Source organism: Spodoptera frugiperda, chromosome 26 (genome assembly GCF_023101765.2).
Source record: "Spodoptera frugiperda isolate SF20-4 chromosome 26, AGI-APGP_CSIRO_Sfru_2.0, whole genome shotgun sequence".
Taxonomy (NCBI): domain Eukaryota; kingdom Metazoa; phylum Arthropoda; class Insecta; order Lepidoptera; family Noctuidae; genus Spodoptera; species Spodoptera frugiperda.
Window position 1 is genome coordinate 7,447,768 of NC_064237.1, and position 144,179 is coordinate 7,591,946.

The 144,179-nt window shown below is 35.2% G+C and overlaps 11 protein-coding genes and 1 long non-coding RNA gene across 12 annotated transcripts; 7 read left to right on the forward strand and 5 right to left on the reverse strand.

Moving 5' to 3' along the window:
• The first annotated feature begins 25,773 nt into the window (after positions 1-25,773).
• On the forward strand, positions 25,774-27,693 carry LOC118264528 (ribosomal L1 domain-containing protein 1-like). The gene is made up of 5 exons (XM_035577058.2): positions 25,774-26,262; positions 26,350-26,488; positions 26,574-27,000; positions 27,082-27,241; positions 27,507-27,693. The coding sequence occupies exons 1-5, from the start codon at positions 25,883-25,885 to the stop codon at positions 27,613-27,615; spliced, it is 1,215 nt and encodes a 404-aa protein (XP_035432951.2). The 5' UTR covers positions 25,774-25,882; the 3' UTR covers positions 27,616-27,693.
• On the reverse strand, positions 27,609-29,752 carry LOC118264526 (nibrin). Its single transcript, XM_035577055.2, has one exon. The coding sequence runs from the start codon at positions 29,642-29,644 to the stop codon at positions 27,713-27,715; it is 1,932 nt and encodes a 643-aa protein (XP_035432948.2). The 5' UTR covers positions 29,645-29,752; the 3' UTR covers positions 27,609-27,712.
• A 102-nt stretch (positions 29,753-29,854) lies between these two features.
• Positions 29,855-36,652, forward strand: LOC118264456 (intraflagellar transport protein 140 homolog). Its single transcript, XM_050704952.1, has 11 exons — positions 29,855-30,211; positions 30,298-31,518; positions 31,604-33,163; positions 33,261-33,435; positions 33,920-34,098; positions 34,596-34,781; positions 35,181-35,423; positions 35,659-35,731; positions 35,809-35,901; positions 36,132-36,248; positions 36,424-36,652. Exons 1-11 carry the CDS (start codon positions 30,065-30,067, stop codon positions 36,516-36,518), a joined length of 4,089 nt encoding a protein of 1,362 aa, XP_050560909.1. The 5' UTR covers positions 29,855-30,064; the 3' UTR covers positions 36,519-36,652.
• A 380-nt stretch (positions 36,653-37,032) lies between these two features.
• Positions 37,033-42,540, forward strand: LOC118264527 (translation factor GUF1 homolog, mitochondrial). The gene is made up of 11 exons (XM_035577057.2): positions 37,033-37,214; positions 37,292-37,478; positions 37,895-38,017; positions 38,242-38,755; positions 39,020-39,230; positions 39,539-39,670; positions 39,975-40,090; positions 40,594-40,826; positions 41,283-41,411; positions 41,646-41,729; positions 42,387-42,540. The coding sequence occupies exons 1-11, from the start codon at positions 37,153-37,155 to the stop codon at positions 42,510-42,512; spliced, it is 1,917 nt and encodes a 638-aa protein (XP_035432950.2). The 5' UTR covers positions 37,033-37,152; the 3' UTR covers positions 42,513-42,540.
• A 96-nt stretch (positions 42,541-42,636) lies between these two features.
• Positions 42,637-47,391, reverse strand: LOC118264523 (WD repeat domain phosphoinositide-interacting protein 3). The gene is made up of 6 exons (XM_035577051.2): positions 47,187-47,391; positions 46,823-47,104; positions 46,373-46,524; positions 45,802-46,005; positions 45,315-45,552; positions 42,637-45,209 (listed from the first exon to the last, which is right to left on the reverse strand). The coding sequence occupies exons 1-6, from the start codon at positions 47,251-47,253 to the stop codon at positions 45,106-45,108; spliced, it is 1,047 nt and encodes a 348-aa protein (XP_035432944.1). The 5' UTR covers positions 47,254-47,391; the 3' UTR covers positions 42,637-45,105.
• A 333-nt stretch (positions 47,392-47,724) lies between these two features.
• LOC118264525 (NADH dehydrogenase [ubiquinone] 1 beta subcomplex subunit 1) lies at positions 47,725-48,101 on the forward strand. The gene has a single exon (XM_035577054.2). It carries the CDS (start codon positions 47,863-47,865, stop codon positions 48,034-48,036), a length of 174 nt encoding a protein of 57 aa, XP_035432947.1. The 5' UTR covers positions 47,725-47,862; the 3' UTR covers positions 48,037-48,101.
• A 295-nt stretch (positions 48,102-48,396) lies between these two features.
• On the reverse strand, positions 48,397-49,151 carry LOC118264524 (ragulator complex protein LAMTOR2 homolog). Its single transcript, XM_035577053.2, has 2 exons — positions 48,968-49,151; positions 48,397-48,882 (listed from the first exon to the last, which is right to left on the reverse strand). The coding sequence occupies exons 1-2, from the start codon at positions 49,033-49,035 to the stop codon at positions 48,573-48,575; spliced, it is 378 nt and encodes a 125-aa protein (XP_035432946.1). The 5' UTR covers positions 49,036-49,151; the 3' UTR covers positions 48,397-48,572.
• Positions 49,152-49,414: 263 nt separating this feature from the next.
• LOC118264522 (protein SDA1 homolog) lies at positions 49,415-51,862 on the reverse strand. Its single transcript, XM_035577050.2, has one exon. It carries the CDS (start codon positions 51,693-51,695, stop codon positions 49,461-49,463), a length of 2,235 nt encoding a protein of 744 aa, XP_035432943.2. The 5' UTR covers positions 51,696-51,862; the 3' UTR covers positions 49,415-49,460.
• A 686-nt stretch (positions 51,863-52,548) lies between these two features.
• Positions 52,549-55,888, forward strand: LOC118264301 (ER lumen protein-retaining receptor). Its single transcript, XM_035576770.2, has 5 exons — positions 52,549-52,717; positions 52,812-53,071; positions 53,271-53,417; positions 53,871-53,976; positions 54,146-55,888. Exons 1-5 carry the CDS (start codon positions 52,627-52,629, stop codon positions 54,178-54,180), a joined length of 639 nt encoding a protein of 212 aa, XP_035432663.1. The 5' UTR covers positions 52,549-52,626; the 3' UTR covers positions 54,181-55,888.
• Positions 55,889-58,097: 2,209 nt separating this feature from the next.
• LOC118264581 (DNA polymerase subunit gamma-2, mitochondrial) lies at positions 58,098-60,123 on the reverse strand. Its single transcript, XM_035577137.2, has 6 exons — positions 59,564-60,123; positions 59,150-59,284; positions 58,785-58,944; positions 58,591-58,706; positions 58,406-58,510; positions 58,098-58,217 (listed from the first exon to the last, which is right to left on the reverse strand). Exons 1-6 carry the CDS (start codon positions 60,005-60,007, stop codon positions 58,158-58,160), a joined length of 1,020 nt encoding a protein of 339 aa, XP_035433030.2. The 5' UTR covers positions 60,008-60,123; the 3' UTR covers positions 58,098-58,157.
• Positions 60,124-60,512: 389 nt separating this feature from the next.
• On the forward strand, positions 60,513-61,600 carry LOC118264582 (uncharacterized). Its single transcript, XR_004782687.2, has 2 exons — positions 60,513-61,008; positions 61,278-61,600. It is a non-coding gene; the product is annotated as an uncharacterized LOC118264582 (long non-coding RNA).
• Positions 61,601-65,586: 3,986 nt separating this feature from the next.
• LOC118264688 (aldo-keto reductase family 1 member B1) lies at positions 65,587-73,183 on the forward strand. Its single transcript, XM_035577280.2, has 7 exons — positions 65,587-65,737; positions 66,279-66,421; positions 66,798-66,939; positions 67,174-67,368; positions 68,943-69,142; positions 71,702-71,857; positions 73,035-73,183. Exons 1-7 carry the CDS (start codon positions 65,663-65,665, stop codon positions 73,084-73,086), a joined length of 963 nt encoding a protein of 320 aa, XP_035433173.1. The 5' UTR covers positions 65,587-65,662; the 3' UTR covers positions 73,087-73,183.
• The last annotated feature ends 70,996 nt before the right edge of the window (positions 73,184-144,179 follow it).

The following is a 144,179-nucleotide window of genomic DNA, read 5'->3' on the forward strand; positions in this document are numbered from 1 at the left end:
CAGTTCCATTTCACCTGATAACTATTATAACGTACAAAAAATAAATGTCAAAAAATGCGGACGATATATCGTATTGTTTCACTAAAATTGTTCATGTCAATAGAATACAAACTGCACAGTTTGACACGGACAACAAAAGTTCAGTTGAATACAATGAAGTATGCACACATTGAACCAATACTAGCCGTTTGTATACAAACAATCTGCACGATCGCTCCACATACCTCTCAATCAATCCACCTGTGTACAGTAATATATCACGTACCTTTGTGCTAAATAACTGCCGCTCGAACATTCCGCTTAGGTGTTCAATAATGTTTGGGATACACGCGGACGGTATGCATCCCACGTTCATAAGTTCGAGTGGGAACTTCCCAACTCGCTGTTTGTGCTGTTTTGGTAAATTACCGACTTAATTAGTACCACGCTATTTATATGTGTGTTTGAACCCTCCGAGTGTCAGGTGCAAAATTACGACGAACATTAAATTACTTCCGCGTTCCCTTAACTTTTTCATAACTTCAAAGGTACCTTGTAACAATTTTAACCGGCTTTAAAATGCTGTTTACGCGAGGCAGCAGCTAATGCCCCTATCTTGGTACGCAAGCTTACTGCGCTGGTTCGTGTGTCCCAGGCTTAATGTTGGAGTGAGTTGCAAACCGGTCCAATTAATATGTCCGACTCTCTGAAGTCACGCTACTGCACTGTATTGTGTGACAACCGCACGTCCTCGTTTGACGTTTAGCTCCATTGCATCGTTGATTTGCGCTGCGGCATTCAAATCCCAGGCTTACAAGGGCAATCTTTTATCTATCCCACTTTGTCTGATACTCCCTCGTAGTGCGATTAAAAAGCCCGGAGTAAAATGGCATCAGCGCAAAGTATTTTCCGTACCTACGAAGACTAAGCGGTTAGTTCCAAGCTTTACATTGATTTTACAAAGAATGTCTAATCTGTTTTGAAGCGAGTGACGAAACTTATTAAACGGGCATTATTCCAAAGATTTAGGAATTTCCTAAAGTTTGTTCAAAGTTAATTTTACATCATCGACTTTGATCTTTAAACAATTAATGTTATGAAAAGGCTGCTAACGATAAAGCTTGGTGTAACGATCTATCATGGACCAATTAAACAAGTAGGTAAAATTATATTTTATTAAATAAAGTTTTATAGATAGTCGGAAGGTTAAGTACCACAAAATGTTTAATACAGAAGTAAGTTGCATACTTACATTGTAATTTGGGGAAACTCACAACAAACATAATTTGCAACGGTAAAGTATGCAGACGACATTGACAAAATCCCTCCTTGTTCTTTGTTTAGAATCTACCGAGCTCTGCAATTTAAAGCCTGAGATAAATCAGAAGATTTTCATTTTAAATGTTGTAAATTTGTATAAGGACGACGCGAACGCCTTCCCTGCTAAGGACGGGGCAGCTCGCGGTCTGGAAAATTCATTATTCAGCAAAATTGCGAGTGTAACTCATCGGGCAGGCGCCTTCGCTACTATTACCTATATTGCCGGCCATCTGGTTCATAGCGGGTTTGAGGGAAACTTCAATATTTATTCACCACCAAAATACCTAAACACGGTACAAATTGCAATAAATCAAATAAAAATCCCTCTAAAAATGTCAGACATGACTTGAAATATCTATACTGTGGTAAAGCGAGTATAAAAACTTCTAAACCGTACAGGTACAAGCAAAAATACGGAAGCAGAGATATTTCAGTCACGTCACGAGCACCGATAAATATAGCTGCGGCGCGAACTAATAATTCAGGAAAGTTGTGCGGCAACTACCGCAATTGGAGAGTTTGTCCTCCAAGACGTCTAATGAAACCTAAGAGTAATCAATTGTGATAAATAGACTGCAGAAATTCTAGCGGCGATGTCGATAAACGACCGACAGTTAATCGAGCCTATTTTGCGTTTGAAATGAGCACGTATAAACTGGAATGTACAACAATCCTACGTCCTAATCAACTCGAATGAAACAGTGCAAAGTAGGTCATAGTGATCAGTTATTATCGTTTGGTGGGCAACATTCTGAATATCTGCGTAACTACTGCGTACGTTGGAAATTACGAGGAGTAACGGAGCGATATGTTTTTCGAAGCACGTAAGACAGCCGGAGTGCCATATGTAAGTGAGTGCTATGAATCACGACACTCATCTCATTACTTTAACCGCAATAATCTTTTGGTATTGTAAAAAGACGAAAGTTAAACGTTTTATGATACCACATTTATTAGAAATTCACTAAACCACATTATTATTAACAAACAACAAGAAAGACAATATTTTTATGAGATTGAAATTACATACTATTTGTTAGGCCTTGCTGTATGCAATTGCATTAATGATTGAATGAGTTTGATACACAAAAATCACAAAGTTCTGTAACTCAAGTTTCATTAACCCATTGTGTGTCGGAACACAGATCCACGCGAGACACAATGTATTTTCTATTTTGTGTTATATACCGGCAGTCAAGTAGTTAACAAGAATTTGGCACCTAGCTTCACTGACAGATAGACTGACAGACGTTTTAAAAGTGCCTATGTTAGAATTAATTGAAATAAATGCTTTAACTTTGTCTTTATTCAGAAGGAAATCTTGTATATCAAATCATAAAAAATCTCAACTGTAAAAATAGAAATCAGAATCAATTTACAACATAACACTTGGCCTTAAACACTTATAACTAAAATGATACTAGCCCAAAAGGGTGTAAAACATACCGCTCCGCGTCGAAAAAAGGTCTAATATTAAGTTTATGTAGTTAAATAAAAATGTGAGCTGAAATACGAACTCCTTTACCCAGCATATGTAACTGTCAAGTCAAAACAAGTCGCTCGCTTCAGATATTTTAGTAAGTAAGACAGTATTCTAGAAGTTTTCTTTTACAAATGGCCAATAACAAATCCTATTGGAAGTGGTTATGTGAGTGCATAGTTTGTTTTTAGATCTCAGTCACTTAAATTAAGATTTAGATGTGTTTTTGAAGTCGATTGCCTTGTTGATCTATGTATTTATTAGTTGTAAGTGCGATTGTCGAGTAAGAAGTCTCGAGTTTAATTCCTTAGTTGAGCAGAGTATTATTATATTTTTTTTTGTTTTCATAGTGATAGCAAGAAGTCTATAATTGTGCTCGATAGATAGCTATAGGGGATAAAGCCTAAGGGTTTTCCTCCTGAGATATGCTATGCTACGTTGCTGAGGATGCGTTTGGTTTCCACCAATCATATTCATTAGTATGTATAGCTTAGCACTGGTGGAAACGGACTGAACTAAGCTAAGTGTTTTTATATGGAAAGATGTGTGCTATGGATGGCTTACCTCTTATTATCTTTCTTTGCGGCAGCGCATCTTCATAGCACATCTCAGTCGTACAGCTACGTAGCTTAGTATCAGTCACACAGTTTCACAGCTTAGCTACAACATCTTCATAGCATAGCTACATAGCACATCTCTGGTAGAAAAGCACCCTAATGGGGCTCATAACACTAACTTTGTAACATTGTATTGAAAATACAATGGAGATTAAAGCGTGATGTTACCACAGACAATATTCTAGAAACTTATAGCTCACAAATAACCAATACTAAATCTAAAAACAGCTAAGTAAGTGGATAGTTTGTTTTCAGCTCTCAATGACGTTCAATAAGGTAAGTTTTTGAAGTCGAGACAGCGCAACGTTCTGAATAGTCTGCTCCATCGACATTTGCAGGTTTCATAATGGAAAAACTTTTGCATAGGTAATTAATTCCCCTTTTAAACGAATTATTATAACGCTAATGGATACTTTAAAGTCGACCCACGTTTATCTACGTTTTCGCTTGAATTGAATATTTTCATTTCTTTGTACTCGAGTACGCGAGACTGAAATACAAAAGCAGATGTAGTTAATGCGATGTTTGCTCTGCATTCCACTCGCAAATTAAACCATTATCCATTTCATATATTGTTTCAACCATGTGTGAATTAAAATTTTCACCGGGACATCCATTTGATTATAGCGACATTTTTTACTGAATTCGTTTATTTTAAATTAATAAATTATTCAATTGTAATATTCATATTTCTCTGGAAGTCTCAGAATGAAAACAACCTTTTCCAATCCCAGAAATGGCTTTGAATACTAGAGAACCACTACAAAGATTTGTCGTCCCTTTCTCTTAGTGATTACTCAACAAAACTTGTGCGAGACTCTTAAATCATTGGGAATATAACTTGACACACAATGGATGTATAGAGGACATGGAAAATTAAATAAATACGACCCTTTATAAATCCAGGATTGATCGCTCGAAACACGAGAAAAACCTCACTGAAATACGGTACCTACAAGAGTATTTTCACACCGCCTCTAGTGACAAATAATGCGCACTACGGCGTAGCTAACTATGCTACGGCGTAGCAACCGGCTACGTTACGTAGCGCTCGCTTTGTGAGTTACATTTTTAAGTTTTTATTTCGAAGATTTTTTGTTGTAGAGCTGCATTTTGTTGAGTATTAATAAAAAGAAATTGTGTTTTGCATTCTTTTAGAGGCATTTTTACTCCTTTTAAGACCTTATTATTGAAAGTCAGGATCGTGTTTTAACAGCCACCACCTAATTAATTCAGTACAGGATTTTGTACGTGTTGTGTAGATAAATAAAGTTCTTTTACTTTGTTCATCGTGTCGTGGCTCATCGCTTCGTACGAGCAGTCACGTACTTATTGAGTAGTTACAATCCCCGTCGCTCTGCTAATAAACACATTGTAGCCACAAACTCGTCTAACGTTGAAGTTTCATAACTTTGCACCTAAAAATAAATGACTGTACTTCTTTCTTTTTAGCTTTGAAGTAATAAGTCTGTGTAAATCCGTGGTGCACTTTATGCTGTTTAAGCTTTTTTATAGTAGTTTACGGACGCTATAGTTTATTGTTTGTGTAAAATCTTTAGTGTGCTACTTGCGAATCGCCGAGTGATGTGTATGTAAAGATGTTTTATTACTTCTATAAAAAATCGAGATAAAACTTCATTTGCTTATAAATATAAAAAGAAATTAATCAATAACCTAAAAAAATTTCAATGTTTTTTTTTATTTTACAGACAAAAATATAAGTTGAAAATCTTAGGTTAGATAGCAGTAAATTTTGTAGTAGTAGGTAAAGTTGTTCAAAAACTAGGAACTAAAATCTCAACGCAGAGCGCTCAACACTCGCATAAAGAAAATTCAGAGAATTTTAGAAAACAAAACTTTACGACTATAGTTTCCGGGGAGCACATATCTCTTGGCTTATCGAAAAGAAAACTGAGACAAAATACTACATTCATATTCAAGAATACTAAAAGAATTTTCTTCATGCAATATTTGTGAATAAGTTCCTTGAAATATTGTTTCGGTTTGGCTAGGAATATGATAGATGACTAACTTTTATTTTAATGTCCGTCTTGTAGATTATTTTAAAGTATTAGACACGTATTTTTATTTAATTTTTTTTTCGAAAAATATTTTTGGAAATATATTGATTTGAAATATCGCGTGACGTCACTTCTAGGTGGGTACGCTTTATAATACAGAATCTAGAAATGACGTATTTACTGGAGAGTGGGACTCTCCGAAATCTTTAATGATCAAATAAAAAAATACGTGTCTAATATTTTTTTTATTATCCAACTAACGGACTAAATGGATTTTTAATTTTCACAACCCATCATCTTCCCTATTTAACTAACGTCAAAACGTTTAATATCTCAACCCAATTATTCATTGATTCACGAACGCATTGACACGAGCTCCACTCAGCCAGTCTGCAGCGATCTTACTTTGAATTAAACGTCTAGCTAGTGAATACAGCCTAAAGCAGAGTTCCTGACAATACGTAAAACGTCACGTGCATACATAATGAACGAAGTGGCTCTATGCACACGCAAGCGGTGCAAATTTCATGAAATTCGCCACGCGCCCATTTTGGTTCCCGCTCTATATAATACCTTTACGAGTGGACGCTTCTGACAAACCAGCTGCATCCAGACGTTATCGCAATTTTAAAACATGGCCAACACACGCCTGTACTCCATACCCCTTTGTGGACACATTGCCTACATTGCATGATAAAAAAACATCACTGCAGATGTAGATACAATCTTTTTCAACTCTTTATTATAAAAAGTTTTTATGCAACTGGGATAGATAAGGCTTACATTACAACTTTATCTTGTTGTTTTTAATGAACACATCATGACTTTGGACTACTTCATAAAAAAAATCTCTAAAGGAACACACAATTATGGATATTTGTTATCACTGCTACTAGAAATGTACGTCCGAGTACACATACTAAGGTGTGAAAATTCTTTCACTGGCTGAGGATACATGCGAATTTAAAATGAGTAAATAAATAAACACAAACACAAGATGACGCTGCGCCACCCATTTTAAATGAATTTTTAAAGTCCTGGAGCTGACTTTATTTTGCTTGTTTTATGCTAGTGTAAAGCTTCCTTTAAGAAAATTAAGATTTTATGGTAAGAAATCTACAGAATAAACTGCAGCAGCAGAACATTCAGAATAAATACATTTACTAAAGTAAGGATGAAGACATGAAGACAGATTCACCTTGTTGTACAAAGTGTAGCAATTTACTAAACAAATCCTTACAGCAGGGTCACGGCGCGCGGTGGTCGGCCGACGCTCCGAGCCTCTATCATTACACCAACTCGCATTATCTCCGCCCGCACGCAATATTGACATTCCCTTTTTTGTGCTCACGCCAAAAGTATAATAGGACATCGCGCTTCTCATTAACTACACTCATTTTTTGCTCATAAACTTTGCGGATTGGAGTTTCCTTATGTTAACCCGGCAAGATAAAATATTAAAGGGTTTCGATTCCTTTGCGCTCGAATTTATTACCTGCGGGAAGAAAAAATCCAGTGGCACTTAAATTTTAAATAGGCAAAAGTAAAATGCGGTAGTAGTAGGTGTGCGTTTGTTTAGTGGAGCGGCAGGTACCCGCAGTTCCGTTCGACGGGCGAGCTATTCGCTCCGGGCCCGATGTGGTGGCTCACGTTTGCATTTTGCATGAGAACCATTGTTTGACCCACTATATTCCCGACACTCCGGGACGTGGTGCGGCGACGTGACGTCCTACAGGCCTCTCAAACAGATTAATTTACTTGCCTACTACATCAAGAAGGTGAGCCTGACTTACAGCATTTCCACCAACCAACATTTATCGAAAGTCCTCTACGTGACCCAATTTACTTAACAAGATATTTTAATTCGTAGGTTTTTCTGTTTATTTACTTCTATACAGTATATGACATCAGTCGAACTGGCTCTAACAATGATTTATTGAAGAATTACGTGAACATTACATAAGTTAAATTCACGAATCGTATTCCATTTTATATTAATATAAAGTGTTTAATTATACTCCACTGTAATATGAATGGTATTTAAACAAAAAATACATATCTCAATTTCTCGGAGTTAAACCAAAAGGGTTCGATGCGGGTGCGGAGAGCCGGTGGCCAAAGCCTCTTTTGTACACATCTATGTACCTAAGTACTGCCGTTAATTACAAAGGAGAGAACTTTATGTTGTCCGTACGTATTTAAAATGTACTCAAACTTCATATTTAATGTACAATTTATTTAGAAAATTGAATTTACAAACACAGATCCAGTCGGAGCGGGATTTAAACAAGTTGATAAATTGAAATGCAGTTGGTAAGCTATTCTAGAGAAAGCCAAGAGATTTGGCTTAAACAACAGAAAAGCTATATAAGCCAAGACGAGGTACGTAGCCGATGAAAAAATATTGGTAATAATATTTTACTACGCGTATTTATTTTCATTTATAGTAATGATTCGCTTTGTTTTTGTTTGACTTCTAAAGGTCTGCCCTCAAGATGTAGAAATAAGAGACGATAGTTGCAAATACATACATATAAAAATGAATTACTGTTCGTTATTATTCGTAAGTATATGTAAAGCAAAGTGATTTGATTGATTGATGTGATTTGCGACTTGAAGATGTTTGTACAATAGCATGCATTGGAAACAAAACACAAAAAATCGTACGAACCAATTTTTAAAGTTTAATCAAAGTACATTACTAAATTACACATTATTATCTCATCCATTACTATCTCTTGACAATAAAATCCTGCAAAACACAAACTAAATAACAATTCATAGTTATTTTACATTCAAGCGACGAAATGAAATAAAAAAAGAAACAAATAAACTTACAAAATTATGAATACAGCAGTGACGCCAACAGGCAGATAATTTGCAATATGAAAGAGAACTTTACGTGAATGCTGTATATCTTCATTTTGAAGCGCACGAGGAGCTAGTTCGTGCAGGGATACCAGCAAATGGGCGACGAGGGGATAACTTAGCTCAGTCGCCTGTCACTCACTCTGTTATAATAAACGCGCGTCACCATCTTGTTCTCATGCCATTAAACGAGGACACAATTTATATAAAGCTTCGTAAAAAATGAACGTTCCCCGCAATGTGAATGGTATAATTTATCTGTATTAAAATCACGGCAGTGGATCGCACGCGGCGCACATCGTCAAACTTCACCCGATTATTGATATTGTATCAATTTCATATTCCAACATTCCCGCTGCATAATGCATTTAAGTGAATCGTGCCCCGCTTGTATATAGCGCTATTGTTCGTTTAGATTCACTTATGGTGTTATTTTACTGTTCATATTTATGTATGCTAATGTTTCAAATTGCTTTTGTTTAACATTATTGATCAGCATTTTGTATAAAAGGTGGAAGTTCACAAAAGGTCAAGGTTCGGACAGAAAATATTAGCCAAAAATCATTATAAAAATGTCTGAACGAAACTTACATTATTTATCCACATCCCCACACCTCACATTGTTGTGTTTTTTACAAATGTAGATAAAATTAAATTATACACTCACATATAAGTCTTAAACTATGCTCGACTCTAACATATCAGGCGGTTTTAAGCACGATAAAAGGAATGTTTGTTTTATTACTTACTTACAACGAAGCGGCTATATGCTTTTCCGTTCATCTTTTTCAAAAGTTTCCACGTGCCCGTAGGATCATTTCGCGCGAGGAGCAGCTAAAATGTTGACTTTTCTATAATTCAATAGACATTGGCTACAATTACAGTGAGTCTGAGCGGCAGCCGGCGGGCGGCGAGCTCACGCCGCGCGCCGGCGAGGCGGCCACCGGCACTACATAATAATATTATTGTGCTGTATTGATTCCACTTAAGCATCTCACTTCAAAACAACCACATTTTATTAACCTATACGAAAACCAAATGAGCCCACACAAAAAGAGCTTCAAATAACCAGATAAACATCCAAAATGGATTTACGCAAAACTTTAGAGTTCCGAGAAGGCCCAAATTACAGACAAAGTCATTTGCGTCTGAAGGGAAAAGGTCGCGGGTATGGGTTCTTTTTAAGTAATAGAAAGGAATTATAAAGTCTGTTTAGAAAAAGGGTGTTAAGATACAGCAGTGAAAATAAACACGGTTTAAAATTGTTTCCGCTCCGTGAGTTGCTATGCGCCGAGAGGGAAGCTGGTAGTCGGTACGGACAAACAGAATAATTAATCTGTCATGAGGTGTCGTGCTCATTGAAGCTGGCGACAAGAACCACGGCCACTAATAAACTCATGCAAATATGAAAACAGGAATAAATTAAAAAGTAACGACCAACTCTCGACACTTTTGTCCTTTTCTCAAGTTATAGTCAGCATAGAGTCATTACAAAGTTCTGCGGAATATTACCTTCTTCAAGGGAAGTTCAGAATGGTCGATCACTGAGCAGTGCGAGAGGGAGCTATGTAGGTTGTATACCTTCTTCAATGATCGACCATTCTGACACAAGAAGACTCAGATCTAACAGCTGGGAAAAACAGTACATCACAGCGTGCTATTAAAGTCAAGGAAGCGCCGCAGGATATTTTAAGAGTCACCTATCTACGCTACAACTTCGGTTAGAATTAATCTTAGTTCAGTTGCTTCACGGAACTTTAACCTAGTCAAACCCAAAAGTAAATTATATTGTGATCCACTAGTTTTTACTATTTTCCTATAGTTAGAATACGTACGTAAACTATCAATGTACTAATAATGGATTCCTGGGATTATTTCCAGATTTTTATAAAAAAAGTCATACTCGTAACAAATTAATAAAACTATTTGTGGTTGCGCTACGCAGTGAGCCGGCGTATTATTTTCGCAATAAAAAAGTAAATTATTACACATATAAATGTCGTAGTTTGTAGATTAATAGTGGCTTTCCGCAAAGTTTCAGGTAAGCCGAAGTTTTTTATATGAGCCTCGATAAAGTCGATCTGTGAGTCTGCGTATGTGTGTTATTAGTTACTAGTTACGCAAATAAACTATTTTTATCTTTAGATATATGTTATTGTCGATATTTAACAACATTTTTGTCTTTTTTATCTTTTACTTAATCGAAATAAATTTACCAGAAGTATCAAAAAAATATTGACCAAATATATTTTTATGTTTATAATTCTAAAGTAATGCTACAAAAAACAACTCAACATCACGCGTTATCTCCCGAAGGGGTAAACAGAGACGTGGTGTACGGGCAGTTTTCGTCAGTTATGTTATTACTCCCGTGGGCTAAACTCCGACCACAAACTTTGAGTTGCTACTGAGAATTTACAAATGAAATGCCAAATTTTATTAACTGCTTGTTCTCTACTAATGCAATGCTGACTTTAGTCGTATATAGTTTGCAAGTACAACTAGAGCATAGGACCTCAGGTTCAATCCCCAGCTCGAGCAAAGTACATATTCATATTAGTATATTTTCAAAACTCATTTGCAGCGTTCGAAATGGTGACCTGTATCAGACGATAAACAAACAGCTTAATTATAATGTTATCGGCTTACTCACGTAACTCTAAATACTATTACAATAGTACTAATAAAAAGGGGAAAAATGAACACATAGGTAGTCAAAGTCAAAGTCAAAATTATTAATTTGAAATAGACCGGGAAGGCACTTTTGAACGTCAAAGCAAATATTACAATATAAATAAAACAAAATGTCTGTCTGTCGGTCAGTCCTATAGTGAAGCTATTTACTCGTTCCAAAGTGTAGATTCCTATGGAGAGGTAGATATAGACTATATAGATAAATGTGAAACATTTTCCTTATATCATATTATCAAAATACGTGTTAACGTAATGGACTCCGGCACTAAGGTTACTAAACACACACATATAAGCGTTCGATCATAAAATATGAAGTTGATTGTAACAGAGTAAGTAATAAAATAAAATTAATCTCGCAGTCAGCGTCTGGTCCATACAAATCGGATCGGAAGCGACTGTCGCCGGCTGTTTGAGCTTATTCAAGTAATCCCGTTGTTATAATACAAATACCAACTCAATTTGCTGCAGCTCTGCTTACATATAAATGCAGTTGTACTTACATTTCCAACGTAGTTTAAGCTAAACTTGTGTTTTTTTTAGTTTGCTTTTTTCTGAAGACAGAAAATGTGGAGGGTTTGAAAAAATGGGATTTATAGCTTTAGTTTTTGTTATTGCTGTGTTCAATTAGTAGGTAATTTGTCGTGTGATGTCGATATATTGGTCTCCGTTCCTCTTCCCGTGGGTGTAATAAAGAAACTGAGAGACTATACATTAGATAGATAACGGGCAACAGTGCTCTCTGATAACGTCCTGCCTGCCAAGCATGGGGATTATAGCACTCATAGTCTAGTCGAACCATGGACTATCACGAACTGCAACATAGTAAAGCCACAATTTTTATGAATAATAAAAAAATAGATTTTACACAGCACTACTAAAATCTTTATATCAACTTCACTAGTTAAGATGACAATACATTGTTTCGATGACTGCTATGCTTGACATAAACACGGTATAAAGAAGAATCAAAAGCGTATAATAATACATTATGCTCGAAAAGCGAAAAAACAATGTTACTATGCAATATGCAAACGAGATTAGAGTAATGCTTAATGACCACTCACACATACACAGTTGTAATCTAACACAGAACCATTTTCTATGTCCAGTGTAAAATGCTCTAGTATTAGATATTTAGGTACTAAGATTTCCCTAACGGTTTCGAAATAGAAAGACAAACATTGATTCCCAGTATTCTCGCTCTGCGCCCGATGTAACTTACAACTAAAATGTTTCAAAGTTTACCTAAAAATATCTGCTGAGAAATATACCTGTGTTCAAACTGTAGATGTGCAGCATAATATTGTATTGTTACTATTTTTATCACTTAGTCTGTGAGTTTGATTCATTGACTGATTGAAACTTCTCTATTGTACAGCATATAAAACACAAAGGACACACATTTAAAATTAATATTAAAATGTGTCTTATCACTAAAAAGCGATCTCTTATAGACCTTTGGATGTATAAGCAATGAAAGATAACATGGAGAAGGGTAGCCCGCGATGTACCTACTGATACCTATTTATACTGACATTGCTAATCTAATCTTTCGTTGTAATAAAACGAAGTTGCAATGTAACTTGCATTCCATATTCAAGCCAAGAATACGAAGTAACAGTTTAGAAAATTAAAACAATAATGTATGTCGAATCCAACTTATTTTCTACGAACATAACGGTCACAAGGCATGTAATTTCCATCCAGTACACGTAGCAAACTGCTCGTAACATAACACAAGTTTAATTCTTAAATAGGTACACACCTAATCCTATGCAGCGTAACGCGTAACGTTGGCTACAAATTCAAATAAAGACACATTAAAATAAATAATGTAGTTGAGGCGAGTTCAAACAACATTAGTCAGCCAGATGGGAGTGCGGTCCGTTCCTCCGCTAGTTTTCGTTTGCGCAATCAGGAAATTAAATAAAGTTCGCGACCTCATATCTGGCCAGACACTTAAAGAATAACTTTATGCAAAAGTCATTTAAAGAATTGAACTTTGAATTTAGTTGGTTGTACTAACTTTGGGCCGAGACTAATTTGTTTTTTATGTAAGTACACTAATAGTGTGTAACAAGATAGTTATTACATTTATTACCAAAGCCATTATTTGTTACCAACCGCGATTGGTGCAAATGTGGTTGGTGAAGCTATTTGATACTTTGACAAGTTGCCAGCTTGCCGACTAAGCACCCTCACAAGACCATACCGAGTTACTATCGACCACAATCACATAAGTAAAGCGATGTACTGGATTTCTGAATTTTCAAGCCCTATTCAACTTGTTTAATGTGGAACGTGATTTATATAGTTAAAAGCAGCGTTCAATGATGATTTATATATCGTTAAACATTCGTACTTTTTTTGCTCCATTTCCAAATTTCAATCGTTGCATTTTTTATTTTACTTTTCAACATGAACGTTTCGATTTGAAGCCTATAAATATTGGATGATCGACGGCCTATCTTCGTTGTAAGTTGCAATCGACTGGGGTTAACGGGTTCTTAATGGCACTCGTGTGCTCGTAGCCAGTGTCACCATTTGCACATGATGCAAATCCTATCGATCAGATGATTTAAATTATCATACATTATATCTTAAAGCAGGGCCATCCATTGTATCTAGCTTATGAATAAAACAGACAAATATTGTTCCTTCAAAAGCATCTTCGTTCTTTCATTGTATCATTACCGTTTAAAATGTATTATCATATTTACTTGTACCAGAATAAAGTTACCTATTACAATTTTCTCAACGTGTTATAACGTAACCCGCGTCAAGGTTTATTTATTCTTACCCACTTCACGTCAATTTTCACGTAATGGGAAAAATGAATGGCAGCTGTCTACTGGTAGACTCTGTTAAAATTTTCATAGAGATTTAAATATACTTTGTATCGTAAATCTAGTGCTGGTACGATTTTTAACATGGCAGTGCCATGCTTCGGCACGAATGGCTTAACTGAAGTGACAAGTCAACCACACAAAATCACAAGAAACCGTCGTGGAACTACATTAGTATATGTTTTTTATTTAATTGGTTGGTGAGGCTACACAAAATATCATCTTCAATCACCAAATCCCAAATCCTCAAAAGTATCGTAACGTAGTTGTATTGCGGGTGTCCATAGGCAGAATCGATTTCTTATCAGGTAATGCGTCTGCTCGTTTGCCGCCCTATTCCATAAAAAGAAACAATAGTATCACCACGTTTATGTGTACTGTGCACCGTTGCGCAGTACTCGTGCCTCTCTTAAGGAGCCATTAAGTGCCAGCGACGCGCTTACCTAGAGCTGTTAGCAGTTGAACTCCAGCTCGACCTTACAAGAACGAGCATAAATATAAATACAAAATATGTCTCAGGCTTTTTTATTTTCAAGCCATATTGCACTTTTTATTTCTTTTGTTATTATATTCTGTTTTATGAAAGGTTTTTTAGTTTTAAGGGTTACTTCTGTATAGAACCCAACTTCACGGCTTTTATTGTAAGGGAGGAAATTTTTTATATTATGAAACAAGTAAGGGGAGGTGAGTAATTATATTTTGCCCTTAAGCCAGGCAAAGAACAAAGAAAGAGTCGAACCTGACATAGTGGGCACGACACCCGAGCTTGCAACCCCTCGATTAACGAGACCTAGCCGACTATCTAAATTGCATTGTGTGAAAATCAATAAGTATTATTTTTCCCTTCTTGAAACATCCCGTAATTATCTTTAAAGGAGTACTAAGTAGGTAAGTAAGTTCGACGTTTACGAACTATCATTCCCAACTCAGTATTCGAGTCCTAAGTAAAAATCGATGAAGACAGATTCGTATCTTCAGTGATGCCGTACCTACCACATGAATTTCCCTATTCACATCTTATCTGTTATTCATTACATTAACGTAGGAATGAGAATGGAACGCAAGCCTGGAGAAAATGCCTTGAAAAAGCTTCATACACGCAGTAGCATTACTTTCAAGCCGCAGAATGTATTCAGAAGCACATTGTTCATATTTTTTTCGAATATTCCTTGTTTACTTAGTGTTTTAAATTTTAAAGCATTCGTTGTGGAATGTGAGTGCGGCACTCAGCGTAGAGAACTGAAGAGACTGGTAGTGGTTGTGCGAGGCAGGTCGGGCGAAGTCGCGGGTGGCCGGGGCGAGCGCGCCGCGTCCCTGCCGCCGCCGCCGCGGGCCCGTTAACGCCCATGTACACTTCCACAGCACTACTAGAACCCAGCCAGAAAGCTCGGAAACTGTGAAACTTGAAACAGTTCCCGTTCTTAAGCGTAACTGAACGCCTTATTTGCAGTAACGACCACACCACGCCACTCTGTATTTATGACGCTCCTCAGTCAGCCTGCTCTATCACATCAAGCATTTGTTTGTACTCTTGAATGTATATAAACAATCCACAATATTCTCCATATCCTCTGAAAGGCATTTTTCACTGTGCACAGTATTTTCTTGGCAAACGGAGTGATTACCTTGTCCTTAATAATTTATTTGAGCTTCTACCAAGTAACACAAAGGCCAGTCTTATCTCTTGAATAAAACATCGTTTCTTTAGAACTGAGAGCAAATCGCAATGGTAGGTTTTCTTTATACTGTTTTCAAGTTAACAAAAAGCTAATTCGAAGCATATGTGAACCTTAACCTTAACATAGGCGCTTACTCATTAAACGATATTCGGAAATCATAGATATATTATACTACGTAGGTATGTCTATATTTCTAAGAATACGATATAAATTTACATATTTTCTATAGCATATTATGTAAATACTGTAGGTATTTAAATACGTTTAACAGACGCAAAGATTAAAACGTCGTTTTGCCTTTTAAATTAATAAATTAATTTAAAAAAATATATATGTGTAAGTATGTCATTACTGCACACATTGCCTTGTCTTCATTATCTCTATTTTTAAATCCACATTTATAAACCGTTCGCGTACCCTTTCGTTCATAATTTAATAATAGTGAGGTCAAAAGCAGCAATAAATTTGCCAAAACCTCAACTATCTGCGTCGAGCAATCTCTTAGCAAATCCTTTATCACAGTGAAACAAACAGACTAGCAGAGTTGATTTCATGTTTCATTTTTCCAATTCCCGAGCGGAGTGTAATATAGACTGAACAGAGCCAACACTTCGTTACAAAATAAAACATCAAAACAGTTTAATTAAAAATGTTTTCGAAGGTAACATGTGCAAAGTATATGTTTAATTACAATAACATAATGAAAGAGTGAGGCAATATTTGACGGTTATTTAATGAAAAAACAAGCGCGATATAAATTTACGTTCAAGCATCGTCCATGTGCGGCGAGTTTGAGTGCAATATTGCCAATATAATTTGTCCCGCGTGTTTCGGCGTGGAACCACTTTCGTATAACAGTATAAGTATTTATTTGCTATTCGTCTTGTATTCCAAAGTAGCATGGTTGCAGTTGCCAACTCGGTTACCGCTTGCATAATTTTGCTTGAGAAATTGTAAAGACGGACGGCAAAATTGAAACGTGGCCTGTATCTTCCTTTGTTATATCGCTGCACAGTACCGTTACACTGTCATATTTCTTAAGTAATATCATGTCTGGTGTACCTTGAAGCGAACATAAATTTTGAATAAACAAGTTGCAGTGCTTTTAGCAGACAAGCATCGAGATAAAATAAGTTGGATACTAATTTTGTTGAATATTGTTGAGAACAATTTATGCAGTCTGCTTCGTATAGTATATTTGCATAGTACAGAATATTCTTTTTAATTAATTTAATTAATGCTACTGTAGGCGTTGGAGTTAACGATAATAGTTCGTAATTATTCACAATCGGACACGGGTTCCGTCCGAACAAGCCTTAAATAGCTTTTATAAAAGATTCAGACCAGAAAGAGCAGCCTACATTTGTACCTAACAATTTAGTGCCGTGTAAACCTTTCTTCAGAGACTTTTGTCTCGAGGACACAAAATCGATGGACAGTAGACCTAAATATCACATGACTCGTGTTTTACGAGTATCGAAGTATCTCCCGTACAAAATAAATACGTCCGTTTGAGTTATAAAAAGACAAAGGTAGGAACGGCGATCACGTATCCAAGCCCGTTTATCCCAAGCCACTAGCACGTATAAATCTCTTTATGCGAAAACAAGTTTTGTGACTTTACAATGTTTTATCCTGACATTAAACTGTAAGTTTTTGGACGTGCATACACGAAACGTATGTGCAAACCCCTCGGGAATGTATCGGAACAATGGTTGCACTTTACAAATACTATACTTTTTGTTAAGACGTGTAAACATTGTATGTTAAAAGATTCAGAGGATGCCTCCAGCGTTATCTGTTTACTACGCTTTGTACTTGTGTATTCTGTATCTTTTGAGCTCAGTGCTATAGTACTGCGCAAAAATAACCGAATCTCAACGACCAACGAAATATATTCAATAGATCGGAACTAGAGCGATAGATAAATGACGTTCCAGCGCCTAAACCCGACAACGGATTTTTGTGAAATTTGAATTTTTGATGAGCACACGGAATGGAATAAACCCTGTTGTGGATTTTAAAATTCTCGTCTTTACATCAAACATAATTTCTCTTATTTTATTTATGTCGTCGCCATTTTTTTGTCAGTAAGTAAACTAATAGTTTTAATTCAAATAGTACTCGAAATATGACCTAATCTACCTGTTCAAGTAATTAATTTTACATGTCTACCGCAATACAGATAAACAATTATGCCTGATTAGGGTACGGAATGTGATTTTAAAACGGGCAGGTTGACGCGTTTCAATGTTCCAAAAAGCCACCGAAAAATGTTTCATAGTAAATGTTTTCTCATTGTTGTATCCACGAAACAGTAAGGGATACGGAACGTAAATAATAAACACGTGTGCAAATGTTGTTTTTATGGAACAATTTTAGGCTAGGAATACACGTATTTTATGCCTCTTATTGTCTGTTACGATTAGTTGAATGTATTTAATCAACGTCGTTGTATTGCTTGGATTTTTCTTATACACATAGTACTTTTAAGGACACAGTAGACGGTACAGGAATGCTTTAGTTCTAAACATTGGATTAAACCAAACATATAAAGCTGGACCAATCTCTATTTAATAGATTTTCAACTTAATTACACAACAATACAGTTGAAAACTGGTCTTTAGGTAGAAATGTACCTACGTGCGTGTATTCGAAGCTTAATGGTGGAACACAGACGACGCGCGGTGTGGTGCGGGTCTCGGCTTAGACGAGTTTGTGCGGGACACTGCGCGTTGCCCGAGGGCAATCACTGCAGTCCGCCGACTACCAGTGAATATTTTACGTCAAACCACCACCCTTATCCAATACAAACCAATGTAATTACCCCGACATAGCCCGATTGTAGCGCAGCTCTAAATTTCCCTACCTTTTATTTTTCATTTTAACTCTTCCACTTGATTGGATTTGAGTAATTAAAACGAATTTCATGCAATTCATACTCGAATTGTAGTTGGAGCTAAAGCAAATACACATACGAGCAAAAATACGTTTTTTTAACAGGTAATATTAGCCATACCACTCCAAATGAATCCGTAACATCAACTTGAATTGAACTATTATAATTATAACAAGCTACCCATAAAACTACTTTAAATAATTTCTCTGCGTGGAAACCTGATTGAATTTCGCGATGAGAGCAGCTGATAGATTTCGCATGGACAGTAGTAATATAGATATAGAGACGTCGCGCCGTAGCGTCGCGGCTTGCGGTCCGAGAGCTCACAAACCGGGCACATACACCCCCGGGGATTCTCAGCTCTGCCCCAACATACTAACAAAGTATCGACTACTTCGCCTTTTATTAAAGCAATTACGTTTATTTTCCGTCCAACGCTGAAACTTATTTCCCTCGATCCTTGTACAAACTACATTACAAACGTCGTATTTATTCAACGCTCGCTATTGTAGCAAAGATTCTTTATTCTCGAAACTCAAAGCAAAGCCGCCACAAGCCGCGTGAAGCGAATGCTAGTTTAAAGATTGGAATGGAGCATTAAGTTGTAAAAGATACCTCCGGCACTCGCCGCCGCCCGCCGCCGGCCGCTGTGGTAGCCCATTTGGCTCAATGCGCTTGTACCACTTGTGTGTCATTATGTGTCAGAGAAAACACTCGTGTTGATTATTTTCTTTCACACTTTTTGATTTTAATAATATTTTACTTCACAAAATCAGGGACAAAATGAATATTTTCTTACCTTGCAATACACCGTTTTATTAATTGAATAGTAATAAAAATAACACCTAATTAATCACAGCCCATTCATTTGCTGACGACAACAGTGGAAAATTGATAATAAAGTAGGCACGGCATCGTAAAATACGGCGTAATTGTCGATATCCACCCCAATGATTTATCAATATCGCACGTACCAGAACAACTACGAAAATCCGATAAGTGTGGATTGGACACGCATTAAACGGAGGTTCCGCAGTTAGGGTTTAAATCTATATTACTGTAAGCACCCATCGCCTATTCAATACCACTGAAACTCATAGTCAAATCGCTTTCAACTTTAATACCCTATTGATGACTCCTTATCGTTGAAAGCAAGTACTTGTAATTTCAAATAATTTAATTAGGCTATTAACAAAAATAACAGGCTCTATTGAATTCAATCAGACTGTTATTGAATGAAAACCAATTATTTTTCTGGACGACTGACCTCACTTAACTCACCAACTTTTTTTTTCTTTACATTGCGTTTAACAATGACTTACAAGTAATTAGCACGGGTTCTCCTCTCTTAAAAGCTACCATTTAGTTCTATAACCTGAATACGTTAACTAGAAACCTCTTTCGTACTAAAAATTGAGTAAAAATATATTTAATTTAATTTTAAACCGTTGCGCAGCGGAATCCAAAAATTCCGAATAATAATAAATCGCTTTTATGATTATTGAATATTCGTTTACTTGTTTTTTAAAATAGCTTTTGATTTTATCCAATTAATGACAGGCTTTTATCGAAATATTGTGAATTTATTAAGATAGGTACCTAGGTAAGTGGATTCAGTTGCCTTATCTCGCTGGAAATGCTACAGTGCTGATCTCAAAGATGTCGTAGAATTTTTCAGCTCGTGTCAAGAAGGCAAGCATCTTTTATACTTTGTAATAAACATCTTGAGAATCAACCAAAGTTTTATGTTGTTGTATTATATTACCTATGTAATCCGACATCAATATCTACATACTTAGCGTATTGCTTTCTTTTTTCTTTAATTATGTTATTAATCCTAAATAATAGAGACTTACCGGAGCTCCGGCTCGAAAAGCAGGAACGGGGTGGTTTTTAGACAGTAAGGGTCTGACACTGTCTCTCGCCTCACCCAAGGTGGGAGAGGTCATTGGATGATTTTCCCCCTTAAAATAATAATAATAGACAGTGAACAATTCTAGACTTGAAAAAAATGCCATTAATAATAAAGAGTGAATAAGACCACCTGAAAAAATGCCTTTGTCTCGTTCGTGTTCAGCTCGCTTACAATCACAATATTTACATTTTATTATCTACTATCTACATTCTAATAAAAGTAAATCTCTTCAATCAATCCCAGTTAAAGATGTGGGCGAGTAGTGAATGAATCTACCTTCTATACTTATATTTAAAAAAAACATTTACTATTATTATTATTGCATACCTACGCATGTTTAACCTAAGTGAATTGTAACTTGATCTTGTTATGTCTATTTATACAATATGACCCCTGCCCTGGTTCGATTCGATCCCAAAGCATTATTGGGTTATATGTGGGTGTATACACTAAGCAGATAAAATGTACCTAATAAAACCACTCCCTTCTCTTCCTGCGGGTCACTTTGACAGAGACCAAACGTCACGCCTTTTATCCCCGAAAATGTAGGCCATGTAATGTACCCATTGTACCACTTTTCACCATTTGTGTTATAAGTCCCATGTAATAAGGGGTGAGCCTATTGCCATATACCGGACACAATTCGAGAGCGATACGATAACGAAAGCGCTAAGCGAAAGATTAATTTGTGAGAACGCTACATTATTTTATCCCTATAATCAAAGACCGAAGGAATCTCATGTAGGTAGCTAAATGCCAAATACGAGCACCTAGCGTGCACGACAACTAACCTGTCATGTATCTACACTCCCACATTGAATGATATAAATACCAACATACGTAATTAAACATACGGCTCAGCCAGGATGCCCGAGGTACCAACATAAAAGGAAGGCAATTTTCCCGTAATACATGTCACACACACTCACTTCGTAGAGTTATTTGTCTGACAGTTAATTGGATACCCAAATACATTTATAATCAGTGCCAAATCGTCGAAAGATCTGTTTACTGTACAGAAATGTAGGCTTATTCGAGTAATTCGTACATAACATTATCGCAATGTCTTTTGTGAAACAAGTGGAAACGTGTGTGTGGTTAAAAGCAAATTAGCCTTCTGATTGTTCCTAATAGTTAAACGCTTAATACTTGCATAATACTTATCTTCAAAAAACAATATCATCAATAAAAAATACGAAAACCAAATTAATTTTAGGTACCTCCTTGTGTTAAATATTACAGGAGAGTGTGAGTAATAACACGATTCATAATATTTTTCGCCATCAATCATACGCAAAACCAATATTTCAAGCAAAAGTAATGTTGATGCAAATATTTTTGTTACACAAAGCTGAAAAGGTATACACAAGAAGGTGTGCCCTAATGTACGAATCTTTTGCTATGTATTCGTACCACAAACGTTCTTAAATAAATAGTACCCTCGAACAAGACTGTAACTACGCAATAGCAAATAGAGCCCCGGGATATGAAGTCGAAGGGGCTGCCCTTTCCCAGCGCCCACTGAACTCCGACTACGCAACATTTCCATAAAAAAAAAAAACCTTTTGTCACCAATGTTTCAGGTAAAAAAATGCTCAGACTGAAATCCTTCTTTTTGTTCTACAATCAATAATTTCACAGTCACAAGAAAGCCTGTAAAACATTAATGACTTTAAAATTAAATTTTTTTTCGACCAACAATAATATAAAATTCATGGCCTACGTTACGTTTATTTCTCGTCGTAAATCCTTTAAAGTTTAATAAATCAAAATGCTAGGTGACGAAAACCGCATTGCATTGGATTCTTACCGAAGGTTCAGGTCCCAGAGGACTAAATAAAACAGATGTTACCTTGCCTATGACTACACGAGTCTGACACTTTTACGAGCGTAACTTTATATAAAATCTGATGTGTATCATTTATGTACGTGACCTATTTATTTAGGTACTAGCATAAGGTATGTAGTTAGTAGATATAGTGTCGCCGATGCGAAGTTAAAGTCAAGGCTGTTTGCACTCAAACGTACTTTAGCCCTTAGATGTTCCCGAACATATATTTCGTTGTAAAAACATTAAAAACTTATTTTCAGTTATATCGTTAGAGGTCCATGAAAAAGCAAAAGTTTGTATGTAACGTAGTGTACAAACTTTATTCGTTTGCAGTTTGTGAGTTTCGCAATGAGAACATTATTATTTCGGTCCCTATTAAACCGACTTTCCTCCTATTAATGAAGCCATTATAAGACTTCCTGCCTTTTCCATCAAGTGGACCGCGCTCTTAGCAGTGCCGCTATATAATATTACAAACAACGATATAGCTATACATTTATCTAGTAATGTATCGTGAAATCCATCCTACATTCAAAACAAAAAGGTATAGGTTAGGTTAGTACTATTGTAGATAGTCTCATATGGGCTTCTTGCCATTTTTCAACACAGAAAGATCTTCAAAACTATTAAAAATTATGTTACGGTATTCCACTCAACAATAACTATTTCGCTTTAAACAGTACCGAACAGATTCTAGAACAAGTACCTAGTAAGTTTACCATGCATTCTAAATTGCTAATAGGTTATCAACTATTCATGTTTCACCAATAGGTACAACATGCAGCACCTACATGCATAATGAACGATCTCGATAGCGGCATCCATTACAGACCTCGGACATAACCTACAGCTTTTATAGTGAACTGGCTTTATCCCGTGATTTTGTCTGCATACCTTACGCCCGAATACTCAAACGCTACTCAATTTTAAGTTGTATTTAAATATCGTGCTATCTCTGTCATTTTATAAAGAATTGATAGTGACAGAACTACTTACATTTGAGAGCGTCTTAAAATTGAGTAGCGTTTGAGTATTCGGGCATTAGTTCCTAAAAGTAGCGTACAATTTGTCAAGTTCTTTTTTATTAGCTGTAAGTAGTTTAATAGCTATGGGTTTTTGTAGTTTCGTTAAGGTGTTTTTGCAACAATCGCATACCATGGTAATTATTCTGATGATGTTGAAGAAATGTTCGGCCCCATTGGGACCCACAATCCAAATCAACCTCGTCAGCAGTAGCTGACCTGAGGATTATGGCTCTCGGGTTCAATTCCCTCGCCAAAAAATAACAATTGTTTGGCCTACCGCTACCGCTGTAGAGGAAAATTTTATTTGTAAACATATGGTATTTCAACAATGTTTATTTTAGTAAGTATTATTGTACAAACCGAATAGTATCGATTGCTAGAGGCTTGAGGTTAGGCAGACAGGATTGGAATATAACTACAAGCTAAGGGATAGCCGATCGCAGTTTAAAATATTCATGTTATAATAAATTGTTTTCTCGCTCATCCTACTCGCAAATACACAACAGTAATTCACACTATTCCCATGTTAGTCCTCATGTACAGTCTGCCAAGTCATGAATGGAAATCACCTAGTTCTATAAAAAATATTCAGGTACTTATTGAGCTGTCTCATATCAGCAAAGAGGTAAACTGTCATCTTCTTTACAGACGACGCGTCTCTTCTTTGTAAATATCTCTTTGAAACTTGCTAATGATGCTAACGTTGGACGGGTAAACCGCAGATAACAGTTAGGTGTTAGACCGTAACTTTTTAGGATAGCTATTGTGCATAATTACTAACAGGCGGCCGCTTACGGTAATGAACCATTTCCTGCAATTAGGTAACTCTAACCACTCGACTAGGATATCTACAGATTGTCACATTTTATGTTTATCTTGTTGAGATTTTATACATTTATTCATTACACCACATAAGTAAAGTACAATCGTGTTTAAAAGCTTACTTTCTTCATTTTGTAACTCCTTTCAGTGCACTAGGCTCTTTATCCCATAAAAAGGTAAAATATTTGCTCATTCCTAGCAAATACAGCGAAAGATTTGACCACAAATGCATTTTCTTGCTCACAGGTGTTATGTTTTGGATGTTTGCCAGAAACTGAAAGCAATATCGCACCTCTTTAATTGTACTGTGAAACGCAATTTTACAAAGCGCCGTCTAAACTGTTTCTTTCGATGTCAGTTGGTAATAAATAGTTTAGAATATCCTGCATTTGTGTGGATACCTGTGGACACCTATGTACTGTGCCTATATGCGACAGGCACCTATATCGTAAAGAATGTTTTAAAATGTTAACGCTTATATTTTTACATGTAGGTACGAATATGTTATGACACGTCGCTCTACGATAAAATAAACACCCAGTTTTTTACTCTTGATATCGCCTACCCTGTTCTATTGAACACCAGTAATTCCCCCTAAATTACGGCTCTCGAAAAAGAAAATGTTGTTTGCAGATGACATGAATACATTCATTCACAGATGGATATTGCCGCTCACCCTTCTCGCAGTACGCAATTACGTCCTTTAGCGCCCTTTGGTGACCTTTCATAACACCACGGTAAGTGATGATGCAGACCTATTCAATCCCGAGATTCACAGTTTGAAGCTTCGAGACAATTTTAAATAAAGCAGGATGATTCTAGATTTCCCTTAGAATTCTAATCGGGGGTTCTGAATGTATTCTATAAATGTCGATGGGTAATTCCTTTCTGACTTTCTTCGGGATTTGTGTGTGTCAGGTACAGATGTTTGCTGGTCTTTGAAACATCTTTTTTTTTCTTAAAATGTTTGTAATATTTTGTGTTAAGATGAATCAAAATTGATATTGATAAACCTGCCTCGCTATGTGTTATCTGGCAATGCACTTGCTAATGAACCTTTAATCACGACGTAGCCTGGCGGTAGGCCAGGAAACATTCACTTACGTAGGTGACTACATTTAGTTAATTGACTTGTCTACAAAGTAATTTATGTCGTAACATAATTTTATTTTTAGAACGCGATTAAATTAATTAGTCCTATTTTGGAATCTTATTTACCTACATATGTACCTACTTACGTAAATTTTTAGTCTTGCAAATCTTTCGTCTAGTGGTCCAGAGGGACCTATGCATATAAGACCGTTATCAGTAGGTAATAATTGTCTCTTTTTATTGCCATTAAAAACGTTGCAGGGTGTCTATAAAAAGGTACGTTTTATAATTTATGTTTTTTGATGATATCAGTATACGATATCATTCTAAGTATATGATATAAGGTTAAATGTACCAAAAGACTACTATTTATTACATTAAAAGAGTAATAATTTAATTATATAGAAAAGTATAAAAAGCTAGCCGTTTTTCTCGCGATTTGTGGTTTTTTTTAAAATATGCAGCTTTTTATTGGAGAAAGACAACATCAAGACAGTAGCAAATAGTCGGTGTAAAACAAAAACATAAATGTTTTCTTGTATTTCCTCTTAAAGATAGTACTTAATTTTTCAACGAAAGCATTCTATAATTTCTATTCAATTTCCGAATGAACAAATTGACGTCAAAAGTCATTGTCATTTTTGTTGACAACTGACAGTTGACAAGTACTTGACGCATGTGTAAAAAGTGAGGTTATATTGTACATGTGAATTTAACCGGAGGTGGCCGTGTTGTTGATATTATCAACATTGGTTTTTATCCATTAAATTTAGTGCCTTCGTTTATTATAAAAAATGGTATCAGTAAAACCTAAAGTGCCGCTAAAGGCAAAGAATAAGAAAGACAATAAGCCTGTTAAAATTGAGAAGCAAAATAAAAAAGCGAAGCCGCAAAAACCAAAACCAAAACTTACTCCACCATCACCGAAAGAAACAAAAATTGTGAAACAAGTTAAGGAGGAAATTAAAAAAGAAGATGCATCGAAGAAGAAGGCTAAATACGTGATGCCTACAGCGACTATCACAGACGATTTAGTTAACTCTTGTTTGACTGCTTTGCTTGATGTTATTGTCCCCAACGATAGACAGAAAAACAAAATCTTCGAAGACGAGAAACCAATATTCGCTGAAATCCACTGTATGAAAATACAGAACACTAAAGGAAATGTAAGATTGTAAGTAAAAGAAATTCTACATTGAATTTGTATTGTCACACTATTTCATAACATTATTGTAATACTATTATTATTTATCATTTCCAGTGTACTACCACATAGCACCGTTGCTTCTACTGGCGAAGTGTGCTTAGTTACCCCAGATATCAAGAAAGGAAGAAAACATGACCATGAACCCACTATTGACCGCTGGGAAGAAATCTTAAGGAAGGAAGGTGTTACTGGGGTAGGTGTTTCAAACACAATATCTAACAGTATGTAAACAACTGTACTAAGTAACTTTTTCTGACACTGTATTACTACTATTTCAGGTCAAAACAGTATTACCAGTGAGACAGCTAAAGGTGGAGTATGACCAATTTGAGCTGAAACGCAGACTGTTAACTCAACATGACTTCATAATGGTAGACACTAGAGTACTCAACCATGTCTCACACATTTTGGGAAAGATGTTCTTCAAAAAACATAATATGTTGGTCCCTGTTAGAATTAATGAAGAGAAAAACTTAAAGAAAAGTATTGACATTGGTCTTAGGACAGCTATTTTACGTCTAAGTGAAGGAGAGACTTCAACAATCACTGTAGGTCACACGGCTATGCCTAAAGAGAAACTAAAAGAAAACATCATTGCTTTAGTCCACCAGCTACAAACTAAATTCCCTGGTGGAGAAGCCAACATTAGGGCCATATCTTTGAAGTTGCCACTATCAGTGTCACTTCCTCTATACCTCACCTTACGTAAGTACCAGGATTTTTAAACAAGTTATTTAACTAATAACCTTAATGCTAGTATTATAAAGTATGTTTTTCATTTTCTAGGGCCATCTAGCACAATCAAACCACCAAGACTAACTCAAAAGAGACCTAAGCACTACACTGTGTTGGAAGATGAACTATCAACAATGCCTGGCAAGGTTGTCAGGGTAGCTCCTGATGGTACTGTCAAGCTGAAGAATCTTAAACAGGCTCCCAAGACCAGGTAATCAATAGTTTTTGTTAATATAAATATCATAGCTTGAATAGAAATTAACTTTTGTTTTTGTGTGTATGTAGAAAAATCCATGCTGTGTACTTTCCATACTTGTTAAATATTTCCTTACAATTTGAAGAAAGACCTTAAGACAATAAAAATATGTAATACCTAATATTTTGCATAACTTGCATTGGTTTAGCTTAAACACTTTAGATAGATACCTAGGGATACTTTTAAATGTTAATATTTATATGTATTATAATTTTTACAGCAAAAACAAGAAAGTAGTGGAAAGAGAGGTTGATGATGAGGAGGAAGAGGAATTAGAGGATGAAGACGACAGTGAGGAATTAGAAGAATCAGAAACAAATGATGAATAGTTAAATATAAATCTTTATTCACATTTTACAGGCTTGTAAAAAATCATGTCTTCATTGAATAAATGAGATTTAAACATATTATATAGAATATTTTTTCTTATGCAGCTGTGTTATCAAAGTTTATGGAAGATGCATTTATAGACCTCCTTATTGGCCATACTTTTTTGAATTTCTTAAAGTTCTTAAGAGAGGTATTGTGGACAGTACTACTAATATCAGTCTCAATTAGTGATTCTCGCTTTACAATCAAATTATTACAAGCAGTTACTATGGTGCAACATAAATCCAGTTTATTCATTTGTTCTTCCAATTCTTCAGACTTTTCTTTCTTCAATGTAGGTAATGCATTGGAATTAAGCTCCATCAACTCTTTTAGTTTAGACCCTCTCATTGCTGATATCTCATCTGTTGTAAGTGGCTGGACCTTAGGAACATTCTGTTTTTCATCAACTGCTTCATCAGAATTATTTTTCTTTTTGTTAAAGTTAAAAATGCTAAAGTTTTGTTTGGATGTATTATTAGTGTCAGTCTTGTCAATAGTAACCTGACTATTTGGAACCACACTTTGAACAAAGTTGAACAGATTTTCATCTTCATTATTGTCATCCATTTTCCTCTTCTGTGGTCTTGCGAGATTGAGTTTCTTAACTTTATTTCCTGCTGTATTGTTAGTGGAGCCAGTTTTCACAAAATTAAATATATCACTACTGTCATTATCGGATGTTTCTGGTGGGTTTTGTAACACTTCACTGTTATTTTCTTTATCCATAGCCACCTTTTTTGTGGGGTTCACTGACTTATCATCATCTGACAGTCTTCTTTTAACGCTTTCAGTTTTTATATTGGCTACCAAGCAAGATGTAGCTAGCTTCTTGTTTGCATTTGCTTGCCCTTCAGTTGTGACCTCATTGAATTTTCTCTTATGAGAATGTCCATTTGCATGGTCTTCAGACATCAAACTCTCATCTATCACAACATTTTCATTTTTCTGTTCAGACGCAGAGTCTTGGGATTCAGGGGCCAACACTTTTGTGTTTTTGGCAGGTGCTGATGTTTGCTTCACTACTTCTGATGTGAAGCTGAAGTTAGGATTACAATATTTGTTCAATGAACAATATAATATAGCTAGACCGATCTCTGCATCAGCCACAACTCTTTTACCTTTATTTTTTAATTGGGCAACAATGTCATTGATTGTTTTCTTCTGTGATTGAGTTTCCTGACTGGCACCAGTGGCAATATACTGAATTACAATCACATCTTCAGCACATAGCATTGAGGTTGTCATTCTGGATTCACTCAATAGCATTGGAGTGGCACCACTTTTAATCAACACAGTTTTATACATCTCATGCTGTCTTTTTGAGAAAAATACAAACTTCTTTCCCTTAAACAAAGCCTTGCGCCGAGAATCTGGCAGGAATGAGACAACCTCTTTGTTGAGTGTAGATTCCACTATGTTTGGTAGGTACTCAGTTGGATCTGGCAAAGCCTTGAAACTTGCTACATTCTCAAGACACTTGTTCCAAAAATCAACAGTGACAATATCAGATCCTTGCACCAATGCTAGCACAACTTTGATAGTCAATGTAATAGCAGGCATAGTTAAGTATTTGCAAGTGTCATCCCAATCTCCCTTCAAAATGCCATCAATTTTAGATATAGTCAGTTTTAAATTCTGAAGATTTTCTCCTTTCAATGTTGAAGTACATGTTACAAGATCTATAACTTTAACTTTCCATACACTGAATAATTTGCCGAACTTTACAACATCATTCTCCTGTAATTTTATTTTTACATTATGTTCGGCTTTGTTGGAATTGACAAAAGTTCCGTATCTAGAACCTAAATCTTGCAAAAACAATTCGTTATCAATTACGGTCAGCATTACATGCCGTCTACTTAATGAAGCATCATCAGGGATAGCAAAGTTACATGCTTGGTTATCAACATTTCTTCCTACGACTGTTTGATTAGATGAAACAATATAAATGACTCGATTATCATGTTCTGCTGTCAAACACCACATATTTATTAATTACTTTTTAAACAAGATCAAAATATGAAATTAAACAAACTGATGTGATTTACGATAACACCAACTTTGTTGTTGACATTTAGGTGACAATGACAGGTACGGCACAGACTAAAATATAAACACAGATTATAACGCTATGAAAAATAACAGCTGACGTCTTTATGGACGTCTTGGCTATTCCAGTGACATTGACATCATTGACAAGTACATCTCCATGGCAACGATTTATGACAGAACAGCAAACAGTATTTTGTTTTCAGTTTTTAAGATTTGAAGAAGAAAGTTCTTGAAAAGTAACAGCATAAAACACCCAATATGTTACCGGGAGAATATACTATTACCTAGTATTCTATTCGTAAAAATATTTTTTCATATTTTTTCTTTAATTAATACATTTGCTGTGCTCCTACAATGACTTTGTATATTGATACAAAACTTAGTTTTAATGATGGTAATGTAGTATCAACAGTGGGAACATGGCACCCTTCCCTGCCTCTATTGGCTATAGGATCATATAATCAAGAGAAAGGAGGTTTTGTTACTATATTTCAAGAAAATGTAAGTTACTTGCAAATCTTACTTAGAAACTTTTAAGTCTTACTGACAAATTTTTATGTGTAATTAAATAAGCGTTTTATTTTAAGGGTTTGCCATTGGAAGGATGTGACTGGCCAATACTATTGTCCAACCAAGTAACGGCTCTTGCCTGGCACCCAATAAGACGTCTCTTAGTTGTTGGTTGGGACGGTGGTGAGCTCTACATCTGGTTAGAGTACTCATGGGCACGCTTGGAGGCTCCCCATAATGCTGCCTTGACATCGGTAGCCTTCAGTTTAGGAGGAGGTAGACTCTTGGCTTCAGATGCCGCAGGCTCTTTATCAGGTTGGCAGTCTGGTACAGGTGCACCACTAACTTCTTTTCACCACCAACTCGGGGATGTTATAACCCATATTACTTTCTGTACACCACGGCCAAGTTCTGAAACATCTATTAGAGGATTGGCCCGTGCTGCAGTGGCTGGAGATGAGAATGCTTTGGATGCACTGGCTGCATGGAGGCCTAGGACAACTGCCCGAATGAGGGAAGGTGCCCAACCAGACAACCATTCATGTTATGCTGCTCAAGATAATGGAGTAATCTTATTCATAGATCATAATGGAGCTTGCTCTGAGGTGCTGAATGCCCCTGGGAACATTATATTTATGGGTATAATCAGCAATATCTACCTTCTGGTAGCTTGGGAATCTGGTGGAGCTCTTAGTTTAACCAGATTTGTTATGTCTGATGATGGTTCCTTGATGACAGATACCCATGTAAGAATGGCAGCAAGAAATGGCCAGTGTATAGTTCTTGCAGGTAACTTTTATGTGGCGGTCATTACTGGAGACAATCTGATCAGGGTTTGGGACAGTGATACTGGGGACAATGATGTCTTGCCAAATGAGAGGGAGGAGATTGTTGCAGGGGATATCTTTACAAGCATCAGTTACAGCAATTTGAGTGATACTCTTTGTTGTGGGACTTCCCAGGGCAACCTGTATCTGTGGAGAAGAGACCATAGGAATAATTGGAAACTTATTAGTAGTACTTCTGTGAAAGGTACTGTAAAGGAAGTTAGCTGGGGTTCAGAAGGTTTAATGAATCCATTGTTGCATGTAAATTGCATCACAAGTGCATTTGTTCTTCGAGAACAACCTGTCTGTTGGGGATATTCTCCTAACATACATATGGTGCAGAAATCTGCTAATGAAGTTGCTCTTACTAGTAAAAGTAATGTGACATCAATGATCAATACCTCAATCACTATAAGAGCATTTGCTTTTAAAGACCAATACATTGCTCTAGGAGATGGTAAAGAAGTCCAGGTATGTGTAGCTGGCTTTCTCCTTTTTAACATTTAAACAGATACTTTTACAATGTGACACTAATCTTCAAACTTAAAATTTTCAGATTTGGATGTGTAGTAAGGACAGTGACATAAAATTCTCACTCATAAGAAGTTTTCTGTGGAAAACTGATGTTTTAATCATTCATAATGATGTCCTAGTTGGAGTTGTTAATCCACACATAGAATGCTACTCTATAGCAGGAACCAGCTTGGGCATACTACCCAGCACTGAAGGCGAAGGTGAACCAATCGGTGTCACAAATACAAACAAGTTTATCGTCATTGCCACTATGGATGGCACCCTCAAACTAGCTGAGATCACGAAAAAAGGTCTAAGAATGCCATACCCTCCAAAAAATTGCTACCAAATGATTGAAGATTTTGGTGAAGTCATGAGAGCGTCAGTTAATTGTACTGGGCGTTATATATCGCTCAGTATCGCTAATGCTGGCTTAGCACCGGATCCCAGACTATATCTGTGGGATGTAGCAAATGACGTCATTACAAATACCCTTATAGCTGAAAACTCCACCCCTCCATTTCAAAGTGTCCCTATAGCAATTTTATGGGACAGTAATGACCCAAGGATTGTTGCCGTGCATATGAGATCAGCTGATCTCGATCGCATACATCTATTCTTGTGTCACGAAGGCAGTCTTTATGAATATAGAAATTGGTGTTCAAGTTCTGAAGATTATTATATGAGTGACTTTATGCTATGCTCTTTATACTCACCGTATGTTGTCATTTTATCACAGCAAAACATTAAAACAATATTGATCAATGAGTTTGCAGATATAGGTGAAAATGACCCTGCAAATATTAGACAAGTACTGGACTTTCTGTACTATATGACTACTGGGTATTTGGAAAAAGCAGTTGTCGTAGGTACTACTCTAACAGGTGGCAAGAATTCTATTATTTGGGATAGCTTGGCGAAGGTTTGCGTCGCACGCAAGCGTCCCGATGTCGGTGCTGTATGCTTAGGCAAGATGGGGAACATCAAAGGCGCTTTGATGATGCGCAAAGTGATGAGCGACGATAACATGGATGACACTTGTAAGGTTGCAGTATTAGCTGTCAATCTGGGTATGATCGAAGAAGCTGAAAACCTGTTTAAAGAAGCACAAAGACCAGATTTGATCACTCGGTTGATATCAGCAAAGGAAGGCGGTCTGAATGAAATAACCAATGGGACTCACGAAGGGGAAAATATACTACTGATAAAGAGTGCGCAACATAAGCTAGCTAAAGTTCTGTGGTCAAATGGGGAAACTGGTGCCGCTTTAAAATTGTTTGAAAGTGCTGGGACACTGGTGCCTCATGTTCCTAGAATGCTTGTAGCACAGGGACAATCTGGCATACTATCACAGTATGTGGCTAATTCGAACGATGCCAGCCTAATAACGTGGTGGGGGCATTATTTAGAAAGCATTGGTGATCTAGATGGTGCGTTGGAATCTTACGCCCGAGCCAATGATTTTGGAGAACAGACCAGACTTTTGTGTCATCAGGACAGAGTAGAGGAAGCTGAAAAACTATGTCAGAAGAACAGATCATCACTCTACCAAATGGCTCGGTATTTAGAAATGCAGTCGGATAAAACTGAAAGTGCAGTAAAGGTAACAACGTGTTTCAAATACCTTCTTCATGTGAAGCAATAAGGTTAATTTAGTGCCAACAATAACGTACCGATTTATCTCCGATTTGTCTTTACAGATGTATATAAAATGCGGGGCAGTTTCGTCAGCCATTCGAGTAGCTGCGGAGGCAAGTGCGTGGCACCTCGTTTGGCGCGCAGGTTCCACATCACCCACACACGCTCTGCACGCAGCTTCCATACTCGAGAACGCTGGACAGACAGAACAGGCCATAGCTCTGTATCAGAAAGCAGGTAAACCAAATACAAGTAGGTACTTGTTACGCTGAGGAGGGTTAATAAACATACCTACCTAGTCTACCAACATAGAAACAAGAAAAAATCGTCGACGTAACCCAAAATTCTTCACTATCAACCGGAATACGTCCTCTGTTGATTAAAGGCTGTTAACAGAAGATCTAGGTACTGATACGCTTAGACTTTGGCGGCTCACTTGAGACAAGCGAATACACTCACACGCTGCTGCATTGTTAGCAACTGCTGGAAAGGTGAACTTTATTTTATTGAACCTTCTTCATGCATCGTTACCTTTCAGCTTTTGAGTTGGTCTCAGTCAATCCCTTAATAGTTATAAACATTACGTAAGAGCTTTCGTTTATCTATCCATATTTAGTAATTTTATACCTCCCTATAGTGCTCTATTCATCAGTTAATACTTTTAATTATCTAATCGTAGAAAAGTGCTCTACATTGAAAATAAAAATAAAAAAAATAGCAGGTAAAGTCCACATGGCATTAAAGTTGGCGGTGAGCAGTGGTGATACGAACGCAATCATCGCAGCAGTAGACGCTCTCGGCGACAAAGTGGATCCGGAGTTAGCTAATACATTGGCCGCTCACTTGAGACAGGCGAATCAGCACTCACACGCTGCTGCATTGTTAGCAACTGCTGGAAAGGTGAACTTTATTTTATTGAACCTTCTTCATGATTATCATCGTTACCTTTCAGCTTTTCCAAGTTGTCTTTATCCTCGATAGATGGCGTTGGGATCGAAATAGATCGCGCTATGGTTTCGTTACATTCATTTGGTTGGGTATCGGCCGAGCGCTTCGGTACTATCGTAGAAAAAGTGTATTATCAGTCGTATGATTATTTGTCTGTAGTGGTCCTGCTGTTTCGTATATTCTAAATTGGTTTCGTTGTATTTGTCAATTAATAAGTTTATTTGTTGGGTTTTCCTGGTTTTTTGGTTAAACTATTTAACGTAGGTTTAGTTTGATATCTAGTTACTGTAGTTAGTTTTTTTCTTCGTATCAATATTTATTATCAACATCATCACACATTCATCAGTAATTTTATTTTTAGCCTCCCTACCCTTCTTCCTCAAGCTTGAAGCTCTATTCATCAGTTACATACTTTTAATCTTCTTCTATAATAAATGATCTGATTCCAGTACGAAGAAGCTTTAGATATAGTGGAGCAGATACCGACACCACTAACTGAAGAACTGAGTGAAAGATTAGCAGCGCCTGCAGGTACCACTGGTAGAGATGCACTTCTTAGGAGACTGGCTGATGTTCTCGGAGCCCGCGGTCTTTACCATCAGGCTGCCAAACGATTGGCACATGCTGGTGATAAGGTAAATATTGGAGCATATTCGAATAATATGTTTTAATCGATTTCGTTAAAAGCCATTTACAACTCAAGTTAGTCATTTCGGGGTGTATAACTATTGTGACCCCCACCTTACTGTATTTTGATCTTCTTTGTCGGACCTATTCAATATAAGAGGCGGCTCTCTTATCCATTATCTACTGAATACTTACTGAGTTTTTTAATCAAATAAAATATCAACTGCTGTCCTGTCCTCAACCCTTTCAGATGTTATAATGGGATTTAAGACTATCGCTTGAATTCTACCACAAAGCATTGTCTTAGAACTTTTATTAGTTAGTTTCCCAGATGGGCTATGGGGCCTCCACAGAGGTCTTACATTGCCATCAGAGGTACTGTTATAACATATAGAACAATATTACAGGCAGGTGCAATGCGATGGCTGATGCGTTCAGGTGATGCGGATCGCATAGCAACCTTTGCGGCGGCTACTCGCGACCGCAACGCTCAGTTGATGGCAGCCGACTACTTGCGTCGCCGCGCGGACTGGCGAACTCGACCGGACCTCATGAGGCACATACTACATTTCTACACCAGAGCTAAGGCGTATGGGAAACTTGCTGCTTTCTACGCTGAGTGCGCTAAAGTCGAAGTTGATGAGTATGAAGTGAGTACCAATTAACTTTGTGAGTAACCAGTAAATAATATTTCACCTTTATTTTTGTCTAGGGTGCAATAATTTTGTTTTTTGTGTTGCATTCACCATCATAATTATTATAGCTTAATACAAAGCCACAATACGTCGTGCTAAACATAGGCCTCTTCAATGATTTCTAGATAGGCCGGTTGAAAGCGACCGCTTTCATTGCATTAGAGTAATAATTTTTCTTTCCGTGTTTCAGAACTTCGATAAAGCTTTAGACGCACTCAAGGAAGCTATCAAATGTTTGGCAAAAACTTCTGATACTGATACAGGTAATAAAACCTCCTACTTTTTCTTCATAATTTACTTGTGATTTATTCAAAGTGATTAACTTGAACGTAATTTCTAGGGGCCCAAACAACAGCGCTTCAAGAGCAAAGTGCAATCGTCAAACGGTTCATGGATGTGAGGAAAATGTTGGAAACGGGAGAAATTAATCCGGGTAAGAACTTGTTTCTTGGTTATTATAAATTTTTTTTAGAGTAATACGTTCTCCAAACTTGTCCATAAGTGATTGTAACGCATCCTAATAATTAAATACATATACATTTTCAGGATTTTGTTACCAATTTTTTCTTAAGTAATTCAAATAAGAAAGCTTCTAACGAACGCTGTTATCATGTAGGTATCTACTATTAATATTAAGACAATACTGATAACAAATGTTCACAGGAGTTGTCGCTGGTCAACAGCTTTTGCGCGCCGTAACCGGTCGTCCGGGATTGATATCGGAAGAAAAAGTTCTGCGATTACTGTTGCAATATGCACCTAACCACGCCGATGCACCTCGTAAGTACTATATCACAAAAAAGTATCGCTAGCCAGTATGAATTGGCACCATTTTCGCCCTTATTCATATTAAATTAATAGTCCCCCTCAACCTACTGCCTGCTCGAGAATATATTTCAATTTTAAACGCCACAATTTTGCAGTATTTAAGTAATTGTTATTTATTTTGTAACAGGATTTGAAAACCAACTAAAAGCTCTACAACAGCAGCCAGAAGAACAAAGTATGAGTCCCGACTCGACAGATCATAGTATTGAAGAAGTTGTATAAGATTATAATCGTCATTATAACGATTACAAGTGATTAAAGAATCCGTCCATTGCAAGCCATTAATCCGTCCATATTTATTAAGTTGTGTTAGAAATAAGTTTAATTTCTAGAAATAAACTATATTAAAGCTTAAATTTGCCTATATTTTTTATCAACCTGCAATATCACTTTAGAGAACTCTGGTGGATTAAAGGGCCACTCTATCTTTCGAGTATACTATATTGGTAATGCTACCAGTACCTATTCTGAAAAGCGCGTGATGATACTATACTGGTAGATTAGGTATACCGTATAAATAAAGTTCTGCTGCTGCTACTACGTACTTAATAACTAATAAAATATGAAGTAAACCGATATAACACTTTGTTTTTGCTTCCTTAATGACCAAATGGCAATCAAGTCTCCGATGCAATGCTGTCGACTATTCTGTCAGTGCCGAGTGGTGACACACATACGGAATTGCAAAACTGTCGTAGTAAGGAATGGAGACAACAGCTGATTGTCAACAATTGACATTCACATTGACAGCTAACCTCAAATGTTTCGCGTTAATTTGTAGTTTCTGTGATTATTGTATTTGTAACGAAATAGGCATTACATTCACTATTTATCAATGAAAATAATATAATTGACAATGGTGAGACTCATTCACAACGTAAGGAGTCTATTTTCTATTAATTCACACAGATTTCCAAGGTTTGTCTCTAATTTTATCCTTTGATCTATTTGATATACTTATCTGCAGAAAATATTGTATGTATTTATAATTTTAGAATTATATCACGACGGCTGAACAGTTCAGATGCGTCAGACAACAATATAGATGTGTCCAAGATCCGTAACTTCAGTATCGTTGCTCATGTTGACCATGGTAAAAGTACTTTAGCAGACAGACTACTCGAAATAACTGGTATTATAAAACCGGGAGCTGAACATGCACAGGTCTTGGATCAATTGCAAGTAAGTACATGTACTTCTTGGATGAGAAATGTAATGAGATCTGAGAGTCAGCTAAGATACCTGCATTGTTTAGTTCAGGAGACAGAGCTTCATGTGGATATCGAAATAAAGAGTTATTAATTACTTAATAATTGTTGATTATTAAAAGTTTTAATTCATACATTACAACTTTTAAAATGCAATGAATCATAAGCATGTCATAAATAAAAGAATTATTAACCCAGAATAACTAGTAAGAGAATGAAAGGTTCAAAGATTTATACTTACACTTCACAATCTTCAAAAATATTAACAGAAATGACAGTAAATATTATCTTTGTGAATAAAAACTAAACTGACGACTTTGAATAAATAAATGAACACTCAAAATCAATATCTACAGTTACCAAAATAAGTACAATTATACTCTGTTACAGGTGGAAAGAGAAAGAGGAATCACAGTGAAAGCTGTCACTGCTTCCCTAAATTACACATACAATAATGAGCAATACTTGCTCAACCTCATAGATACACCGGGGCATGTCGATTTCTCCAATGAGGTAATATAATTTAAAACAATTTCTTCTTAATTCAATTAGTAGTTTCTTTCATTTATTTTGTATTTAGTACCATTGTCTCTGCCTACTCCCATAGGAGAAAGGCATGAGGTTATGTATGTATGTCTATGTACCTATAATTTACTAACCACTAATTTAATGACTTACAACTTAAAATATGACTAAATATTACTCAATATAAAATTGAATATAACTTTATGATTCAGGTGGTTAGAAGTATAACAGCATGTCAAGGAGTAATAATGTTAGTAGATGCAAATGAAGGCGTACAAGCGCAAACAGTGGCTGTGTACTCATTGGCTAAAAGAAACAATCTCTTTATAATCCCGACATTAAACAAAGTGGACTTACCTAGAGCTGATCCTGAGAAGGTCAAATCACAGCTTCATTCTCTATTTAAAATAGAACCAGAAAGTGTATTAAGTATATCAGCCAAAAAAGGTTGGGGAGTTAAAGAGCTGTTGGAAGCTGTTATCACCAGGATTCCTCCACCTACAGTAGACACTAAGGGTCATTTTAGAGCGCACATAATTGATACTTGGCATGATAAGTATAGAGGAGTGCTCTGTTTGGCTTACATACATTCTGGCAAAGTTAAAGTTGGTCAAGCAGTCAAATGGAAGTCTGATTCTAAGCCTCAAATGGTTAAGTTTCTGGCTATGTTGAGACCAAACGAGGAGCCTATTGAAGAAGCTGTGGCTGGCCAAGTTGTCATGGTAGGTGAGTGATTTTCGATTTTATTACCTTTTACATAGATTAGATTTTTACTTTTCCGAGGTAGACTTACTGTTTAAATCCCACTTTTTGCCTCAATTCAATGCCAAACGCCATATCTACATACGTTTTATCACATAAAAGTTTCAAAAACCTCTATGATACTGTCCCAGACCCGGGAATCGAACCTGAGACTCCTTGCTCAGTTCCATTAGTAACCACTTAACCAATAAGGCGACTGCCTCATTTACAGAATTTCTTCTATTTCAGGCTGCGGTCCAAAAGGGGGCGGCAGTGTCGGCGATCAGTTACTAGCCAAAGAATTAGACGACAGTAGCTCTCGGTCAAGTGTCCCACCAGTAAAACACATGGTGTATGCAGGCATCTTCCCAGCTGACCAGTCACAGCACCCGCAACTGAATGATGCCATAAAAAAATTGGCTTTAAATGACTCTGCAGTTGCTGTTACTCCCGATTCTAGGTAAGTATTAGAAATATTTTGCCAATCTCCCCCAGACTCACGTCTTGCTTTTCTTGCTTTCGTATGGATCTCTTCTATTAGATTGGATGGATCCCTTATCTATTAGATTGAAAAAATTAGGGGCTACCGTTTTTTACCAGATGGCCCAAAAAAACAACAGCCCACTCATCCAATACTGTATTTGTAAATTCATATTGCGATATTCTATTAAGACGAATAATATCGTAATCTCTTTGATGAGTAAAATCATTACTGCTTAATTCTTCTGTAAAAAACTCGTCAATTACATCTTTTTTTTTTACTTTCAGCCCAGCTTTGGGTCAAGGTTGGCGGATTGGTTTCTTAGGACTATTGCATCTTGAAGTGTTCACACAACGTCTGCTGCAAGAGTATAAAGCCGAAGCCATATTAACAGCGCCCTCTGTACCTTATAAAGTGAAGTATGTCAATGTTATTAGAACACCTATTGGCTACTAGCTATTTTTTTTTTTTATTTATTTATTTTACTTTTTTTTTAACGTTGAAAAGTCTGCGTTTGGTCACCAACCCGCTACCTTACCAGGATGGCATGACTATAACTAACATAATATTAGCTATAACTTGCCTTACGTAAACTAGTATGTATATATGAAAGAAAGAGAGTAAAGAACCTTAATGCGTAAACAGTAAGAATTACTTTACTTTATGGCTAAAGCTACATGCTATGAATGTTTTTGTAACCTATACCCACTTTAACATTTTCAGAGTAAAAGGAACAAAAGCAATAAAACAATACAAAGGTACAGAAGTTATTGTCACGAATCCTTTGCTGTTGCCAGACGTTAATAACATTGAAGAATACTATGAACCGTTTGTAATAGGTAAGACAGCTGACTAAATTATTAAACAAAATTCAACCTTGTATAAGTAGAAATAACGTATAATATATACCTAACTAACTTTTATTACATTATAAATAATGTATCTTATTACTACAACTGTCATACCTCCGTACTCAGTCATTTAATGGTTACTTAACCCAATCTAATTTGCAAACTTTTTCGGAATAAAATCGTTACTAAGGAATAGTTTAAGTAATCATTAAATGTGTCTGAGTACGACAGTTAGTGTTATCCAAGGCGTAGTAAGCAGCAATAAATAATATAAATAGGTATGAACTATGAAGTTTAGAATGTTCTTTTTTTTTAAACGTTGCCCCACATTAGGATTTTCTCCTGTGTCGTGGGTGCGTTTACAAACATACAAGTTCACAAACACATGACACCCAGACCCGGAACAACTTAGTAAGTAGTAATAAATAATATAAGTAGATTTGAACTATGAAGTTTACAATATTTTCATTTCATCTGAAATATTTTCACAGGAACAATAATAACTCCCGTGGAGTTCCTAGGAGCAGTGACGTCACTATGCATAGACCGTCGCGGCACACCGCTTCCCTCTAACGCAGTGGACGACAAAATGACAATGTTGCAGTACATTCTGCCTCTGTCTGAAGTCGTCATTGATTTCCACGACACATTGAAAAGCATCACTTCAGGTTTCGCCAGTTTTGACTACCAGGATTATGGATTCCATCCCAGTGCACTAGTTAGGGTATGTTGGTTTTAAAATATTTATTTGGACATGACTAGCTCATTATTCCAATGGTCAAAGGAATTATTTCCGAGCAAGAAGTCCTGGGTTCCGATTCCCATGCCGGACAAAGTTACCGGGGCTCCGGCTCGAAAAGCAGGAGTAGGAACAGTGTGTGTTTTAGTCAGTAAGAAACCGCCTTCCGCCTTGAGAGCGGATGATAATCCGCTCTCGCCTTGCCCAAGGCGGAACTTCCACCTTCACAAAAGGCCGGACAAAGATTCAATTTCGGTTTTTGCATCAGGCAATGTATGTTATTTTTTATAGATTAAGTTGGGGAACGAGCAAACTGAGCACCCGATGCCACCCATGGGTAACAAACACCAGAGTTTTAGGGATTTGGAGATTTATTACTCCCTTAAGTTACAAGTTAAAGTAAACCGGAAAGAAATAATTACAATCACTATGCATTTACAGATGGACATTCTAATCAACGGCGTGTTAGTGGATGAGTTATCTACAATAGTTCACACTAGTCGTTTAGAGTATAACGCAAGGAGGCTTACTGAGAAACTCAAGGAAATGATTCCAAGGCAGATGGTACAGGTAAGAAATGAAATAGGTAACTAATTTGTCAATTACTACAACAGTTCGAAGCTTGATAAGTTTCATTCAAGCCTCAACGGGACTAATAATCATGAGCAATGTGCGCGGCGAATATTTTTTAATAGAATATTGACTATATACTGTAAACTGACTATATACTATAGACTGAAAACAGTTTTTGTTATGAAAATCAATTTCCTAAAATATGTCCTTGATTTTTTTATTTTATTTTAGGTCGCCATTCAAGCAGTTGTCGGGGGAAAAGTGTTCGCTAGAGAAACATTAAAAGCATACAGAAAGGATGTTACTGCTAAACTGGTAAGTGTGAATAATTCATATTAATAGTACTTAGTTTTTAATACTATATTTCAAATGGAAGTGCTTCCATTTCCATCAAAATCCTTTGGTGAAAACAGATCTTGACAAAAGTCATGAATGATGACCTTACATATTCGTATTGCACTGTAGCACTACTTAAGTATCATTTTATGCCTAAACGATTCATTAACAATGTTTACATGATGTAAATAGTAATTATCTAATCAAATATTATTTATTTATCTGTTAATAGTCAACATAAAGTATTAATAACATTTATCGAAAACGATGGAGTGTCCTCGACCTCTTTCGAGCTTCCTCGATCACATTACAGTGTGTTCAATCACTTTCGAGCGTCCTCAATGACTTTCGAGCTTTACCTGAAATCAATCGAGCGTCAGCGACCTAAATCGAACGGTATCGATCACTTTCCAGCGTTAATCGAGCGTCCTCGATCAGTTTCGAGCACTAATCTTAATCTAAAGAGAGACGTCAACGTCATACAGGCATCTGTCAGCCGCACCTTGTACAAATAAAAACACTAAGCTGAAAACTGAATATCTTACTTGTTTATATAATTTTAAAGTTTGATTTCGCTTGCCATTTAAGCTTGATGAAATAACTTTCACTATTATTTATCGTTGTGTAACATTTCAGTACGGCGGTGACGTCACTCGCAGGAAAAAACTACTGAAACAGCAAGCAGAAGGGAAGAAAAAAATGCGCAGTGTGGCCAACATAAGAATACCAAGGAATACCTTCATAGATGTATTAAAAAGATAATTAATAAATCTATATTTTTAGATAGTTATACTTGCTTTTAATTATTATAAACTGCGCCAAAAATTTATCATTTTAAACTACTTGTTAATTAGGTTAGGTATTAAGGCATAATAATAGTCATTAAGAAAAATATACTTAATTTATTAAAAAAAATTACTTGATTACAATTACAGGACATTGCATGGTTAACAAACATCACAAAAATAATATGATTCTTAAAAAAATATAATCTACAGAGCTGCTAATCACCGAATGTAAATAAAAACAGCAGAAGTAAAACTAACACTGAACACGAAATATTTCAGAGTCGAGCGCAAAACACTTGAAATCAGATATCACAAAAAATAAACAGTCGAATTGAGAACCTCCTCCATTTTAGAAGTCGGTATAAACAAATCTTAGACAATTTTATCATATTCATACTGATCGCTAATGACAATAATTTAAATCAATATTTTTAAACTTTAAAGCAATATATTGTGAGCCTCGTCACTTATCTACATAAATACATAGCGATATCAAACTAGAGATTTAAAAATAAACATTTTTCAAATAAACGATATAGTACGATACGATTAATATATCCATTTGGAAGTCAACACGAAGAGATATTATTTTATTATATATTCACCGAGATCACAAAGATATGAAAACAAAACATCAACTTTGGCATAATACTTATTATACCGAGTATAAAATTCATGTAAATTATTAAGGAAAGGCACGGTATAAGAAGTAGCATTAAAAGTATATAGAATAAGCAATACAGCAATCACGCTTATCAAATGAAACAAATAAATTCAACCAATAATCTTGTCCCATCAAGTCATTATCTTTCATGTAGGCAATCTCGTACAAAAGTATGTTATACATTCTTTGGTTGGTCTTGTTTGCACCACTTGATCAATAAATCCATATCACATTCGTTTTAATTCTACTTTATTGATTTAAGGTAATGATACAAATAATAACGAAATTTGTTAATAAAAAAAAAAATCACTTTTTGTCACAAGACAGTTGTTTGGCTATGTGATATTAGTTGATTGACCATGTTAATATATCTAGGTGAAAAAAGTTATATAAATAATATTGTTACAATAACAACATCTCAATAAAGTATTTTTCACTTAACTTTTATCTCTACATAATGCGCAATTTTGCAATAATATAGTAACTAACAAATATTGATCAAAGATCCAGTCTTAAGTTTTAATAAATCCAATTACTCAAAGTTTACTACAATATGAATGAATTAGTATGCAGCTGAGAAGCAATATTTTAAACAAAATGTATTTATGAATGAACAAACTCCAGAGGTATCTTTTCTTTCATATACCAAATCTATGTAAGATCATAAGAAAATAAAAACATAATGATGGTACTTGTGACATCAAAGTTCTTTTGGATTTTTTTAGAATAATAATAATTTCATACTTTAAATAAAATTAGTACTAATGATTTATTTGCAGACAATCTGCCCTAACCATAAAAACAAAATATACATAATATTTTTCACATAGATCCTTTAACGGCACGTCACTTAGAGAGAATGAAAGCTGTTTTAATGAATCCTAATAATTTTGTCAATGTGCAGTAAAATTTAAGGTGATCTGAGTGATATTGGTGTTTCAAGTATTCAGTATTTATGGTATGTCTAAAGGAAGTTTCGTACATTGATCATGTGCAGCAGACACGACGCGACCAATGTCTTACCTGAGTCCTTCCCACTCCCACCTCACATAAATGGCATGTAAACGCTAGTCGAACGAATGAATAGAAAAGCCAGTTAGCAACGGCTTGAAACTGACATTAGACTAATTATGTTCAAACTTATAGATTAATTCATATGCATTCCCAAAACATATGAGCACATAGTTGTAAGGGTACTTACATTGACTTTTATATTCACTCATTGCCATTTATCGAGGGCGGGATACCTTCGAGTATAAGTGCCACCCTGTGACAATAACTAAATGGCTACAACCACAATGTTAATGAATAAAATATCTTACACATATTTTGCACCATCACTGCTTTCATATAAAATCACACAATTCTTGGCCTAAACAACTAATCTAACGTTTTGTATTTTAAAAGTCTTCAATCGTAAAATCTAAGATTTTATAACATGTCACAGAGCAACATAACGCTCAAACTACAATTAGATATTTATTATTCATTTTGTTGGTCAGGGAATGAATTGTGTAACATAGCACTCTGTGATAGTTGCCAATACTTGTTTATAAATGAGTCTGCCTCCAACATCTAATAATGAAGTAGGTACGTAATGAAAGTGAGTGGATACATGATATGTGAATTTTTTGCATCTAACTTGCATGGCTAAAGCCAACATGACACTTGAAAATTCAAGTTACATCTCTTCATTACAAATATATCATCATAATTGTATATAATATTTATCTCTACATTGAATATTATTATAATTCTATAAATTTCAGGTAGTATCACTAATTAATCACACGAAAAATTCAACAAATATCGCGAATATGAGTTTACAGGAGACAAGCTCACTTATCGACTCAGTTTTCGGGTGACAGTTTGTTATAACCTCGTCTTCAATAAGATGTAATGTTTATCTGTCTTCCGATGTCTCCAGGAACTGGGCGTAAACATCTCTAGTACACTCGCCCTTTTCGTTAAACTTGTATTTGTAATAAGAACCATCAGCACAGATAACTGAAATATAAAAAAAAGATTAGATATTGTTTATCAATTTTTTTGTAAGATACTAATAATATGAATCATTAAATTTAAAAAAAGAAACAATAATAATATACCCACCGATGATGGAACTTTTGTCAACTCCAAAGGCACAGATGCATGGAGGTCCATTGGGGATGGTGAATTTACAAAAACTCCAATTGCTTGAAAAATATTTTGGTAAAAAGTTTACTGTCGCCAAACTGGACTGCTTGTTGAGCTTTTCATCTTCCAAGCTAAACACATGGACTGTGCCATGGTCTGATGTAACACATAAGTTGGTGCTTGAGTGATTAAAGTTTATGCAATAAATTGTAGCCTGAAAATCAAATTATCATTTATGTAAGTAATCCTTATACATTTGAGAAAAGACCTAAAATAACATCTATAGTTTAATTAACTTTATCTTGCACCATTAACTTTTAATTAATGTGCATTAAACAGACAAGTCAAACAAATTACATGCATCACTTATCATTGTTTGCTATTAAAATCATAACACTCATAACAATAATACTTAACACAAGACAAAATTAAAATGTAAAATGGTTTTATGAGATTGACTTACCTGGTGTGCTCCTCTCCTGAGCTCAGCAAGTTTCTGTCCAGTGCCTGTGTCAAAAACTCTTATGAGTGTGCCTTTAGTAGAAGCAGTGGCCAGCCGGGTGCCACCCACATTGAGAGCCAGGCAACTAAGTGGTGCCTCGTGTGCAGCTATCAAGTGGCCTTCTGGGGCAGCACTGGCACCCGCATGGGTGGTTAATTCCACCAACTGCACAGATAACAATTTTAAACACTGTATTTCCTCATACACTTAAAATAAAATAGAATCATATTTTACAGAAATGAGAGTAAATTATGCATACAAATAGTGCCATGTTATAAATATTTAATAAATTATAGTTGAACATTGAATGAATTGAAGTATAAGGAAAATAAATATTCATTAGGTTCAACCTTATTATCATGTCTAATTTAGGTTAGTCTATTGCCCTCTCAAGGATAAGTAGTTTTATGGCATAAAATTACAATGATTCAAGTTTTTATGAATATAAAAAAGACCATCTTACATTTATTAACATTTTAAATAATAGTAATGAAGATATTAAAAGTTATATTGTAGTATTTTTAATATTTACCTGAACATGTCCTGTTTTGCGACTTGGGTAGGCAAGCAGAGCATTATTACTGTTGGGGCAGACAACACACAGTCCTCTAGTGTTCTGGCAGGTCTCAAACACATGCAGCATCTGTGGCTGAGCCGTGAATGTGTAAACTTTTATCAAGTTTTCTGCAAAAGAGGATTTATTACTGCCATTTAAGTAAACAGAAATTGTGGAGAGTGAACATTTTCTAGCACATACAAATACTTTCTTAAAAATGGTAAAGGTTTCTTAGTTAATGAGATTGAATTTGTAAGATTATATTCAGACTGGTTTTTATCATAAAATAAGGTATGTAATTTACAAATAACATTTTAATTATGAAAAGGACAAACAAATCATTAAATATGACATAATGGTTCAAACTTAAACATCTGATAAATACGTAGATAAAACTAATTAGACAAATAATAAAATTAAAATTACCCAATACAACAACAATGCGGTCTCTTCGCAGCTTCACAGCCTTCACAGGGCTGTTGAAATCGAGTGATATTGCAGAATCTTTCTTCAAATCATCCCATATTATGACTCTGTTCGGAGGATACACGGGGGTTTTACCACCTCCTACCAAAGCCATGTAATTGCATCTAAATAGCATCTCGACGTAAGATAGACCACCTTCAGCGAAATTCTGTCGCTCTTTTTCCTTAAGTGGGTCGCTATTGAACACCCGAAATCCATTCTCCGTTCCGCAAGCAAAACAACCTGAAGATTGCAAAACAAAAATGTAAACCGATTTGTAAATGAAGCGCACGCGAATGAACAACAACTAGATCAACTCCATTACCTTGATCTTGATTAAATCCCACATATAGAAGCCCGTTCCCAAATGTATTATCCTCAGATAAATTCATTTTGCAGCCTTATCACGGAATATTTGGACAAAAATATAGTAGCAAAACAATAAAATTATCTCCCAATATGCAACACACAACTTTGCGGCGATTTGACAACAAATTTTGTAACAGAAGTGCCAACATGAAAATGTGTGAACCGATGACATTCAGCTGCCTTCTGTCAAATGTCACAGTCATAGATTATACATACTATAATTACATACTATAACAGAGGCTCAAAATATAATAATATTCTACGTGGTAGAGACACTGATTATAAATGCCCCGAATAACTCAAAGTAAACTGTTCATTAGTTAACAAATTACTTTTCACTTGGTGTAAGTCCGGTCTCAATGCGACTGATATTTTAACAATCAAACATTTTTTTTCTAACTTTTTCATCGAACCTAAAACCTCTTGTTCGACTGTTGCGTTTATCTAGCATTTCTGTTTGCGACCACTCATCCAACAAGGCATCACTGGGAATTGGTATATGGCACTGGCAAAGTTCCTGCGCCGTAACGCGGTCAGCATAATTTTTCCGGTACTGACTGCTACGTTCATTTACCTTGACTGGAGTCACACTAAGAATTGGAAATTGCAACAAAAGAAACCCGAAAACTAAGATGGCTATCTTCGGCATCACTACGCGCTATGTATGGTTCGCTGTACCCATCGGAGGATACCTCGTCGGCAAGTACTTGGATGACCAAGAAACACTAAGGATGACTAACTTCAGAGATAAATCTATGCTGTATGGTGGCAAGGTCAAGCCCGGAGACCCTCCATCATGGCCTTAAAATATTTAAAGTGTAGTGGTAGTCAACGAAATTATGTAATATCAAAATAAAATTGTAAATTTTTATTGGCATCTTTCTGTTCAGACATTTATCAATTTTATTAGAGGTCTACTTTATATGTGTTCATCAGATTAATTATCTATATTTTTTATAAAAGGAGTTTTCATTTTCCAAATGATACACAATATTGTAATGTGGAATCTAGTTAATACTAGATTGAGCTAGTGCTCATCTAGGTTAATTGTCACAATACAAAAATTAAAACCGCATAACATTAAGCTATTTAAGAACTTACCAAAAGCTTGTCATTATAAAGATATTGCAAGATATACAAATAAAATTATAATAAAATGCAACAAGTACAGTTTATAAGTATAATAATTTTATTATATAAACTTTACATTATAAGCTATAAATTTTCTTAAGTTTAAACCCAATTTATATTATAGGCTTTATTTATACACACAATAAGATGTAAAGCAGTAATTGATATAATACACTTATCTTAGAATAATAAGGTAATGTAATTTAATATATTATGAACTAGCAACTTGTTTTAAAGGCCCTTCGAGATACTGTGCTATAGCATTTATCTTTTCCTTTAGAATACCAAAGCCTACAGATTCTTTGGCATAAAGGCACAGTAACAAATTGGCAACTTGTGTGATGGCTATTTTTCCATTTAAGCAGTCGACCAATATCAGATGTAGTTTGTCCTCTTTGAAAACATTCCTTCCGTGTTTTTCATACGCCGACCAGACATTGCTCGCGATCGCTGCTGTAACTCTTGCGTCTTTGTCATTATAACCAGAGTAAGCCAAAAGTGCGCCTTGATGATTCAAGAGCCTGAAACATAAGAACCCAATGAAAATTATTTCGTTTTAGACAAAAAGGAGCAACTCACAAATACTACGACTTTCGTGACACCTACAATGTGTTTTCCACTCCTCCTGTATTTGCTTGGCTTAGCACTTGCGTCAATGCTTTTGGTTTCAACATTGTTAAAGATAATAATATTTTATACAACACAAAATTCACTTGATATATCACTATGATGATAGTAAATAAAATATTTTTAGGTTTTTGTTGTCTGTCATCTGTCACTTGACACAAACTTTGTTTTGACACTTGTGTAATAAGAGCGAGATTTTTTTTAAATTGGATATCTATCTTTTAAGACTAAATGAGTACCTCGACCTCGTAAAAAATGAATTTAATAGGGAGATCAGACTTGTAATACGGAATTATGGCTCAAAATTATATTGCCCAACACTCGACCACCTGGCTTAGTGTGTATTTGTATTGGTTTAACTTTTAGTAGCAATCCGAATTACTAATAATTTAAAATGTTTCAACAAATAATAAACAAAACATTACATAAGTTATAACATTTTATTTTACAATATACAGTGTATAAAGGTTTATCAACGCATTTTCTTCTGCTTGATCAAATAATTTCTGAAGGCTATTTGTTTATCTTTAAAGGATCTCTTTATTTTACCCTTAGCTTTATGTTTTACCATTTGGTAGTTTTTGGTCTTCCTCTTTTCCCTGTTCGTTTTGGAGCAGTGGATATTCTTCCTTCTATCTTTATACCCATATTTTTCGCGTTCTTCACGACCCTTAAGAACACTATCTAACCTTGCGTCTTTATCATGTTTCCTCTTTTTGTGAATGTTCTCAATAGCAGACAGTTGTACAAGTTCTCCAGATTCATTTTCTTCATCTACTACAGCACTCTTACGTTTAGTGCCTGTTACAGCTTTTTTGAGCTGTGCTGCTTCAATTCGTTTGAAGTCTTCATCAGTAAAAATAGTTTCCATTGCTTTTTCTCTGGCACTTTGTACTTTTTCTTCTTTACTTTTTTTCTCTAGTGATTTACGCTTTGCTTTCAAGATCTTCCTGTCAGTTGTTTTGTTAGAATCGCTTTCAAGATCTTTTACATTGTCTTCTTTATCATTCTCTTTTTTGCCATCTTCATCATTTTCGTCTTCTTCTTCTTCTTCTTGTTCTTCATTCTCCACTTCCTCTTCCTCACCATCTACTTCTTCATCACTACCTTCTTCCTCATTGTCACTTTCATCACTGTCAGATATATTGATTTCAGAATCAGAGGATGCAACATCTACCCACTCTTCACTATCTGAATCATCTTTCTTTTTATTAGACTTCTTATTGTTCTTTTTATCTGAGTCCTTGATTTCTTCTTTCTCCAATAATACCTCTGACCCAGGTATATAATCCTTAATTTCCATTTCACCATACTTCTTGTTCTTCAATTCTATAGAAGCCTCTGATGGCCTTCCTCTATCTCTTTTGTGCAACATATCAGGCATTGACTGTCTGTACAGCTGAATCAATGATCTTGCAGCCATCATCACAGATTTTTCTTTGTAAGATTTGTATTGAACTAAATCTCTGAGTAAATCTTCACCAATAGCCAGTGGACATCTGGCACATATTTCTCTCACAGCGTTTAAACCAACTGCCATGACATCAGTGGAATTCCTTTCAGTGATGAAATTATTTGCTATAGCTTTCATAACAGGTTCTAGTACCTCTGGTGGAATTAGTTCATGAGATGCTTGGGCAGCAAATAATAGTATCCGAGTGACTTCTCGTTGATGAGGTAAAAGTAACCTTGCAATAAATGGATAGTAGTTAAACAAGAACAGGTCATGTAAACCTATCAATCTTGAAATAACATCCAACAACATAAGTTTGACTTCAAATCTATCATTAGAAGATTCCAACTTCTTAAATAACTTCTCGGCAAATCCCTGGGGATTGTTGATTAAATGTAAAGCAGAGAAGTTGAACACAGGAGCTTTCTGTTTTCTCTTCTTTATTTTCTTGGCCATTTTCTTAACTTTCTCCACCATTTTCTCTCTTTTCCTTGTCTTTTTATTGAATTTATTTGAAATCATAGTATCCCTGGGATCTATTTCTTCTTCACTATCAGAGTTCTTTTCCTCTTCTTCTTCATCTCTTCCCAAAAAGAATTTTAGAGATGCAACCATAACTTTTGTAATTTTTGAGAAGCAACCAATGTCAGCTATTATATTCACAGTTTTCTGATCATTCCATATATTTTTGTGATATAATTCAATTAAGATATCGAGCGACAGTTTAGCTGCTTTTGGATTAGAATCTTGCAACATTGAGAACATAAAGTTCTGTAATGTTGAATTAAATTTCATATCTTTGTGTTTCATATTCATGTTTTTGATGTCTGTAATGATATGTGTCTTCAAGAATTCTCTCAAATGTTTGTCTTGGCATTTCAAGAGGAGGAAAAACAATTCCAACAGATCAAAAGCTGTAATGAAATTCTTGTTTCTCAATAGAATGAGACATTTACATAAAGAGAGGCGCATATCATTGTGTAAAACTGTATTGTGTGTCTTCAAGACATCTACTATTTTCTGAGGAAATAACTTCATCTCTTCAAGGTAGCATTGGGCTACTTGAGCTAAGAACATGGCCTGTTCATCTAGCTTTTTATTGTACTGTGTAGGATTCAAATTGAAAATTTCCAAAGTAGTTTCAAAATGAGCAAGTTGCTGATGAAACTCTTCCTTGTATGAATCGGGATCTCTCTTGATCAGATTTTGTAACTGCGTCAGATTATTTGGCAACTGATTATTGTGTCGCACCATTTTGAATATTTATATTAGTACAGATTCACTAATCACAACGTCGCACTTTAGCTAGTGAATGTAGAATTGAATTATCATTTCACAATATTACGTTTTTAACCTCTGTTTACGGGGCCATGCACTTAAGCACTTGACGTTAGAAAATAACCTCAAAAAGAAAACAATAAACAAATCTGCCACATGACTTCATTTTTTTTAAGTAAATACAAGGCTTTTGGTAATTTAAGCGATTGTATAATCGAGTTTTGAAACTATTTTATCCATACGAGAATAATAATTTCAGTCTATCATAATTCTTAAATTGGCATCTAGATCAGCGATTAATCATGAAGTCTGGATGTAGACTTTATTTTACGTACTAACGGTATGTAAAATAAAGTAAAGATTGATCATTGTAATTATTTTATTCGTGTATCTAGCAATGATTTTGGCAGTGGCAATCAAACAATTCAAATGTTACACAAAAATAGTTTTATTCAGTTATTACTATTTTATTGATCATTCGACTAGCGAATTTCGTTCTGTGAATCGATTAAGAATTCATGCTAACATGAATAACATGAGTTATTTTTCTGTTTTTTGTCCATTGCCTTCATTAACGCGCCTGCTTCCAACCTGTTTTCTTTGAAATAGCTGTCTCCGATTAGTTTAAACTTATCTGTGAATAACTATAAAGAATACTATAAATCGCACTTTGATGCACAACATATTTTAATAGAATATTCTAATTGGAAACAAACAGACTCATAGGAATCTGAAATTCCAATCCATTTTCTTCATAACACTTCATGTTTGTGGGCCTTGTCTTGCCACACAAATAATTGTTTTAATTAAAAAGTTGTGTCAATTGTGTCATGTCAATCAGCCACGTCATTTTTGCTTGAATGATAGAGTGTACGCGGCGTAACTGAGATAAGCATTTCTGTAAAAAATGAATATTTTCCGTTTACTTGGTGATTTATCCCATCTTCTAGCTATCATAATATTACTACTTAAAATATGGAAAACCAGATCATGTGCGGGTGAGTTACATAGGCTCTGAAATGATTCGTTCAACCGGCACATTGAGTATGTATTTTCTAATCAAAACTCCTTCAATTTGGTGTTCGTTTTCAGGCATTTCAGGAAAGTCGCAGATACTTTTCTCTGTTGTATACACGGCGCGTTACTTGGATCTGCTTACCAATTACATCTCGGCATATAATACGTTTATGAAGATGGTGTTCATTATGGCCTCATACGCGACTGTTTACCTGATGTATGTCAAGTTCAAAGCGACGTATGATCACAACCACGACACTTTTAGGATCGAGTTCTTACTGATACCTACATTGGTTCTGGCTTTGTTGATAAACCATGAATTCACAGTAATGGAGGTTAGTATGATTTATGTATGCAGTCACACTACATTGTACAATTTATTATGTATTGTAGATTGTCATGTTGTAAATATAGTTGAGTATAGAATGTGATTATGTGATTGTCATCTACCAGATTTATCTATATGGAAATTAAATATTATCAGTATTGATGTTATCAAACTGTTCACTACAAGTTGTTTATCCTTCATTTCAGGTACTATGGACGTTCTCAATTTACTTGGAGTCTGTAGCTATTTTACCACAATTGTTCCTGGTGTCGAAGACTGGAGAGGCTGAAAGTATTACATCCCACTACCTATTTGCTCTTGGATCATACAGAGCTCTCTACCTCTTGAACTGGGTAAGTATAAAATAAAATATAGGTAGTATAAACACCACTTAATATTCAACTGATAAGAACTTGAATCTTTAATTTGTTTCTTTGAAATTTGTGAATGAGTTCTTAAATTTACAAATTAAAACTTCTTCATCACTTTAAGCTAACATTTAATTATTCTATAAAAATATTGAATAAATACATTACTGTTATGTAAACAAAATTTCTTAATTGGCCATTTCTGTTAGTTACATTTTTTGAACCATTCATGTTATGATCTGCTGGTAATGTCTGAATACTAAAATTATTATAAACTAGCTGACCCGGCAAACATGGTACCACGGCAATATTTTTTTCCTATAATTTACCAAACTAGTCCAGTCCAGCCGTATTCGAGTTTTAGTAAGACTAACAAAAATTAATATATTTACGTACAAGGATATAGAAGTGGAAAATATAATTAATTTAATGTTCCAGGTGTACCGTTATGTTGTGGAGGATCACTATGAACTCATCGCAATCATCTCCGGAGTCGTGCAAACTGTGCTGTACTGTGATTTCTTCTATCTTTACATTACAAAAGGTAACTGATGCATTTTACTTTGTACTGCTTCCTTCAAATTCAATCAAAAGCTTAACATTCACACACTATTTCTTTGACTTCATTATGATGCCTTACAAGAAGTCTACCATATTATCCAATTAGTTTCCTAAAAAACATGCATAACAAATATTTTTCCATCTTTTTCTAGTATTGAAAGGAAAGAAACTGCAGTTGCCGGCCTAAGCCTGAAAGCAAGAGGATTGCATTAAATCAATCTGACAGTTACGTCTGTGAATATATCTGTGTGAGCCAATAAATTACCTAAGATCTAGTTGTACAAACATTACCCGTATTGTACTGTTGTGAAAATGTTGATTTACTAATGGCAATTATGTGTGATTGTGTATCTTCATTAACTTGTACAGCCACAAGCAATAATAAATGGTATTTTGCATTAAAACCAGTCTTAATCGTGTCTACTTAGTGCTATCAAAAACACAGTACTTTATTGGCTACTGTACATAATTTCACATTATCTACAACTCTATTCACTACCATGTATTAATTAAAATGAATTCATCACACAAATAGATTGTAGCAATCTTAAAAAAGCAATAATTTTATTTGGCTTCCTATTACTTAATAAAATATGTGAGTGTGGTGATTCAACTACATCTTTAAACTTAGGCTAAAATTTTAATATGCATTCCTGTAACAAAAGTAGTCTATCTGACAACTAATTTAAGAATTTGGAGATAAACTAAATTAAGTAATTACATGACTAGAGGCTTTAATTTTCTCATTTGTATTGTTTCAATCATTGCTTTAATTCAGGTTTCTCATAAATTAAGAAGAAAAATAATAAATACAAGTAAAATGTATGTCTGTGCTGTTAATGTTAGAGTACTACTGGATAGTTTGAGGGATTCAAAGTTTGTATGATAGGTATATTTAAATAGTAGAATACATTTAATATATTGGCATAAACCACTTTTTATTGTTCGTGACTGTACTTAATTTTAACTGCAGTTAACCTATCTAGTTATTGACAATATTTTCAGTGCAATTTAATTTTTAATAGCCACCTATTGTGACGCAAATTGTTAAATACCCTTTAACAATGTATTGTCGAGGATATGATTTTGTATCTTACCCTTAGATTATATGAACTTTGATTATAATATTGTATTTGTCATTTCTTCCCATTAGGTAAGATTTTCGACATTTTGAATACTAGGCAATGCTTAATTGATAAGGTTTTAAACTAACTTCTATAGTTCGTGTTTGCCAATAGTTTTATACATTCTACGGTGTATGTATCTGTCCCGCACTATCGCAAATTATTTTGATGAGTTAACTGAAACCAAAATTAGTATTACATGGACTTGTGTGCAGTTTGTCATGTCAAAGTATTCTACGCATGGCATTTCAATGTATGGGACGTCAATTATACCATGTATTAAACACTCCTTCCATACATTGTCACACAACTTATTAAATAAATATGTATTTAAGTGTACAACATTGTTTATTTTTCTCCATTTGGATATGAGAACAAGAAAGAAGGCATGCATGCCATATGCCGCTTAATATATTTTTCATTGTTACATTATATCTTATTATTTTTTATAAATTGTATTATAATTTTCTTCTATTTTCATTTTGCCTATTAACTGTCAAATTAAAGATCTGCATTTCATATGCGACTTTAATCCAACTCCTATGTAGTTCTATTTATAAATTACTTAATATTGTAGCTCTATTTCCTATTACATATGCGATATTATTCTGCACACTAAATGATTAGTGTTCACATCCAGTCATAATTAAACGTAACGAAATTTAATACAGATTTAGATCAAACATTGCGTTTTTATACAGTTTAGTATTAAGACCCTATTGTAATGTCTTGCTATATAAGAATTATGAATAAATGAAATTTGGAAGTGAAGAGATGTTTTTATAATCTCTTGTTACTGGGAAATATATTTTTTATAAGAAGTGTTTCGCGCCTCTCTTGTGTCACAGTTTGTGTTTATAGACCCAAGTCTATAAACACAAACTCAGCAAGTGAGGATAAGGAGCTTCTACTGTATAGTAAAAATGGATGTATTAATACTGTATTTTAGTTTAGTAGGTAATCCCAACGTTTTTTTTTGGCATCATAGGTATCCAAATTATCTGTAATAATAATATAACTGTTTCAAAGTACCTATAATTTATTTCTTAACTAAACACTTATAAAGTGGCATGTGACTCAATGATAGTGCCTCATTATCGTGTTCAAAGACTTCGAAGTCACACGAACTACCTTCACAGAACACTATAATGTCTACAACTGCAGTAACAAATTGTTTTGTCTCCCAACGATTGTCACGGTCACCTTACGCCCGTGCCTATTATAAAGGCTCGTTTGCTTATATGACATCACACTTTAAATTCGCGAAGAGGTAGATAGGTGCAGATCTATAATTTACCTAATATCAACGTTCGCCAGTTAAGTAGGTACCTACTATTTATATTACGAGTCCCTTGTAATAGAGAGTGAGATCACCACCATACACTGAGCAAAATTCTAGACTCCGTGCTATTTAGGAACAGGTACCTATAGATACATTTTCGGAAACGGGAATACTAAAAATAATTTGTTCGCCACAGGCCGGAGACTTCTTATTCAATAGTGGCATTTCCGAGCATTACATCAATGAGGCAGTCAAACGATGTTTTCGAATTTATATGCATCGTCAGACGGAAGGTCATTGAACTAAAATTAAGATTGATTATACAGGCATACCGTTCTTAATAATATATTCAGTTATCTAGCTTTGTATTTATGCGTGGGTGTAGGTACCTATTTAAAGCAGACTGAGATAAACAACTGTTCTTGCAAATATTTTGTTGCAGAAGTCTATTTAGATTAGATACCTATTTTAAAGCTATTTTAGTTTCTTGAAATAAGTAAGTATATCTTTTAGGAAGTGGGTTTTTCTCCTATAGGTATTATGGGTGCATTTACAAATACAAAACATACTTACAAATTCACATACACATCACACTTAAGTGTACACCCTGAACAAGTTGGTGGAACGCACAAAGTATTTCTCCATGCGGATATCGAACGTGCAACACCTTGCGCAGCAGCCATTCGCCCCACTATTGCGTCAAACGTGAACTTATAAATAGATTTGGTAGTTATTGTACCTATTTGGAAACTATATAAAATAATATTTACTTTGTGTGAATATGTAGGTAAATAGGTAGTTAGGCGATAAATAGTACTCAAAGTAATTCATGAATGTAGTGTAGGTAATCAAAACACATCTATTGTACTTGTATTCAAATTGACTGCCTATTCTGGGATGTCTATGTCGTGTCTGTTAAATGCATTAAATCGCCTGTTAGGAAGAGAGGGTGATAAATTAGTAGGTACTTTACTGTAGGCAAAAAACAAGGTCTATCGAACTAACCATCTGATCATAGATAAGAATATTATGTACTTTAAGTAAATTTGATTAAATTAGTAAGTACTTTGCACAAAACAACACCTATCGACCAAACACATTAAAATTTGATGATAGATAAGAATGTACTAAAATAAATTTGATTAATTTTATGGAGAATTTCTCAGAAAACTATAGTAAGTATGATTGATTATATTTCATGGTATATGTATGTTAGGTAGCTACTATCAATGTACTATTTCTCTTTATCATAATGGAAGAAAAGCATGTTATCATGGCGGTTGTATTTTATGCGATTATTAGGTAAGCCGTAAATAATGCAATCAAAGGTAGACTGCGTAACAGAAAAATACCTACATAAAATTTTATAATAACTATCCTAAGACATAGGTACTAAAGTAACTTAAAGCCACGGTTTACATACGTAAATTATTATGGAGAAAAGCTCAACTAGTTTTGAGACACAGAGGGACTCTTCATCATGGGCAACATGCGCAGACGCGGCGACGTCGCGCAGCCTGCAGTCAATAGGCTGCTCCATTAATTTACGCAGTATACGTGATTTTAGATAATTTACCTACATAAAGTAGATAAACTGCACAGTACCCTAGGCACTAGGCCAATGGTATATAAGTGCTAGTATAATGAGTAAAGAGAATGGGATAAGGCTTCTTTTGTAGTGTTTAGAAAATAAACAACTTATGGGTTTTGAAAAGTTTATTTGTTCAATTCAATCTAAATACTAAGTTAAGTAGATAATCATGTATCACGGAATTTTAACGACGCGTACTTACAGAAATCTTTTAAATGCACTTGTTCCTGAAAAATAAGAGATAATATGTGTTACAGATAATGTCTATTCATTTTAGAAAGCAAATGCATAAGTAAACTTGCAGATTTTATTTGTCTATGTAACTTTTAACCAGTTAGATGGCATAGTATATAGAAGTATTAAGGAAAGATAAAAGATAGAAGTATTAATCTATGGTAAAAAGTATAGGACATACCGTGAGTTTTGTACTATTGCTCATTAATTTAAAAAATCCAAATTTTAATGTTTCTTCTTCCAGAATTGCTGTGTAAGTGACCCCCAATTGACGATTTTCTTTGATCTAGAAATAGTATATTAAATTTCATTGAATTTCTGAATACTGTATTACATTAACCATAGTTTATGTTTAGTATTGCTCACCTGTAAATCTAATGGAAGTGAATAATTAGGTAACCATGTTGAGATTTTGTTTGTTAGCAGTTTATGATGTAGAAGAGTAGCCATCTTATGCAAAGAACCATTATGGTCCAATTCCTCTGAAAACAAAATAAATTGCTTGAATTCATTAACAAGGACAGCAAATTATAAAATTCAAATAAATGTTTAGTTCTTACTTTCTTTATCAAATTTTAAAGCTAGAGAAATTTTGAATGGTGCTATCTTCCTGTGGAGCCTTAAATACTCATCCTTTTGGCTGTTATTCAATCCATCTTGTAAAAGTACTAGTAATGCATTCTCTAGACACATAGAACATGATAACTGGCCATATTTGTGCTGTAAAAGAAGATAATATTTTATGTAAAGTTCTAACAATTAATTTGTATGATCATGCATGAAAGAGAGAGATTATAAAGAGAGAGAGATGTGTGTATCTAAGTAAGTGACATTCTAGTTTCAACCTTACCCAATAGGACACAGGAATGAGTTTAATTGTGTAAATTAATTCATTACTGTTATATTATTTAAATTATTGTCTTACAGTTGGGCGAGTTTCACAAGCCAAGCTTTCCACAGCCTGATGGCCATTAGGAAATCCTGCAACTATTTCAACACGAGCAGTATTGTTTTCATATTTGAAATCGTTTACAGAGAATAAGCTTGGTGTTGTTGTTATCTGAAAAATATGTTTGGATAAAATTAATGTTTCAGTTCAAATTCAAGTAATAGTATCTTAGAGTATTTTTTGGTTTATTATTATCTTTATATCAGTCTCAAGCCATAGACCTCATCTAATGATTTAAGATAGTCTAGAAAAAAAAGTAACTAAGCAGCATCATGACCTTAACTAGGTAGTCTTTCCAGATTGTGGGTGGACATTTAGTGCTCTTAGTATAAATTTTTTAATACTTTTTTTAAAGCTCCTAGCTTAACAAAAATAACAATTTAAACTTACACTGCTCCACCAGTACTTTCTGTATCTCTGCCATTGTATGAGGTATTGCATAGCTTCTTCTTGAGGCATAAACAAATTTAATTTCAACATAGATTTCTTCATTGGTTTCCCAGTAAGCATGTCTATATCTAGTACCATATCTTTAGTGTAATGTTGTATGTCTTGCTTCACTACCCCATACACAGTTGGAACATATGCTATTTTTGGACTCCGGTAATTTATATATAGTGGCATTTGATGTTTATCAGCCTTTAAATGATTGTATTTCAACCAGTTCTTGTGGATATTGTTCATAAGCAATTTGCTAGGTTTATTCAATATAACTTGGACATTTTTATCACTTATTTGTAGGATGTTAAAGAATTGTTTCATTCGTACTAGCTTCTCTATTTCAATTTTCATTTTGTTTCTGTTTTGTTGACTCTGTTTCAACTTCAACTTCATGTAAAGGTATATTGCCTATGGGTGCAACAAAATAGTCATCTTCGGTCACTGCTGCATTTTTAAGAATTTCTTTTTGGCAATTCCCTTGTGTTACTTTATCTTCCCTGAGCATTAAGGTTCTGGAAAATATTGATAGATCATGTTAATCATAGAAAATAAATATTGGATATAGTAATAACATAGATATAGCCAAATACTCACTGGTCCTCAAGAACTGAATATAAGGGTTCGACATTTTCAGTATCAATGTGCAGGATCGTGTCGGCAAAAGCAATGGAGTCTTCTAAAATTGTTAGGCCTTCGTCAGTGTCAAAACTCACTAAGGAAAGCCGCTCTAACAGTGCAATTGTATTCCTCTCTACTTGAACAGTAGAGGTAAATTCATTAGTCAAAGACGGAACAGGTAATGCTGGTATTTTGGAATTTAGGTTTCTACAAGCAATCTGAACGAAATTCAAGGAAGTCCTAGAAGTTCTTTTAAGTATATTTAATATCATACTTGTATGAGGTTTTTCAAGGTTATTAGTGCTTTGAACCTTTTAAGAATGAAAAATTGGTGTCAGAAATTTATAGTTTACCAAGGAATTTTCAATTCAACAATTTCAATGAAATTCAATGTTATGTCAGACATTTTGACATTTAGCCAAAAGTCACTGAAAAGAAAACGAGAAAATGTTTTCAATATCTTATGCCATGGTCAATGGAGGTTTTAAACCTGAACGATGGCCTCCATGGTACCTTTTTAAATAAGAAGTTCTCTTTATCATTGCTGCTACTAATTTTGATGCACTTTTGGCCAATAAATTAAGATCAGACACCAAACTTTGAATTACGTATTTGCTAAGAAGTAAAAGTTTTTAAACGAATTGTTATTGTCAATGTCACTGTCACATAAAATTGTCAACATACTTATAACCTCAAATTAGCAGAAAAACTGGCATACTAAGGAATTCTATTTTGAATTTACAATTATCTTTATTGATTGATTGATTTTCAAACAGGTATTTGTTATTTTTTCTTATAGACCTAGTTTCCATAAAGCCATCAATATATTCCGAGTTGAAAAAAGAAATCAAGTATTTCTGATGTAATGCAATATTATTGTACAGTTTTTATCACTTTCCAATATACATTATTGTTTTCATTCGTATTTAGGCTTTGATAATCTACAAAATTTCAAAAGTTCTGACTATAATGTCCTGTAATATTTAGAAAATGATGAAAAATCTTTAATTTTCTGATTATATCTATAATTTATTCTCTGTTACAGGAAATATGAAAAAGTATGCTCGCAATGTTTTGTATGACAAACTGCATAGAGGCAGTGTGTTAGTCTGTGTGGGTCTAACTTTGTATGGAACAGTGCTGCTAGGTGACCATTTTTATAAGTACTTCAAGTATGTACGGCCACAGATACAGGCATCAAAGGAAGCGGCTGAGAAGGAACTCTTGTCTGAAGGATCTTCAGAAAGACTAAATATGTAAAATACTTATATTGTCAGTCATTATGTAAACTTAGAGACTAATTTAAGCTATAATTGTAATTAGTTAGTTTTGTTTTGATGTTATTTTATTAAATCAATGCCTGAGTAATTGAGTATTATATTTATATCATGGTCAATTTATCCCAATATCAACATCATACATATTTAATTATCTTTTATCATCCATCTTCCACCTAACACAAGTTAATTATTATGAACTGAAAACATAAAAATATAAGATTGATATTTTATCTGTTAATAGAAGGAACATAAATAAATAAACTCATGTACTGTAAACAGTTTAAGCAACCTATAAAACTTCTAAATAACTATTTTAACAAAGTTACAGAAACGAAAAGGCTTCCACTTTAATTTTGGTATTTACTCATAGATGGCGCTATTAGCCACGTTGCCGATTTCAATTTTTATTCTTTTGTAATGCATAAAAAGTAGATATACATACAGTACAATTAAAATTAATTTCGAGGACATTAGGACTTGCCCTCGACAGTTGGTGGAAATTTGAGGAACGTTTCCGATGGCTGACTCCTAAGTTGGATCGGACGGGGGCTGCGCTGAAGTGGCTTCTATCCAACCTAAGGGAGCTAAACGCCGATGGTTGTATTCGGATATCGTGCGCTCCATGACCCTCCATGGGGCCACGGCGTGGGTCTCAAAGATGCGGCGACTTGATCGCGCTCTGGTTACATCCTAGAGGGTCATGGGCATACGGATGATATCTATGACATCCGGGGAGGCATCGAACATCCTTGCCGGATTGCCGCCGTGGGATCTAGAGGCGAAAGTGCTCGCGCGTGAACCTACAGTTTGCGCGCTAAGGCATGTCACTCGCCAGATTAGTGCGTGGTGGTATGAGCTCCTGCGTTATCTCATAACGGAATAAAGCAGCAACGACTGTCGCAACCGAGGGATGTGTTCGCTATCATTGCAGCGGTAAGTGCTCTCTTTGAGGAGTGACTTGAGAGACGCTACGGCATCCTCATCTACCTCAAAAATCAGTCATTTCATAGTTAATAGCCGAAATTTGATTTTTAATATAAACGCTTTTCGCTGTTTTTAATATAAACGCCAGTAGCTTTTTAAATATCCAGTAGCCTAGTTCTTGGTCAATTTCTATGAAAGGTGAAAAATGTTATTGTGGTAATAGTTTCCACACAATGAAAGGTCGTAAAGTAGACACATGGCAGTAAAAGTGAGGGGTAGATAGGTATCTAAACCTACGTGGGGTCTAAAGAGTAGCATAAAGTATTTATTCAAACATTCAACGTGATAGTTTCGTTCAGGGTTGAATGTCGTAGGTGCGCCTTAGGCGTCGATAAGCACTTACCTACCTACAGAAGTCTTTTAGTTATTCATTAATAAATAATGAACGAAAAAAGAGAATGGTTTTAATAAAATATGATATAATTTTACTTTAGGTGTTTGAAGGCTGTATCTAAGTAGGTGGTGAGATTACGGAGCTAAAGTCCGTAGGTAATTTAAGTGCTCAAGTTTAACCTTCCTAGCTATTTGTTTATATTAAAGTATTGACATTATCAAAGGCTAAGTAGGTACAAAACAGTCTTCGGTTAGAATAAACATGCTATTGACTCTGGCAGTCCATTAGGTACTTAGTTGGTAGATAAGTAGAAACCTTCACATCCTTCAAAGCCACCACCAGTGCAATTTGACACACGTTTGAAGTATCTATCTACGCAATGCGATCACTAAACTGTACCTTGGTGCGATATCCTTAAGAGAAAACGTGGACGTAATAAATAGCTAGATAGGGCTGGTCACGTGCAGGTCGTCCCATTTATGCTTCTTGTGAACACTGAAGGAAGTGCTGCAATTACTTGTGATGGATAGTGAGAGTTAGATGCGGCCGTAAGGGTCGCGCCATCCATATAACTTTCTTATCTACCTCTGAAGGGAAACTTTATGACATCTTTACGGGAATCGAAAAATATGGACGACCCTTGACATTAAAACGCCGGTCTCGTATACCCCAATCGGATTTAAGAACTAAGGTTCTGACCATAGTACACTGGTTAGCGAGTAATCGGCGATTAACCGTGCCGCCCTTGCGTTGTTTACGCGCCGCCGAGAGTTAATTGCGGTCACAGTCGGAACTTTATACAAAATAGGCACCAATAGGCTTCAAGGGTTGTTTTGGATTTTCCTCAAAAATAATTATGGGTTGAATGTCCTTTGTTAGCTCCGTTATTTATTACATGGGTACATGTACACAAATTGTATGTAGAAACATATAGTATATACTATACCTCTGGGCACATAACTACATAGGTACCTACAATTTACACAACCAAATCATTTTGTATTGTACGAACCTATACCCGTATGCTAATTAAGAAGACATTACCTTGGGTTTGCTTTACCCTCGAGACACGTCATCATCATTAGTCGGAAGACGTCTATTGTTGCATAAAGACCTCTTCGATGAGGAGTGCGGTTGCCACAAACCTCTACGTTTGTCTGGGGACTTGGTGAATGGTGATCATAGTTATTTTGGTATGTAGGTACCTACTGGACTGGTATTCAAGTCCAAAACTCCAGTATGAAAGTTCTACTTTTACCTTCAACTTTGTTCTTTTAAATACCTCTTTATGTAAACATATGGTTGGCAATATCATGGTTGAGGTAGTCGTATATGGGTTGTAAATTATTTTATATAAGGTAAATTACATATCTAGGTACTAAACTGAACCTAACTCTAATGACACACCAAATAAACAATTTCTAAAGGTCTCCTAATTGAGTGTTCTACGTATTCACTTTAATTTTTAGAAGAATTTCAATGAAGAAGGAATCTATTTACGTAAGTACTTCTAGTTACCTACTAAGAATATGTAAGCACCTTCTTTTCACAGACATGGACCACCGAGAGTGACACTTATTTACTTACCATTATTCCATTAGACCGACTACTGGTAAACAAATTACAGAAATATATTCACAAATATTCGAACTGATTAAATAGAAACGATGTAACTGAGACAGCACTTAATATCTATCTGTTTCTACCAACCTACGTAAGTTGTAGATATTTTTAGAACAATAATTATATTATACGTATTATTTTAGTGGACTAGAAAAATAATGATTACTGTAATGTAATGTAAGTAATAATTATTTTTATCTACGAATATTATAACAGTTATTTTATTAGCAGTAGGTAGGTAGGAAGATAAATGCTATTTAGGTAGAAATATATTTTCTGTAACACAACGCTGTTCGAATTATCCGTGGTTGCTAGGGAAATCTGTTATGCTCGTCTATTTTAGTAGAGAGGTAGCAAAAGCGATCGAGGATAAAATTAACCGTTCAAAATATTATGTCTGTTTTGTGATTTTCCGTTTCGGATGAAAAGCCATAATTATGTACGCTAGAATAATAAAGTATAGTGTTCAGCTTTCTTTGCTTATTTTCCTGCCAAGGCCAGAGAATGATCTATAAGTAGATACCTATTCTAAATTTTAAGTGTGCCGGCTCGAACGGAGTGATACCACGACCTCACAGAAAACTAACGTGAAACAACACTTGCGTTGTATTTCGTTGCGTGAGTGAGGTTACCCGAGGCCCAATTACCTTTAATCCCTTCCCAATCTTCCCAATCCCCGAGTCCCCAACAATCCTTAAATTCCTAACCCCTAGAAGGTCTTCAACGCACTTGTAACGCCTCTACTGGTTCGGGTGTCCATTGGCGGTGGTAATTGCTTACCATCAGGTGATATGTCTGCTCACTTACCGGCTTATACTATACAAAACCCAATAAAAAATTGGTTCAGAACCCTCTTTTTTTGCATACAAAATCAGGATAAGTATATTCAGGAAGTTTACGAAATTGTATTTTTAATTTCTTATTTTTCTAGAGTATTTTTATCTACCCCTGCTCATAAAGTCATCTACATTCAAATTCGATTGTTTATTCTTCCATTGCATTAACCGCGCACAAGCGAAAACGAATCTTAATTTAATAGGTCATTAAACTCATTTTCATCTCCAGAAATGAGTTGGTATCTTTAAGATAAGTAGCGCCTTGGCCGTGGCCTTCGATAGCACAAACATACAAAACATTACATAACTGGTATAACATGTATTTATATAAAATGTATTGTAATTATAATATCTCTCAGTTTGTCTTGGAGTCATGGCCGCTAAAGTACCGAGTGTCACATTTAATAACGGATTGACCTGTCCTATTTTAGGACTTGGGACATGGCAGGTAAGATGTTTTACTTAATAAAATGTTATGAAATAAATAAGTGAGAAATTGATATGAATTTTAGCAAATAGTTAAATCTAAATTATTTTTTTACTGTGTTTCTAGTTCACATTACCAATGTTTCTTTTTTGACTGAACTTATTTCGCAATATTTGATCGCACTTTCCAATATTAATCACGGCTAAACTTGTACCTAAAAATTGTGAAAGAAATTGATCTACGTACACGCCTAAACAAGCTACAAATTTGCCCTACCGCCAAAATAAAGCCTTAAAAGTCATTAATAATAACTTTTCTCAACTTGGAAACTGAACCTGGGCTATTCGTCAGCTGTAAGGCTGTCTGTCACTAACGAGACACTTCAGTTTTCAGGTCGTTTCTGTGAAAGTACCTACTTAACTAGTTATTATACTGTAAAATATATCATAACTGGTTGCTAGTATAAAGTGTATTAAAATTTAAGTATCCTGCTCTGTTATAAACGGGAACACTCGGTTTTATTTATAATAAAACATGCCTTTAAACATTTTTTATATTTTAGTCCAATCCCGGTGAGGTGACGCGTGCGGTCGGCGAAGCTATCGACATTGGCTACCGACATATAGACTGTGCTCATCTCTATTTTAACGAGAAGGAGGTCGGAGAAGCGATCAAGGAGAAAATTAAGCAGGGCATCGTAAAAAGGTCAAAATATATGTCCATTTTGTATAGCCACTGCCTTTTCTGCTTCGGATCAGAAGTCTTTGGTCCCGCAAACCCCTAATCCACGTGCCATCTTCTTGTTATTAAATAATAAAGTTTCGTAGCAAATGTTCGGATGGTAGAGTATTTTTGTCTACTTTTGTTATTGTACCTGTAAATAAAATTTACTACTTAAATCGTATATTTTATACTTCGCATTATGGTTTTGGAAATGTAAATAATTTCCGAATGAAACGGAACTCTCTCACTTACTTTGAATTGTTATGGCGTTATTTGGACGATGTATATTCGGTGTTTTCGAGTACATATCTGTACGTTATTACAACATGATTTTATATTCTACATTAATGTTTTACAGAGAGGACCTTTTTATAACATCAAAGATATGGAATACGTATCACAGGCCGGATTTAGTGGAAAAGGCTGTAAAAATCTCGTTGTCTGATCTCGGATTGGATTATTTGGATTTATATCTCATTCACTGGCCTATGGCTTACAAGGTAAGCCCATTTTTATTATTCTTAAAGTTGTATACTGCGCACTAAGCCCGACGCAACCTCGAATGGAAATTGAGTTTATATTAGGTAAGCAAAATTCTTTAAATCCACAGAAGACTTATGTAAATCAAAACGTAAAAAACTTTTCAATTTGGGCTAAAGCTTTTCCAAAACGATACTCGGCCAACATTAGCTTTATTATGTACAAAGCGGAATAGAATGTTTGTCTGATTTTAGGAAGGGAGTGATCCGTTTCCTTCAGATGCTAATGGCAAAGTGATTTACTCCGACGTCGACTACGTGGATACGTGGAAGGCTATGGAGAACCTTGTCGAGAAAGGCCTCGTTAAGAGCATTGGAGTCAGCAACTTCAATTCTGTACAGCTAACTCGAATTCTGAACGCTGCTACAATTAAGCCAGTGACCAATCAGGTGAGGTGTGAAAACGATTCAATCCGAACGTGATTTTGATGAGCCACGTTACTTGGTGATACATTGTAGTTGTCTGTAATTACTACTGCAAATACTCCTAGTCATATTATATTGATATATATACGTAGCTACTGGATTTCATTACTCGCGTGGAATGAAATACTTACTAAATTCGCATGTCATGTAGACAAACTTTCTTTAGAAGCATGTTATTTGATTTGTGATATCAACTTTCAACATGACATCGCAACTGTTTCTAGATAAACGTGTTTTTGAAATACATTCAGTTTTTCTGTTGTAGGCCATTATAAGTTACATTGTTATTTATTTATATTGATTTATTATTAATTGACTACCTCGTTGGTCGAGTGGTCGCAAGTGCGACTGCCGGACAAGGGGTCTCGGGTTCGATTCCCGGGGTCTGGAATAAACTCTAACTGGCCTTTTTACGGTTTATCGAACATTTATCAGTAGTAGAACGAAGTCTGGGATTATGCCCAGTATATGTTAATAGGCTCACCCGCTATTACATGGGACTTACAACACAAATGGTAAAAATTGGGTTAACATTGTATAGCGGCATTACGTGCCGTAATGTGCACCTCTGTCTACCCCTTCGGGGATAAAAGGCGTGACGTTGCTGCGTTGCTGTTATTTATTTACTCTGATGTTTTATATAACACTGCTATGCTGATGATAACACCATTACTAGATCAACTTACTATATCTATTCTGAAATTTCACATTCGGCATACTAGGTATATATTTTTCGAGCACCGCTCGCCGGTCAGTCATATCGTTTACACAGAATGGCTGTGTATCGTTTGTGCGTTCGTATTGCAATCACGAATACAATTCTTAAAATCACTTGCCATAGTGAACTGCGATGGAAAGCCTGTGGCTTGTCTGGTTCATTCTATATCCATATAGCGTGTATGAATTCAAATTGTAGTGTTTAAACTTGCTTGTAAAATAAGAGAGTTACATTCTTTACGTACAGAATGTAACTCTCTTATTTTATGAATTCCACCTGATTAATTAAACTGTAACATATGTATTTAAAGAAAGTTCCGGAGCTGCGGACTACCTAGCGGCTTTACCGGGACTCCGGCTCGACAAGCAGGAGTAGGAACGGGGTGGTTTTTAGTCAGTAAGAGTCTGAAACTCTCGCCTTGCCCTGGCTAGAGAAGTCATTGAATGATTTTCCACATTGAAAAAAAAAAAATTAAAAAAAGATTAAATATCGTGAAGAATTACATTGTGAGCTTAGCTTGGATGCTTACAGGTGGTGGAGATAAATGATGCAACATCAACCGAGATTATAGAAATATATTTATTAAAGGTTATACAGTGTTCTAATCGGTTAGAGGCCAGAGGCTAACTGCCGCTCGCGTCACGCCATTACAATTATTACAGTTCTGCGAATGCGAACACGTAATACGAACCCTACAATATTGTTCATCAGCTAAAACTTCTTAATATGAAGTTATATTTTAATTTTATGAAAACCATGAAATCTGCGAGAAAATCACTTACGGTAAAACAACAGTTAAACAACGAATTTCTTATTGCAGGTGGAATGCCATCCTTATCTCAACCAGACTAAGTTGTTTGACTTCTGCGAAGCTCGCGGTGTCACTTTGACGGCGTACAGCCCTCTCGGCAGTCCTCAGCGCCCGTGGGCCAAACCTGACGAGCCCTCCTTATTGGAGGACCCCAAAGTATTGTCCATTGCGAAAAGGCTAAATAAAACTCCAGCACAAATTTTAATAAGGTAACGATGTTTTTGTTGATCGTGTAAGAAATATTTCTTTGGTTCGTTGATGGACAGACAGCATTCCATGTTTGTAGTAAGTTTTTAAATGTTTTGAATTCTGGTGTAGTTTGAAGACTAAACAAAGCTCTTAGTCATAATCATGTCACGCGAGGAAGAAGCCTTTAGCAATGGGGTACGAACTAGGGCAGTGAGTGGTGGCTGGTGGGTGAAAATTGTTAGCAAGCGTGCATATAAAACTTCAGTGTGGATGGGTGAGGTTTGGAATTACGTCCCCACGCTCGTTGGTTCGCGACTGTAACGTTTTGCAATTGCCGGTCTAGAATAGCTTCCATGAAAAAAATTATGGTACAATTTGTGGCAGGCATACATTTGAAAATTGATTTCAGTAACACTGGTAGTGGAGGCGATGTTTAAGCTGACGTTATTATGTAAATAAGCATGTCTGTCGGGAATGATTAATCACGGCCAGTCTGTCACAGCCTGCCTTACTTTATTATTATTATATTAGACAAACATGGAACAAAAACAACATTGGACATTTGACTCGATGGTATTTACTTTCTTTCTTTTTTGTTTTAATAAACTAACGCTTTATTTACACAAATATACATTATACAGACAATTTGATGTTTGACCCTGAAGATAACTTTTTTGATTGGAGGTCATGGTCAATGAACAAAGAAATGGTTTCGTAAACTTTTCCGAACATACTATACTTTAAGCTTAGCATTAAAATGTATGTATAATATACATGTATATTATGTAAGTATTATTATGTATATTATGCATGTTATGTATGACTTAGTATCGTTACGTATGTAATATATGTAATAATACTATATCTGAAAATAAATTCTAAACATATTGCTTCTATTGAAATAAGTATCTTATATCTTAAATTTATATAAACGATGACGCCCACGACAAAATATGCTTTTCTTTTTACTTGAAATGTGAAAGCGGCCGGACATTATGCCGGAAACCAATATGTATTTACTGTATCTAAAACAAAAGATCGGAACCTTCGAAACCGTTGAACGGGGAAATTCTATTTGTCTTATGATATTTTTTATAGTTATTTCCTGTTGTCTGTCGTCTGAGGCGAGTATTGTTACAGGATGATTTTAAGATAGATTCGTTTAAATTTTGTATAGAAAAGACTTTTAATAATAAATTATATTTATTTTTGCATGATGTTTATTAACATTTTTACACGTCAATCTTTGAAATAACTAGATGAGACCGGATGATTCTGAAAATTCAAAATAGACGTTATAAGTTATTTGCATAGTTAAATACAGTGAGAAATACTTAAAGTATGTAAACTAACTGAATAATAATAATAATTATAACTAACTAATAACTATAACTAAAATATTTACAACACAAAATACCTTAAAAGGAATAAAAACTAACTCAAGGCATCAAAGTAGGTTTGTTATACATTTCATAGAAATCGGAACATCACTTGCGAATTTTTTAAAGACTTTTAGCGAAGTAAACGGTTTTGTTCCTATTTTTACCTTTACCTGTTATACTTTAAAATTACATGATAAACTTTACTGTTTGCGAGTACTCAGAATATTATTTACGTAGGCGTACGAGCTTGTATCAAAATAAACGCTAAACACTACCAAGTATCAATATTATAAAGTCTGAAGTGTGTGGGAGTAGTGTATAATTAATTAAAGAGAACATTATTCTATAATTATTCACAAGGTATATATACTATGTACAATATAAAAGCGGAATTATACACAAGAAATTAATGTATCTAATGTAATAATTTATAACTTCAATTAAGCGTTGATATAAAAATTAATACGATCGTTAAATATGTATGAAAAAACCTTTTTAGTCAAAATTGTCGTATACAAAATTTGTGCAGAGAAAATAAAAATAACCGGGACGCGGGGCAATGGAGCATCATTTGATGCGATCGACACCCGCCCGAGTGACCGGAACGAAGCCGTTTAGCAGATTTTATCGTTTTTATTTGTATTTCTGTGCTTAGAATAATAAAATAACATTTTATTGCTGTTTGATAACATCAATCGACAAGCTGAATATTGGTATTTATACCATAAATAAATGTATTCGTGAAGATGATGTTGAAGTTACGTGTTAGCACGAAATATCTCTCGAGTTTCCGTTTATATCGATTTCCATTTTCACCACAATTAGATCACTTTGCATACATTTACCTATTGAAAGGTTGAAATTATATCCATCTGTTCACTTGGTAACAGATGGGCAAAGGAATATTTTTGTACAATGGTTCCATTATCTTAAACACAAAAACGTAAAAGGTTTTTTTTCTAAATGAACGAATTTAATTAAATATTTTAGGATTGTATGAAGTACTTAATAAAATTACCCTTACTTGGATACCACATATGCTTTCTGACATCAAGACAAATTGCACGTCCAAAGCACAACAAAGTATCGTATCGAGACGGCTACGACGTCGTAGCTTCTGCTACGCCGTAGTAAATGTAAAGACATCATTTTTATTAGGTTTATATTTTATTCTAAACTATTTTATATTATTTTAAGGTACCAAGTCGATAGGGGTATTATTGTAATACCTAAATCGACATCCAAGAGTCGCATAGCAGAGAATTTCAACATCTGGGACTTCTCTCTGAGCGAAGAGGACATTAATGCTATCAACAGCTTGGACTGTAACGGTCGGCTCATACCGCAGGCTGAGTAAGTATAACCTTTAATTTTAAACTTAGATTTACAAAAGAATGGAGACTCCTAAAAGCAAAAAATAACAACAAGAACGTTATTATTAATAGAAATTTTGATTGTATTTTCTAGAAGGTTAAAAGCCGAAATAATTAGGGACTCCCTTATAATTTCGGTGATTCATAAATAAAATAATTTCTCTTTGTAATTTCTCGGTAACTTTTTGCTGGCAACCTTCCTACGCTTTGTGTGCCCACTTTGAAGTCTCCATCACTTTCATCTTCAACGTACCTCATGTATTTCCGCAAATACAAATTGTATTAATAGCCTCCAATTGACTGAAACGTCTACGCAAATCTTCAATTTGAAAGAATTTCACCAAAATATGATTTATCCAAAGTATTGTTCCGTTGTAACGACAAGCCTGTAGGCGGATTGTGGGCGTTGGTACTTCAGTATAATTTTAAAAACAAACTATTAAAAAAGGCAAAGTCGGCTTTCTCTTCGGTTAGATTTCGCGATAGGGCCGACATTTATTTTTAAAAAAGTTGCCCATTTGAAGATAGGACGAAATTAATCATCGCTTAAATTCCCCTCTCTATTTGCGTTGGTTCTAATTAGGTTCAAAAAATTGCTGACGACTCTCAGTTAAATAAAAGTCTTGTTTTATCTTTTCCAAGAGATATCAATCTCAGCAAATCTTTAGGGACAAAAATTAACGGATGTCGTTTCCCAAGGCAAGTTTCCTGCACGGAAAGTTTCATTGTCGTTCATTGATCCACTGGGAGGTGATTCAGTAACAATCACACAAATAGACCTTCACTGGATCACTAGCTGTTACTCACGGCTTCACTCGCACGGAATTAAAAATTAAATATTTAGCGGCGTGTTGGTGACATTAGTCGGATTGAAAAAATGTTTTTTACATTTCTCCCAAAGCTGGCTTCGGCTTTATTTGACTAGATTTTATCGAAATGTATAAATAAGTTATAGTGTAGTTATAAATGGATAGTCAAGTGGTTGCTAAGTTACGGCGTAACGAACAAGTTGACAAACGACCTAACTTCAGTGTTAACGATATTAATAATTGGGATTATGGTAGTTAGGATTAAAGGCCCGAGTGATTAATACGGTCGTTGTAACTAATACGATTTTAAACTTATTCTTTAATCATAGATTAACGTTTTGTTTGCAGGGGCCGAGAGCACAAGGATCATCCCTTTGCTAATCCCGATATTACCTTTTAAATGTGGCATTTGGACAGTTTAATAGAACAGAGATTACTCCTCAAACAATTACTCCGAAATAAAAATTACAAGATTAAATAAACGTGTGCTTCTTTAATGGAAACTTGTTTTTTGTGACCCAAAAAGGGAAAGTAATATCCAATACTTTTTTACTGAAACTTTTATTACAGGAGCGTAAAAGAGCGTGTGGGAGTATTTAATTTAAAAATGTTTATCGGTGGATGTAGCGCATGCAATACACGGTACATTGTGAATAACCACCATTATTCACTTGTGTCCACGGCGCGCTGGGAATGGGTGGTTGTGTAAAGGAACCGTCAATTCGTGCGGGCCAAGCAATATCCGGCCAAACACCCATCCCTGCGTGTGTTTCCGCCAAACCTGTCAGACGCTTGATTTCGCTAAATTGTTCGCATTCCTTAACCCTGTCTTGTCTGATTCGGAAAATACGGGCGCATTGAAATGGTCGGTGAAATGGTCAGTGCGGACTTTAATCATCTTGATTGATAAAGGACACGTGGAAGCAGGAATTCATCTTAGAAAGGGTCTTTGTCTGCTATTTGCTCGCTTACTTTGCAGAGCTTGTGTACCGAACCTTATTTACCTTGTCTACCCTATATTGCACATGAAATATTGACCATTAAAAGAATACTTAATTCAGGTTTTGGATGCATAAATGTTCATAAGAAATGAAAATAATATTAGCCCTAACAGGTATTTCCACTTCACAAATCTGTTTACGTCCATTGTGTGTATGTACCTAACATTTCCGCGGTTGCGTACAAACACAGAGGCGCAAAAAATTCTGGTTACTATGAAAATATGCCTTTTTTAAAAAACGTTGTGTTCAGTCCCGCCCTTCGTTATGTTACATCTCACCATATAGAAAGAGAGAAGTAAAGGGAAGTTATTTCGTACGAAATATTATTTCCTTGACGCGGAAGGCGAGCTTCGCGCAAACTAGCCGCACCACGCCGCGCGTCGAACAGACAGCGACGTTTTCGAGATAAGGTAAGACCTTCACAACGTACTTTATGATGTTAGAAATGTTTGCAAGATACCAAACTTAATAAATTCGTAGCATGACTGCCCCTTCTGTTACTGTGAGACTTTTGTAAACTTTGCAAACCGAGTGACGGGCCTTATTTTAGACCCTGGTCGTTCTAGTTCAGTGTTCCCTATTGAGAGGTATCGATTTTGTCAGGTCACGTATTCTTACCCGCGTCCAGTAATTCATCCTAGACGCGGCAACAGGGGCAACCTGAAGAATTTTTAAGGATTAGGTATCCTATTTTGTGAAAATGAAGTTTGTTGCGAAACATTTTATTATAGAGGCGTTGTAAAAAACTTAGTAAATTTACTAACACCATCTTTTTCATATACTTTGTATGAAATGGGCAGTAAGTTAAGATTAACTCGATGCCTTGAGGTAGAGAGAAAAATGTAAATATTGCTGCTTGTCATAATTAATAATTCTGAGTCTCTGTGTCTTACATAAATACATGCGAAGTGTAAGGAGGCCCGAGCGAATTCATCAAGATAACTTGAAATGAAACGTAATTTTGTAAATATGTATATCACGGTACAATCACCTCGGGACCTTCTTTTATGTAAGAGTACGTAGGTACCTGCAGATGATATGCTCCCCGCATACGTTTATCTGTCTATGAACAAGTTTTGAGAATGTGCAGCCATTTTTTTCAGAACGTTGTAGACCACTCTGCTGAATTGTTACTATTTCAGAAAAAAGAAATGATAGAAAGAATAGAATCGACTAACGCTTATTTGAACATTTTCACCCTAAAATATTCTGTGGTATTGCAAACGTCCTTCTTCTGTACTTATCCTCATCATCATCAACAGCCTATAAATGACCACGGTTGACCAAAGGCCTCTTCTCAGAAGGAGAAGGTTTGAGCATTAATCACTACGTTTGCTCAATGCGGGTTGACGATTTCAAACGTAATTTTCAGTGAAGCTAGGTGCTAATTTCAAAGTGTAGCTTCGAATGCAGAAGAAGGAACAAGAACCTTCATTCGTTACTCTTTAAAAAAGTACATGTTTTCAATGTCTCTGATATATTTTTTTCAATCAATAATTGTACATATATGTGAGAACAATACAGAGACATTGCAACGCAGAACACATCGATAGTCGTTGTCTTTACACGAATTTCCAATAATTTACCTGCTGTCTTGGGGTCTCTTCGACCCCCAGTAGGTATTCAAGTGACGGTATTATATATACTGCTGAGTGGCCGTCAACCCGCCTATCTGCCCTTAGAAAACCATATTCATAAGACTCGTCTAAGCCCAAATGGTCAAAGAATACTGATGAGTTTAAAACCCAAGTTCGTAATTTTTTTATCCGAAAGCACTCAAAATAAAGTACTTTTGTAATGTAGGGTAAATAAAAAAAACTGTTGATACCGCCGCAGACGAGAGTAGCGTTAATTAATTTTTTTTTTGTATTTCAACTCAGTTGATTGAACGTCAGGTAAAAAATTGTTCGCAAATATTAGAAAAATTGTTCGAAGTATTTCATTGAAAATACTTTTTAATAGCGTTGGAAATTGCTGAATCTGCTTTAGGTTATAGCTACAGGGCCGAATTTCTGTTTTAGCACGTTCAGTGAAAAGAAAACGAATGTACATTTTTTGCTTGGTTCACAATCGTGCCTGGTTCGATCCCTAGGTTGAACAAACGTCCTTTAGGTATTCGAAAACACTTTTAGTAATAGTATTATTGTACCCATGTGATAAGTAAAAATTCGATCTCTATTACACTGATATAAGAACTCCACCGTATAAAACCTCATTCATTTAGAGTACTTCTCTACCTACCGCTCTCAGGAATAAGTAGCCTTTTATAGCAAAAGACCAGCCATTACCAGTTTGAAAAGAAAACGACTAAACAAAATAAAAACACCGACGTAACTATTAAATAATGTGCAAGTTTGGTTTCGCAGTGTTTGCTGCAACTATCCTTTTTTACGTTTTAGTTTCGGCAAACTAGTTAGTGGGGCTACATACCGGTGTACTGGAATACTAGTATACTGTCATAATACAGTACCTCTACTATGAATTTAAAACAATAATAGTAGGTATCTGTCGATAGTCGATAGTGACGACGTATTTTTATATGACAAACTTTAGTTCCATAAGTGACCGCTAGAGGCACTGTAAAATTTGGCATACAAAGAATTTACGTCGTCGCTATCGAGTATCGACAAATACTATTGCTTTAAATTCATGGTACAGGTATTCAGTACTGGTATACCGCTATAACACCGTAGCATAATAAGCAAACTCGGCACGATCCTCCGTTACACCGCTTACTCTTTCATTTGGTGCGGTATGAATGTGCACGGTCATTGCGGTAAGGACTTAAGGTATTTTCTATCTGGTATCTATGAAAAATTTATGTTCCTATGTTCTTTAGTATTCCGAACATTTCATTTTACTGGAATCTATTTCAGATTTTATTTTGCGCTTGCATTTTTACCTTATGTGAGCTCGTGATCTCTTTTGCATCTGTTGGGTTTAATACGTGGATCGGGTCAAGAATTATTAGTGTCTAACTGTCTAGCGTATAGGAAGATCTTATCTCTTTGCAATCTACACAGTTAAAACTGTGTAGATTGTAACGCTTGCCTACTTAATATTTTTTAATCTTAGGTTCGGTCCATAACAGAGTTAAAATACGTCGAGCGTATCATCAGTCGTACTAACGTATCATCGCTTGAGTGTGAACGGTCAATTGTTTTTCTGTACATTGGTGTGTTCTGGCGTTACACGACCAATACGCGACGCATGTTCCGATAGATATAAAAGGACCCTTAATATTGTTGTTTCAAAACTGTAGTTTCAACAACCAACAACTTAAATTTTGGGTCTATCTTTTTGTTAATATTGTTTTCTATTCTAATGGTCTAATATTGACCAATATGCGATGCATGTTCCGTCGATAGGCGCGTCAAATAATAACAATGATTTAACCTACCATAACACCGTCATTCCAGTTCAAGGTTACAATAAAATTGTGGGGCAAGCCTGTTGCCAAACATCAATATTTTTAGAATACTGATTTTGTGTTTGTTGTTATGTTATGTTAGGGGTAAAACAACATCGTAATGTAATGTAGAACAGTCTTTCGGGCACCCTACCTCACGACTCTGATGAAGACAGACAGAATCGATGCCTTAGGTTAGTTTTTATTTCTTTTAAGGTATTTTTAAGTTGTAAGTATTTTAAATTATAGTTATTATCTAGTTAATTAGTATAGTTTGTGATGCCCATTAAATATACGAATTTAAAAAAAAACATCGTAATAAGACTAGCTAAATGCAGAAGAAGTCGAAACGTGTTGGTAATGGACATTTATTTGAAATGAGATGTAACAATCATCTTGAAAGGGTTTTCACATAGCCATATGAAAGGCGAAATATTGGCACCTTACTTGATGGTGCCTTAGATAAATTATATATTTTAATATATACTTAGGAAGGGGTAGGCAGAGCAATGAAACATTTTTACTAGATGTGTTATTATGAATCCCACGTAAGGAGTTAGTCTACCGCCATACTTTGGACAAGATATTCCAGAATCCGTATCTACTATATACAGTATGGAGATCACTCATATGACTTAAATGAAACTACAAATATTACTAGTTTACAGAATGAAAAAAATCACTTTTTGGCTCACCTACTGGGCATATTTCGCTAATTTTTCGTACATTGTCAGCCAAGATGCTTACAAATAATAATATGTGTGGTTTAGGTAGGTATATTAAGTCATAAGAGATTTTCCTATAGGGTCGGGTGTCTCACATTGAACCAGGCAGCTACATTTAACCACCGCCGAATCTCGAAAATGTGACATTGCTAAAGTGCGCTAATATGAGTAAAAGAGAGGTATTTACGTTCCATTCCTGCCCACTAGTTTACGTGGCGATCGCGAGCAAAGTGTTTTTATGAGAAGCATTCGAAAGCAAATTGACTCAAAAAGTAAGTCTTTTTTGCAAATTCAATTCTTTTTTAGCTTTTTTCGATTAAATAATATCAATTTAATTATATATACATTGTTTTCTATGGTTAGTTAGCAATTAAAAGAGCTATAATTCGTGTTTTTACGAGATTGATTTGCCGGTAAAATATTGAAGTTAGTTATCAAAACGTGGTGTGTCTCACAGTGAGCCACCTGAGGGTGGTACACGTATTGAGCCCTGGAACATTACGTACATCCCAGTCACTAAATGAGTTTATTTGAAGAAATGTTTTTAATTTGTTATAAAATGGTGCGAAACGAAGTGTTAACAAGAAAAGTGGTGGGCATTTGGCTGGCAACATGCTTAAAGCCCTTAAACTGCACAGGTGAAAGTATTCGTATAAGATTTAAAGTGATTTTAATAAAATTAAATATAAGGCTGATTATTAGACACTTGAATAGTTTGTTTTATAATAAATAAAAATTGTATAATTCACTATTCCTGTTTTTATTATTCTCACAAAGTTTTTCGCTTTGATTTCGCTTATAAATGGAACTAGAATACATAGAAATAAGGTGGCTAAATGTGGACCATACCCTGGTTAAATGTGTACCACCTGAAGTACTCATTGAACCAAAAATCATTTTTCATGAAAACCTTGTTTACACTGAAACTAAACGGAATATGAGAAATTAATGTTTTACAAAATTAAAGCTAGATAAATTTGCTAAGTATACACAAAAAATTAAAGACATTGATTGAAAATCCAGCCCACTATGAGACTTTGAAATTTACCTGGTTCAATGTGAGACACCTTACCATACGGTATAACTTAATACTAAATCACCTAATAGGTACATACTTCGCTCTACCCGGGAATCGGGCCCTAAACCCTTTCCCCACCACTCTGAAGTCAAGAGGTTGTTTTTTTTTTCATAAAATAAAACTTTAATTATTTTCTTCTCATGCTAATGACTGTGAAATGAGTTTTCTTTACCTTTAGTGATAGTGGTGACCACTTGATGGTTTTTAAACGCTAAATGCTTTGTCAATTAAGGCATTGAAGGTAATTAAGGCAGTCGATTCTACTGGAACTACTGAAACTGCAATGAGAAGTAGCAAATTGAGTAGATAGGTAATAGTAATATTTTTCTAAAATGGTATTTGTTAAATTTAATTATTCAGTAATATTATAAGCACGAGTAGCTACAAAAGTTGATTCTATTGCACCGATTTTGCTTGGAGGTTTACTACGCGACTGTAAATCATCATGACAACATGATATTTATGACATCGATACATCGATATAACTTGTTGAGCAATAGTGTGCTAATGAAAAATTATGAAAAATAACGGAACCGTCTTCAATTTTCTTTACCACCATTTTTTTAAGTCAGTTAATATGCCCAAAACCTTTTCTTAAGTCTTAAAAATACTTTCCTGAAAACCGCGACAAAATCGTAAAAGCAAAGTAGCCAAACGCGAGATAATTGAACACAAACATACAAACAGTCAAACTGCGAACATCATTTTTTTAAGTCATTTAAAAAGCATTTGCGGTAAAGAAATAACGAGTAAAATGCTCTTCATACTGTTCATGAAAGAAAAACGAACGAAGAAAAAGAGATCTAATAATGAAAAATAAGAACCCAGAGTTGAAAGTGCTCACTAATTTATTAGTGTTAACAGAGTGAATGAATGACGCTTAGCATAAATAAACGGTGCCTTTAGGAATTGTAGTTAAGAGAATATTGCATAACCCACATTCAAACAATGGCAGCAATCTAGCGGGCTCGCGCGGCTGCGGCGCGGTGGCGCGGCGGCGGCGGCGCGGCTGCGACACGCCTGCCCCTCGGTCAGTCCGGCGCGCGATTATAAATTCACCGCTCCATTATTCACAATTGGCTTCCATACCGGCTCTGACAGCCGGCCCGATAATTCGTTAAGTCCTAAACTGCGACCGCTGCGTGCACCCGATAACGCCCAATAGGATTCAACTAAATATACAAAGGGCTGTGCGAACCACGCATTAGTGCCGTCACGCGCGTCCTTCGTCTTCCTTTGTTCATCTTCGCCGATTTCAATTATGCATAATCACGCCATAATCGTGTTTACTTGTAAAACAGTCACGAGTGTGTGAACAATAAATTATTTTTATTTCAAAAAGAGTGGAGTATAAAGCGCCGTCACCCGTGCCCGACTCGTTAGTGAATCCGGTTACCAGTTGCCGTTCAAAGTTTGTGTGCTCTCTACTCTTGTCTGACGGATGTCCAACATCCTGATTTTCTGTATGCGAAATTTGCTATCTTCGTACAGGCATACAAATAAATGCATTGCTTTCATTTTAATCGGATAGGCCCCAGCTATCCGATTACAGCATCGCTGTGCTTTGTTGTTCCTGAATGTGGCTTCGCATAATATCAATTATTTGTTTTGCATTGAAACAATTTGGGGTTTTGTCCATGATAATATCATTACGTGAAATAATTTTAAATGCATTAGTCCACACGCTATACATTTTAATTTGAAAGTTTTGATATATTTGTGAAAAATGATGTGCACCGAAGACTGTAAGTGGAGAAGCGAACAATAATCAAAGAGATGAACGTTAAGAGAACTGTAGCAATTACGAATGATGGATTGTTGAACTTCTCCCGGACAGAAATGACCCGATGTTTTAATATCGTCTTGTTTCTTTTCTTGGCTCGTTGGTAATTTGTCACTAAGTAGGAGTTGGAATAGAAATCGTTTTCGTAATAAAACATTATTAAAAAGGGGAGCCGGATGTAGGTATATAGCTCTTCACAACATTTAGAGATTATTGTATGTTGAAATTGAGTAGGTATGTGCTAGTACGGTTTTCAATTTAGTCGGTGCTAGTGCACATGAGTCATTTTTATTTGACTTCGTTTTGCGAGCACACGAAATATTATATTTTTGTAAATAGCACTGCAAAATGTTTATAACACGTTTCGAAAATCATAAGAAATTATTTGTGGTAGGAATTCTCTCGTTTGCGAGGATACCTTTTGGAGAATGTGTAGCGTCGGGCACGCGGTGCAATGTCCTGGAATGTTTCATATTGAAAATATTTGTTCGTAAATTAAAATTCTTTACAGAATATCAAATGAACTGAATTGGGAAATAGTTCAGCTAATGGAAACACTGCAAATGTACATAAATCCGGGATTTAACAAAATATTTATTCTATTTGTATTTTAACTGTAATAAACAAAACAATGCTAACTTCCAACCATTGTTAACATAACTATATTGCATGTTAAATTCGAGGAAGAATTCATTTCATTTAACATCCATTGAGTGAGAGATTAATTGATGTTTCAATGGTCATCTAATCTTCCTAGTAATTACGTATGTCAAATATATTGGCATTAGTATCTATTACGCCAGAATGCAATGATTTGATTATGTAGAGGTAAGTAGTTTCACTGTGTGAGCACTTCCACCTGTTATAATTGGGAAAGTACTTGTCTGTTATGGACGATTTAATTAATTATGGGTGAACTTATATCACTAGTCAACTTGTTAGAAGCTTAGAAAGATGTAGATCAATAAATAAGAAATGTTTTTGAGATTATAATTTAGTTACAGAAAAAAACAAATGGTATCTTACTAATATTATAAATATTTTTGAGTTTGTGTGTTTGTTTGTTTGTATGTTTGTTACTCAATTACGTCAAAATGACTGAAGCGATTAGGATGAAATTTAGAACAGGGGTAGATTATGGTCTGGAATAACACATAGGATACTTTTTATCCCACGGGACCACGGGCGAAGCCGTTGGCAGAAGCTAGTAGGTAATACATATTACTTTTTATACAAAAATGTAGCCAATATTGTTAAAATGAATTTTGGTTGTGATTGTTACCCATAAAGGATCAATATGTAGCCATTGTACCGAAACATGAAATATCTCCTATAAGCATTAACGGTGAAAAACCATCGGAAATAAGAAAAATGATGCCCCTGCTTGATTAAAGTGGCCGCTTTCTTCGAGCGTGGTAAATGACGGTGACATTTTATTGGCGGTCAACGTGTTTCGTTAGACTAGCCCCTGACATGCTATCCATCTTGTGCCCGTCCCGGATTACCTGCGCCGAATCAACCGAATGTGATTAACGGACCCGATCATGCCCGTATAAAATGTCTGCTCCGACCGATGACCGTGTAATGGCGTATTGCGGATTATTACGGCCACTCGGACGTATTATTCCGATCTACTCAAAAATCATGTCAAATACGAGTGAATACGCTCAATGCAGCAGCTGCTCGTTTCAGCCGAGAGTACTAGCATTATTGTATTACCCACTCGGATTGAAATTGAACTGCACCGTGCTGTGTAAACTACACTCGTAGATGCTGCTAATTATTTATGTTTAGTCAATTAATTGCGTATTGATGTTTCGACGTTTGAGTTTATAATGTTGTTCATTAACCGATGAAATTGGCGAATTACGGAATCAGCTGAGCTCGCGGGATGATATGCAGTAAGTTATGAAACAACGCGGGAAACGCCAAGACTTCTTGCGATACTTAGTAACATTAACAATTTCGGCCAAGACGTAATTAATTAAGGCAGATAGATATAAAATTAATTTAAAAACTCGAGTCACTGTTGCAAAGTTGTGAGGGTAGAAGTAAAGATTTATCAGGGCCGTCGTGAAACGCTGAAACAGCGGGCGACGGCGACGGCGACGTGACAAGAGCGCGTTAATTCTTGCTCACTGCGACTCTTCTAAACTGTTAAAAGAGTAAGGTAATTAAGTATGATGGATATTCGGAGTTTATCGCGGGTGGCAGAGACACGGGCCACTTGCAACTTTCTTATCTTGCGCTGGACGAAGTTTACGACGGCTTTGCGGTGCCACCAAACAGCTGATTATGTGAGCTCACATCGTATGACTTACTAGTCTCATAGATACTTATTAGAGGAAGCGTAGGCGTGGTATAAAGTTAGATGAAATCGGTTTTTTTATTTGGCGGCTTCTAAATTAATCTGGATATTATAGTTCCCATCCATATCTTTAGTTTTTAAATTCTTATTAAGGAATGAACAAAACAATCATTATAATCGAATCTTTATTACACTCGTAATATCAATTCGGATAAATCATTTTCTTTTAAAAGATTTATTTCCAAGTGAGCAAATATTACAATCTTATGTTGTTTATTTCAATTGAATCGTACGCTGCAGAGTTTCCGTAAACTGTCAAGTGTCAACTTTTCATTCGTTCTGACAAAACAGAGGTAACGGAAATCAGAATAGGTAGCAAGCACATTTTCACAATATTTTATTCATTCATATTTTCCTATTCTTGTGACATAAAATTAAAAACGATTGTTGTTTTTATATATTCGAAATAGAATAGAAATAAAAGAATCGAACAATAAGATATTGAGTCTGTTTTTTGTTTCTTTGTTAAGTCGTCAATGTATTTTGTTTATATTTCAATGTATTTTTCATGGAATCCTCAGAAAGGACAGCAGCTACACCTACGTTATGGATACGGCGCTATGTAGATTTGTAGTGGCGCCGGAGGGCAACCCTTGTCATGTGAGATTTGTAAACGAAAAAGCCTCTAATTTGGGTTTGTGTTTTGACAAGTCATCTTGAGGAAGACACCGAGCTTCTGAGAGAACTTTGTTCTTGTTATAGTTTGTGAAATTAAAGTTTGTATGTGGTACAAACGTTGGTTCGTTTTGGCAAACAAAGAATATTGTGTAGGTACCTACGTAGGTATTCTATTTTTTTAATAGATCATAACTTAACGTGCACAAAGTTACAACCTGTGACAATTTCTGATATTCAATTACAGTTTTTTTTTTACCTCAAATCAATAATTAACTGTTGCCTAATAGTGTTGAGTAGATTTGTAGTGATTTTAAATATCTATAAGACAAGACGTGATGCTTTTGGATGCTGAATAGCAATTCTAAATGTCGGAATAAAAATAAAAGCAAAAAAATCTATTTTATTGTAGGTACTATTCACGAAAACCGAATTTTTTAATCAAACATAAACAAACTTTAAAACTAATGTAAAGTGTACATTACTATGGATCTTGTTGCCAAAATATTTGCCCAATCTAACGCTAAAGTGCATACGAGAGAATGATGGCGAGCCTCCCCAGTTTAGGCAGAAAGAAAAACATAAAATGTGAGCGCAATGTTGTTGCGTTTTTAGAATAAATAAAGGCTGAAGTGTTCCCGCGAATCTGTTGGGGATCAATAGTTGCCGCCACAAAATCCGTCGTTACCCTTAAAATGTTCTCTTGCAAACAAGCTTTCTACATTGCCCACATATCTTGATCAGGTGACGCAACAAAACATAAAAACCAAATTGTACATCTTTTTTTCATTTAACAAATCCGTCTTGACGAGGGTATTCTGTTTTTTCGGCAAAAGTAGAAATAAGAAAGATATAAGCAAATCCTGCTAGATCACGTTTAGTACCTCGATTTTTTTTCGATTATTTAGAAACAAAGGCTGGCAGAGAGCTTTGTGACGAAAAATATGGAGCGCACGGGCTATTGACGTTTGGGAAATTGGTTAGAGCATACACATTAATTAAAAATATGTTCTGCTCATGTCGTTTTTGTGCTGGGTAATTTGAAAGGGTTTTCACAATAGAATTTAAGTCATTATTTGTTATGATTTTGCGTATAAAATTACTTTTTTTATTAATTTAGGAGAGTAATATTTCAGGCTTTTGAATTTAAGTTTAACGAGTTGAAAAAAAGAGGTTTGTTGTTGTTAATGCGTTACGTCCCTAATTAGCAGGTAGGCAGGGGGAGTCCGCTGCCGCCGCCATTATTGTGGTCAAGGGGCATGTTCTCCGGGACACCTGCGACCATTTGTTATTATGTATTATTATTTATTGCTCCGAGCCAAGTTACGAATAAATATTTTCTAAATGTTAATTCCCTTTTTTAGGTTCGACTTAAAATTAAATATAGATTTTAATTAAATGAGACCTTTTCTCTTTTCTACAATAGGTCTATTAAAAAAAAGTAAATCCGAAACAATATTCGCAAATGTTCATGACTTCTGACTTCTTGGGCTAGGCAATAATGTTTAGGTAGCCAGAACAACAAGATAGAAAAGTTATGTATTCTAGTAATAAAACAGAGTATGGACATAAAGCGGGAATAGTGCAGGATAGCCTTTTCATTTATTTTCTTTAAGAAATGGACTTATCGTAAACTTAGCAACATTGTGAGTAAAAAGATACAGATAGTAAAAATATTGGCTTTGATAATAAATCTTACTCTATCTAAGTTTAAGTTAGTTCTATTTATTTGTATCATCAGTTTATGAACAGAACAAACACAATGTCTTTAAGTAGACAAAGTAAGGGAGAAGCATAAACGTTTTATAAATCATATCATGACGTCACTAAGCTAACAAAAATGTATTTATCATATACTCATTCAGATTCTCGTGCTCATTCATAATTTTTCATAAGATTTATGACAACCTTTAACCACGCCCTCTAATGACCAAAATAATACGGAAATGTGGGGTGGCGTCGTGGTCTACAATCTTCGAGTATACGTTGATGTATATCACAATCTCCTTTGTGTGTATAGCTTTTAAGGAGCCAGTCAAACGTTACTTGACCTGTTTAATATTTCAACTAGCAGTGATAGATATGAACGAAAGAGAGTCGAATTTATATGTCACCGTTCTTCTTACATAAGTACTTATTGATTTATTACAGTACTATATTAATGTCTTGTAACTAGGGTATTGAAATATCTTCTCTTCTACTTTAACATAAGGTTCCTTTCAATCAAATTGTTGTATCAAAATTCTGTCCATGTAGTGGCTTACATGTTCTGTAGCATACAAGGTACTGGTTGTGCTTGGTTATAAAGTGTGTAGTACCTAAGGTACATTGGTCGTGTGCGGAACATTTGTAGTTCGGTGCATGCGGTCCGCATACAGCTTGTACGGCCGCAAAGCCATTGCGGTTGTCATCCGCATTCATGATACTACTGGCCGCTGAATGGCCTCAAATTGCAATTAGGTACTACGACTTTTGAAAGTGCAGTAACCTTGTTATGCGCAGTTATGTTTAAGCGGCTGATGCAAATTTCTGTTTACGAGGAACACGAGCTCCGCGCGGAAGTTGGGACGGGGTATTTGTCTGAGAGTAAGACTGATGGTCCCGCTAGTTTTGATTTATTCGATACATTAGTCCTCAACTTAGAAATATTGTCAGACATTGGAATTAGTGTCAGCGCAGAATCTACGATGTAAATGTTCGAAAAGTAAATGGGTTTTATATCGTTGTATTTATTTAATGTGCAACTTAGAAAGAAAAAACCTTTTAGGATCAGCCCGTAATGTGATTTGTTTTAATCAAATTCGAATTGAAACGACGTGAAATGTTTTGCAAAGAACCTTTTTAAGTGCTTGTAGGTAAATTACGTATTGTATAAAGTTTTTTAGCGAATAACAAAGAGGGATTCATAGTGCTTTGAATAATGATTAATTTCAATAAACGTGTTAGAAACTGCAATCAACTACAGCACTGCCAAAACTCCAGCAATATGGTTATACTTAATTATGATGCGCGTCGAGGTTTTGCTTAAGATGTTTGATATTGGCAACTAAACTAACTGCTATCTATCTTCGTTAAAGGTATTAGCTTCAAGCAATACCTAATACTACCTAACTAGTATGCGTATATAGTATATTGTTAACTATTTAGGTTAATCCCACCTTTGATATGTTAGAGTTAGACAGTTTATTAAACTTAGGGTTAGTTCCGAATATGTTGTCATAAACATTTTACATAAAAGAAAAGTTTTTAAATAAATGCATAGCTGTGATGTACATATTATAAACGTATGGTCAATTATTTGGACACACACACTGCTAAAGAAGAGAAAGAAAATCAATTGTAGTTTAATATTTATGACAACTGTCACCAAGTAAAATATAACAAGTAATATTATGTAGTAGTAAAATAAACATTAGCTGTTACATTTTTCAGTTGATTTCATGTGAAGGCACGGAATGTACTGGAAACATCGACGTCAATATGTTGACGAAACGCCAAACGCAATCTATCTACTTATAAATAGGTTTTAATGTGAGTTGTGCGTGTTCGTTACTTGGTCACGCTCTACATCATATGTGTGTCACAATTCTCCACATCACACGGAGTATGTAGCAAATGGAGTACTCATGCACATTTACCTTCAAGGGCGCGGAAAAAAGTATACGTGTTTATGACAGATGTTTCCGTAACAAGATGTGGTGTCATGTGAACATAATGAACTACCTTGTTGATTGTTAGATATGTTTCCAAAATGCTTTTTGTGCATTTACTCATATACATGTATTTTGTGTAAACAAACATTACATTGTGTACACTTTTCCGTCACATATCACAGTTTAAAAATTCCATTATGATTTTTATCCGATAATGTTAAAACTGATAACGTTTAAATCCATTTTGATACAAAAAGCAGGCTTTAATGTCTAATGATTGAGATAAATAGCACGCTTCATATTACTGATCGTGCGAATTTTGTAATAAACACGGTTTAGAGATCAAATATAACAATATAACAATGAACCTCGTCAGATGCACTTGTAATCACTCGATTAGAGAGGCAGCAAATTAAATTCCAAATTTCCAAATTCGAGGAATTAGAAAATAATTCTCAACATGAAACAGTGGATTGACTCTAGATCTGGTGGTTTAGATATGTGTTTCAGCGGGAAAATATTGGTTTTGGTGGCTAATGGATATTTTAGTGGACTAGATTGTTTCAGTTAGTGGTAAGTTACAAATTAACCACTAACACTACTCATAAAATGCTGTATGATGTCTAGTTAAAAATAATTAATTGATACACTTGTTGGCAAGATAATATTGCCTACTCAGAAGGTAAATATTTTTACGCACAATATTAAAGATTTTATAGGTATGAAATGCTATTTGGGGTACCGATTTGAAATTCACTTAACATCTATGAAACAGAAAGTACCACCGCCTGATCAGGAAGAAGGACTGCGCCATAGATTGTTCGAAAACTTGAAACTCATGAAAACCAGAGTTCAGTATTTTAATTGCCCATCATACTTACAGAACCCAATTTTTGGCTTCTGCGCAGGCAATAACAGAATCAAAACTTTTTGAAGCAGTCTGTCTAAAAAGTCAGTTTATACAAAGAATATTTTAAAATATATTATATGTAGAATATATTAAGTACAAAAATCTAATAATACAATTAAAATAAAACCCTTTTAAATAATGTGCGTAGTACTTGAAAGAGTAAAGGGGGCCATGAAAATATTATTCATAATCCCTTTTTTTAGATTCTGTGATGATCTTGAGGAATTCTGGTGGTTTGAGAGGCTGCTAAGATTTAGTGGTTTCTGGTGGTATAGAGTGAACGAACCATGATGTGTGTGAGTTTAGTTTACAGAATATTCCGATTGGCGTATATGTTTCATTGAGATCCATTTTTTGACGAAATAATGTCAATCAACAGTTGTGAATAATAACAATAAGCAGTGTGTCGATTCGATAGGAAATATTGTGTAAAATCAATTTCGATTTCGAATGTAAATATATTCAAGTTACAGCTTCAAGTGACATTAAACATTGACATTTGACACTTGATGTTTTCATCGGAAAACATGATTGCTAAGGCAAAGGTAACGACTGCATTTTACCGTTTATATGACGTCATCAAATGTTTTGTGATTTTAATTATTTTTCTCAGAAATAAAAAAAAAAAAGTTTTATATCGATCGAATAGTTCATTAAGATGCCTAGAATACAATGTCCATATTTACGTGAAAAACTGCTGTAGTTTCTATTATAGAGTGGACGAACCATGATGTGTGTGAGTTTAGTTTACAGAATATCCCGACTGTTTCATTTTTATATTTTAAATGATTTCTCCATTTGTTTACTACTCTATGTTTTACGACTGCGCTTTTAAGCTTCTGTATTAATCAATTAAATCGATGACTTAATTCGTTATAGTATCAAGCCTTTTATTACCCGAAGGGATTGGCAGAAGTATACATAGAATATCAAGATTTAGCCGCTTATACATATTGTTAGTTCCAATGTATCTTGGTGGCCCGGTGGTTTAAGACGCCCGCTTCTTGTGCATGAAACCATTTTTTTTTAGGTGGGAATGTCATCCAATGGCTTTTCCCGCCATGGGTGAGGCGGGAGGGTGTCAGACTCTTACTGACTAAAAACCACCCCGTTCCTACTTCTACTTTAAGCCGGAGCCACGTGAAACCTGGGCTTATAATTTCTAATTATAAGTTTGATATCGCGAGCCCGCATTAAGAAAGCGTGGTTATTCGTGCTCAAACCTTCTTCGTGTGAGAAGAGGCTTTTTTTGGTCAGCAGTGGCCACTTATAGGCTGATGATGTGATATGATAATTGTTAGTTGTATATTTATTTATAAGGTCGCGCGAAAGCCAAACATTGGAAGTAATATTACATCAACGGGACAAAATATTTCTTATGAGATATACTTAGTATACAACATGCAACAAAAAGGGGGTATACATATGATACATATCAATTGCACGGTTTCTAGATAACATAGCAAACGATACAGGAAGGGTTTTTTAAACTCATGTTTTCATGGTCGCGCGATTCAAAATTAGGTAAACAGGTACTAGGCGATCAGATTGACAGAAGAAATGTTTCGTAATATTAGCGAGTGATCCCTGCAGGGTTGTGACACGTTTTTATGATTTGAAATCAAAAACTATGCGATACCAAGTATTTGGTACAAAATTTTTTTAAACGTATTTTTAGCTGAAACTTTGTGTAGAGATTCTATTCAACCTGTATTCATTAGGGCTTCTTGATGTATATGGGTATTTTGTTACACGTTGTATAGGTAATATACTTCCATAAATATTATTATAATGATTCTCTATTCAAGTGTTTGAGCTCATGAAGTTAATTAAGACATACTTACGGTTTCTACAAGAAACCATAAGTATTTCTAAATATATTTGCTCAAGTCTTATGTATAAAATGTTGAACTAAATGTAGATAAGAAAAGGTTTTTCTAAGAATAAAGTCTTACAATTAGGTACCGGTGAATAATGAAGTACAATAATTATGGTATTATTTTCGTATTGTTAAATCTTATGTACTAAAGCTACATAGTTATCGATTGAGTGATTGCCATAGTGAATTGGTTATTGAAGAAACTGATCTGAGTAAAGGATATTGATTCATACATTCAAACATGAACTCTTTTTATCTTATTGTAATACACACTTGGTTTTCATCACCCTGATTCTAGCTTAGTTGAAGTGTTGACTGATGCATGTATGGATGCAGTGCCGAGTACCAGAGAAACGGGCTGATCTGCATATGGTGGAGATCATGGAGATGCAATTCAAGATGGTTACAGAGACTATTTTTATCAAAGGTCCTTTGAAATTATAAGGTTAACTTACTGCATATACAAATAAAGTCACAATGTCACACAATGCCCAAAACTTATCCTATCACTACCAAATTTAAAACTATATCTTTATAGTTACATATGTTAATACAGAATAACAGTTAGTAAGCTGTCGTGTAATCCCTCGTATATATCGTAATCTCGTATTTATAATATTAATTAAGATGTCTATATTGTGATATTATTATTGCTCATTTTTATCGTAGCTCTTAACCTCATTGTATTAGAGATTTTATTAGATTTACTATTGAGATAATATATTTTTACTAAAGATTCCAGTCATGCGTTCACAAATACATTCAACAAACAGTGAATAGTCTCAGGTGCAGCGATCTAGCTCTTTGTTAGCAGATATCTAATAATACGTGTTTCTCAGCATCGAAACAAAAGCCAAGCGCATTGAATTACGTACCTCCATCGTGTTATTTTGCTCGTAATATAATTAAAACTTAAGTAATTATTTTTTGTCTAGCTGTAAGCGCGATTTTGAGTCGACGGTAAATGTATTTTGGATTTACATATACACAATATAGGTTTAAAAATGACAATTTATCGCGCACTCAGAGTCATTTAATGGTTACTTAACCCAGTCCTTAGTAATTGTTTTCCGTACAAAATCGTAACTAAAGAATACGTTAAGTAAGCATTAAATGACTCTGAGTGTGGCAGTTATTGATCTTAACAATAATTTATTAAGACCTAAAATAGATTTGATAATTTGATTTGTTTCTAATGGAATAGGTCTGTATTGTAAATATTTTAACCATATCTGGTATTCAACTTGTAATCTGAGTTCAACTCAAAACATAATAGGAGAAAGCCAGACTGTGCTGTCAGTCGACCTCTGTCAACCCCTTCAAGGATATCAGACGAGATGTTATGTTTGAAAACGTAATATGCTTTGTGTACCTGTCAAACAGAGGTTGGTGCTAAAAGACCGCTAGTAAAACACTGACTGCCGTTAGCAAATTACCGTGCCCGCTTCCAGATAATATTATTCAAACAACTAAATCCTTCACTATTAAACTACTGAGGATTACTATTAATCACGTCAAGATGTTTACCCTCATCCCACGTCAGTTCGGCGGGAATTATCTAAGTCGAGATAAATAGGAGCGTCGCTTTCTCGCGCCATTCACTCCTGCTTGGTAGCTATTTGAAAATCTCTTCGCTTCGTAACAGGGTTAGTTAAAATAGACCTGAGGGCTGAGTAATCGCGTTTATAAATGAATCAATTCGCAAACGATCGGTCGCAATAAACGTAATGAACGAGCTTGCTTTCACTTTTGTAATTTGTTGTCATCTCTTAGACTACTTGGGGTGCCGGGTTTGTACACTCAGCGACAGTTGATTAACACTCCCAAAGTTAAATAACGATTTGTGAATGAAAACTTTGTGCTATGAATAAAAGATTTGTATGTATAAAAGAGCTATATTTGTCGCAATGTATTTCGAAATGTTGCTGAGCGAGGTCTATCGTTCATCGTACCCTAGTATGACGTGATAACTGCCAATGGCAACCTTCACGTGAGTGTCAGCTATTTTCGCTCTACTTTGTAACATTTGCCCTCTCAATATCAAATGTCGATTTCAATGAATACTATCTAAAATTGGCTAAAATGCAAAATGAAATAGTGAATTTATTTATTCTTTTAACAATACAGAAAGTTGTAGATATCTACAACTTGCTACATAGCAAACAATATATTTGAAAGGAGAATTTTAGGTTGTCTATCTACTTAATACACAGTTATTTATGTAGAAATAACAACTTTAGTTTCCTTTTCCTATCTATTCGAGTCTGTCTTAAAGATCAGCTTTTGCGCTTCTTGCACCGAGCGAAGCGCGACGATCGACTAAAGTTTCGGAGTCAAAAGAACAACTTTATTCGAAACGATGCAATCGAACAGTTGTGGACCAGATCGTATTCAAGTAAAATAATTGTAGTCAAAATCCTTTAAAACTTCAGCCTACTACTACGGTTAGCGGTTATGTTGTTAGTTTTATGTTATTGTTGTTGAATATTAAAACTCAGGTTATTCGAGAATGCCTAACACCACCGATCCCTGTTGGCGTGAGGTACGAAATAAAAAATACAAATAAAATGTTCACATGTTTTTTGTTAAAGATTTGCCCGTAAGCCTCTGTAATACAAAGCTAAAACCAACGTAAATCAGAATGAATGATTAGCTCACTTTTTAAATATTCTTTTTAATCTGGCAAAACGTAAAACTGTTTTATTTTATGTAGGTTTTAAGATGTCAATTTGTAACAAAAGTGCGAGAAAGTTGTATTAGGATATAAAAAACCGGCTATAAATCCTTCCCATTTATACTTTTTCGTTTATTTGCGATCGACTTTGGAAGTTATTTTCAAGGTACCGTTTGCGGGGTGGGTGGAATAGGTCACGCCGAATTTATAACGGCTTTATTTTATTTATTGGCCACTATTTCTTATTCTTTACTCCTATTTTATATGGCTGTCGATCGATCTATCGTCTTTTTATTGCTGGCTGAATCGCAATTTTGACAAAAATTACATAGGCACGATTCATCTTGTCCGTGTGGATCGTGCCGATGTCGTGTCGTGATATGAGGTCGTATTTCGATCCCACTCCACCCCATGCATCATAAAGAACCATAACCCGATTACGACGGTTGGTATAATACAGTTTAATTATTACAAAAACCTTTTAATACAAAAACACTTTAATAAACCTCGAAAGAACAAAAAGATACAAACTTATTCAACTTGCCTCCTTTATCTATTTTAAGCACGGAAAGCGAGGAGAAATAATCTAGTAGTAATGTGGATAAATGATAGTGACTGAAGTAGATATTCAATTTAAACGAAAATAATAACTGTGGAATTATTTTCGAGGTGAAATGTGCAGCGTACCTCAGCCAGATATTGCAGAGGCAAGCTGCTCCTGACGTGTATTGTGCTGTGGCGAACTCTGTAAATTGCTTTTCGTGACGATAAATATTTTAATCTGATTGGTGGTCTGTAACCAATTAATTGTGGCTTTAATTTCATCTGAAAAGTAACGTTATGCATTTTTACGGTGGTTTTGAGAGTTGATGAAAATGGCTTTTAGTTTTTTTACGGTGTGTTGGTTACAATATTATTTTTATTTTATTGTAGAAATGTTATTCACAAACAGTATTGATATGAATTTACAAATGCCATTGTACCAATATATGTGAAAATAAAATCACAAAGAAAGTAATAAAAATAGGTATAAAAGCCGAAATGTGAGCTTTAATCCACAAGTCAACAGCGCACACATCAATTCACTATTCAAACTAGATAGAGATCCTCATAATTGGCTATTCATAAGGTGTCAAAAATCTACATTTTATTCAAAACCTGGGTTGCATGACTTCGATGAATTTTAATGAGCCAGTCTATTATGATTTAGTATTCGGCCAGAATCTCTAACCGTGGTCAAGAATTGATTTATGCTATTACTTTTATAAATGAGTTTTCTCTGCGACTCCTACTTACGAAGTCAGAGCGCATCTCTTCAGCTGCACTCTCAGCAAAAAGGTCACCTTTGAAATTCAGAATATTAAAACTTTATAATAAAACTAGCATCTATAAACCATCGGTAAGTAAATAGTGAGTCGAAGTAGAGTGTTGCAACTCCAACAAGGCGCTGTTCATTTAAAGAGTTGTGTAACTCTCTGGCTCTTGTAAAGTTTGTCTTGGCGCGCGACGGCAGGCGGTAACGTTTAACTTAGAATACCTACCGATGGCGTTTATTTTCTTCAAAATATCTTTTAGCTCCGACTCTGTTAAAAGTTATAAAAGCACGTAATAATATTTCACTGGTTAGGTATCATTTACTTTTATACAATGTGGTTCGACGTTCCGTCTCGTTCTCTTAAATCCACTGCAGTCGTCCGGCGAAATGAAGTCTGAGACGCGGTGCTGCGCGCCAGCCTGATACAGATAAGGCACAGAAACTTGTTTTTCAAGATCGAGTTTTAATTTACCGAGTGTAATTATTGTTAGTAGCTGCACTTCGCGTGGAAAGATAGAGAAAATAAACAAAGCTTTTATTTTCCCGTGAAAGCCTTCTTGACGAGGGTCGCTCGGTGTTATTCAGCATCGAAATGAAATGAGGGATAAAAACTAAATTAAATGCTAATTGGGAGATTCTGCGAAGGCAGGGGGAACGGATTCGATCGCCCCGTTCGCTTGCGCAACGATATTGAGCAATAAGGTGTAATGATGCGCAAGACAGATCCAATTATGCTGTGTAACTTAACGTCCGCCGACTATCCATAACCTAATTGGCAAATCGCTCAGATCGGTGATCGAGTTCTCGTTTTTGTAAAAGACCACAAGTATGTAGGTAACTAGTTTAGGCACCTAATAACATAAATACGTATACTTATAGCTGTCGGGCAAATACGGAGCTGAACCTTTCCGTTCATGTAATAACGGGTAGCTGAGAGGAGTTTTTCCCGTTTATTGGGTCGTTAGGATATAATTTCATCTCGTGTTTATGACGTCATAAAAAGTTTGCAGCGCTGATACAACCACTGTCAATTACCGACGCCCTCTTCCCTTGCGACTTTTTGATTTCGAAATTTGTTTCTTTAGATATCATTCATTCATCAGTTTGTCGTACTTCTTATGAAGCGACAACTTGGTTTGGAGTTACTGCGTTATGAGTTACGTGCATAAAGTTGGGCGGCGTCCTCTCAGTGCCGCACCTAACTCTTCAGAATTAAATTATGAGTTCACGATAGCGGGCTTAATATTATTCAAGGCATTCGTAGACAGATTTTTGTTTAGATTGATTAAAGGTAAACTGATGGTGGTTGGAGTAATTGTATGACTGGCATTATAGTAATGTTTAGGTTGTGATTCTATTAAAAATGCCGAGCGAGGTCAGGAATTATATAAAATTATGCTAACGCTACCCCGCGAAGCCATTAATGTCGACTCTAACTGGTTAGACTTGACATTACCAGGTAATATAGCTGTTAGAGCAGAAATTAAATAACTCCCGACTAGGTTAGTTGAAATGCATTTTGTACTATTTATTTTTTATTTACCATCCCAGTTATTCTTGTTGTAAAAAAGGTAAATAGAAAAGGTATGACGCAAATGTTCTGAATTTTAATTAGATTGTAATATAAGTACTACTTACTCCTATTTTTGGACGCAGCAAAATTTCTTGTTAACAGTTAAATATAATGTGGCTTTTTGTAGGTAATAGAATTATCACAATTGCTTCAAAAGGCCTAGATATATAACTCATAGCTTTTAAATATTAGTACAGAAAGACAAAAATATCGTACTAAAATACTTTGTGCAAAAAAAATGTTTGTACGTTTGTCTCTTTGTTACTCCTTTACGGCAAAACAGCTGAAGGGATCGAGATGAAATTTGTAACAGGGTAGATTATGCTCTGAAATAACACAGACTACTTTTGATCCCACGGGAACGTGAGCGAAGCCACTGGCAGGAGCCAGTAACGTATAAAGCTATGTTCCTACTGTGTTAACTTTTATGTAAATTAATTCAGTAGGTTTTTGCGTAAAAAAGTAACAAACGTACACATACCATTACTTTCTTAAATAAACCTTCTCATTTAACATTAGAAGAAAAAATATAAATCATGATTTAAAACGACAGTATTCAGTAAAAGACATAAAACGAACGATATCATAACATTACGAAGCCGAACCGGTCCAATAAAAGCACTGAATAATAAAGGCAAGAGGTCCAATATTAATAACCAAAAAAATGCCAGCCAGCCATATGATCCACGATCTCAAAGGTGTGAGATGACATAATGGCGTATGAGGCCGTCGCCTCTCGCTTCAGACAATCCACGAACATGAGCCGTTGTATGATTGATGATCGACTAATACGTATTCTCATTACCTAAGCCCCGTGTTACATAAAAGATACCAGGTACTTCATACGCCTCCCAATAAATCCGTATTACACGGCTATTTCAAACTCCACTCAGATGTTTATAATCTCTGATATTTAAAGCGTTCTTTTGATTTTATAGGGTTTCTCAGAAATGTTAAAGGTAAAGCGAATGTATTTGAAAAGGTAAAATGTTGAAAGTAGCTGTGCTTTATTCGTGTGAAAGTGAAGGCTTATTATATTTTACTGGGTTTTATGTGCCGTTATTAGAGCCACGGAACGTTTACATATCGACTTTATGTAAAAATATTGTAATGAAGAAGTTTTTTTTTATGTTCTGTCGAATCATGGTTTGTGTAAACAGATACCTAAAGTTTATGGTCATAGGAAATTAAATCGATCAACGTTCGTGTCTGAATGATTTGATTCACGTTCACGTACAGGCTTTTTCGCTGCGACTTTGTTCGTATGAATTCGTTTTTTTTTCTCTCATACTGCGTACATTTAGGTTATTACTTCCTTATTCGCTAACTTCGGTTGTATGTATGTGTTAGGACGTTTTTGTAAAGTATTTCACTTATGCTTTCCTTTTTATTGCGCGGAATGTCTGTCATTGAATTTTGAATAAAGATTTGATTAAGTAGAAATAAGCATTTTCACGGGGAGCTAGTAGATGCAGGTCGGCTTGTCGTTTTACGTGGAGGACTAAGGGGGAGGACCTTTGTCCAACAGTAGACGTCTTCCAGCTCATGATGATGATTTCAGTGGCACGTTAAGTATGCAACATATTCTAAATTATTATTATAATATTATTTATATTACTAAAACAACCACGAATATTATTAAGTAAATAGTTTGAAAATTTACATAAAATATGAATTTTCTTGTCTGCTCAACTTTTTACTGAACTATCATTAGCGGAGACGTTGCATGTATGCAAATAAATTTGCATTAACCATTAATCTGGATGATAACATTAGTTGGCTTTAATTATATTTTAGAAGTTTAAATATGGTTACATGTAATGTTATTTTGCGTGTTATTTTTTCAAAAGGGTAAATTGAAGTGTACTACCAGTTTTTATATTAAACTAGCGGCTCACGCGAACTTTGTTTCGCCTAAGAGCTCATTTTTGTTATTTTTTTTCATACATAAGAACTTTCTCCTAACAATAACAAACCCAACAAATTAGAGAAATCGGTTTAGCGAGATTTGCACTCAGCAAGACATTTAGCGACTCATTTTTTATTATAAATTAGATCATAACGCTAAAAACAGTCACGTTTCCAAATCTTCGTTCAGTAAACATGTAACTTTGTGCTCGACAGTCGTTCAAAAACCACGCGATCAACGAGACATTATTTTGGTAACTCCATAAATAATATCTTACAACATTGTTTCAGTAAAAATACGTATTCATGTATTATTCAGAGTATAATACGAAGTGGGATGGCATTACAAATAGAGGTTTTCCTTAACGTTTTCACTAAATCCGAAGTAAAACTATGTTTTGTTATAAAAAAAATACCCTAGCATTCTCTCTTTGCTAGAAAATAAAGGGGTAACTGTCTGTTTGCGAACACTGTACTAACAAAAACCTGTAACGTATAAGAAAATGTGGAATGAAGGTATTACTTTAGTAACAATATAGGGAGAAGAACTCAGTCCCATATAATATCAAGTTAATGCTGCTGAATTCCTTAGATTAGAACAGGGGTTTGCAATTATTGCGTTCGGATAGACAGGCTAATGTATTGCCTTTGATTTTTCTCCTATTTTATTATTGTTTGGTTATTGTTCTTTATATTAGATGTTGTTGCTTTTGATATGAGATTTTACTTATTTGATGTAAATTGCTTAATATGGTACGATGGGGTTGACGTATCCATAAGAACAAAAACGCCCTTAATAAAAATATATATAAGATTTGATTGTCTTTGATTTTTTAGTAAGAACTGTTTCATTTGTGTGTTATCGTGGCTTATCAGATGTTTAAATAGTCGTGATAGCTATATAACTTTATAGTTATACAATGTCGTTCCAATGATAAACTAACATAATGAACATAGTTTAGAAAGTGTGAAAGTATACCTACTCATTACTTAAGTATTATTTCATGGGTTGATGACAACCCCGAAATGTATTTAATAGGACATGTTGTACTAAAAGCCATTGTAAAGCGTTAAGGTCAAGTTTAATGGTTACGTATTAGCAATTAACAACTTTATTTATTACCTCCATAAATATTTCAAGTCAACTACATCAATAGTGGTGTTGATGGACGTCTCCAAAAATAACTCATTCTCAATACAATTGCTAATAAAACATTAATTACTTAAAGTTACTTAACAAAGCAACATTAGTTGACGTCATCTTGAATTACAAAGACTAAAATATATATTTTTTTGGAAACACGTAAACGAGCAGACTATGCACCTGACGGTAACCAATCGCCGCTGCCCATGAACACTTGAAACACCAGAGGCGTTACAAGTGCGTTGCCGGCTTTTTGGGAGTTAGGAATTTAAGGATTGTTGTTCGGGAATCGGGGATTGGAAAGATTGGAAAGGGGGGAATTGGGCCTCCGGTAACCTCACTCACACAACGAAACACAACGCAAGCGTTGTTTCACGTCGGTTTCCTGTGAGACCGTGGTATCACTCCGGTCGAGCCGGCCCATTCGTGCCGAAGCAAAAAAAAAATTAATTTAAATTGGCATATAGCAAATGCAACATTAAATTCCTTACGGAATATGGTATCTTTTGCTTTGCGTGCGACGAAACAGTTTGGTGGTTTCTTTACTAAGCAAATTGTGTGACTTCGGAACAGTAACTGCCTTGGAAATGAATGTACGAATTTAGATGCTATCAAATTATATAGCTATTTGAATTCAAGGTATGCATAGTAGATTGAACGTAATATAAAATTATACGGAACTAAATGCTCGGTTAACGAGGACTTTTTGACGTTTCCTTTGTGAATTGGTTAGATAAAGTTTACTTAATTGGATTTTTGATAGAAGATTATTCAGTAATGAGTGGAAGTAGTAGTATTTCTACTTTATTGTCTGAATGTTGACGTAGAGGATTCCCGTTTCCATTTCTATCATCTGATAATTACGATGAACGTATTCTTCTGTCTGTATTCGTTGTCCTACAATTCTATTTAACAACGACTCTGGCTGTACCTACCTAATAAATCCTAAAACATACTACACACATGTTCATACTTGTAAAATAATGACAAAAAAACGTCTGATAACCCACTCAAAGATGAATGGAAACACGTGGTAACAAAACGACACCTATGCCTGTGGAACTAGGTATATTTTTTAATAACTTACATGTAATTTCGTACGACCCTGGTTAAAAATAGGTCAACCAATCTCTCCCGTGGGTGTTGTAGAAGGTGAGGCGGGATTAACTCAACCTGATGGGTAGGTGAATGTGTGCGTGACATGCACTGTACTGAAATGACGATTAGCTTAAGTACCTGGCTTTAAAATGCTACGGTTTTAAAAGGGCTGTCCAACGGTAATGGTATGTGAATGGTGTTACATTGTTGCTATGCAAAATACTTTTTGTATTGTTTGTTTTAATGTTTGTGTGGGTATACTTAATTGAATTTTTCTACCCTTTGGATTATTAGGAAGAATAATAAATATGGTGTTATACTAAGGTAATTGTTTCAAAACAAAAAATTAAACGTATGTCATCATGCGTATGTCAGTTAACCAGTTCTGATATTTTTTATTTCATTTTAAAATCTGTATAAAAATGTTACACGTTGTTAGTTTTCATTCACAAAATCACTATTCCAAATTTCCAATCATTTTAGTTGAAATAAAGGTAGGTAACGCACTACCAGCGCCATGTTTTAAATTGAAATGCCAGTACAATATAAGCCTATCAGAATTGAAAATGTTAGTGCGATATTTTAGTGATGAATTTAAAAAGTTCGAATGATCGTGATTTCAGAATCGAACGGGAACAGAATTTTGAAATAGAAAATTCCAGTAAAACAGAGGTTGGTCGGTTCGTATAAATTAATTTCGACCTGACCCGTGTATTAATATTCAGAGCACTCTCAAAGTTCGCTTTAACTGCGAGCGGAAATACTCCAATTTATTAATTTTACCAGCATTTCTTCCCGTGGGGGCTCAATGGATTACTAACGTGTCATTACCCACATTTGGTCTCTGATTTTTAAATTAATAAACACTCTATAATGTTGTGTTTATTCCATTTATAAACCAGATTTATTCAGCAATATTAAATGCCAAAACAATTTATATAACCGTTAATTAGCATTCTGTGAAGATAAAGTTTAATTAATACATAGTTTTTGTACAACTATTATAAACCAAACCATTTTAAAGTGGTTAAACATACATTCTTTCTATAATACTGTGTTAACTGTTTTACGGTTGGAATGATCTAATTTATTCTATCTGAATCGAGCCAATAATAATGGAAAGAAACAAATTGTTCAACTTTGTAAATACAAAACAAAAGAATTAAGTGGTATGCTTTTCTATAGTACTTACACTCAGTACTTTTTTGGTAAACGTCTATTGTTTTATTAGTTTAAAGCTATAATTTACTAATAAATACAGATTTATAGCAATGACAGATTGGATTTAACACAACTCTGCAAAATAATTATACAGAACGCAGGCTTAATGTCAAAGAGGATGCCGCCGAATGCGTGGACATCGCGAGTTCGTAGCACTCTCCGTGCTACGGCGTAGCATTCGTAGCAGAGTGAATGAATAGATTTACAACTCTTATGCATAATTTATGATGCTTTATTAACAACAGTCAAGAACCTTTATGTATGGATTTCTTTTGTTACTTCGTAAAGGTCAAAGAGGAAACACATGTTATAGACACGTGACGACAGAAATCAATGATAGAACAAAGCTTTGTGTCTAAGACCTCTTAGAGACAGTAGGCTTTCAGCTTTATCACAGTAGCAATATTACTACTGTGTATAAGTTTTAACAAATAATATGTTTCCATATCGCCACAATTTCCACACCTGGTTCTAAACCGTTTCGTACGTGCTTCTGCCACGCGATAGAAACTTGTAGTGGCACAATAAAATGAACAGCAACTTGCTTGAGACGTGTGTATACCGAGCTTAGTTCAAGTCGCAAAAAATACTTCGAAAAACAGTTTCCATTTGGTGAGCAGCAGGTGTCCTTCGCAATCCCATCGTCAGCGGATTAGTCCATTGTAGGGATTTATATGTTCGTCGGCCGAGAGAGCCGATGCTTACCTCGTTCTTTTAGAGACGGCTGGATCCGACGAGCGGAGCTCCATTATATGTACCTGTCTTTTGTAATAATCAACGGAAACAATCCGTTGCCTGCGTGCCTCCCGAGATTGCTTGTACACGTCAACTAAATCCACCTCGATAGCATTATGTAGGTAGGCGTAATTTGTGACATTATTAAGTTAGTGGCAGATGTCGTTAGTAAATTATGTTTATCCGACAGGACGCAGCTGTAGACGGGCGGCACTTAATCCCCCTCACACGGCGTTGCGAACTTACGAGAACACTGTGTCAAAGGGAAATGTGAATAATGACAGCGGCTTACTGTGTGTACACAGCCACAGCTTCACCTATGCACCATGCTGCCGAGTGATTGGGGCTAATTGCGAATATCGGCCGACGATTGTTTAGAACACGCTCTCTTATGTACTTATTCCGTGTACGAGTAGGTACATGGTCGCGAGGCAGAGTGTGTCGCAGGTGTGATAATTTACTTTAACAACGCAATAACTAGGGAACTGTCGCCGTAGATCCGCTGTACATGACGACATTATCACATTGTACCGGCGTTACGCTGCCACGTACAAATATTGACACTATATTTATTGGCGTGTTGAGACATACTATGTTTTTAATCAGAGGGCAAGGAAAGCACACGGGTACGTTTTATTTTTTTTCTCGTAATAACATTGTTTGCTAGGCGGTATATCATGTTTGAAGGATAAATATTTTCGAGGAAATGGAATTTACTTTGTGTCGAAATAGCAATATGTACGGAGGTTTGTGGTACTTTTTCACTGTATCTTTTTCGAGAGGATTGCGGAAAAAGCTTCAGTTTACATTATATCCCTTTGTTTGTTGTATCAGGTAACAGGTTGACCAGTTAATCATTTTATTCTTTTTCAAACAGTTTTGCTACAGTTTTCAACTGTTATAGTTTTTCTTTGAGACAATTTGTATTCACTCTACCAGCTTCAGCTACACGTTCAGTTCACTCTACCAAATTCTTGTTAAAAAGAGAATTAATTCCACATTAATGTTCTCATGTACTCATATTTGACTCAAACAGCAAATATTGCCGAAATCACCACTGCGTTTAATTATCTGTTGAAAAATTCGAATTTGTATCACGAAAAATGGAAGATTCTACAAATAATAAAAAAAGTACACAAAGGAAATAAAAGGTAAAGTTAATATGCTTTACCTGCATTATTTTATTTCATAATATTCAATGTTCTTTTGTAAGGTAACGGGGTCTTTTGTGTCGGCCAATCCTTCGCTTAAGGATCGTTCCGTCAGGCCGGTTTCAAATAATAATTATCCCTCCAAAGTTTGAAATGCAAATAGTTAGAAATGATCAAAGTATTTCGCCGAAAAAAAAACCTTTCTGACAATCGATAAAAGTAATCTAATGTACGTGAGGGCATTTGTATTCGATGGAAGGAATCTTAGAAGGAATAAATGACATATTAAAATTTAATTGCTGCTCGTAAGAAAAGGGTGGATGTCCTTTCTCATGTAGCTTCCGAACATCGATTATATGTCGTTTTTGAATTACGAGCCTTTAAATCATACTTAATGGTGAGTACGCATATTCTCGTTCAAATTTATTGGATGATAGTAGAATATATATCAAAAATCCACCATTGCAGGTAATGGTTTCTTCGCGATAGCTTTTAAGTTATATTTTATGATGGAGCGTTGAGATTAGTTTGATGTTAAGTAGGTAACTTATAGCTTGATAATGGACATTGTATGGCCGTGGATTACGTGTTTATTGTTCGAGAGGTTGTTAACCGCTTTCATAGCCTCTATGTTAATTTATATAAACTTTAACCAAGTTTCGTTTAGAAAAACGATCAATATTTATTGTGCATTGTATACTTTTTATTTACTCATACATTAGCTTTTTACAACAACAGCCACATATTGTGAAATGAGGATCGATAATCTCATAAAGAATTGCTAACATAAAAAACCTCTAGCCAACATGTATTAATAATTGGTACATCTTTTGTCGATTAATATTTGATCGGAACTGTATTGGCTGGCGGGCAATCGATCAGTTTCATTATTCTGACTTCCGTTGGCTCTCGGCACCAACGTACAGGATTACATCAGTCTAACGTCAGTTAATACTGATATACAATCAACATATACATGGTAAGCCGATCTATTTCAGAGTACCAGATGACATTTTACATGAAACATGTATGACATATTATTTTAAACATATTGAGGCTTAAGTCTGTCGGTAATTTTAAGATAATATTTTAAAAGATAGTCTGTCGTGTGCAACGTAAGTACTATATTGACTAGATTTATTGTAAAAAAAAATATGACAATGGCACGGACCAAGAGTCCGTGGAGAACAAATGTAAATAGAATTTAAAAAACAGGTAGTTTATTTAATGTGTAGCACAGTCATCAGATAAGTTCACTGTATGTGTGTGTGCTGCTTGGGTTGGTGTCCTTTTTAGCATATAATTAAGTCCACGAAATGTAAGTAATTGACGCAATGAAAAACAAAACGATGACTGCACTATCGGCCCAACGGCAAATGGCTGCCGTGCAACAGTACACAAGAGAAAATCCTAGTGTTCGAAACACTAGTGGGTGGCAACGACTTTTTTTTTCAAACATAGTGCAATAGAGATTTGTTTGAAATAATATACTACATATACATGTATTCATTAAAGATATTCATTATTCCCATTTTTTGCTAGTATTTATTAGTTAGTAGGGAACGGAGGATTGCCCTATTTTTATACGCCTGGCATTTTTCCAGGTTCCGTGTTAAAACCGTGGATGCCGGAAAGAAATATAACTTGGCTCAACTCGAAAAACGAACTCAGATCCTAATGCTCAGCTCTAACATTAAACGAATTATTAGGTATGTACTACATTTGTATATCACATACCACTGACATTATTTATTAAAATATAATTAAATTAAACTTTACCTACATACACATGAATTACCAAAATTTATTACTATTTACTAATACCTATAACAAATGTGCATGTACATGATTTATGAATGTTTGTATTAAATATTTCGATATTTCATTTTAGAATTTAATATCGAGCTTTCATTACGCTATTTCATTTAATTTCAAATTCATTTGAAATCGTTCTATTTATAAATGCAATATGTCGCTGGCATTTAAGTTTTTTTTTATAGCAAGCCAATCGTATCGTCTCGAACACAACCAATTAGAAGCGTTTCAAACTTTCCTGACAAACTAGAAAAGTAATTTCGTCAAGATTGCTTTATCGAATTGTCTTTTTCGTTAATTGGATGTTGAAATTAAGAAATGCAATCACGTCGTACACGCGTCTAGTTGGAGCGAGAGCACTAACGAAACAATGAACTTTACACTAACATTATTACTTTGTGCCTTTTATTTCCCAAAGGGGTAGGTGCAGGTATTTACAGTACGTTCACTTTTCCACAGGTTTTGTTTAATAGTAATAGAGAGTGAGCCCGTTGCCAAACTTCTGCCACTAAATAATAAAGTCAGACTGCTAATTACTTTCATAGTTAATAATTAGTACGCCGAACATAAGAAATGGGTAGTTTTTCAGATCAGTCTCTAAAGCATGCAGGAAGAACTAGAATCAATATCTTTACCGTGTTTCGGACTTTCTCGGGAAGTATCAGATTGTTATTACATCGCACCGGTTCTTGTGACTGAGATACTTATGCACCATATTTTTTCTATCTAGCTGACTAGTCTCTATTCACATTAATGTTAGCCAAGAGATCGTTAATACAATCTAATAAAATATTGCAACTTTTTTTTAAGGGGTAATGTTATGTAATGGCTTCTCCCGCGGGAGATCGGGAGGAGGAGGCGGGATCCCCATTTGAACGAGGCCAGAAGTAGTCTGTCACTACTTCTGGCCTAAACTGATTCTTATTGACTAAAAACCACTTTTCGAGTCCCGGTAAAAATATTACACCCTAGTACTCGTCAAGTCATGGCACAGAGATCTAAATTCAAATTCAAGACGCCATTTTAACTGCCTACTTACAACCACACAGTAAACGAAGTCAATTTTAAAGTGGTTGTCTAAAATTAGGCAGATACGTACGCAATATTGTGGTACCCTCACTGAACTTCCTTATCGAAACTTGTTATCTATTGTATTGGCAATAGAAGGAGTTTGCTTGTACGTAGCACGGCCGCATAAACATTAGACGAGGTTAACTTAACCCTAGTTAGATACGTTATTATCTGGATATCGTTGTGTACGTGCGAGGGTGTAAAAGTTTATAGCTTTGTGTAGGTTAATATTGCGATATAGTGCCGTGTGTACATCCGCGGAAGACGTCTTGTCGTTCATATAGGTGTGAGAAATGTTTTTTTTTGTGGTATAAGCTGGTAAATGAGCAGGCAGATCATCTGATATAATATAATCGGCAAACGAGCAGTTGGATCACCAGATGGTAAGCCATCGCCGCCACACATGGACACTTGAAACAGTAGAGGCGTTACAAGTGCGTTGCTGGACTTTTGGGGGTTAGGAATTTAAGGGTTGTTGGGGAATCGGGGATTAGGAAGATTAGAATGGGGCATAATTGGGCCTTCGTTAACCTCACTCACATAACGAAACACAACGCAAGATTTGTTTCACGGCGGTTTTCTGTGAGGCCATGGTATCACTCCGGTCGAGCCGGTCCATTCATGCCAAAGCATGGCTCTCCCACACTTATAATTTTTGCTTTAGTTTGCAAAGCTTACTATAGGCAATGAGGGCTGTACAGCACTGGTTGGTTTAAATATCATTGAAGTATTTGATCTACGTTGAGTATACAGTAATAGACTTATTGTTCGTGAAATTTGACCTTTACTCACTTTTTCGTCGAAAATGTATGTCGTCTGTGGCTTAGTATCTGACAATACCTTCAAAGCTGATGTTCTCAGAAAATGAAATGTGGCTAGAAAATCCATTTTCTATACAATTGTTATATTATTAGTTTCAACGTATAGTGGGCGAGCTTATTAGCATAATGGGAACAAATCTTCAGTTATTTAGGTTCAAATTCTGAGTAGTAGGATCCTAAATGTTACTTTGTTATACTATCTTTCATGTCTAAAACCAAAAAGAACTTAAACAATTACTTCAAAAAAACTGAAAACAGAATTACATGAAGTATGTATAAAAAATTTCACATTATTATTTCATAATTGAGGTCAGAGTTCTTTGTCTAGACAGAAGCAAGCAGAAAATATTAAATGACCTTATATACGAGCCTTTAGCCTTTCAAAATGTTGAGTAAAAACTTTTTCAAAGTGCGTGTGTGTTAAATAATGATGATATTTGATACACAATCTAAAGATGGAAGAATTTACTTTGGTAACAATGTGAGTTCTCCTTTGTTTAACGCTCTCACTTGTTTTTGTTTGTAGTGCTTTACTTTAATCAATTATTGTGTCTAGCTCGTAATAGAATAGAATTTCTCTAATTTAATTTGATGTTGGAGTGGTGTGATGTAATTAGTTTTTGATACGAAAATGATTTTTATCTCTGTTTGTTGAAATACATCCATTATTTTATTTAGGGTGATAATGACTACTTCTGAAATTAATATCATAATATATTTTTTTACTAGTCATATTTATTAGATAAGGCTATTAATATGGTATTACTAAGACTAAACTGACTGCCTCGGTCGAGTGGTCGCAAGTGCGACTGCCGAACAAGGGGTCTCGGGTTCGATTCCCGGGTCGGGCAAAGTATTACTGGGCTTTTTTCGGATTTTCGAAAATTTCTCGGTAGTAGCACGGAGTCTGGAATTGTGTCCAGTATATGACACCCTCTATTATATGGGACTTATAACACAAAAGGTAAAAGTGGGTGTATAGCGGCATTACGTGCCGTAATGTGCACCTCTGCCTACCCCTTCGGGGATAAAAGGCGTGACGTTGTGTCTGTGTGTGTGTGTACTAAGACTAAATTATTCAACACAAAAAAAAAACAAAATAAAAAAAACAATAACAAAAAAATAAATATCTTATATTATATAGAACGGTATTATAAACGTATAAAACCATGTACTTTTAGTAATTAATTTAAAACATTACTTACAACGTACATAGTTCTTTGACCTCGACCTCCTTCATAGTATATTCAATTTAATTACAGACACGAGCCAGTTGTAAGTAAAAACTCCTTTAAACACATTACTAATGACCTCTATAATTCAGGACATCTTAAGTAACTCTACACCTAGAACAAACATGTCCGTAAACAGGTGACGTAGACAACGTCCAGTTAATTCCCTACAATAAGTCGTTAGGACCGGTGAAAGCTATCAAACGCAGAGTAATCTAACAACTTCGGTTAGTAAGTACCTCTAGATAGAAGAATAGCAAGGAAATGGCAATTTTCCTCGGTAGTAATTCGTTTGTAACACGCTATTTTTCCATTATCCAATATCAATATTGTTTTGTCTTCATCGTTCTGAAATGGAACTCTGAGACTACCCTAATGATAGCATTGCATGACGTATGAACGAAGTTCTTCGCTCCGTTTGTACGCTTATATCTCCGTACAGACGTTCGTGGGTCAGTTTCGTTAATGTATTTATTAATGTGTTTTTCAGCAATAAGAAGCTGAGGAAGTTTTTGTTCGAAGCTAAATCGGAAACTATTCAATTTACGTGATTGTTTCATGGTTCGTTGGGAGATTGCCGCTGCGTATAAGTTTTCTTTTGTTATTAGATAGTAACTTTTAATTGATGGATTACCTTATTTGGGAGTGTTGAGTGTGCGTTTTGGTTTCTTTTTATGAACCAAGAGAAAGTTAAATTAGGAATATAATCGTTATACGTACGTATGTCTTAATAAGAGCAATTTTTTTCTGAAGGATTGTTAATATGAACCAAATCCTGATAAATAAATAAATATCTCCAGTATTCATAAACATACGCCTACTTAATATATGAATTATATTAAAACCCCAATTTGAAAGCTGTAAGTGCTTATAGTATTAAAGTGTATAAATATGCTGAACTCGGTTAAAGTAAGCATTATTTTACCTAAATCTAACATTCTATCAACCAATTTACATAAAATGCAAATCCCCACAAGAAAATCAACAGCTACAACAGATTTTAGTGCTACGAATTAGCTATACCGCTACGAAGCGCTACGAGGCGCTACGAAGTCTCGTAGCCCATAGAGGGGGGCTAAACAAAGTAAAGCTTTATCATGTACCAGCGTAACAGCGTTCTAAGATTAATGTTCGACTAATGAATCAGCGGCGTGACAAATCAGTACCTATGCGGTAATGGATGCTTTTGTATGCCGCCAGCTATTCTGCAACTATCATATACGGTACCGATCTAGATACCGCTCCTTTGTACATATGAGACCTCGTCAAACTGATAGGTCACTGTTTCCACTGTGATCAAAGATATTTAATATCACTATTTGGTAAACTGATGTATTATGTCCAATGTGTACGGAATATCTATTACAGGAACATAAAAGTAAATCATATTCTCAGCTTAGGATAACATATGTAAATTCATGTCAAAATGTTTGCGACACTAAAAAAACGAAATGTAACTGGTTTTCTGGACGGAAATAGGAAAACGCTGTGAGAACGGTGGTTTCCATAAGTTTTGTGAAAGCCGTCCTCGGAACTTTTATATATTTGTTGTATAATATTTTTTGTGTGAAGTAAAAATGTGGTGAATGTTTACGGAAATGGAACAATTTATAGCGTATTCACTACATCGTGTTGAACTATAGTCTACGTGAGGTTTCACCGTTAACAAACAGCCCATTCAAGAGCGTAACCCTGGCGAAGTTGTAAAGCGACTTATAATTACCTCATGCGTCAGATAACAGCTATACCTGTGTTTGACAGGCAATCACAGGCCCATGCGCTCCCTGTGTTAATACTGTCATTTAATTTTCATACGGTCCAACGATTTTAGGAGGTAAATACGTTGAGAATAGCCTTAATTATATCTTCGACAATCTTTTGTCTTTTGAGCAAAGGAGGTTGCGCGATCTTATCTATATTAAACCTTGATAATCCTGAGTAGATTAACAAAACAATTGGGGTCTAGTCCGACTTTTGACGTTAACGCTAACGTTTTCGTTTTGTTTTTGAAAAATGTTCTGCGGTGACTTTTGTTAGAACGAAATTCATACTCCAGTTTTTTCATATATTTCATTGAATGAAAATGTAAACGTCAAAAAGTCATGCTTAACCCCTTTACCCAAGTTCTGACAGTCGAGGATTTGTTAAATTCCTGTACAAAATGTTTTGGAATAAGTACCTACACGTGAGGTTCGGAGGTAAGTTTAATTTATTTTTGAAATTTTATACTTTAACGTTTCTTCGGGTTTAACAGCAGACACCCTCCATTAAGGTGTCTACGTCATTATATTTATTCATGCTCCAATTATTATTTGTAAAATGCTTTTAAAAATAGCTTGTACTTTAAAAGTGTAGGTGTTAATGTCACCCAAAGGTAACGAGCACTTACTTGAGTAATGTACTATAGTAATTATGCGCCTTTTTATTCTATGTAAACAAAACAGTGGTATCAATTTTATACATTAAAATATTACTTCGTTTGATTAATGTTAAACGTAATGACAGTCGCTGGTGACATTTATTTCGATATTTATGATATTTTCCGAAGCGCCATTACTTTGAATAACGCAAATAATAGGCATGAATGCAGCTCTATTATTAAAACTATATAAATAACAGAACGACAGCGCTGACATTATCAGATATACATACAACGTGACGTTAAAAAATTGGTCTACAAAAATAAATAAAAAAAGAAATAATTATGATTTCAGAGAGATTCCTATCTCCATACAAATGCTTCGGTTGATTACACCGCTTCCTCAATCAGGGCTCATCAAACTCATAACTCGATATTAAAAGTGATAATTCTGTTTGACGTGGAGCTATACGAGTGGTATCTATGGTTACATTGTCACGTCACTAATAACGACAATTCGCATGGGACTTGATGGATTCAATCAATAATCCGGGCTCGTTACCAGTTCAATTGTGACGTGTCCCTGGCTTCGGGATCCTCGCGGGACTCACTCCACTGCGGGATCCCGTCTCATTAATGAGTCCCTATGTTTGAACTGCTAAAGTAAGCGCTGCCTGTTGGAACTACAATTAACTGTTGCTTTTTCGGACGCCCGGTTCAGTATTTTGGGAACTGTGGGAAAGTTACGTTAGTATTTTCTGTTAGCAGCAGACAATTTGTAACAGTGATAGAATTGTTTAGCGGACTGTTGTATTTAACACGTTCGTTTGTGAAGTGGTAAACAGTTTGTTGTGCTAAACAGTCAAATACTTGTTACTGTACTGTCTTAAACAGCGTCATTATGCAGTTTCAATAGACGGGGAAGTCACTAAGACAGAGCAACGTCACACCTTTGTCAGCAGTTGTGTGTGTAGCTGGGGGACAAGGCTATTGTACTACCCAGACACGTATCACATAAGGCAATCACAATCTCGTCAGACGATTTAATAAAGTGATCGTTCCATTATTAATCAGTTCACAAAAACAGCGATAGCAATAAAGCTAATGAAAATCCTGTAAAATATGGCCACGAAAAAACAAGAAAGGTTGCCGAAAACGTAATTACATTATAGACCTTACTTACAAATTCTACTTGCGCAAAAGATCGCAGAATTTACTTAGTTACTAAATCGTAATAACGCAAAGTGAACAGACTTACTCATCAAGCCTGAAGCCGCGAACCTAAAAATGAAATTTGGAAAATGTATTTCACCCATAACGCGAATGTCGGCTAAGAAGGAAACTTTTAAAATTCGACCTCGAAACGGGAAATAGGGGTGGAATGTATTTTCACGGGTAATCCCGGGGGCCACTCGGCTAGTATTACATATTTAGAATCGTCTCACTCAATATTATACGGTGATACAGTTCGTGAGCGTTCCGATGCAGCAGGCAACGTTGTCTCTCTCTATTTATAAAGCCGACTGGAATAACCGGCTTAACAATCATCCATTTTATTTTGGGACACAATTGTTTCGGTGTTCCGACGTGTCACTACGTTTCAAAATATTTTACTTTCATATCTGTTCTGTAATTGTTTATCCGACTAACAATCGCTAAATGATCCGATAGCTGCATGATATTAAACCGATTGCGTTATTACTGACCGGATATTATGTTTGTCATTCATTGCTATAAATCATTTTATTACGGGTTTCGTAATCGGTTAGAAGAGAACGAACGATAAATCAATTAACTTCTGACAATCTACTCATAAAATTACCGAAAAAAGTTATGAACTGAATCGAAGCGTGGCCAATATTGACATATTGCTACGTATCACGAAATATTAATAAAAACTCTTTTAACTGACCTATTTCGTCCATAACTCAATTGTATAATGGCTTTGTCACGGTCAAAGCAAAATATTTTTAACGTATCCAGCAATAGCTACAGAACGTATACGAAACCGTTCACATTGTTAATTCATTTTCGGAATGGCATTTCATATTTGTAAGCCACACTCCGACCGTTCATAGGTAACAGGATTTTTTACGGCGAGCGATTCAAAAATAAGTTTTCATAGTTTTACATTTTCCTCGTGTAGTTGCAGCGGGAAAAATAGAATCGTTTGATACAAAAAGCCGTATCGTGCGTTCGCACCTGGTCCTAGTAACCGCTGCACGCCTGTATGCCGCGCCGCGCACTGCTCGCCGCACCACAGACACGTGTGCCAAAGAAAAAAATAAAACTACCAACTCCTCGCTTCCGTAATGGATGCTTAATGTGCAAAATCGTTATTTAAAGAAACAGCTACCGGTTTTAATGTACAGCTCCACGGTACGGATATGTTCGCGACGGCAGTGATTTACGATTTTAGAGCAAGAGAATTAAAGTTTTGGTACATAGTTATTTGTCCTCGTTTTCAGATTTCTTTTCTTGGATGTAGTTTCAAAACTCTTTCCTTATTGTGTCTTGAGGAACAGTAACAGTAGAAGCGGCGAAAATTTATTTACTCAAGTATTTATGTCATGGTTCGTATTGTTGAAATTCAGTGCAGTGCTATTTTATTAAGTCGACGTTGTTACGTTGAATCCGAGATGCTATTTGAACAATTTTATGTAAGTTTAAATTAATAATTTCTGTGCGATACGTAGTGTCAGTTTAAAACGATTGGTGTTGTGACAAACAGTTTTAGTCGAACTCAATTAAATACAGATAAAATCGATTCATAAAGCCGATTCGAAAACTGAAAAACATTGTGGCAGTCACTCCGCAGGCTCGGCACCGCTCCACTTCAGTCAAACAAACCGACGGCTTTTTGTAGTCACTCGCCAATCGCTAAACAAGGAATGTCGATCCACAATCAAGCCTTAACTACGGCTATTTTCCTGTGATTTCATTAATGGACAACTTAACTGGCCCTTCAGTTAAGAATGTTATAATTAAATAATTAAGATGTAAGAGATTGTAATCGACAAAAGGTCGCCGTATCGTATATTTTCATTTTGAAGGCACAATTTGCTGGTAGGGCATTGTTAACGAGGGGTAAAGCGCACTACGACCACGTTAATGAGAACGTAATAGGTGTTCCGCGGAACGGCGCGATCTGGCACACTGTTCCCTTCCCAGCCTCTATTAGCACGCGTTTAATGTTTGCTGGAGAATCCACGCCGGATTACATTTGAATACCGTGTAATTCTAAAGTTATGCCTTTGTGCCCTTATCCTTGTTAACTTGGCATTCCAAATCGTAATTGTTACCTGCAACGCTGATTAAGCTACTCGAATATGACGGATCAATTGAGATTAATTATTGCCGACTGGATCAAATGATACTTGTGAAAGTTACATTGTATTATGCGGCGGCTATGTCGAACAGTAAAGTTCATTTCTGTACGACATTACAATGCGTAACTCAATATATCATTGACGTAGAGAGTATATATTTTTTGTAACTCGGATGTGGCAATAAAGCGTGGATTTTAACGTGAATCGAATTTTAATTCTTATAATTTGTAGTTTGATATTGCTTGTGGCGAAATTCAGTGCGTTCATTTTATTTATCAGAGGTGTGGCTGGGTATGGTAGCGTATATTAATGACGTTATATTCGGTGCGAACATGCAGACGTATTTTCTGTTTTGCTGCAAAGTGATACGTTATATTGTTGTGTACTACAGGCAATATTGTCTGCTAGGAATGGAGAATATCTTGCGACTTGGTTCTCCTAGTTTCTTGTAGGTAATAAAGCAAATGGCAAAATGTTTAGTGTATAAATGAATTTGGTAAACAAATTGTTATTAATTGCCGTCTGGATATGACTCGTCGTTTTTCATCCAACCTAGCTTTTCTAGTTATTTACCGAGTCATTATCTAAAGCTCTAAAAGGAACTGACTAAGCGTTCGGGACTGCCTTAAGTCTTTTACAACAATCTCATAAATCACTGCGATATTTGTATTCAAAGACATAAACATTTAATATTATAAATTAACGCCAGTCGGATTGGCAATTAGTAACTCAGTATTTGGAATTAATACGCCTACTCCATCTGTTTGTCTGTGATCGTATCGACATCTTGAATTTAGGTTTATTGTTGTTTGTTTCTCATCATCACACACACAAATATATATCTACATATATATTTTCGTTTCCCATTTGTACACCCACCCTTACTATAATTATATAGTCATTTCGATATAGACTATTGCGGTCAGTAATGCTATTGACAATATTGTTATTGTTGTGTATTATTCTCATATGAACTGCGAATTAAACAGTTCCGCAGTCCAGATAGAATTCCCAATAGTTAAAGAGATAACTATTGCGAACTACGGCGATATTACATTAAACAGTGATCAACACAATTGCAGTTAGCGGTCCGATGTAATTAGTGACCGCATCGGTGGCCGGACCAAACAAACGCCCGTGGCTTTAGTAAATAGATTGTGTTATGGAATAAGAATTTCATTTTCGCGTACCTGTGAGCACGCACACTGTCAATGTACAGTCAAGGGGTTAAAATGCAGGTGTTCTAAAGGCGTGACTCGTATGTATTGACGCGAGTATACAAATAGAGGTACGCGGCTACGTGTCTACTGGTACGGAAATATTTCAATTGAGAGTTTGTAACGAGATCCCACGTGGATTGCCGCGGGCACTAAGCCCCTCGCCAGTTGAAGAGTTAACACTACCTAACTCAACTCGCCTATCAAATGTTATCCGCGCCGCCAAAGTTGCGATCTGACTTCTTAGCTCGAGACTCCGATTTAATTGATGTCCTAGGCAACTGTTGCTTTATGTGTACTGCCGCAGTAATTCATGTTTTATACACCAAAACTCGTTATAGAGGCCTACGTGAAGATACAAAACCCTAAGCCTTGTTACGAAAACTTTGGCTTCGTTATAAGATATCTTTAAACTTTTGGGACCTATTATAAATATTTGACATTCTTGTTCGACCCAATTAGAGACCCTAATATTGTATAGGTATCTATGTTAATTTTGAAACACGCCTGGCTAAGTTTTGTGTTCCAAGAAGATACGAAATACCTATAAGTATTTAAATGTTGTCTGTACAAAGTACGCGATTTCATGATTCGGATTAATCCAGCGGTGCGGATTGTCGTGCACCTTACATTTCAACAAGGAGTTGGAGAGGATCCGCCATAATGGTCCTGGTTTAAAGGGTCATCAAGCGTGCATTACCGGGGGGCATTGTCTGTTAACAATACTTTGTTGTCAGTCGCTATCATAAATTCTGACGATTTACGCTCTTTTTGTAACTAAATAGGACAAAAATATGAAATAAACAAATATAAAATACTAAATTCTAATCTCTGTACTTACTGTCGTTGAAGCTTCCAATATCAATACAAATTGCAATAGAGTTATAATCAAAATGGCATTTGTATTTGGACATAAATTATTCTGTTTTCGACATTCAGTGTATCCATCCACATAATAGTGTTATATATTATCTGGTAAGCCCTGGAATCCGCCATGCAAATGCAACGTTACGTCGGTGAGCGGGTCAAAGCAAAGTGCACTTAACTAGATGTTCCTAGCCATGCTACCAAATGTACCTGAATTACTCTGTTTTAGAAGAATTCAATAATTCCAGGTAAATTTGTATCGTCTCACGTTTATTGCGTTTTCACAGGAGATTTAGAAAATCCACTGACTGTATTGTGTGGGCTATAAATAAAGTAAGGTTTTTGTGAGCGCGACTTGTTCGTAGGATTTGAATCACATTTTTTTTTCTGTAAGTGCGTGTTTCTTACAAATGTGAGGCTTATGACTTGGGTATAAAGTTTAATTAGGTTTGTATGTATTCGTAGCTGAGATTTACTTTTATAGCCCTGCTTTTATTCTCTTGTATCTGAACATGATGAGCTTCGTAAATATCTATCACCAGTACGTGTGAAGTAGGTTTTTGTTGTGATACCCGATAATAGCCATTGTAAAGTCGTTTACATGATTCATGAACATTAAATCGCGTCTGTTTTTCTTCAAAGAGTTAAAATATATAAAGTAGCTGCTCTTATCAAGATAAGCTCAGGTTACACGTGCAGGCGAGACGAACACAAAGTTAGAATAAATTGTTGCACCTTAACTAGTTGTGCCATATAATTCCTAGAGGTACTTTTAAAGCCTGTAATTTAAACTATGCGCTGTAGTACTTAGTAAGGAGGTAGGTGGTAGGTTGGCCACAGTAATTCAAAGGGCTCGTTGTCGCTACATTGATCTCATTATGCTCCACTACCCTACAAGGGCGTCAATGATCTGAGTTACTGTTCCGTCCTTTGTTAATTGTTTGATTACTATGAGTGGTTGCGTCATCTGTTCTCTAAGGCCACGTCAGGAATTATGTTCCTTTGTTTTATCTATTGAACGTCAATATTATGTTAAATAGTTATTGTAGAACCCAGCAACTAAATACTTTGGTTTATATTGTTTCTCTAGGCATTTGTGTACACCCACTGTTATTTTAGTAGTCCCGTGTAATTAAGGGTAAGCTTATTTCTAGCCTAGGCACTATACCCGAGCTTACATTGGAGGATTTCTCAGTCGAGTAGGTATAAGTTATAATTTTGTGCGAAGTCAACCAAATAATTTATTCGAACATGAAAAAGGAAATATCTGATGACAGTAAATAAACAAGGGGTAAACAAACAATACGCAACACATGATACGTATACCTACAAACAAAAAAAATATTTCGGAAAACACAACAAAAGGTGAAATACCAACGACACACGCCTTTAAATAAACACGTGTTTGTTTAATGATTCTCTCCATTCAAACGGTATACTACTCGTAAATTCGGCTTGTTTTATTCGCAAGAAAATGTCAGGTATTTCTCGTCAAGTGTACGTACAAGAGGAAACGCGTGCGGACTGTAAAGGCACATTTAACGAAGATGAATTTAAAGAATGGCAATAATAAGTAATGACGTGGTTCAAAGTCCGTCGCCTAGGGACCCTCCTCGTCAATTGTCTTTCGGCTGCGTAATGTGCGCAACAATAGCTAAAGTATACAAAACCGTACTAACATTTTACGTTTCTCTTTCATCCCAAAATCAGCATGGAAATAATATTTTTATTCTCTTTTTATAAAAACGACATAAAAGCGGATACGTCGTGGAGATAAGGAAGTTATACGACCTTCTCGCGGCTCGAAGTGAAGCAATCCATCTCACGTAATTGCATTATATTCGGAGTGCGTACCTCGAGTGCCCGGAAGGAACTGTTACTTATGATTTCTTTCCAATATCTACACTTTTTGTACCGCCGAGATCTCACTTTATTCGGCTTATAAAACAAGAGTTAAGGAACACTTTCCTACAACTATTTGTTCCCTTTCCTTTTTCTGTTGTTCAAATGGAATATGACATGGAATAGATATGTATGACAAATTCGTGGAAAGAACTGTTATTTAACAAAACTTCTCTCTTTGGTAGTTTAAAACTTTATTCGTCACAGTTGTCATATAAAAAAAAGCTGAATCACGTTAGTTTTTCTGCGAACTACGGAATATTTGAAACGTTAATTTTAACCACTTCGTTATTAAAACAGGCTTCGAATTTCTAAATTTTAATAGCAACGACTAATCACTGATTCTACGAACTTATTCATTAGACATGCTGACGATCACAGCTCCAACTTAACTGTTAATATTTGATAGCAAATTGGTTTCTAGTTTAATCGTGTTGTAGTAGTGTTACAGACACTCACGTCCTATATTAGGTAATCAATATTTATCAAGGCTTTTCCCTAATTGAGTTATTAAAAGATTATTCTGTTACGAAAGAAACAATTAGTGGTGTCGAGTTGAGCATCTGGCAATAGCATCCGTGATTTATTTGGAACTTGATGTATTACTTTGCTTAATCCCGAGGAGCTTAACTTTGAAAAATATAACGCAGCGGAGAGCCGAGATATTGTATAGGAACACGCGTTTCGCGTTGTATTAAACAAATCTGAGATAAACTTACGTAAGGTGTTGGTGTTCAATATTATTGCTTATTCTTTTTGTGTTATGGTTTAAAGTAATATATGTTGTTAATATCTAGGCATACTTTCTTCACTGAGTCTCGTCACCAAATCTTAGCTTCATGAACGTTCATCTTTCTAAATTATGTTACGTAATAGGTAATGTTTTAACAAACTGGCCAACATACATATACCTATATGCGTCAGGTAAACCCACCTACGATAATGATACCATTTATGATTTAAAAACTGCGAGTCCATCGTTCTTTGACTTTTTCAAGCGGTCGCATCTCCATCATTCGCTAGTTATTTTTCTCTGTGCTATTCACTATACTCTATTCTATTTCCGGAACTTCGCTTTCATACGTCGCTCTCACATTTTGACGCGCCTTTACTGCCTGTCCGAAACACATTTACGCATTTACAGTTCACACGAGTATTTACTGTAATGGTTTGTGATTTAGTTTCTATCTACGTTCAAATGAAAATATGTGTAGAATGGGGCCGGGATCCGGCCTGGCATTCAGCAGATAATTCCCTTTTTGGAACGGTGACACTTCTCGTGACGTGTCGTACAACATCTCTAAATTGGAAATGGGAACTATTTATCAAGATTTCGTGTACATTATTAAAATATTAGACAGCATACACTTTTGAATAAATGCACGGATCTAAGTTCGGCAAGGTATAACACAATCTTACAGCGAAACGTACTCAACCTTGATGGTTTTAAATGTATTTTTAATGGCCCAATAAAAAACGGATCCCCGCGGGATTGTCTACTTTAAATTAGCTCATTACAATGTTTCACTATGTACTCTTCGCACTGAATTACGAAGCAGGCATCGCACTTACTCGTCCTCTGTTTCTACAACTTGTGACACTGTAAACCACATATTGACAAACACTTTAGGGGCTGGCGGCGATACAGCTGAGACAAAAGGACAAATTTGGGTTAATTAAATTCCAGTGTCGGGCTTTCAGGGCTGATGTCTGGGGCTCGTCACGGCTTCTTGGACAAAGTACGGCGTTATCACCGCGCTAGTTCGCTGGCGCCCCTCTCGCACCTCCACCCAAGATTAATGTCTCTCTAATGAATCAGCTACCGTGACAAATCAGACCCCGGTAATGGATAAGGCCTTCCTGGTGTTGCGACCACAATAAATTAGTTAACTGATAATAATAATTGTTTGATTTTCTAATTCGTCTGAAGACGGGTTTATTTCTTCGATAATTTTCATATTGAATAGGATTTTCTATATTCACTTTATCGATGATATTGTCATCGTTGTTAAATCGTTGGAAGTATTCTAAAGTTTGTCTACAGAGTTTCATTGAAGGAAAGTAAAATTGTCTACGGTATTGCTCGGCAAAAAATGAGCTTTCGACAAAGTTAGCATAGTTTGACGGACGATAGTTATTGGAGCGGACAAGGGAGCGTTAAACCTGCGTCCTGAAATACTACTACGGTAGTTCAACGTTGTTTTATTGTACCTATAAAACAGAAAATATGACTATTTATATGTAGTATGTATGAAGTAAGAAGCAAAAAGTCTTTGATTGCAAAACAACACTTATCAGAATTGTATGGCAAAAATTCAGAAATGTTTGTTATAATCATTATTAGTTCTAGAAGCCTTTTACTAATTTTAAACTAAACCTAGATAATCTAAATCGAGTACATTGTCTCGTGTGTCCATATAAGAGGCAATAACAGTAGCATGTAGCGATTTCGTGGTAATCTGATAGTGTAACCACTAGTAAATGTTGGTAGGCGAGCCAACCTAAGCACGTTAAGCCGGTCATTTACTCCTAATTGGTAAGCGTATATTTCAATGATTTTCAATTGTGTAGCCATTAGCAATTATAATCGTCTGTTGCTCTTAATATTGAAACCGAAATCAATGTTGGGTAAGGGTTTGTTCAAGTAACTTAATCTTATTTATAGGGTTTTGTATATAAGGGGATCTTATTTTAGGGTGTTTTAGTAGAAGAGTTTTTTAAAAATATAACTCAATTTTAATAGCTTGGAAATTCTCCTTCTCAGTAATCATATATTTCCAGTTTTTACATAGTAAAAAGTTGAATTTATGTACTTAGGTATTGTACCTGAGTACATAAAATCTACTTTTAGCTTATGCAAATTATAACATTATTTCTAAATTACCATCAAAATTCGTTCAGCAAAAAACCGTATTCTAGATATAGATATGAGTTTCTCCATGCAATAAAAATTTGCAAACATTTCATTTCTAATTTGTTCATTATAAATCATGCAACGCTCCCCAGTCTCACATACAAAGCCGTTCCAATCTGTTTGCGCTATTAAAAATAAACTGAGATTTATCATTGAATTGTGTTATACTAGCATTGTAGTTTGTAGTTTAATTTAAAAATATTAACATGGAGGACAATACATTATTAGTTTTCTAGAAATATACCCTTTTGTGGTTCGTTGATAGTTGATACAGAGGGCTTACAATAAAACCTTTAGAAATTGGACTCAGGGACTCGTAATCAACGTATGATATTAAAAAGGTTATTTTATTTTGTTCGTATAGATGTGGGGAGTAGTGGCCCCGCCGTGAACGCTTAAATTTTAATAGAATACGTTAGCTTTACAATATGTTCATAGATAACCCGAACTTTAGAAGGGCATCTGATGAAAGGTCGTGCCTTTCAATGGACTAGTGATTTATTTTGTTGCTATTAAACTTTAACAATCACATAAAATATAAATCCTTAAGTAAGTACGTGCGTCTACGCTTTGATCAATGGATATTTTCAATACGCTTTCAGCTGTTGGGATCGTTAGTGCTTTTAGTTACTATTATTTCTAAATAAAATAGATTTTTTTAAGTTTAACGTGATTTGAATATTAGATGCAGACTGTAGTGATCAGAAATCTATTCATGATATTGACATTAGTGTATGTTGTTTCAATAATGCTAGCGTTCAGGTACGTATGGTAGATTTTTGTCTTCTAAGATGAATTGAGGAATTTAGTTATATTAATGAAGGTGAAACTTGGGTCAAACCTAGTTGGTTAAAGAGGCAGTATGTCTCTCAAACTAGAAAAAAAATGTTGACACCAAAACGGCACACTACACCTGCTATGTCTAGCTGCAAAACCAGACAGTCTTAATCAGGTTCGTTACAAAATATCATAAAACACACATTAGACTATAAATCAACATATCGTTAGCGAATTCAACAAAGTATTGTGGCTGTCAACTTTTTTTTTTCATAAAATATTAAGTGTAGCTATGAATACAGGAGCATTGAATAGAGGCTTTATATGTCGGTAATGGCGCGGGTAACATATATTCTGGTACTTCTGGAGCGATGGCTGATAGTCATCTTATTATATAACTTTGACTATTGTTGGGAAGGCAACTCTATATAATGTAGTTTTGTAGTACAAATGTTATATAAAGTCCCAATTTGTCCCTACTATGACCACCTGGGCGGTGCCGTTTATGAGGGCTGAATATGTTTTTGTTGATATACTGGATTTAATTTCCAGTTTCGTTGTGAAATAGAGGTTACGTTGCGTATATGTTTGTGTAATGAACTCCTTATCTGCTGATATTTGTACATACTGTATACTGTAAAGTTTAATTTGGAACTTTTTTGTCATTCTGCTGTAGAGAATTTTGATAAAAAAGGTAATCTATATATTAATACGTGATGCAAAAACTTTGTACGCATTTTCACGAAAATTGCGCGGACGTAGGAGCATAAAATTTGGTACACTTATAGTTTATGTGTAGGAGAAGTCCAGAACGCCAATATTTTTCAAAAATAATGCTTATAAAATACATTAAATCAATAAATAAAACATTACACACACATGCATAGTATCTGATCGTATTTGACAAAACGTCAAAATTGACAGACATTGCGATGATATTCTCACGTCTTATATGCATAGAGTTTTATAAAAGAGTTTGTTTGAGTTTGAGTTAAATAAAAATTATCCTTGAACGTATGTTAAGTGGTATTGTAAATTAAATCGTATATGGTAGATTTTCGACCACTAGGCGACGACTAGTTATTATTAATAGAGAACACGTTCACGCTATCAGATGAGAGTGTGATTAAACATTTTTTTACTGCGAGCCCTTTATTTTTTTTTATAATGAAACTTTTGAAGGTTACATTAATAGACAAGACTAATTATTTTTACGCAGTAAAAAGTAAAAACAAAACTGTGCCACATTAAAGAACAAACAAAAATAAAAAAGAGAATATTTAATTTCACCATAATTATACATAATTTGAAAAGTTAAATTAGATGGCAGTTAGTTTATTAAAGCCCCTAAAATACTGAATTTACATTTGAAATTTGACACGAATTGTGGCATTAGTGTTGGCTTTGAGCATCCCAGTTAAAACTGGATTTTACATTATTTCCAAAACAGAATGTTAAATTAACCGTGGTATGCTAATTTAATCTTGTAAAATCTACATACGTGTTTAAAAATTGATTCTATGATTTTGTGGTTGTATATGCGGCTGTTGGTTTGTCAGGTTTTGGTTTAAACGAGTTCCTTGTGACACGTGAAGTTCTTAATTTTGTTGTCACATATTAGTTACTAGTTACTGCGGATAGTCAGATATTTTATGTAATAGATAGACAATGTTTTATTTTAGAAAAAATTGACCCACAATAGGCTCTTAACCTGTGTTGTGGTTGCGTTTTCAAACGCGCAATTTCACATACGCACAAACGCACATCACATCCAGACCCGGAACAGCTATTTGTGGAACACACAAAGAGTTGCTCGATGACACGATGCGCGGCAGTCAATTGCCCAGCATCGACTGTGCCGTCAAGCCAGATTTAACCCAAGCAAATACATATAATAGTAATAGTAATATACCAATACATAATTTAAAAATACAAATTAAAGACACGCCTTAAAATATTTACAACACCTGAATACTGTGCCAAAACCACAATAAAAAGTATATCTACGGAGATCATCATCACCAAACCAAACTTACACGTGTCACTAAACTAGACCAACAATTTTCCAAAGAAAACTGTTCCTAAAATAGCCATCAGCTTGTCAATATTTACATTTGAGTAAGCCCACCATTGTTCCTTAATACCTTAATGGTAGTATGACCGTTAGACGACAGTAGCCAAAGGGGCCTTCGGTCACCCGAGTCCTTTACATCCCCGGCACTGAGGCCTTTGTAATGCTATCCCCAGGCGAGCCTGCCTTGCAAGACGAAACGGATTCCTGTGTAGTGCTCTAAACGAGTTTAAATGTACTTAGTTCTTGTATTATTGCGTTAGTATTGTTTAGAATTTAAGGCTTTATGATTTGGTTTGTTTTTGATAGTTTCGGAATAGGTTGATTGGCTTGGATATTTCTTTTTTTTTAAGCTAAACTATGCATTTATTTAGTTGCTATTGCTGTTGTTTTGACGACGATTAACATATTACATATATGTATTTTCTTTCTGATTATATTACTTTCATACTATGTTTTACCTAATTTAAGACAAGTGTTGTTTTTGATGACGCTTAGTGGTTAAAATATATGTGTTTTCTTTCTAATTAAATATTATTACCTAATTTAAGACAAAGTGCGCATATTACACATTAATTACACCTAAAACAATACTTATCAACACAATTTCAAGACTTAAGGTATTTAATTACTTCTAAAATTGTGTTCAATTAACTAAAACAGTCTGTTTGACAAAATATTAAACAAGGATTTTTCTTTGAGCCTAGTTTATCCGAAGATAATAGACGTCGACGTAAATTCTTTGAATTTGAATTATACGAACGAGATTACATTATAAAGCGGCATACAATAATGCTAACTATTCGAATTTGTTTTCTAACATCAATAAACTAGAAAATGTTCTGGAATAGAACATAATTATTTGTTCGACCTTTCTTTTTTCAAAGACTTGTTAACTCTTTCTAATAAAAAGTATTCATATGTTTTATGATAAAATATGTTTCTTTCTTTTTATGTTTGTTTAACCCTGGGTATCTTGAGGGTTAAGCTGGGGTTTGATTTGAAATAAAAGGAGGTAGATAGTGATTACCAATCTCTTTTTAATTCCGAATTACTATACCAACCTAATGATATAGTACTGACAGTTGATGTGATACCTGATACCAACATAACCATAGATTCTCAGGATACTTATAGTATGGCCTGAGAATCTTAACACCGCGATTCAAAAATTGCTCTCAAATAAAAAGTGCCATCTCTTGGTGACATTTAGTACTATGTTTTATTTGAATCGCGGGGTTTTGACACATACGTTGCTATGCGGTTAAACATTCCGCCCACCAAGGACATTATGTGCAACATTATGTCCTTCTAAAGTTAAACAACCAAAATACATAGATAAAAAACCCTTACAAAGTGACTTACATATCTAACTTATAATGATAAAAACCCAACTTAACATAAAAATGCTTACAATGATAAAAAACCCAAACTTAACGTAACAATGCTTACAATGCTAAAAAACCAAAATTACAATTCTACAACAGTACCGTAAAACTATCCTAACTTATGAATATCCCTAGGTAATAGGCAATACACACAGCTTGGATGTTGGCCTTTTTAACATAGAACCATTACTGCGAATTGTAACTACCCGTGTAAGATTGTCTAACCCCGAATGCTTTTCAACCACTCTGCCAAGAAGTCACCGACAGGTAGGTAAATAATTATCCTCGTTAATTACAAGATTAGAATGCTGCTGTCTACCGCCCACCCTGACGATATAAACGGAATCAAGGTAAGGTAAGCTCCTTTTTTCTTTTAGTTTTAAGTTTTTCCCGCACAGGTAACTGAACAGAATACTGGAAGGTGTCGCAGTCTCTGTTCCAGGTAAGTCCCTTTTGCTTAATTTTATTGCTTGCTTGCTTATTTATCCCTTTTCCTACACCATCTAGTCCCTTGAACGAGCGTGTTTTCCCGATTGTTTTCCCTAGATTCTTCTTCAGGATTTCATTCTCACTGAGGTGAGTATGCATCACAGTAATATTTGATATATTCTGAGAAGCAGAAGCTACTGTACCCGATATAATCCATCCTAATGTGGTAGCTTGAGCTACTGTGCTGCCATCAAGACCTTTTTTGAACCCGTTCTGCAAAATCTGGCTATAAATCTCTGCCCCTAACAACATATCTACTTTATCAGGTTTGTGATATCTAGGATCCGCTAGTTCGATGTCACTGACTTGAGCCCAATCTAAATATGACGTTTCTCTACCCGGTAAATAAGACGTTATAGATTTGAGAACGTATGCTTTGACTACAAGTTCAAATGACGGATCTATCCTAGATTGAATTTTAACCTCAACAACCGAATTTAAGCCTAATTTGTTATGACCATTTATGCCAGTAGCTGAACCCTTTACTGCTTGTTTACGTAACCCTAAACTCTGCACAGTACGCTCTGTAATAAATGACGTTTGTGAGCCTTGATCCAGTAGTGCTCTGATCGTATACATACCTCCGTTTTTGGATACAGCCCTCACTTGCGCTGTGGGTAGCAAGATTTGACTACTCACTCCACCTTTAGAGAAACAAGCTACGACATTGTTTTGGTTTTGCGATTCTACTCCGACTGTTGTTGAATATGCTCGCGTTGATGAATTTCCCTTGACACCAGACTCCCGTTCACCTTTAGGGTGCAGCAAAGAGTGGTGTCTACGCTTACATATTCGACACGATGCTGTACATTTACACAACCTAGCAGAGTGGTTGTATCCTAAACAATTAAAACATAAATTATGATCCTGCACAAACTTACGTCGAATATCCACATCCTTATTAACAAATTGTTTGCAATTCCTTATTTTATGTTCGCGACTATTACAAACCGGACATAACTTAGTTGTACTGGCTGCTGTGTGGAATACCCTTTCCTTACAAACAATGTTTTTACTAGACCTAGTTCCTAAGAATTCAAGTGCCCTATAACGTGCTGTTAAAAATTCTTTAAGCTGTTCAAATGTAGGCAGCTCATCTGAATCTATATTATTAGTGACCTTTAGTTCCCAATCCTTTCTGCTATCAGGATCTAGCTTCGATGTTACTATGTGAATTATTATAATATCCCATGAAGTTACATCTATATCCAAGTTAGTTAACGCATTTAAGCAATCTGTTGTTGTATCCATTAATTCCTTTAAAGCACTAGCCGACTCTTGTACAATGTTTTTCTGACTAAGTAATCTAACCAAAATGCAATGTGACAAATATTTTCTGTTGTTATACCTGGTCTCTAACTGAGCCCAGCATCTTTCATAGTTAGATTCCGAAGTTGGTATATGACGGAGTAGCTGCTCGGCTTCCCCAGTCAAATAACTTTTCAAGTAATGCAACTTTTGTACGTTATCAATAGTGCTATTATTGTGGATTGCTGATACAAACAAATCGCGAAAGGTAGGCCATTCAGTGTATTTCCCGGAAAAAGTTGGAATTGTTATTCTGGGTAACTTAATAGTCATGTTTTTACCCGGTGAACTATTATCTGAAGACCCCGTAGTTCTAGAAACATCGCTTTTTTGTATCCTACATAATGCGGTTTTTAATTCACATTTTAAATCTAAGTATAATTCTTCCGTGTTGAAATAGACCTCATTTACAATGTATGGTGAAGATGTTAACTGCTCATATTCAACATCTTTAATAATTTGTGTATGTGTTACAGTGAATTGTGCCCATAATTCTTCAATCATTTCTAATCTAGTTTCTAAATATTGTATAGTAATCCTATCTTTTGGCGAATTTTTAAAATTAATTTTAGCTCTTGACAATCTGACATGAATGTCATCTTGAAGTTTGACATGCGATTGCAAAGACATTTTTTAAGAAAAATTCTATAACTAAAGAGGTTGAAATATTTCCGAAAAAAGTATAAGTAACAAAATTTTCTAAGTGTTTGAGAAGAGATGAAATTTTTACAAGTGTTTGGAATTTTGGGGAATCTACTAAAAATCGGGCATAGGTTCCCCGTCTGAACAGAATTTTGCTTAAAACTAACTAAGTCTACATCTAAAATTACCTAAATTATTCTAAGTCCAAGATTTCTTGAAATTCTACCAAGTCCAAGATTTTTTCAAAGTGAAATTCTTCTAGGTTTTAAAGTTCACTTTTGCTTGAATAATTTCACAAGTACTCACGTTTTTTTTGCGCACTATCACTCACTTCCTTTCCTTACGACGTCGTCCGCCGTCTGCAGCTTGCTTGCTGCTGCTGATGAGGAGGAGTAGCGCCGCTTCGATGCTCAGCTCAGCTCCTGGGATACCTCTTCCGATGATGTTCAGCTCCGGCTGCAGTACTTGCTTGTACTGCAGTGGCGCCCTCTGTCGGCGACACTGGGAGCACTTCAGTGGCAACCCACCACTGTTGTCCGTGCTGCAGATACCCCAAAAACTCTAAGAGCATCCGGCTCGAAGGACCATGTTTAACCCTGGGTATCTTGAGGGTTAAGCTGGGGTTTGATTTGAAATAAAAGGAGGTAGATAGTGATTACCAATCTCTTTTTAATTCCGAATTACTATACCAACCTAATGATATAGTACTGACAGTTGATGTGATACCTGATACCAACATAACCATAGATTCTCAGGATACTTATAGTATGGCCTGAGAATCTTAACACCGCGATTCAAAAATTGCTCTCAAATAAAAAGTGCCATCTCTTGGTGACATTTAGTACTATGTTTTATTTGAATCGCGGGGTTTTGACACATACGTTGCTATGCGGTTAAACATATATGATAAGCTTTTTTACATAATAACTCATTAGTTTGTACAAGTTAGCATAACGTAATAAGCGTGTATTTTACTTTGATATTGTATGCTTTGAAATATTATTTCTGAAGTATCTAATGTTTTTACTTGATTAATTTCTACTGACCGTTGAGATAAACAGACAGGTCCCAAGCAGTTTGTAAAGCATGTTATCTCACTGGTTTTGTAGATGATTTCATTTTAATATTACCGGGTATAAATTCAAAAGTCTTGTAAAATTTAAACGAAGTATCGTGTTTTTATTCAATTCAAAATTTCAAATAGATTAGCAAGTTTGCAAGTGCTATATTTTATTTATTCAACTCTTCATGCACATAAATGTGTACAAGGTGGGCTTAATGCCGTAGGCGTTTTCCACCAGCCAAACCTTTGAGTGATGCAGGGACAAACCAGTGGTAGGTGCATAGAGCAATCCAAAACCAGAAAGTCATAAGTAGCAAAATACAATATACTACTTACACAAATATATACCATTGCTATATCGTTATATAGTATTTTATGTGACAGTCAACGTTTCATGCCTTTTGGCTACCAACGCACAGTTTAATAAAAAAAAAAACTCAAATATAAACGATTCCGTTTTACACACACTCTGTATGTCTCTCATAAAATATGAAAGGCAAGTCAAACATAGTTTACGAAATTGCTAACAAAGTTACTAGGACGTGGTATATAGGTACACAGTTTAAATGTTACGAGCACCGCTACAGGCCAATATTATCTGACCCTACATAATTACAATAACATTTTGATTCAAGAATGCAAATTAAGTTCCAAGCTCTCGACGTGGCAACGTTGTTTGGTTATTAATTTTATTCAGTGGCCCTTTCTGAAGCGTCGAACTTGGCCCCAAAATATTAACTTAATACTTTATATTTGAGAAAAGAAAAAAATACGCTTTTAATATTACTTATATTTTAAAAAGATGACATTCTCGTTTTTATTAGATTTTTTATTTTTGGTTGAATAATAATATTCTCTTTTTCTCGGAATATCCTGGTCGCTTAATCTTAAAGTAAATTAGTTTGTAAGTTCTGTACTTGAGACCACTAAGCTGTGTTGCTTTATATATTTGAATTTAAAAATGACCATGAGGTTTAAGTTTGGCGTAAAGGTCTTATACTTCAACACAATCTAAATGGTAATCTCAGTTTTGTTATAAAGAAAAATTAAATAAAATTCAGTTTTACGAAAAAAATATATATTGTGTATGTATAATAAAACTTGTTAAAATGAGTTTTATACTCGTATGTATAGCTGTGCATCTCTTCCTATCCCATCAGCTATTAGAAGGCGTAAAGTTATGTTAGTGTGCTCAATCAAAACAGAGTTCAGATTGAACATTTGGAAATCATCATTAAGTAGCGTCAAGTTTGGATTTAATTCAGGGAAATGATGATCACATTTATAATTCAGGTCGGCGCACCTAATTTCCGATGATTGGCAATGCGATAAACTATGCAATTTATGGCTGTAATTACACCACTATTTATATTCCTGCTTTGTACTATTTATAGATATGATAGTTCACCATTTTGGGATATGTTCCAATAGCTTCGAAGCACGTACACTCATACAGTCTGTATGACTGATAGAATATTATTTTGACGTAAAATGTTATCCAAAACTGTCCAGCAGTTTTGTAGCACAACGACAAAATTCCATTTAACGATGCTCAAATTAGAATATTTTACAAGAAACAGGTTTTGTAAAATGGATTTAACAAGAATATAGTAAAATTACTAAAGCGAGCAAGACCCATATTCCAATAAGACTTGAAAGTTATTGTCTCAAGTCCGGTGCACCTGCTAGATATTAATTCTAGTAAAATTATAATCATACTAAGAAGATAAAACGAGTCGTAGTTAAGATTTCCTAGAAGCATTTAAAGTCATCGTTATCGTTACTATGATACTCCGTAAATGAAAAGGGGTAGGTAGAGGTTATAGTGAATTATTTTAATTTATCTACAAGCTTCTGTCAGCAGCATCGACCGCGTTCCCGTGGGATAAAAAGACCTATGTGTTATTCTAGACCATAATCAACCCTTGTTCCAAATTTCATCACGATCCTTACAGCTGTTTTGATGTGAAGGGGACCAGACAAACAAACTTTCGCATTTATAGTATTAGTAAAATACTTTATTTTTAGTATATATAGTCATTTTCGTGTAATTTGATTACAATTATTGATCTAAACAAAATATAGATAACAATAGACTATTTCTAGAATTTACGCTGATACGGAGAATTTTGAAAACCATTAACCAACACTACTGTTTTAAAAGTTTCACATTTCATGTAGCTTCATATTACAGCTTTTCAGGGAAAGGCTAAGCCAGTGCTACTGAAAACTGAACTAGTTTTGGGATGCAGCGAAGACTTGAATGCCACCTTTTTAAATGGGGGCTTATTATTTTTTATTTCCACGCGATACGGTGAATGTTGTTTTGCCACCTGGGGCGGCCATTTACAGTCTGTGTGTTATGAAATGGTTAAATTTAAAAAGGAGGAGTTTGTGTTTCATGCCAGTGTTTTTTCGGGGAGTACTCTAATATTAACCGAAAAAAAAACGCCGTTGCTTGGTGTTGAGGTGACCTTAATATTACCCGAATAAAAAAAAACAATTGCCGACTTTCAAAATCAACAATATAAAAAGTATGTGCCTTATAATAATGGGTATATTGTACTATATGTACATATTACGTATTATGTCAACTAAAAATCACGGTTTACTCTCGTATTATTAATGGAGAAAAGCTCTACTAGTTTCAAATCACAGAGGGACTCTTCATCATGAGCAGCGGGCGCAGATGGTAGGCTGTGTGATGTACACCGCGTCTGCGCACGCTGCTCACGCATACGTGGGTAATCAGTGATTTTTAGTTAATCTAGTATGTCTTACGATAGTTATTTAAAAAAAACTTGTGATGTCAATTTAATAAAGTGTTTTGTCTCTTTTATTCCCTAAGGGGACAGTCTACTATTTTTTTACCACTACCAAAACCTACCAGAACTCTTATCTCCCTACTATTACTAAGACTTTCAATATCGATAAATTTAAGAACTTAATTCCCGACTTCATTAAATTCATACTGAACAGTGATACTGTCAACGACTGTCCAACGACCGCCCAGCCAGTCTTACCCATCAACAAACTAATCTAGTCCCTTTGTTATAAAAATAAACCTTTTTATTTTAATTTTCAAGTATTTTAAGGAACCCTCTTGATCCGAGGTTACATTTACGTGGGCGTTCTGTAATTAAATGAGAGATTGACAATTAAAACTTTGAAGATCAAGCGGCATACCTCTTAATTTACTGTCGCATTTTATGCCCTTTGATGTAATGAATATACGCGAGTAATTATTACCACTGAGTATGGGAAGACTTCTAATTAGTCACCGAAGGACCGATTTTATAAAATCCATACTTATAATTAACTGGGTCGTTGGCCAAGTGGCCGTATGTGCGACTGCTGACCAAGGGCGGTTCGGTCGAATGGTTCGAAAATGTATTATTATATTTTAGAATATTCGGAATATCAGTTATTGCCAAGAATTAACGCGTTGCTATTCTTTATTTAATTTTGTCTGGTGCTTTCTAATCTGTCTGTAGTCTAACAAGAAAGTAGTGGGTTAAGAATAATTTCACCTCTACGCCTCCAGAGAGTAAGAGCCGTGACGCTGTGATATGTAATATGTAGGTGATCCTAATGTTATTATAATGAAAACCTTTTTTACGAAGTTTTAAGCAGAGGCGAGTTTATGTGTGCACCCACCTTAGTTGTGTTACGGTATTAATTCCATTTAAGGTCAGGGTGGGTAACTTTATTGATACATTTCGAACTCCTGGGTAAAATTGTGTTACTGCTTATTTTTTTTACAAAGGTGCCTTTAGGTTTTATTACATAGATATACCTATATACACACCCTATTTATCGCATCGAAATCAGTTTTAAAATCTTCTGCTTACCTTCAGTCAAAAGGTAGCGAGTTAATTAACAACAGCTTGTGTACCGTATTAATTCTCTGATCAGTGATGAATCAAATTCAATTTGTATTCATAATAATCTGAGTGAACGCATCAGGAAACAGCTACAGCCTCACGCTTCCTATTAGAAGAGGTAAATTAATTCGAACAAAGATAACATTTTGATTCAACATAATAATGATGAAACAACTTTTAGTGGTTTTAAATTTCGATTTCGAGTTTCAAGCTAACTCAACTAATCCCCAGTGGAATTAAAGTCGCTAATTAGAGACTTTTTGAATGTTACAGAAATCCTGTATTTATTTTCAAATGGAATAAAGTAATTTTTTATTCGAAGTAATTGCTGTGATGTAAATTGACTACCGTAAAACATGGCAACTTTACCAATTTTGGAACAAAAATCGAAATATTTTTTAACCATAAGACGCATAGAAACCAAAACTTATATTTAGAATTGATAGTCTATTCTGGCTAACGTTTTACCTTAATCGTCAAATTATAATAAATAACGCTTACTTTACGCGTCGTAGTAACCGTTATGTATTTGTTCGGCCTTTACAAAAAAACACCTGGAATGGGTAAACCATTTACCAAATTTTTGGCAAGCTTTACCTAAGAAGCCGTATTCATGTGTAGTCATTTTAAAGTTATTCTTTTTGAGGTACAGTTTTAGGGCTTCATCTAGGATTGTATTTCGTATTATGAATGCAAACAATATGTTGCTGAAATTATAAGATAACGGCTACAAGACGTTCGGGAAAGTTAGGCCGCCGGGTTTCATCAATTTCCCGTACAAATGAAATTTGTTACGCTCGGGGTTGTCATTAAATTTTTCTTTATTTTTATTTGAGCTTATATTTAAAAAAAATAATATTAAAACTTAAACCTAAAGTAAAAAAAGCATTTATTGACATAAATATTTTCCCTTTTAAACTAAATTAAGTTTTTTTAAGTATTTTTTTAAAATTGTAAAAAAAGAGCTCCAAAATAATTTTAATCTTTTGACTTTTTAATTTTTTGAATTCAGTTATTCTGTATAGCTAATTTTAATATTACTTTTCGTATACTTTTTATATTGTCTAACTCCGAGTTATTCTGCGGTTTTGACTTTTCATGTGAGCCATTTTTGGCTTTAAAACAAAAGGTATTATTAAATACATTATAACTTATTCCAGGATATTCACTATTATGCTGGGATTTTTAGGTATTCGAAAATGTTTACATACACACAAACAAGAAATAAAACTTTTTATTGCCAACCCTAACTGTAGAATTAAATTTTGCCACAAAGCATTATATTGGCTAACTTTACCTAACCTGTTCAACATTACCGAAGCGATTATTTATCAATAATTTATTAAAGAAAATTTTATTGCTGACATTACTACAGTAATCCCAACTATATTATTTATTCAAGATCAAAATTTCACTCATTAATTGACATATAATTAAGGCTTGTATAGCACAATTTAGGAATACTAACTTTTCGCACATTTTCACGCACTACACTGTGACGGCCATTACTAATTATAATAACAGTCTATTGCGTCTACGCATCTAAATATAGTAAATATTTTTATTTATATTGTTCTATTTTCTTAATACTATTAGTTTAATTAATTGATCTAATTTTAGTTTCATATTTTTAGATAAATGTTAACTTTTTATACTGAATACCTATAGTATGGTAAATTGCCATAGAATTATCTATATCCGGTAAAGTTGCCATTTTACCGGTGTATTATTATATTTTTCATGCTTTTTCTGCTTTGTAATACAATTTTGAACATAAAACAATAGCAGATCAGTTTTTCTGCTACGACTGCGTAGCAAGCGTAGACTTCGATAAATGTGTGCTACGGGCTACGGCGTAGCAATGAAGCAAATTTCCTTTGAAAACCATTATAATAAACTCGTTTTTCTTAAACGATATACTTTGGATCAATTGAATTGCTCGTTTAAAAGACATGTAATCGTTTCTACCTTAATCGTAGAGCAAATCATCAATAATGAAATAACTGAGCTATATTTTACAAAATACGTACGTCAGGTTGTATTCTCGTTATCCACCGTTATGTATTTGTTCGGCCTTTACAAAGAATTGTGGCGGGTGTTCAATTTCCCAGACCTGGAATGGGAAGATTAATTAACCATTTAGCCGATTGGATAAATATTTTTGTGAACTAAAAGCTTGATAAAAACCTAAGAAGAATCTATTTTGTGTAGGTCTTACTTTTCTTAGTTATTCTCCATCTTTGAATTTATTGTTTTATGATTAATTCGTTTTTAGGTTTAGGTATTGTATTTCGTTACTGAATAGCAATTGAAGTATGTTTCTGATGGATTATAAAAATATTTTTTAAGAATTTGTGAAGTAATAGTTAAGACACCGCTTACGTTTACAATTTGTCCCGTGTGAACCTTTGTTACTTCCGCGAAGGACTTCGTTATTATATTTTTCTTTAATTTTGTAATTTCCGAGCTCCTCTTTAATTACTGCAGCGACGTCAAATAATATTGACGTGTCATCTACAAAACACGCTTTGGTTGAAGATAATATATTTTTAGGGTAAAATACCGAAAAATAAGATTTTTCTGAGTGAGTTTTTAATCTACAAGAAAATGCTTGAAGCGTGGAGGAAAACACGACGAGTCATTGAGCAGTAATTTCAGAATGGTTTCGCCCTGTCGATTTCAACGAGATCTGAATTAACGAGTTAGGGGATTGTTGTACTGCATACACTTCGAAAACTAGCTTTTGCATCTGACTTGTACTGTCATTGTGGTTAGCTGTACAAACATGTTCCTTTGTACATGTCAAAATCATATTCAGTGATAAATAAACCGTCCTAGTAACAAAAAGACCGGGAAGGGAAGCCATTTGGAACCCGATAAACAATGGAAGAGTGCAGAGATCCCTAAACTTGGCCATATCCGGCTGCTAAATAATGTGATCAAGGTTAATATTAAATCAGCTGTTCAATAACGTTGTATGTTCTGTGATGCAGAGGTGATTTTATTAGTCTCAACAGAGCTTAAGCTCGAGCAAGGAACGTAAAGAAACTTTGGCCGACCCAAAAGTTTTGTCATGTAACAATGTAATTAGCCCCCAGGAGTTTGCCGGCCCCTAAGTTGTAACAAATTCTTTATCTCGCCTCGCCGTTTTCACTTACTAAAATTTAAATTGTGGTTACATGATTATTTTAATTGCTTTTGTGGAATGCATTCCTGACCCTTGAGTGCTGATGAAAAGTCGCAGTCATTAAGCTGCTTTTGTAATAAACGTGGAACATTTTTGCTGTAATAGACTTTATGTTGTTAATTTGTGTGTGGTTTCAGGCTATAATAGTATGTAGTTATAAGTAATGTGTGGTGTATTTTTTTATTAAGCTAATAGAGTTTATCTCTGACTTGCGACGTAGGGCAAAGAAATAATGTAAATTGCATCAGTTGCTTGTAAAATATAATTGATTTTGAAAACTGTTTTTGAATGGTGTGCAAATGACAGCTAAACATATCATAAGTAGTGATGATTTCCATGTACAATGTAAATTTACTTACCGACTTACCGACTTCCAAACTCTTCTTTTAACACTGAAGTTTGAAGACGTCAAGACCAAGCATACGTTTTCCCATTCAAACTTTACCACCCCCTTTTCCTTCTTGAGGGTGGAATTCACAAAAATCAACATTATCGAACAATTTTACGATCATCAGTCAGTACGTTACAATAAAATATAAATTGTAAAAGTAAAACTTTTATTTAACCAAATTAAGAATACAAATACAATTAAAAATAATTCATTAATTTCGGTTGTCTACTACTGCATAGTGTTGAAAAAAGTACAACACGAAAGTTCAATTAGAAGTAAAATACATTAATTTGGACTCAATTTCGTTACAAAAACCTCTCATCAAGGACCAAATACACCAACAAAGCGGGAACCATTGTTTATGTAATAGAAAACTCAAGTATGTAACATTATATCTCAAAATAAATGTTTTCCGAGATAAAAGGATCCTTTGTTTCCGTGTTTGTGTTTACAGAAAGAAATGTATATGTTTAATTATTTAGGTCTCGGGTACCTATCAAACTAATTTGTTTCCTATGAGAATTGAACCCTCGGAGCTCAAGCGTCGATCGTACAACAATTCCATCCAGGTGTGCCGTAAAATTTCCACAATTAAAACAGAAACAACACACATTTTAGACCGGTAGCTACATTAAAGTTCTTGTTCAATTACAAAGATATTATCCGATGTTCAAATATGAACTCGTAGTTAAACACACGTGTATGCACATGCGGTTGGTTAACTGAAAACAATTTCACCGCTGGATCTTTCTCTGAACGAATTCACAAAGCGGCTACGTTGTATTATTCGAGAGAACACTTCACATTAATATTTGATCGTAATTTAAGTTAGTTACACACATGAGCGAAATCTTGCTTGAGATTAATCCTCTGGCTGGAGTTAGTAAAGCTCTCGCGGCCTGAGTTGCTAAGGTTGTTAGCAGTAGTGGCCTCGTCGCATGTTTATTTCAGAGATTGCGAGGGTGTAACTTGAGACTGTTTGCTGGTTTTGAGGGCGGCACGCAAACACTGCCTCCCGCGTATATACAACAACTTAACGAGCCAACTCCGGCTCATCGGGGAATTTCGCGGGGAGGAGGAATGGTGAGTGTCGTCAATAAAACTTTATGGTAAAAACAAAATAATATTTACTTTGAATAAGTTAAGGGTGTACAATGGTGCGGAGAACATTGCGGTGACAATAAGCTCGCAGAGTGCAGTTTGTTATCGGCGGCGCGCGTCGGAGTCGGCAGCGACACAATCGCGCCGCTCCTCGCCGCGCCTGAATACACACGCGACGCGATGTTCACTCCGCGACGGATATTGGGTAGGCGAGCGCACGGTTTAAACTGAACACTTTCCTTACAAAGCGAAAACTTTCTACTAAATGCATACGGCCGTCGCGTTTGTGCGCTCAACTTTACATTTGTCAAGTTGCAAACTTTCTGTCGCACTAACTAGACCACTACCAGATGTACGGGTATAGTTTAAATATGCGCCGCTGCTATACTCCAAGTTATCTTACGGCGTCGTCATGAATTCAATGCATCGACGCCGTATCGTGTTCAGAATAATTGTAATATCATTAGCATAATGAGCGGCGGCATGTATCGCTCTATGTATAATTGTTAGGGCTGTAATTGTTGCATTACATTATGTTATTAAAGTTTTCATGAAATATTATTGTTAAATCGTTTTAATTGTGCAAAGCAATGCAGTCTCTGAAGCAATATACGTATCATATATTATCATATATTACAGCCCATGAGCGCGTGCAATACTTTAAAAGATTAAAGATGAATAAAATTCCTTGCAATCGACATCGGGCAGTGTGGACTTAAAATGGAAAATAACGGCAATCCTTCATTTATTTTTCAATTAAATATAAAGATGTAACTAGTTGGTGCGCGGAGTGGTGGCGGATGAATGGTTTCCTAATGAATCTGGCGCGAACTTCGTTACAGTAATGGATAACACGAGCGTCCGCGTCTCACAATGCAGCACGTACGGAACAATGTGCTTACATTATGCCGCATGGATTGTCAATGGGAGTTTTTGCTAGCATATTTTGCACTTTATTGCTATTTATTGGTGTTTTCGTTTAAAATTCAATTGCATGGGATAAATTAAAGGTTGTGTATTCAGTCGCAACTCATATCATCTGTATATGGTTTAAAAAAGACTTAGGTACTTATGAATTGAATCTAACTTTTTAGATAGAAAGTATCTTAACCCAAAAGTTCTAGGAACTTAATCCTAGTTATTTATTCAAAGCTAAACTTCTACTACATATCGTTACGCCTTTAATCTTCGAAGGGGTAGGCAGAGGTGCACATCATGGCACGTAATGCCACTATGTACACCCACATTTTACAATTTATGTCATATATCCCATGTAATGGGTGGTGAGCCTATTGCCATATACCGGACACATTTCCAGACTCCGTGCTACCACTGAGAAACTTTCGGAAAAACCGAAAAAAGCCCAATAATACTTCGCTCGACCCGAAAACTTCTACTTGATACCTGATATATACATAGTTAGCTTTAGCTTAATAAAATTGTAAAAAAAATTCAACAACATATCATAAAACTTCGTTAACAGAAGATCAGTTTCAGCAAAGCGGATTAGCCAATAGGTCGAGGCTTAGTGAAGATGGAGGAGTAAAAGAGTCACATGTCTATCTTGTTGTATTGCTCGTTTGGCGGATTAAGCGGCGCCGGGGGTGAGCCGCATCGCACGCTAAACTACCTGTAACAAAATTAGTTCTGTACTAACATAGTTAAAGACACATTACGTTACCAACTCACAACTTATTCATATTCGAAACTTATACCTTATTAAGTCTTCGTCAAGAGAATCACGAGCAGGTACTATCATAACTTCGTTACCGAGGTTACGTTTTCCCGCCACTCCTACTTAAAATTTTCCCCCAACACATTAAAACACAACATTGAGTTCTAAAACCTTTATGTAGATTGACGATGGCACTTCACGAACACGCGTAATAACACATAAACTGTAACGCAACATAAAGACGTACAAATGACGTAAAAAGACGCAATACATAACAACAAACGCGAAGTTGAGAAAAAATTAACGAATACCAGGAATTGTGGGAGTGCGAGTCCGTTTACAGTAACATATCGCGTCTCTGTGATGTAGATATCATGTCTTATGACAACGCCGGTATTTCGCTAGATAATCCTCCCCGAAGAATTTCATATTTCACCGGCGAATAAGTAGCGTATTATTTCGCGTGAGACAGGTGTCGCTCTCGTCAGCCGCCTAAATTCATCTCTGTATAGCAGGTGCACACAAAACGACGCTTCTAATCCGGCCCTGACGGAGGCTTTCGCTTTATGTAGTGCTGCTTTAAGATAAGGATGAACCTAAATTCTACAACCTATTTCATACTAAATTATACTTCACTGTCTCAGTTTTGGTACTTGCTCAAACATATCCAAGTTTATAAAATTGTTTTGTAATGTATTCATTGTCATTCTTCTGTATTTGCAGGAAACTGAAATTTTGCACCGGACAGCTGGAATTTAAATCCCATATGCAATTATGTCGAACTATCTGATATTAATGTCCGTAAAATGTTTAATTTGAGTAGCGCGTATAATTCTTGTGTTTTGTGTTACGTATGGTGATAGTATGCAAAACATATTCAGGTTGTGTTGTCATTCGTTAGGGAATTCTGTTAGAAACTTTCCATTAAGGAAAACATAATTGATTTAATATACAATTCGCAAATACTTTTTAAATGATAGGTTTAGATATTGAAATTGTATTTTTACTTTATTGTCAAACAGAGATGTAAAACAGAGAGTTTGATAAGTATTGATATTGGTTCCATCGATCAGCTTGTTACAGACAATATAAAACAATATTTGACTCGTTTGGCATTTCGCTTGTGATTCTCTTTGAGGATAAAATTGTTGTTCCAAAGAAAGTGTACAACTGGAACTGCTGCTTGATACATTTCATGTAACTTCCCCTCAGTGACGATGTATACCTACATACATCGTACAGGAATTTAATACCGAGTAAACGGGTAAGTTAACTCACCTTTTATATTATATTTAACATAAACCTTTTCATAAAATTGCTCGCTTATTATACATACACTCACATTACACGGAATATTTGTGAAGTGAGGTAAAAACAAAGGGCAATAAAATAAATTGTTCCTTTTGAATTACCCCATCAAATGCCACTCGGCAACAATGGAGCCTTCTGATGAATTATCAATTTTCTCTTTGTCACACGCCAAACAAAAACTCGCGATCATCGTACCTGGGGAGCGCGTTATCTTGGCAGAGACATATGACCATTATTTGTACGTGTGCGTCTGATAGCTGCGAATGTGTGCGCGTATATCAATCAATCGGTGACGACAGTCGGATTGAAAGTATGCCCCGTTGATCGAATCAGGAATATGTATATGACATTACAAAAGCTTTTCTGCAGCCAGTTGATTTGATTACTCGAATTCTTTTCCTTCCGCTTCGTTTAAAGCCGTCCTCAAACCACGTCTTTTCTCGAAACGTTGGAAGAATGTCACATATGTAGGTCATAAGCCACTCGAGTTATAGAACTAGATTTCGTACGAGTAGCTATGGAGTGGGTTTTATGTTCGGTGTAACGTACATATGTATTTAAAAGCAACAGAAAATTTATTATGTGACTGTAAAAGAGTAAACATATTTTCAGGCATGAAATATTTTCAATAAAACGTAGCGTCATTAACAGGAGACAGAAATATTTTTGATTAAAATTTTAATGACACAGGTATTATTGTGTAATACGGCAGCGACGTTAACGAAATAGTCGCGCACTTATTTTGCTTTTATTAATTTTGTTTTTACTTGGAAACAGTATATTAAGGTAAACTACCTTGATCTATCAGCTCAATTGTTATATCTCATAAGCTAAAATGATTAATTTCGACATTTTTCATACATTGGAGGATTGATATTAGATAATCACACTAATATTATAGATGTGAATGTTTGTTTGTATTGTTAAATGTTTGTCCGTCATTCACGCAGAAAATACTGAACGGATTTAGATGAAATTTGGTGTACAGACAGGGTATGAGCTGACTTGGGTGATAGGATTTTTCTCCCAAGGAAATGTGGGCAAAGCCACAGGCAGGAGTATAATCAAGTTATAAGAGCACACTGCTATTAAAATAATTGATTAAAAACTAGTCTTTAGCAGGACACTCCTGCCTACCCATAGTATCTAAACAGTATAACAGCCAGGAAGTTAAACTAAGCAACAATAAATTAAGTAGAACCAACCTCAAGTTATTAATTACAAAGTATTAGCGAAGGTCGAAGCCCTGGATCAAGGGAGGTCCAACAATTTGTCATCGTTGTAAATAGTGGTTATCAACGTGTGAGATGATGGCGTGTCACCTGATAGGGCTCCGGAGTTACAGGCAGAGGCATTGTGTCTCCCTGACACGTGTATTATTTCTCACGACTCAATAAATAGGGAACTATGTTTGTGAGTATGTGACACACGGATGTTGATGTTACTAGAATTGTGCGGTATTTCTGAGATAATTTACTGCCTTGTTGAAGATGTTATATGTAGGTAAGTGCGACCGTGAAGGTTATATCAGTCATAGGACAAATATAGACTTCCCTTAATAATATTACGGTAGTAGATTTTTCGAATTTCAAAAGTTTTTGACGTTACAAGAATTGTGGTCTGAAGACTGGTATTGTGCTTATTGTATGATAATTTGCATACGGCACGTCACGATCCGCGCGTGCCTCAAAGATCCATCACACATTCACAGATGGGACCAACCAGTAGGGCTGATGCCTGATTCGGAGTTGTGGACTACTTAGCGGGTTTACCGGAGTTTCGGCTCGAAAAGCAGGAGTAGAAACGGCAGACCAAGGCGGGAGAAGCCATTGGATGACACTAAAAAAAATGTATTATAATCGGCTCGCACTCTATTAGATACGTTCATAACATAAACCTGGATGGTCCATTTAATGTTGTTTAAAATATTATGTAAGTTTTTATTTCTTTCATGTGCTTATTGTGGATGACGCTATGCACTACAAGTATCAGAATTCCATTGAACGGGTTAGGTAAGCTATGATTGAGGTTTTCGGTTTCCAGAATTCTCTGCAATAATTGTCCGATAGGATAGGATAGAGATCCGATACATGCTCATTCATGGCGAAAGGTACATTTTAAACCTCAAAAACATTTCAATAAACTGAGTCTCTTTTACTTTTTGTATAAGTTGATCGAAGTATGAACAGGATTATTCCTGTTAAATAATGTTAAAGCTGCTCTTGTAATTAAAATACAATTTGTTTCAATATATGTATGTAGTTCAGTAAAGAGGATTGTCGGCACTTCTATTTTTTGTTAAAAGTAATTGTAGTATTAATTTTACGTCTTTTTATTTATTAATTTACTAGTGACCCGCCCCAGCTTCGCATGGGTGCAATGGTGATATATTATACCTGTATTATACATAAAAACCTTCCTCATGAGTTACTCTATCTATTAAAAAAAACCGCATCAAAATCCGTTGCGTAGTTTTAAAGATTTAAGCGTTCATAGGGACATACAACATGACAGAAAAAGCGACTTTGTTTTATACTATGTAGTGATTTGAAGGTAAATATTGTATTTTTTCTTGTTATATACATTTTTGTAGCAAATAATGAATCTATATAAACGTATGTGCATTGTGCACCGATGTATAATATGGTTTAATTTCCAAGTAATATAATATAATTAAAACATCATTGTATACTAGCCTCATTTAACGTGACATACTTTGCATTCTGTCTTAATTAATTACTGTCAATGAGTTGCAGTTTCACCGAATTTTGAACTTAATGCTAAGTACATTATAAAGGTCTTTATAATAATGTAAATAAAGTTTTATTTACAATGATTGTGTTATTATTTGTTTGTTTTATAGCGAGCAAAAGGTTTAAAAGCCTAATTACTTTTATTCGAATTTGAACCTTATAATAACAGTGTAAAATTTGAATATTCACTTTCTTGTAAAATTAATTAATAACAAGATTTATCAACGCCTTACACAAAGTTTGAACAGCTAACTTTGTTCTCAATTTAATTGCAACAGCGGTTAAATAAGTAACGTGTAAGCTGGCCTTAACAATACATTTTGTAATTATCTTTACTTGATATGAAACTCACGCGTGCGGGAGTCGCGCGCCCTTTTTAATCATCCAAAGTTACAAATTTGTTTTAACTCCTTTACACATGTAAATCTACAAGTGTGTACGGGAGGAAATCAGTAATTTTATTATTTTTCCTTCGCCGTCGACGCTCGCACGTAATTGGATTTGTGTAATTTCGATGAACAGATTGCGACAAATGGTCCTCCTGATAAAAGGCAGAAACAAAGATATTTTTAGTCGCTTATTGATTTTACTTTGATCGTAATTTTGGACGGTCGACGTCTTACAATATTGTATTCGTGAATTGCTAAGTAAATAGAGTGAAAAGAAATTGAAGTGTATCGAGTTAATACAACAAAGTAATAGTTGAAAACGAAGATACTTTCAGGTAATATTTATTCGTTTCAAGCACATAGTTAGATACAATATGTTACATAGAAAATACATAGGATATATTATGTATATTAACGTTACGAAATCACTGAGCTGAACCGTTTCTGATAATTAATAGTCTGAATCCTGGATAAGAATGAATAACAAAGGTTATGTCTTATTGACACATTAAGCGGGCTATACACAGAAGCAGATTTACCACGTAAATAGTAATTGCAACGTTGCCAATTCATAAACAAATGACGCGTCAATGTCGTCAGACCCGAAATGACAAGTTAAAATATAAAGCATTCCCTTTCTAAATGCAACTATTTTTTTAAGCTACGTTGCCAGCATAGCATGATAAATGATAAATAAATGATAAATGATATTTATTTTGCAAATAGGTTATAAAATAACACTTTTACACGTCAATATCTTAAATAACTAGATGAGGCCGACATTTCCTATCCGACTACTCTGAGAAGAAATGCCGAAACAAACTCAGAGGTCATAGTCTCTTTTAAAGTCCAGACAAAATCAATTAAAGATGTCGGAGAACCGTGCAAGATGATGATGTTGTTCATTATCAATAGTGGTTTGTCTTCGGAAGATAGTGGAAAACCAAAAAGTTCCATAACTCAGTACCAACACCCGCGGATAGGATAGGAAAGCTCTGAGGCATCACATATTTTGTCTCGAGATTTACCCAGGATTGGAATCTACATATATACAGACTACAGAACAAAACCTATTTACTTTCCATGCGGGTAAAGCTACAAATAGAAGTAACTAACTTAAATAAAATTACATGTAGGTCCTAAATTACTATACCTGAGCTTACATATGTAAGCTGTAACAGTTTTATTTCCATAAAACGATGTTATATCATTAAAGTTATAAACACGCCTACTCTCTGAAATATAATACACATTAAACTTATTTACTGCTTTAAGGATTGGTAGCATAAATATATAA

Bases quoted from the DNA above. Each gene is read 5' to 3' on its own strand.
- LOC118264528 (XM_035577058.2), top strand. From the start codon at position 25,883: ATGGTATCAGTAAAACCTAAAGTGCCGCTAAAGGCAAAGAATAAGAAA. The intron at 27,001-27,081 runs GTAAGTACCAGG...TTCATTTTCTAG, and splicing joins TCCTCTATACCTCACCTTAC to GGCCATCTAGCACAATCAAA. The intron at 27,242-27,506 runs GTAATCAATAGT...TAATTTTTACAG, and splicing joins AAACAGGCTCCCAAGACCAG to CAAAAACAAGAAAGTAGTGG.
- LOC118264526 (XM_035577055.2), bottom strand. From the start codon at position 29,644: ATGTGGTGTTTGACAGCAGAACATGATAATCGAGTCATTTATATTGTT.
- LOC118264456 (XM_050704952.1), top strand. From the start codon at position 30,065: ATGACTTTGTATATTGATACAAAACTTAGTTTTAATGATGGTAATGTA. The intron at 33,164-33,260 runs GTAACAACGTGT...TTGTCTTTACAG, and splicing joins AAACTGAAAGTGCAGTAAAG to ATGTATATAAAATGCGGGGC. The intron at 35,732-35,808 runs GTAATAAAACCT...CGTAATTTCTAG, and splicing joins AACTTCTGATACTGATACAG to GGGCCCAAACAACAGCGCTT.
- LOC118264527 (XM_035577057.2), top strand. From the start codon at position 37,153: ATGGTGAGACTCATTCACAACGTAAGGAGTCTATTTTCTATTAATTCA. The intron at 37,215-37,291 runs GTTTGTCTCTAA...TTATAATTTTAG, and splicing joins AATTCACACAGATTTCCAAG to AATTATATCACGACGGCTGA. The intron at 39,231-39,538 runs GTAAGTATTAGA...TTTTACTTTCAG, and splicing joins GCTGTTACTCCCGATTCTAG to CCCAGCTTTGGGTCAAGGTT.
- LOC118264523 (XM_035577051.2), bottom strand. From the start codon at position 47,253: ATGAATTTATCTGAGGATAATACATTTGGGAACGGGCTTCTATATGTG. The intron at 47,105-47,186 runs GTAATGGAGTTG...TGCAATCTTCAG, and splicing joins GGGATTTAATCAAGATCAAG to GTTGTTTTGCTTGCGGAACG. The intron at 45,210-45,314 runs GTGGGTATATTA...TTTATATTTCAG, and splicing joins TGACAAAAGTTCCATCATCG to TTATCTGTGCTGATGGTTCT.
- LOC118264525 (XM_035577054.2), top strand. From the start codon at position 47,863: ATGGCTATCTTCGGCATCACTACGCGCTATGTATGGTTCGCTGTACCC.
- LOC118264524 (XM_035577053.2), bottom strand. From the start codon at position 49,035: ATGTTGAAACCAAAAGCATTGACGCAAGTGCTAAGCCAAGCAAATACA. The intron at 48,883-48,967 runs GTAGGTGTCACG...CTTATGTTTCAG, and splicing joins GGAGGAGTGGAAAACACATT to GCTCTTGAATCATCAAGGCG.
- LOC118264522 (XM_035577050.2), bottom strand. From the start codon at position 51,695: ATGGTGCGACACAATAATCAGTTGCCAAATAATCTGACGCAGTTACAA.
- LOC118264301 (XM_035576770.2), top strand. From the start codon at position 52,627: ATGAATATTTTCCGTTTACTTGGTGATTTATCCCATCTTCTAGCTATC. The intron at 52,718-52,811 runs GTGAGTTACATA...GTTCGTTTTCAG, and splicing joins GAAAACCAGATCATGTGCGG to GCATTTCAGGAAAGTCGCAG. The intron at 53,418-53,870 runs GTAAGTATAAAA...TTAATGTTCCAG, and splicing joins CTCTCTACCTCTTGAACTGG to GTGTACCGTTATGTTGTGGA.
- LOC118264581 (XM_035577137.2), bottom strand. From the start codon at position 60,007: ATGAAGTTGAAGTTGAAACAGAGTCAACAAAACAGAAACAAAATGAAA. The intron at 59,285-59,563 runs GTAAGTTTAAAT...CATATTTTTCAG, and splicing joins GAAAGTACTGGTGGAGCAGT to ATAACAACAACACCAAGCTT. The intron at 58,707-58,784 runs GTAAGAACTAAA...TTTTGTTTTCAG, and splicing joins TTTAAAATTTGATAAAGAAA to AGGAATTGGACCATAATGGT.
- LOC118264688 (XM_035577280.2), top strand. From the start codon at position 65,663: ATGGCCGCTAAAGTACCGAGTGTCACATTTAATAACGGATTGACCTGT. The intron at 66,422-66,797 runs GTCAAAATATAT...AATGTTTTACAG, and splicing joins AAGCAGGGCATCGTAAAAAG to AGAGGACCTTTTTATAACAT. The intron at 67,369-68,942 runs GTGAGGTGTGAA...TTCTTATTGCAG, and splicing joins TTAAGCCAGTGACCAATCAG to GTGGAATGCCATCCTTATCT.